This window comes from Pelodiscus sinensis, chromosome 6 (genome assembly GCF_049634645.1).
Source record: "Pelodiscus sinensis isolate JC-2024 chromosome 6, ASM4963464v1, whole genome shotgun sequence".
Classification (NCBI taxonomy): Eukaryota; Metazoa; Chordata; order Testudines; family Trionychidae; genus Pelodiscus; species Pelodiscus sinensis.
In genome coordinates, this window is record NC_134716.1 from 98,219,987 (window position 1) to 98,325,901 (window position 105,915).

General features: G+C 41.1%; 1 protein-coding gene and 1 long non-coding RNA gene across 3 annotated transcripts; both read right to left on the reverse strand.

The window, feature by feature from the left end:
• Positions 1-29,061: 29,061 nt before the first annotated feature.
• Positions 29,062-35,595, reverse strand: FST (follistatin). 2 transcript variants are annotated; one of them, XM_006139535.4, is made up of 6 exons: positions 35,121-35,595; positions 33,213-33,404; positions 32,590-32,808; positions 32,011-32,235; positions 30,744-30,974; positions 29,062-30,275 (listed from the first exon to the last, which is right to left on the reverse strand). In XM_006139535.4, coding segments are annotated over exons 1-6 (951 nt in total). In that variant the 5' UTR covers positions 35,203-35,595; the 3' UTR covers positions 29,062-30,273. The 2 variants fall into 2 exon arrangements, with proteins under 2 accessions (XP_006139597.1, XP_006139594.1); XM_006139532.4 differs by having other exon boundaries at positions 29,062-30,032; positions 35,121-35,594.
• A 37,042-nt stretch (positions 35,596-72,637) lies between these two features.
• Positions 72,638-101,228, reverse strand: LOC142829766 (uncharacterized). The gene is made up of 3 exons (XR_012904515.1): positions 101,124-101,228; positions 81,012-81,194; positions 72,638-73,091 (listed from the first exon to the last, which is right to left on the reverse strand). It is a non-coding gene; the product is annotated as an uncharacterized LOC142829766 (long non-coding RNA).
• Positions 101,229-105,915: the final 4,687 nt, after the last annotated feature.

Sequence of the window (105,915 nt, forward strand, 5' to 3'; positions counted from 1 at the left end):
AACAGAGAACAAAGAATGTTCCTCTTACACAAAAATTTCACTCCCTGAGGCATCTGGAAGCAACAACATTACAAATACCTGGATTTCCTGCTAAATTCTCTAAAATTTTGGCTATAACGCAGTTTTACTATCTAGGTATAGTGGATGCACAACTTTTCTTAGTCGACCAAAATAATCCAAATTCCAACATATTGACAGTGATGCTGGAACAATGTTTTAAAGCGGAGTGCTGAAAGTCAATGAACAAAACTATAAACCCTCTATATGAAGGAACCGCTTCAAGCCATACTGGATCAGACCAAAGTTTAATCTAGCCCAGTATCTTAGCCGAACATCTTATGCATGTTATGGTTTGCTTTCTATAATGAATGCCCTTAGATTCAGTAATATCTGTAAACATGGAGTGAATTTTTCTACTGCACCACATTAAGAGGGGAGGTAAAATAACACTACATGCTACACTAGAGCAGTGTTTCTCAACTCTTTTTTATAAAATAGTGATAGAGATGCAGCCGTGTTAGTCCGGTCTAGCAGAAACAAAAGACAGAAATATGTAGCACTTTAAAGACTAACAAGATGGTTTACTAGGTGATGCGCATTCGTGGGCCAGACCCACTTCCTCAGATCACTATGTGGAAGAAAATCAGCACAACCACATATACCAAAGTAATACAATCATAAAAATAAACGCATGTGAAATTGACAAATCAAATTTTAGAAGAGTGGGGGTGAGAGGCAAAGGTTAGTGTTTGTGAGGTAATGATGTAGGGGTGATAATAGGGGAAGTTTCTGTGAGGTAATGACATTAGGGGTGATAATTGGGGAAGCTATCTTTGTAATGGGTGAGATAATTAGAGTCTTTGTTTAAACCCATACATAAAGTGTCAAATTTAAGCATGAATGACAATTCTGAAGCTTCTTGTTTAAGTCTGGAGTTAAAGTCTCTTTGAAGCAATATGCATGTTTTAAGGTCATTGAGGGAATGGTCAGTCTGGCTGAAATGGCAAGCAACAGCTTTCTCTCTGTGAGTCTTATGTCTGTTTTGTGTGCATTGATTCTTTGGCGAAGTGTCTGAGACGTATGTCCAATGTACATAGCAGATGGACACTTTAGGCACATGATGGCATAAATTATATTTCTGGATGAACAGGTATATGTGTTCTTGATCTTGTAACTGGCATGTTTAGGTCCAATGATGGTGTCAGCAGAGTAAATATGTAGACAAAGCTGGTACTGGGGTTTGATGCAAGGGAAAGTTCCAGGCGGTTTTTAGGTATCTGAAAGGGTGTCACAAGGAGGAGGGAGAAAAATTGTTCTCATTGGCCTCTGAGTACAGTAATTCCTCATTTAACACGTGCTCGCTTAACACATTTTTGCGATAGCACAATTTTTTTTTTAGGAAGCATTTTTTGACTTACACGACTGTCCCTGGAATAACATGATTTCCCCAGCTGGCCCATTGATGTGCAAGGCTTTCCCCTCCTCCCTGCAAAGCAATGAAGGGTTCGCTGCTCACCGCACCGTTCCACGTTGACTCCCCCTCGCTGGACGCCTTGCCCCCTCTCCTCCGCCCCCGCTTGCAGACCGGCAGCTGGGTTTCCCCAGCCGGCCCATCGCTGGTGGCTGTGCGGGCTTCTCTTGCTTCCCTGCAAAGCAGCGGAGGGTTCACCACTCGCTGTGCCGTTCTTCGGTGACCCCCCCTTGCCAGAAGCAGTGTGGGTCCCGGCAGACCCGATACAGGGGCATATTCCCAACCCAATCCCCCTTCCCTCTCCTCTCCTTCTCTTCCCCAGAGCCAAACACCTCCTATCCCTGCTGTAACCCAGTCCCCTTTCTCCCCCAACCTTATGTCCCAGTTCCAACAGACACCAACCCTCCACCTTTTCAATAGGAAAATTGACCCTGCATAACACGTTTTCACTTAACACAATCATTTTCTGAAACATATCTATAGTGTTAAATGAGGAATTACTGTATAGAACAAGAAGCAATGGGCTTAAAATGCAGCAGTGGGCTGGACATTAGGAAAAACGTCCTGTCAGGGTAGTTAAACACTGGAATAAATTGTGTAGGGAGGTTTTGCAATCTCCATATCTGGAGATATTTAAGAGCGGGTTAGATAGACATCTATCAGTGATGGTCTAGACGGTACTGGGTCCTGCCATGAGGACAGAGGACTGGGCTCAATGATCTCTTGAGGTCCCTTCCAGTTCTAGTGTTCTATGATTCTATCTCTCTCTCTCACACACACACTATTATATTGCTAAAGAAGAGTTTCTGTAAAGGAAAGGTTAGTAATAATATAATTGGGTCTTCCCTGCCAAAACCAAGTGAACCTTGACAGATTCAGTTGCTGAGTACTTGTTTGTGTGGTTCTGTGGTATCATCATATACTAGGATCTGGATTATTCAGAAGAGCTAATATGACAAAAATGGGGCCACTTCCAAAACTTAACAACACTAGGTAGACACAAGTGCCAAATTAGAATTTGTGCTACTGTCTTGTACCAGAATGTGATGTATCCTGATTTTTTTGGTCAACAGTAGGAACAATGCTCTTTCTCAGTTCTGATTTATGGATTTATGGTTAACATTTGGCAGGTTCTGAAAGGATCCAGATGCTGGATCCAAATTTTTGCAGTGCTGATTTGCTGGGGCATACCAGCATTTAGAATTTTAAGGTGCAGCAGGAACAGCTGAAGCTAAAAGATCTATTTAGTGGAACTTTGAAGATTGAAACCCAAAACTGTCAGGGTCATATGCTAGACCCACATTCTTTGGCACTATTGTACTGGGATCCATTGATTGGAGTGTGGGTATTTTATTTTGTATTTATTTATTTATTTATTTTTGAGGAAGTAGGAGCTGCCATACTTGTTCTTTTTAAAACAGTGGACTTTGTGAGGTGGAACCCAGAGCTGGCCAGAGCTGGGTATTTGCAGTGCTATTATATTGGGATGTGTTGGAGTACAGACATTTTCCCCCAAAGGAGTTGTTTCTACATTTATGCAGTAGAAATAGGAGGGATGAAATAAAAAAATTGAGGTGCCAGATCCAGAGTTCTATGACAGCATCATTCTAGGATATGTAATAATTTAATTGGTGCAGTAGGAGCATTTATATATGTTCTCTGTTTAGGAATTTGCAGGATCCAGTAGTATTCTAAAGTAAGATCCAGAGTTTTGCAATCTGTTGCACTTGGATATATTGCAGGTAGGAATTACAGGCAGTCCCCGGGTTACGTACAAGATAGGGACTGTAGGTTTGTTTTAAGTTGAATCTGTATGTAAGTCGGAACTGGCGTCAGCCGCTGCTGAAACTGATCAGTTTCAACCGCAGCTGAATCTGGACGCCAGTTCTTACTTACATACAGATTCAACTTAAGAAACCCAGGCGTCCCCAAGTCAGCTGCTGCTGAAACTGATCAGCGGCTGATTCCAGGAAGCCTGGGGCAGAGCAACTCTGCCTCGGGCTTCCTGTAGTCAGCCGCTGGTCAGTTTCAGCAGCGGCTGACTTGGGGACGCCTGGGGCAGAGCAGCTGGGGTGCTGCTGGGTTGCTCCAGTAGCGCGGCTCCTCGGCGCTACTGGAGCAACCCAGCAGCACCCCAGCTGCTCTGCCCCAGGCGTCCTGATTCAGCCGCTGCTGAAACTGACCAGCAGCGGCTGAATCAGGATGCCTGGGGCAGAGCAGCTGGGGTGCTGCCGGGTTGGTCCGGAGCGGCGCGGCGGCGCTGCGGGACCAACCCGGCAGCCCCCAGCTGCTCTACCCCAGGGGTAGGCAAGAAAAGCCTGGTCTGCTGGGGAGGAGGGGGCACTAGCTGCACACACACACCCCCCAGCAGACCAGGGAGACGGGGGTGGTGGGACCGCCCAAGTCCTCCACGGCTTTGCTCCGTCTCCCTGGTCTGCTGACCTGGGAGATGCGGAGCAAAGCTGCGGAGCACGCGGGCAGTGGGACAGTCCAGGCGCGCCGCGGCTGTCCCACTGCTGGTCAGACCAGGGAGACGGGGAGCAAAGCCACAGAGCACGCCCACAGTGGGACAGCCCAAGCGCGCCTGGGCTGTCCCGCTGCGGGCGTGCTCCAAGGCTTTGCTCCCCGTCTCCCTGCAGACCAGGGAGATGGGGAGCAAAGCCTTGGAGCACACCCGCAGCGGGACAGCCCAGGCGCGCCGCGGCTGTCCCACTCGGGCGTGCTCCGAGGCTTTGCTCCCCATCTCCCTGGTCTGCTGGTCGAGAGACGGGGAGCAAAGCCGCAGAGCACGCCCGCAGGGGGACAGCTCAAGCGCGCCCGGGCTGTCCTGCTGTGGGCGTGCTCCAAAGCTTTGCTCCCCATCTCTCTGCAGACCAGGGAGACGGGGAGCAGCTTTTCTCACCCCGGAGGATGGGGGCGGCAGACCGCGGCGCATCTGGGCGTCCCGCTGCTCCCGTCCTCCGGGGCGAGAAAAGCCCCGTTCATAACTGCGGATCCGACATAAGTCGGATCCGCGTAACTCGGGGACTGCCTGTAGTTAAAACAAATTCTCTCTCTCTCTCTCTTTTTTTTTTTTTTTTTTTTTTTTGCATGTGTAGCATTGCTTACGTCAACTATTGATTGTTAGAAAGTCCTTAATTTAGGTTTGGCTTTACACAGAAGTTGCCCCTTTTTAACTAAAGGTATAATATTGCAATGATTTAGTTAAATTTGTGCAGTTTATTGTGGACACTATTGCATCATTTTATAACTGGTTTACCTTGTTTTAGCTGATGATGTGAATATACATATAAGTTGCACCATTTTAACTACATCAGGGCAACATTCTTTTAGTAAAACTGATGCAACTTCTATGTGCAGTCCAGACCTAAGTTAACTCCTTAGAAAATGTATGTCTTTCATGCATCCAAAAAGAGATTTCAGCTAAAGTCTCAATTTTTGAGACAGCAGAATAACAGGAATTACTTTTAGAACATCCATACTCTCATGAAGACACAAACATTTCATTTATAATGCTGGTTACAAGGCTAATCTACTAGTATAGCTGTACTATGTAAAACAATTCATCAAGATCAAAACAATCTGCATGGCAGCACTAATTGTGCTCAATAATAGTTATCTACACAGTACCTATTGTTTTACTCTGTGAGAAAGAATATTAATTTAACTGTGAAGATTAATGGTAATACTTTCCCTTCTAATATGTGTGAGGAAGTCTCATTCATTTCATTGGTCATTTCACATCTGTTGTGAGGACTCAAGAAGAAAATTTAACTTATTATTACTCCATTCTTGAAGGAATAAGATTCATTCAGATGGTTTTATTCCACTTCAAAGCAGATCAATCTGACACAAAGAATTAATGGCTGCAAATGGCATAATAACCAGTGCAAAACAAAATTCTACTGATATTTTCTAAATTATTATTATTATTTGATATTTGTGCTGTGGAATGTGCAAACATATAGGAAGAAAATAGTCCCAACTCAAATTGCTTACCATCTAAAAAGACAAAGAATGGAAAACTGGTGGCAGGGGATAAAATATATAAGTAAATTAATCACAGTGATGACAGTTAACATGCAATGTTAGCTTTGTTTTTATTTGTTTGTTCTATTGCTTTTATATATGGAAAATATAATTTAAAGGATTAGCCAGTTATAGGCCCTGGTCCTACAAACTTTAAGCGCATGAGAAGTCCGAACTTAATGGGGTCTACTCACATGTGTAAAGTTACTCACGTGTGTAAGCATTTGAGGGTTTGGAGCATCACTTTGAAAGAATAGCTTTGTTGGTTTCATTTTTTTAGTCTGCAACAATTCTGCTGCAGTTTGGGGATTTGTTTGTACAGTGTTTGCAGTGGAGCAAAGACTTTCCCCCTTTTCTAAACCTTTCTAAAATGTGTGTGCCAAGATACTATTTAATGGAGGAATTTGCTTCAGAAACCAATTTCTATCTTAAAAAAATCAGTGAATATAAAAATGTAGCATGTGGTAGTAGGTTACAGTATATCTAAGAGAAATCCTCAAATGGTAGACAGGTTGGTAGAGAAAGGGATAGGGATTTTTCTTCAAATCTGTTTGATTGCATGTGAAATTTACAATAGAGCTGGAGTTGTCTGGTTTTAATTTTTTCTCTTTTGTATGGGTCTTCAGTAAAACACTACAGCTCATACAGGAGGGGAAAAATTAAAACCAGGCAACCTCACTCCATTGTAAGTTTCACATGCAAACAGACTTCCAGAAAAACTCCCCCTATCTCCTGCGCTTTCATCCTTGTGAACTAAAAATTGAAAAGAAAAGCAGACCCTTCTCCTCCTCCCCTCTTTTTATACCCATTGCTTTAAGAGAGACATTGAGATATAACCCCAAACCTTTTTTCATTATTTCTCTGGAGGACACCAAAGCATCCCAACTGATCTACTACCATCAGAATAAGCTACTAGGGTGGCAGCTCACTTCCCTCAGGCTTGTATAGCTGCCATCCTGAGAAATCTCACCATCCACTACTGGCGCAAATGACATAACCCACAGGGCTTTCAGGCTGATATTGCTGCCATGGCACAGAGATAACTCCTTCCACTCACACCATCAGGGTGAGTGACGTCAGGCCACTGGGATTTAAAAACCCTCAGGCTTGTCTAGCTTGCCAGTGCTGAGAAGCTGCTTTTGTTGTTTGACGTCAGCAGAGATCAGTTAGTCTTTTTTGTATTGTTTGTCCAGTTGGGGGTGGGGGGTGGGGGAAGCACAACTTTAACATCTGTGAGTTAATTCGTTCTTCTTTACTTGAAGCAGGAAGAGAAGCCTATATTAGTCTTTGAATTTTTATGGCCGTCTGTTTTCTCATATTTTTGGAAGATTTGGGGTTTTCCTGACTGAGCTGTTTGGGATGTCTCAGAGAATTAAAAGCAGAACAATTCATATTGCTTCTTGCACTATAAAAAACCCTAGTCAAATACCTTGATGCTATTGCAATCTGATCATCACCTTTTCTAAGAAGGCCTTGCTTTGGTTTTCTTTGTTTGAAATTGAGTCTTCAGAAAATGTTTCTATCCAGTCTTGGAAAAAAACTGTTATTTGATTGAAGCCTTGTCTACCAATTTTTAGTTCCAATTACATGGCTCCTCATTAGTCCATCCATTTTTATAGAATTGCTCTGATGCTCTTCAGAGTATGTTGTCAAAACTAAACTTGGTTAATGAGGTCACATGTAGTTTGGGAATAGGGCATTGATTGTAAGAGAACATGGTTTGATATGAAAGAGAGGTGTTCTAAGTTCTTGAATAAAATACTATAATTGCAAACACAGTGCCACAGAGTAACTACAGACAATATAATACCAGTGACGCAAGTTTTCCATGTATTTTAAATTTAACACTATTAAATTACTGCCCTATTATGTCCTGTGAGTTTTTTAAAATTAAACTGAACTGAGAAGTAAATTAGCACAATTTGAAGTGCCTGTTTCACTCCATTGTGTTGATCTCTGATATGGTTTCCTCATTTTTTTTACTTATGAAAATTATGGCTTTTTTATAGTTCTAAAAATTCAGGTCTGTCCCAGACTGGAAATACGAGAGGTTCAAAAACAATAAGGGAGAGACTCATATCTCAGAATAATTGCTTCAGCCTGGCAAACAAAAGCCTTTGAATTTTCTTTAAAGAAACACAGTGTAAACCAGGTACATGCTGATTCTTTTTTTGCCCTGGAATGCAAATATGACATCTGTGTTGGCTGTCTTATTCTGCATCCATGAAGACTTTGAGTTTAAGGTGCTTCAGCCCCCTCTGCTCTAACCCAATGCCTTCTCCCTCCTACAGAGCCAGGCACCCCCGCCCCGCTCCCCAGCTCTAACCCAATGCCTGAGTCCTGGAGTCACCGCCACAGTGCTTCTCCCTCCAGGCGCTGGGGCACGTGCGCAGAGCAGCTGGCTGTGAGCACTCTGGGTGCACGACTCAGAACTAGCAAGAGTCACATTTCTTTAAGCAAAGAGCCATGTGGCTTGAGGGGAGGGATAGCTCAGTGATTTGAGCATTGGCTTGCTAAACCCAGCATTGTGAGTTTAATCCTTGTGGAGGCCATTTAGGGATTTGGAGTAAAAATTTGTCAGGGATGGTCCTTGGTCCTACTGTGAAGGTAGGGGACTGGACTCAATGACCAGTCCCTTCCAGTCCTAGGAGATAGGCAATCTCCATGATAAAAGAGAGCCACAGGTTGGCCACCTCTGCACTAGAGAATCTGTCCAATACAATGTCAGATGTTTCCTATCAGTTGTTTCAATATGTTCTTAACTTTTTTGACTCTACATATCTCCAACATGGCTTTGACTAAAGATATAAAATAAAAAGCACTTGTATTGTTGTGGTCATATCCCAAACAAAGATAGGTGGAAAAAAGAGTTAACTAAGGTCTCATTAGAGCAGATATATAGGAGCAAAGGAATTTCTATAATGCAGTGTTTCTCAAAGTGGGCCTCAGGCCTGCTTTTGGAAAGTTGCTAGCGGGCCTGTGCCACTTTGTTAATCTAAAAGGTCCATAGCTACAGAAACTTACAGCTCCCATTGGCTGAGGGTCACCGTTTCCAGCTAAGGGAAGAGGCAGGAAGTGGTGGCCCAGGCCACACAACTTTCCGTAACTCCCCTTGGCTAGAAATGCCAAACTGGAGCCAATGGGAGCTATGAGGCTTTGTGGCTATGGATCCTTTAGATAAACAAAGTGGCACAAATGGCTAGCGGCTTTCTCCAAGTGGGTCTCTTTGATGTCCCTATAATGGATCAGGGCTTGTTTTCAGAGCTTGCTGCAGAAATCAATCTCGCAGGGTTCAATTTTAGTGGGACTACTAAAGACCCACTAAATCAACCCACCGATGGTGCCCCCATCGATTCTGATATTCCATCGGGTCAAGAGGAGTAAGGGAAGTTGATGGAGAGTTTCTCCTGTCAACCTCCTGCAGTGGGGATGCTGCAGAAATTCAATCTAAGGTATGTCAATTCCAGCTATACTATTCTCGTAGTATCTCGGGTCAACTTTCTCCCCTAGAATAGACCTGGCCTCAGATTCAGGGTCTACCTAGTCCAGCATATTGGCTCCAAAAGTGGCTGGAACCAGAGGAAAACTTAAGAAACCTAGGCAAGTGTTAGATATATTGTTCCCACCATGAAAGTCACATTCTACTCTCTACTAATTAAGACCTGAAACAGTAGGTTTTATCTCTCTCTCGAATATTTCTGTAGCAATATTATACCTTTGGATATTTATTAAATTATTAATTATTATTATTATTATTATTATTATTATTATTATTATTATTATTATATTCAGATAAATATCTGTCATGGCTCCTTCCCCACTTTGGCACGATAAATGCAGAAGTGAGGGCCAGCAAAAGTACCCCAAAACCTTAACTACCTCGCTTTGGTATAAAACTTCCTCCCAAAATCTTAGCAACCTAGGTTTTGGGAATAAAAAACGCTGCTGACACCACCCAAGTATTGATAAGAAAATCAGGGGAGAGATGACTTGGGAAATTTCACTCCTAAAGCACAAACCAGGACACAACCATTAATAAATACCAGGTTAATAAAAAGGAAAGAGAAAGAGCTTTTATTATCACGACAATATTCCTGTTGCAAGCATAATGACTAGATGGAAAAGTAACAAAATAATATCCTCATGGAGAAACTCCACCATGGGCCTAGAACTTAGTTACAAAGGAAAACCAAAACATTTTTTAAAAGTACACAGACATCAGATCCCATTTCCCAAACTATAAAACAAATAAAACCTAATGGAATTATCTAAACTTTACCCTACTTACAGAAAGTGAAGAATGGTTTCTTCAGTAGCTGGACAGGAACTGCCCAGGGAAAAGGGAGAGGGAAAAAACAAAACTTCCTTTGTCCCAGTTTGAAATTCCTACCTACATTCCTATTGGCCAACTCTACCTGAGTTAGGTATAGTTAACCCTTAGTCCCCAGGCTGCTGACCATCTCTCATGATCATGACAATGTCCAATCCATCTTTGAATCTAGCTGAGTTCTTGGCTTCAACAACATCCTGTTCTGCAGTATATAGGTGGAAATAATTTTTAATATGCCACCTTTCAGTTTCTTAGGAAGGAGAGAAATATAAAGGCTCATTGTCTCGCTCCACCCCAGGTCAACCAAACTCAGAAATAGGATCATGAAATGGGAACTGACAATCTTACTGTACTGCTCACAAGAGATGTTTTAAGATAGACATGTCTGCTTTATTTCCTAGTTAAGCAAGTTATCTGTTACAAGCCATTTTGCTCCTTCTTGTGGATCAGACTGAAGAAAGTGATGGTTTTGATTCCCCACATGTTGATTCTAAGGGCTCTTGCACAGATGTCACTGGAATGCAAACTCATCCTCAGTCCCTCACACCACCAGCATTTCCCCAACATATTTCTTACACTGGGATACCTTGTTTGAGGATGATGCATAATAGTTTAGTGTTCCCACAAGCAAAGGAAATCCCTAGCTGCCTATCTAGGCTCACTAATGTGAGCTAAAATTTGAATCTATGTATCTCAGAGTACATTTAGAAGTGGCAGACCCCATATTGCCAATCCCAAATATTTAAAAATCTGGCGTCAGGGCCCAAGATTTCATGAGATTGGCTTTGAAAGCTTGACATTTTTTTAAATGATACATTTCTGGATTCATGTTATTTGCCTTCTTCCTTTTAAGCCTTCAAGATGAAGTTCAGACTGTATTTTGAAGCTTTTCTTCAAAACAATGTGGGCTAGAAAGTTTTTTTATAATAATGAAAACTGATATTTTCTCCGAATCACATCTCCAGAAGTTAGAATTTAAGTAAATTATCAAATATTGTCTCAGTTGGAAACTCTGCAGTATCTCCCTTGTAGAAGTGTAGGATGTACTCCACTCTCAGCTTAGACTTCTGAGGGCAAGAGGGTCATAAGGGAAATGCTAAGGCAATCCTGCATTTGGAGAACTGCTTGCATTTAGCTATGCTTTTTGTTCCCTATCCTGCAGCTCCAGGATTGCAAACATTAACATTCTGGCTGCTTCCTGCATTGGTATGTTTGGTGGGAAAAGCTACCAGAGCCTCTTCACCTCCCTGATGTACCCCTATAGGGGTCATTAGAATCTTCTACTAAAATTCAGCCTCACATATTTTAAATTGTGACAGTGACTTTCACTAGATTAATTGCATTTGAAGTTGCTGTCTGTGTTTGTGGTGTTAAAGTTAGTTTTCACAAAGAGAATTATAGTGCCACAAAGAAAATAGGACTTCTGTAAGACTGGCTGTTGAACTCTTGAAGAATAGAAATACTATTTTCATGAAACTAGCACTATTACTGAAAAACAAAAAAAACCCACTTATTTATAAACTGAATACTTTCTAAATAGAAATAGCAAAGTTTATGATGGGAAGTCTGCAGGAAAAATCGGGTTTTTTTCTTCATGTATTGTCAAAAGAATATTTAAACCTTACCAAAAATAGCCCAAAGATCAGGCTTCATGTCATATGAACATATTCATGCATTTGGAATTTAGAAAAAAAATCCTTTAATTTGCACCTCACTTTCCCCTGCGATTGACAGGTAACTGTATTTACTGTTTTTCATTTCAGTATAGTCTCTCTCTCTCTCTCTCTCTCTCTCTCTCTCTCTCTCTCTCTCTCTCTCTCTCCCCCCCCCCCTCCCCCCCCCCCTGAAATCTGTTCCGTAATTAAACTGAATCACATGTTAGCATAGAAAGTTACTGACAGGATTATCATTCCAGTGCTATGCAATTTTCATCACATACATAGGTTTGCTAAAATGATATACAAAGGTCATATAAAGATGGAGTGAAAAGACCAATGTATTCCATCTAAGGATATGTGAAATTACTTTGGAACACTTCATTGTCATTATTTCTATACAGTAAAAATAATTTTCTCATTTTTGGAGCCTATAGATTAAATTAATCCCCAAATCAGACATTAAATTCCTCAGATCAAGTCATGAGTTACAGTGCACTGTTGCGATAATTGGGGAGAACAGGATGGAGCTATCCCATGCCACTAAAAGGCTTAGCATATTAATAGCCCTTTGACACTATCAGTCATTCAACTGCAGGACTCTGTCACACAGAAGAATAGACTACTCACTGCCAACAGGAAGCACTGGCAAAGCAAAAGTGACATTAATTCCCTGTTAAATGAAACTGAGCTATTGTTTTGATATACATCATACATGAAAACAGTTGCCTACTCATATATTCTTCATAAACTTGCTTTCAGTTAGGGTAACTTTCTGTTACATTTTACTTAACTAAGATATTTTATCAAATTTAATTTAATCAAAAACATTAATTGCAGCACAACTGCAACTATATAAACTCACATTTAATTTGAAACAGAAATGAGAAATCCATATACATCTTTTTTTCCCTTCAGACCAGTGTATCAGGGCAACCTATATGAGTTCCGTTGTAGCCGATATAAACAACTAAGTTATTCACGTTTACCTCAAACATTAACGTATCATAACTAAATCAGGGAGGATCTAATTGATCTATGTGTTGTAAAAGTAAGACTTTAACTTGTAAATTACCAGAGAGGTTATATGCTCATTGCTTTTTCTCTTCCTGCTTCTCTGAGAAGCAGTTAGTCAGCTGAGAGATTCATTGGGTTTGGATGATTACATAATCTGCTAATTTTATGTCTGTATTTATTATTTTCCCCTAGTATTTACTCTGGTTTCTAAACCTTATTTCTGCTATTAGCTTCTGTTTAAGTCATTGTTTCAAAGGGAAAAAATGTTTATTTCAGGAAAGTATTTATTTCAGGGAAGTTAACTTTTGTTCCAGGAAGAAGAGAGAAACAGGTTTAAATGAGTTAGACTTCATCCAGAAGATTTATGTAATCCCTTTTATGCCAGTGTACTCTTCCCATCAATTCAGAGAATTTAATTACAAATAAATAATCCATCTTGTTGAAACAACTATTCTCACTTATTTTTCATTCTTATATTATTTAAGTGTAGTGGGGGAAAAACAGGCAGACAACTCTAGTGCAAAAGCTTGAGGGGTAGCTAAATTAGTCTGTAACAGGTAAAACTAAAAAACAGCAACAAATAGTCTAGTAGCACCTTAAAGACTAACAAAATATGTAGATGGTATCATGAGCTTCCATGGCCACAACCCACTTCTTCAGATGACAACATCTTTTAAACATGCAAGGTACTGCATTCAGCCATATGAAGTGGAAATCCATCAACTACACAAAGAAACTCTAGTGCAATAATTTAAGTTATAATATTCTGTTTTCTTCTTAAATAACAGACTACAATGTCGCGGTTACTCTCATATTTGATTCTTTGCATTTTTATTTGTGTCTGAACGCTCTGTCTAACTTTCATTTCCCATTTTAGAGGTATATCATTTTAATATTAGGAAAGAGAAGAGTTAAAATATCACACCAATGCAATAAAATTGCTCTGGTAAGATGTACATATTTAAGTGGTCACAGAAGTTGTTATGAGAAACATTACATAGAGATAACAGAATTTTTTTGGTTGTGTGTGGGGCAGAGGGTTGTTTGGGTTTTTTAAGCTTATCATTCAGCCTGTTGAGTGCACTTCCCAAGCACTTAGTTTCAGATCCAGCTTGACAGTATGAAGGTTACAAACTAACATCTGTTAGTCTATAAGGTGCCACAGAACTCCTCGTCGCTTTTGCAGATCCAGACTAACACGGCTACCCCTCTGAAACATGAAGGTTGTTTTAGGTTTCCCAAACAGTAACTTTGTAAGAACAACAACATAAAACAATAATATTCAGAGATTTTTGGTGTTCCCAACAATTCATAGTAAGCCATAAAGATTAATTTTTAAATTGTATTTTTCCTGCACAAATCCTCTTTCCAGGTTTCCATATAGCTTTAGTTTAGAGTCCATGAATCTTTACCTCTGTTATTCCTTGCCTCCTTTTATTGGAATTCACTTGAGGAAACGCTATTAGATGTTACCTTTTTTGCAGGAGAGGTGATTGCCTTGAGAAAAGGGAACATGTGATGAAATATAAGGATCCATTTCTTAATAAAATTAACACTATATTTAAGTTCTCATGAATTTGGTGTAGAGAAAGACATATGAGGATTCTAAAAGATAACACAGACCTCCAGAAAAAATCCTATAATTTTAATTTCCCTTACTGGTTCTGATATTTAGATTTGGGAAGCAATTTATATCAATTCACAGATGGTTCGCCATTAAAAACAATCTTTTTTCCCACAGACACCCAAATTTCATAAGACGGATAGGGAATGTATGAATTAATTTTATGAGACAGATATGGGAATATTTCCATTCCATATGTTTATACCATTCCCTATAGAACAACCTGAAGTGTTAATGTAAGCCACCTCACTCAGTCACGGGCCCCAGACCTATGCTCAGGGCTCGTAAATAAATGCTCAGTGGTCCCCTTTAAGCTCCAGCTCTGAGTTCAGGGTGGGGCAGACAAACAAACATAAGTTCACTGTTCAAATAGGCCCAGGTCCTGATTCAGGGCAGTGCAGATAAACAGAGTTCCAGGTAGGCCCAATTTCGGTGGGTTAGACAAATAGCCAACCTATCACTGGCAAGAGAGGGGGAGACTGTCACCCAAGGTGTGGGGTAGCAGGGGGGATGCAGACCCCCCTACTCCACTGCATCCTGGCCCAAGGCCTTAGCAGGTTACCACATCATAGAAAAGTTATATGTCTTTAAGTCACCAGGTCCTTGTGAATGCATCCTAAAATACTCAAGGAGCTGACTGAAGAGATATATGAGCCATTGGCTATTATCTTTGAAAAGTCATGGAAGATGAGAGAGATTCCAGAAGACTGGAGAATGACACATATAGTGCCCATCTATAAAAAGGGAAATAAGGACAACCCAGGGAATTACAGACTAGTCTGTACCAGGAAAGATATTGAAGCAAATAGTTATGGAATCATTTGGAAGACAGTAAGGTGATAAGTAACAGTAAAGTTGATAGCTTTTTTATGGGGAAGTAGCTTTGTGGATAGGGGGAAATGGTAGATGTGATATATCTAGACTTAGTATAGCTTCTGATATAGTCTCATATCACCTTCTCAATAAACTAGGGAAATATAATCTAGATGGGACTTCTATTAGGTGGGTAAATAACTGGTTGGATAACCATTCCCAGAGAGTAGTTATCCATGGTTCACAGTCATGCTGGAAGGGTATAACAAGTGGGGTTCCAAAGGAGTCAGCTTTGGGACCTGTTCTGTTCCATATCTTCATCAATAATTTAGAGAAATATGTTTATAAAGTTTGCAGATGATATCAAGCTGGGAGGGGTTGCAGGAGTATTGATGAAAATTCAAAATTGTACGAACAAACTGGAGAAATGGTCTGAGGTAAATAGGATAAAATTCAATAGAGACAAATGCAAAGTAGTTCAGCTTAGGAAGAAACATTCCATTACACACATATAAAATGGGAAATGACATTACATATGTACAAATGACTGCCTAGGAAAGGTTATTGCAACTCTTCAAGGTGTCATAGTGGACCCTGAGCTAAAAATACATCAACGGTGTGATACTGTTGCAAAAAAAAGCAAACATCATTCTGGGATGCATTAGCAGAAGTGTTGTAAACAAGACCTGAAAAATAATTCTTCTGTTCTGCTCTGCACTGATTAAGCCTCAACTGGAGTATTGTGTACAGTTCTAGGTACCACATATCTTGAAAAGTGTGAACAATTTGGAGAAGGTCCAGAGAACAACAAAAATGATTAAAGGTCTTGGAAAACATGACCTACGAGGGAAGATTAAAAGAACTGGGTTTATTTAGTCTGCAAAAGAGAGAGCATGATAAACTGTTTATAAGTATCTAAAATATTGTTACAAAAGGAGGGAGAAAAATTATTCTCCTTTAACCTCTAAGGCTAGGACAAGAAGCAATGAGTTTAAACTGCAGCAAGGGAGGTGTAGGTTGCTCATTAGGAAAAATTTCCTAGCTGTTCAGGATGGTTAAGAATTGGAATATATTGCCTTAGGAGGTCATGAAACTCCATCATGGGAGATTTTTTAGACCAGGTTAGATAAACACCTGTCAAGATGGTTTAGATGATGCTGGTCCTGCCATGGGTAGGGATTGGACTTGACCTCTGGAGGTCCTTTACAGTTCTTTGATTCTATACATTGTCTTTTCCCCTGGATTCTTCGCTGATAGTTCTTGATCTCTGGGTTAAGCTTGTAAAGGTTTGCTATGACTCTTCTTAAAAAGCATCCTACGATTTAGTTATATTTTGTGGAGAAAGGTCAATGGAATCATGCTCACAAAAGATGAAACAGAGTAGTGACACACAGGAGAGGAAATGTGAATAAAATAACCACATTCTGTATTTTGGATGATATTTCATAGTGTGTGGGCTACGCTGTTGTGATTATCATAATATTATCAAGTCCCCATGAAGCTCAGTAGCCCTTCATTTCTTCTCCTCTCCCCTTGCTGCTTTCTTTACACATGCAGAAATCCTCTTGGCTAATAGACTGTACCAGTCTTAGTCTATGTGATGTTTATTAGAAAAGTGTAATACTCTAGAGGAAATCCAATGATTCTGCAAACCACAAGAACTGGATGAACATGGTTTGTTATTCAGAACACCAAGATGAAATTGTTTAGTAATAGCAGCATAAAATGAGATGGTTTGAATGGCTCTGGTAAACCTCCCATTTTAATTTTCTGGCCAGGAAAAACATCTGAATTGTGAAAAGAAGTTTCCTTTAAGCTATTTGCATGAAATAGGTCCAAGTCACTAACAAGTACACTATTTGTTATACAAATAATATTCTATTAGTGTACTGAGTATATTCATTTATAGGTTGGCACTCCCAAATCTGTGATTCTCTGGTCCAGCAACATCCATGGTCCGGCATGACTTCAGATGTCCTGGATGAGAGAATCTCAGAGCAGGAAGGCAAGCAACTGAGGGTATGTCTACACTACCCCACTAGTTCGAACTAGCGGGGTAATGTAGGCATATCGCACTTGCAAATGAAGCCCGGGATTTGAATTTCCCGGGATACATTTGCATAAGCGGGGAGCCGCCATTTTTAAAACCCTGCTGGTTCGAACCCCGTGCAGCGCGGCTACATGGGGCACGAACTAGGTAGTTCGAACTAGGCTTCCTAGTTCGAACTACCGTTTCTCCTCGTGAAATGGCTTCCTAGTTCAAACTACCTAGTTCGTGCCCCGTGTAGCCGCGCTGCACGGGGTTCGAACCAGCGGGGTTTTAAAAATGGCGGCTCCCCGCTTATGCAAATGAAGCCCGGGAAATTCAAATCCCGGGCTTCATTTGCAAGTGTGGTATGCCTACATTACCCTCCTAGTTCAAACTAGGAGGGTAGTGTAAACATACACTAAGAGCCCAGTGCAACTGGTGGCAGCAGCGAGTGGCAGAGTGCAATTGGGGCTGCCTGCTGCCTGGCAGTCAGGCCTGGACCATGGCATATCAGGAGGGGAAGCTTGGCAGGGCTGCATCAGCCTGGGTAGTGGTGGCAGTGGATCTGGGGTTGCAGCCGCAGCAGCCCAGGAAGGAAAGCTGTCCAGGGCCGCAGCATCCTGGTAGAATCAGCATAGCCAAGGCCTTGTGCTGCCCGGCAGTGGGGCTTGGGGCTATTGCAGTTTGGTTGGGCAGCGTGCCACTAGGCTGGCAGTGGAGCCAGGGCTGGAGCTGGCCAGTAGGCAGCCCATCTGGGCCAAAGGATTCAGCAGCAGGGAGGGTCAGTGGGTTGAGGGGCTGTTGTCAGGGGATCTCCCCTTGTCCAGCAAATTCCCTCATCCAGGACCCGTCAGGTCCCAAGGATGCCAGACCAAAGAGGTCCAACCTCTACTTTCTCCCCCCCAGTCTCTTTCAGTCAGATTCCACCTTCTTGTTTTCCAAAAAAAAATCTTCCTAGTGCAGTGTTAATAAAGTATGAAACAGCTATGCATTTGCTGGAAGATTAACATGTCTATATAATGTACAACTCATTTGTAGCGTTGAGTCTTTTCATCCCATCACTTATAAATTATGCAGTCAACCCCTAGATCATAAAAATAAGTGTGTCACATAGCCAGCATACTGATAAAATACAGTGTTGTCACTTTAAATATATGACTAATCTTAAGATTTCATAGCCTTCTTAGCCATTAGTGCATCTTGAACACCCACCACACAACTTGGGGTTACCATTCTAGAGTCATTTCTATCTGAGGAGTGTAGGCCCAAGTACACTTTCTAGTGTCCACACAAGTAGACAGTGGGAGAGAGAGGTCACACCTAGGCCATGTCTTCACTTCCTGGAAGATTGACACTGCAGCAATAGATCTTCTGGAGTTCGATTTAGTGGGTCTAGTAAAGACCAACTAGATCAAACACTGAGGGTGCCCCTGTTAATGCCAGAACTCTTATTTCTTGCAAGTAGTAAGGGAAGTTGATGGGAGTATTTCTCCTGCCAACCTCCTGCTGTGAGAGTGGCACCAAAGCTCAGCTTAAGTTACGTCAACTCCAGCTACGTTTTTTACACAGCTGGAATTGCGTACCTTAAGCCAACCTTTGGCTGTAGTGTGGACCTGGTCTTAGTCAGTAGCAAGCAAAGGAATTTTTATCTTAAGGATACTTATTGATTGTGGAACAACTCCATAGCAGGTCTCACTGCCTTTGGAGAAGAAATGGACACTGAACGCAATACATTTCTCCTGGGCTGCCAAACCTTTCACAGCCAAGATAATGAATTCCAATACCTGTATGCCCCATTCTTCTATCTATCTACTCCAACCCTTGTACAGTGGTATTGCACCAAATCCATTGCTTTGTTTTCTGTTCAAATGATATATTTCATCACCAGGAAAGCTTTAAATGAGGTTTTAATTTGTGGATGTCATATTAGGATTCAAAATTTCAGAGACGTAAGTCCTGTGCATACTGGTAAAGATTTAAGGACCTGATTTCCAGAATTACATGCATAGTGTTTTGCACCTAATTAGCATGAGAAGTCACTGAGGTAATGTTCTCTATGTGCATGGCAGTTAGTGTTACCCACTCTCACAATTTTATCACAAGTCTATAATATGTATTGTTTTCCATTAAAACTCCAGCTCATGGAATGATATGATTAGTTGAGAATCTCAGTTTTCATTAAAAAAAGGTTTTAGCAGTCATGGTTGAAGGGGAAAGCTTGACAACAAGAACCCCAAAGATGACTTTCCTCTCAAAGCCCAAATTTTTTAAACCCCTTTTTAAAAAGATGGTGTCATGATTTCCGGAGCCTGGCTTGATTTCTGAACACTTGGGTTTTGGCGAAACTGAGGAAATTGGCTGTTACAAGTTTTAGCATTTTCTTGAAATATGAAGATTCTCAATATTTTAGATATAACTGTGTAAGGTGTATCTGCAAAAGGATTACCAGAGATATGCATTAAAATGTATGTGTTTGAGAATCAAAGCTTCCATCATAAATTGTAGCTGAGCTTCTCTTTTATGTTGAAAAGACATACATTCTGCAGGAGATGCTACCTGCCTTGTTTAGCTCCGTGAACAGGACCAGTTATTTGCATCCTGGCATTACAGATCTGTAGATCTGCTAATCAGTTCATTCCACGAACTTGTTGGAATGAAGAATGCTTACGAGACTCCTGTCTACTGTTTAGTTTTAATATAAAATACATAATTGAGCTCTGACTGGTTAAGTGACTTAAGAGTCTAAGTACCATTTTCACAAATAATTGAAGAAGGAATTTAGGAGCCAATGTGTCACTGAAAGCCCAAGTTATTTAAAAGTATTTAGGTACCTAACCATTCAGATATGTTCCTAGGCACTTTTGAAAATCCTACTAGGTTCCTAACTGCATCTTTAGGTGTCTAAATAGCTTTTAAAATCTTATCATCAGTGCCTAACTCACCTTTGAAAATGAAATTTAGACTCCTAAGAAACTAAATGTTTTTGAAAACATTGTTTCTGACAATAATTAAATTCATAATCACTACAGAGATATCACTTACAATAAAGCCAACAAACATATCAGCCTGTAAATACAGTAGTGAAACAAAACCCATTCCACTCTATGCAAAACTTCATGCACTCAACCTTCCCCAGAAGCCTTCTCTCATACATGTGGGTCAGATTTTCACGCACAAATATCTCCCCCCCCCTTTTTTTTTACAGACATTGTTTTGTGCAGATGTTATCCTGGTGTTGTATTCTCACTGTGGATTTTTGCATGTTAAAATGGATATTGACAAATGTGTCTTGACACTTTTGAAAATGTGGCCTTCTATTTCCTGCTTATGCATATATTGGATACACTGCTTAAATGTATTAATCTTACACAATGCTGTTCACAGGTATTGTGTGCCAAAACATTGCTCTGGAGACACTAGTGTTCCCAACATATACACAGTAAAACAAACAGAAGAATATACAGTGCAAACTGTGTTGCCCTTAGCAATTAACCACTTATATCCTAATCAGTTCCCTTCCTCCTCTGTAACGTTTATGATTCTTTTCTCCCCTCCTACCTTCTTCCTCCTCTGCTATTTCCTTTTTGTTCTTCTGTCTCTCCTGCTTCTTTCTTTCTTTTTTACCTTTTGCTACTAGAGTGCTATACAATGGACATATAGGCTATGTCTACACTGGCCACATAACCCGTAATAGCTATGGAAATGAGAGAAGTCAGAATAGGGAAATGCGCGGGGGATTTAAATATCCCCCGCGGGATTTAAATAAACATGGCCACCGCTTTTTTCCGGCTTGGGGAAAAGCCGGAAAAGAGCGTCCAGACTGGCGCTACTTGCAAGTAGGAATAAGAGATCCTCCGGAATAAGGCTTTATTCCGGAGAATCGCGCCAGTCTGGACGCTCTTTTCCGGCTTTTCCCCAAGCTGGAAAAAAGCGGCGGCCATGTTTATTTAAATCCCGCGGGGGATATTTAAATCCCCCGCGCATTTCCCTATTCTGACTTCTCTCATTTCCATAGCTATTACGGGTTATGTGGCCAGTGTAGACACGGCCATATTGTAATCTACTATATATGTGAGGGTTTATCTATTTATTTATCTGTTTGTTCAAGAATTTCTTTTAGTTAAGAGCTAGGACCACCAAATTTGGTATACAGCTTCCTCTTATCATAATTTAAAGTAACATAAGGGTTTGGTTGTGCCAGAACAATGGGATGTGTCCAGAATGGGATTGCTTCTCATAAAAAACATACAGAAAAGAGCCAGAATCACCAAGGAGATGCAAGGGGCTGGCCTCAGCCCTGAGCTTCCCACTCACAAGGTGCCCTTTAACAAAAGGGTGGAGGCTGAACTTCCCACCACCCCAAGATTTATATGGGGACATTGCTGGCTGTTCCCCCTTGTCAAGAAGTGAGGGGAAAGTACGCAGTTTGCAGCATTCTTCACTCTGGCTGGGGACCGCAGCGGGCAGACAAACTGTGCACTTTGTTCTAGCTCCCTGACAGGGTCAGGAAGGGAAAGCGCAATCAGACTCGATATGAATCTACATGAGTGCTGGCAAAATACAGCCCAGGAGCCAGATCCAGCCCACAAAACCACTGGATTCTGCCCACGGACCACTCTGCTGGAACCCTCAGGCTCACATCTGCTGCAGGTTTAAAGCGCAGTTCAGCGATTCTCTGCTCTGGAGGGAGGGGAAAGCTTTCTGTGATCTCCCTGCCCCCAGCCCAATCCTCAGCTCAGGGAGCCCAGCCTGTCTTGGGGATGCTGCAGAACTGCCGGCGTAGGTAAGCGCCTCCCAACCACAGCCTGCCTTTGGCACCCCTGCCCCTCCCGCATTCCAACTCCCTCCCCCAGATTACCATCCAAACCCTCTGCACTCCCCTGCCACTGGTCACAACTCCCTCCTAGACCATGTATCACCTCCTACACTCATCCTCCAGGCCAGAATCCCCTCCTGCACCCAAACACCCTCCCAGACCTGCACCCTAATGCCCATACCCAGGTCACAACCCCCTCCTTCACCCAAACTCCTTCTCAGGCCTCATGCTGTCTCCTGCACCCCAGTCCCTTTCCCCATGTGTCCTTCTGTACCCAACCTCCATCCTAGGCCCCACATCTCCCCCACAGAAAAGTGTGCCCATTGACCACTTTCCACCAAAAATTATTGCCCACGCCACCAAAAATTATTGCCCACCACTGATCTACACACACACACACATAGAACCCCCTGCCCAGAGACTCTCCTCACCCCCATCCCTAAGTCTTGGACACACCCTGTCCCTCAGTCTCCTGCTCTGAACCCATGCTTAAGGACCTGAGCAATGCTGGGTAAATGTGCTACTGTAGTAAGTAATAATATCTAGCTTTTATAAGTATTTTTAGCAATACATCTGTGTAAAAGGAGGTTGGCATTATGACCCATCCCCATTTTACAGATGAAGAAACTATGGCACACAGAGGTGATTTGACTTGTCTAAAACTTCCCAGAGGGCCAGTAAATAGTATTTAGATAACCTAAGTATCTGTCCAGTCCAGGTGCAATCTAGCCAACACAGTTCACTAATAGCAAATGTGCCAGTAGATGGCACTCACTTCTGTTCTGGGGGGAGGGGCAGAAAAGGGAGTGGTTTCCTCTGTGCAGCTCTTTACATGCAGCTTGTATCTTTTCAATCTTTTTTTTTTGCTCCACCTTTTTTGACCTATCTTCCCTTTCCTTCTTTTTCTTTGCCCTTTGCCACACTGTCTTTTTTGCAAGTTCTCCTTTCTGTCTCCCACACATTCTGATTTTCAGGGCCCTCTCCTGTCCTCATTTTTTCCCCTTGTGCCCTTTCTTTTTTGGCTGAGAGAAGAGACAGTATGACTTTAGAACAACCCTTTACTAACAATACCCTCCTTAGGGCTACTCCAGTGAGTAAGGTGGGCAGGATTTGGTCTCAAACATCTGATGCTTTAAAATTCCTAAGGATACATATCTGATCTTTTGGTTCTACTAATGCACCACCAAATTATAAACAGGTGGGCTGGTGATATATTTAAAAACAAAAATGGTGTTCACTTCAGGAAAGGCTCCTGGAGCCTGGGCACCACATATTTTTGGAGTAATAAAATAAACACTATGCTTTTTAAAATATTTTTTACTTACAAGATCCATACTGGTAAGGTCAAAATGCAAATGAGTATGTCTCCAGACAGCTTAATTTTATTATGTGTAGTTTTCCTTTATGACTAAGCAAAATGTTAATAAGATGGATATGGGCTGTAAAGTCCAGATCTGGATGCAGCCTTTCATCAGGTTTGGAGGAGTATAGATCTGGAGTTTCTTGTAATCCCCTCTACAGTGATAGCTCCAAATTGCACACTTCAGATACAGATAAAGCACTTTCAGCAAGTAGGGAGTGATCCAGGCTTATGGTTTGGGCCTTGATTTAATTCACCTCAGTGGATGCATATGGATGCAATTTGATATATTACTCTCAGTGGAAGACAGCTCTCAATTGCAGCTGCTCAGTGGCAAATGCCTAGGACATGAAATGAATTGTTACAGCTTCCAGACACACTGTTCTGCCTCCACCTCTACTCCTCCTTCCCTCCCCCATCCTTAGCAGTCTTACATAATTCATGGACTTTTCTTGGCCACCTATGTTTGGGATACCTGCTCTACTTCACCTTCCTGGAATAGGATTACAGAGAGGTTGGGTCACTGCATCCCTACTTTGGATAAACTTCCCGTTGCCACAGACTACAATCAGGAGTCAACTCAAGCATCAAATCATTCCAATATTTAACATCTTTAAATGTCTAGCATTAAATTTATGCATTTCTTTGAAGTTTGAATTTGGAGTGTGCAATTTGTTGTAGTCCCCTTTCCCACCTTCTCACAAACAGAGTGAGGATGTTAAATTCTAGAAGAAGAAATGATGAAACATTTGTTTTTCAAGTCTTAGAGCAGATGACATATTTGTAGTACTGTATAATTTTTTCACTACAAAATTAAGTACAAAATCCTGTTGCTCTTCATGCAAGAGTTTTTAAATTGGGTCCTTCTTTATTCCTTCCTTTTCATGAGTATTGCAGTTTTGATGAGTCCAATGTGTAAAATAGGATTTTCAGTCGCCCTGCCTACACCATTTATTGGTTGAAAAGTATTGTGTGAAACATCCATACAGAGCTCATTTCAGGCATCAGCCATTATTTCTTAAAGTGTCTTATTTTTGCTCTTCTAGCTGTCCTGATCAGTTTAGGTCTCATTCATTATTGCCTCTTCCACAATTACTTTCAGACTTAACAAATTTGGAAAATTGAACCACTTTCTAATTTTAATTTACTTATTTCCCTACTTGGTTATTTTGCCTTTATCTATTTAAATTTAAAAATACAAATTGACATTCAATTTTTGTTTGAATGTAAATGTTCTTTTAACCATATGAATACCAATGCATGTATTAAAATTGATGGATTTTACATTTCTTGACCATTGAAAACTGAACCAGGGGGACAATGGGCTATACAAGGAATGCAGGACCCAGGTCCCTAAACTGTAAGGAAAAGAAATGTAAAAGAAAGAATGTTTTCTGTTTCCCATTCAAAGTTATTACATTATCCTTTTATCTGTAATCAGCTGCTCTTTTGGAATGGCACATGCATAATTTTCTGATAAGAACTGCTTATTTTCAATTATTTCACTGTGATCTTGGAGTCCCCAAGATTCAGGAATTATAGGGATTCTGTTTTTAACCCTCATTTATATTGCACTTCAGTTTAACTAACAGTTTCCAATTTAGACACCATAAAGGGCAGGTATGAGTAATGGCATTTCCCACCAAATAATATAGGTTGAGCCTCTCTAATCTAGCACAATCTGGTCCATCAACATCCATGGTTTGGCATGATTTTAATAGTTTATCATGGGCATGGCCACATTTCTTGTGGTCCCATAAAGTTTGTTTATAGCAACCAGTCCTGGCTGTCAGCATTCTGTGCTGTTATTTTGTCTTCCAAGAGCTCAGCAAGCAGTAGAAGTGTTGATAATGCTGCTAGATAAGATTGACCTTCCATGGTCAAGAAACTTCTCTGATTCGGCACCAGTCAGGTCCTAAGGATGCCAGACTAGAGAGGTTCAGCCTGTACTTTCAGTATTTTTTCCTTAAATTGGATGTAGAGTAACAACATCTTTGCATCCTGGAATATTTGAACATTGATCTTCACTCTGTCTGAAAGTTTGTTTTCATTATCAGAATATTATACTGTTATCAATCTCACTTTTGTGCTCTGCCATCCAAGGACCTGCATAGTGACATATCTTGACCTCTGATAGCAGTGTCTGTAATTCAGAAGTCAAAGGGTGACATATTTTAGGATCTTCTAAGCCATTAAATGGAATGTTTTTACAATGGCTACCCTTCCTGAAGTCTCAGGGCATAGCCAAGTTAGTTTGTACAGGAAAAAACAACAAATGGTCTGGTAGCACTTTATAAACTAAGAAAACATGTAGATGGTATTCTCGCTTACAGACAACCCTCCAACCTGGAACGATTTATTTCCGGTAACCATGCCACACAACCACATCATAAGCATCCAGGAACCCAACCCTGCAACCATCAGGCGCCCACATATGTATACAAGCAGGGCCAGATGGAGGCATGGGCGAGCCGGGCAGCTGCCCAGGGTGCCAACCGATGAAGGGCGCCTGATGGCAGCTGTAAGGGCGCGCAGCATCCCTGACAGCTGCCATCAGGAGCTGCGCGCCTGGCTCCCGTAGCGCCAGCCCCAAGGCACCGGCCAGCAGTGCCCTTCCCCTCATGGCTGCGGGGCCCTGCATGGCCCGGCGAGCACAACAGCAGCCTTTGATATTCACCATATTAGTCAGGAGAGGTAAAGCCATGAGTTATTCAGGTCATCCTAAATTGATCTGAGGAAGTGGGTCTGGCCCACGAAAGCTCATCACCTAATAAACCATCTTGTTAGTCTTTAAAGTGCTACATAGTTCTGTCTTTTGAGTGCTAACAAGACCTTCTTAGCATCAAACGTCATTAGTCATTTATGTATGGAATAAAAGTTAATTTAGAAAATTCATAGAGTTTTAAAAGTGTTTACTAGTACTATTTTTGTCATATCCTTCTACCTGCAAAAGCTATCTTAATGATAAGGTAAAGGTGGATCTCTGAATTACAGAAATATCAAAATACAAATGTAATTTCTGCATCTTTACATCAGGGAGTTATGAATTTAAAGTCTGGTATATTGTAAATTCACAGGTGATCAAACAAATATGTTTCAGCAGAAAGCATGGAATCCCATCTCTTCAAATTGATATTGTACTGATGTTTCTAGCCCTGGTGATTCATGATATGTTAAAATGTCATGGCCTAGAATACAGTATTGCATATAGAAATTTAATTTCTCCCGATTACATTGTTAAAGGAAAGAAGGAAGCATTTTTAATGTCAGGTTCTTTAATAATTGAAAAAAGCATGACAGCTGCTTGAAATTTTTTGAGAGATTTTGAATATCTGGCTGAGGTGGGTTAGTGAGCAAAGTGCAAGGAAGGAGGTAAAAGGTGCAACCATATTATATTTTTCCTGAATTTATCCCATGGATGTAGATATAAGAAATGTATTTCATTTTAGTACAACTACTCACACTTACAGACCCACACATTGTATATACATGCATACAGAAACAAACATGGGAAGCTTATAATTAACACACTCATGGGCCAAGCTTCTTGGATTTAGGAGCCTAAAATTAGGCTCCTAAATCCAAGAAGTAGTATAATGTGTTTAGTAACAAAATATAGATTTAGGAGCCTAACTGCAAATATCCCAGTTTCAAATTTTAGCTCTTTTGACTGAAGTTGTGTACTCAGACTTGAAGACACCCAGATCTAGTAGCCAACCACTTCTGAATATTTGACACTCAGAATGTCTACAGTAGGAAATTATTTCAAAATAACTAAATTCAAAATAATAACTCCCAAAATAACAAAATTGAAATAGCGTGTTCACACTACAGGGGTGCCTTGAAATTAGTCCGAGGTTGGCTCCATTGTTGTGTACACAGTACCTCAACTTAGAGCCCCAGGAAGCACTGGGAAGTAATTACTTTGAATTATTCTGGGGAATAGTTAGTTTGAAATAGCAGCAGCGAAGCATCCACACTAATGCTATTTCAAAATAACTATTTTGAAGTGTTATTCCCCAAGGAAAGCAGGAGTACAGATTTTTAAATAACCAGCCCATTACTTCAAAATAACGGGCTTGGTAGTGTGGACATTCCACTTATTACTTTGAAATAAAGGGGTTTATTTGGAAATAACTCCCTAGTGTAGACCCAGACACAGTGACTTTCCCTAGGTTCTTTTGTGAGTCAGTGGAAAAGCTGAAACTAGACCCAAGAAGTCTAGACTTCTATTTGACTCCCTCTGATTTATATTCAGTCTGAATTCTTGTTTAAAACTAACATAAAAATACTGCCTTTTTATTTTGTCTTCTTGTCAGAGTTGAAGTAGGCTGCACCCTAACTGCATTTCTGGAGAATTTCTTTTCTCTTTTCTGATCATTCTAGGTATCTATTTGGAACCTTCATTTCTCCTTATAGTATCATGCTTTTTTCCACTGAGAGATCTCATATATAGGCGTTTGTAGTGATTATATCATTACATGACTAAGGTGTCCACATCTCAGATAACATTTATTTGATGCCGCTTTATATCTTTCTTCTTTATTCATTAGGCCTTTTACCTTTGAATTGGACATTGGTTTGAGAGTTCTCTCCCTCCAAAAACCTGCTCACTTTACTAGCCCACAGCCTTAGGCTTCCATTTCTGAAAAGACTACTTGTCTGAATAAAGTGGTGGTGGGGAAATATCAGCTGTAATTTTTAAATTTTACATTACTTAAAACCAAATCCCTATCATTTTTATTTCTTAATTTATAAAAGGAATAATTGATATATTCCAAACAAATGAGAACTATTCTATATATTAAGCCTAACAGAGGGAAAATATAAAGCTAAAATATTTTGGAATACAGGGAAGCATGAGGGTGAATAATGAGAGCAGGACCTGACTTTTAGGTGTAATTGTATTTGGGCAGTGAAGACTTAAAACTGTTGCTCCAAATTATGCTCTCAGTGCCTGATTCAGAAAATTGCCTGAACACATGTTAAAACATATTCCTATTCAGCCAGGCCATTAAGCATGTGTTTGGAATGGGGCCTTAGTTGAGAGCTCAATATAGCCCAGTGAAGTAAATGAGTTCTGGTCTCAGCAATACTAGTTGAGATGACCACTGTTGTTTTTTTCCTGTCCTGAAAATAAACGTTTATGGACATCTACCAGGAGAATAAGATACACTATTATCTCATCAAAAGAAATCCCCCAGTGAACTTTACTTCTGGAAGCAAATCACCTTCCAGAGATACCATGCCATTTGCATTTTTTTCATGTTCTGTGATTAATGCTCTGGTTCTTCTCTTTCATTTTGTTTGGTCAATTGGAATACCTTTCGGTGTTTGTATTGTCACCTTGAGAAGTGATGGAGCTTTAACAAAGTGTCCTAATAAGATGGCATGGATCTGAAGCTTACCAGGAATGTGAATAGATATATCCGAACCATCACAGAAAGATAAAAATGAAAGAGGTTCAACAAATGACAAACCTATCTCATTAACATAGAAGAAAGGAAAAAAAGGTTATATCTATTCTCATTCAGAAGCATATTTGGATTTACAACTATGTGCTGTCAGCACACTGAAGCTACTGATCAAGAAAGTGTATTTAGCAAACTGGAACTATAAGTGTCATGGATACTGAGTTTCAGTAGAGAGCTGTATCCTTGAATAACTCCAGTTTATCCCAATGCTACTCACAATTACCTTTCCCCTAATACCACCAGTGCCATTCTGAATAAGAGCAAATCTCCCCAAACTCTTTACAATCAGTAACACAGGATTGCACACAGGAAAAATTCCATTTTTTCTATTGTGTTCACTCATCATTTATTTACAAATACACATTATAACTTTTATATACATTGCACATTTACATGGTAGAAAAGTACAAAACTATATATTTAAATGAATTTATATTTAATGCGCCATGTTTGAAAATATAAAATTGCATCAGAAAAAAAGTATTATGAAAAGCAAGAAACTTGAACTGATAAAGCTTTGATATACCTTTTAGGGACAGTTCAAAAGAACCTAAAAAGTGGTACTGCAGGGCCATCATAAAGGAACCACCTGATAAAGTATTTATGTATGTTACAAAAAACAAACAAACAAACAAAAAAACCCATGAACTTTGTTCTCGTTCTTGCTAACATTATTGTAGTTATTAACAACCTTCATAATTTGATTTCTTTGGGTGCAGTATTCTTATAGTACAGCATAAATGCTCAGCACGTTGAGAGCATTTAAATGAAGTTATTAGCAGAGAAAAGTTAAGTGGAAGAGGTGTCCTTAAAGATTGCCTCACTGCACTCTGAAAGTACATTTAAGTTAGTTACAGCGCCTTTTGGTCAGTCAAGATTCCTTGTAAACAAAACCCGAGGGATCATTTATGTACAAAACAGGCAAGAAGAAAATCCAATAAATAAACATAACAGAAACTGACATGCAAGTCTGTGAAAGTGGAAAGAAGTTAACAGTGAAAAAAAGAGATGAAAATTATGTGGAGAAGCTCTAAGGAATGGACTTTTATAGTTTACAAAAAAAAAAAAAAAGCTTTACTTTACAAGCAAGAGACCTCACAATAAATAACACTGCTCTTCCCGTAACGAATAAATTTCTTCAAAAAACAAGGTGTACAGTCAACCAGACATTTTATGTATAAATTATAAAACATGACACAGTATAAATAAATGTCTACAAGACTCAACTATATGTATACTTTTCTTTCTCCCCAAAATAAATAAGCATACACTTATTTACAGTATGGACACTGATTTCTTGCCCAATGGCTGTTCCAATAGTGATGGAGGTTTTACCACTCTAGAATGGAAGATATAGGAAAGTTGTAGTCCGGGTCTTCATCTTCCTCTTCTTCCTCAGGGTCTTCATTAATGGCTAGATGGGGGAATACAGGGGAGCTGTTGTTTAAATAAGGACAACAACAGCGCAGAAGCAGCTCAGTGCATGTTTTCAAAGCCCTCTGAACAGCCATAATACAGCGTTGCATTTTACGTGACTTGTAGTGAGATGCTCTTTGGCATCTGCTGTTATGTAATATGGTTTTCTATACATAAGCTATGAAGTCATAACTGCAGCAAGTTCTGAAGAATCAATGGCTCAGGTTTTATTGGCAGATTCCTGAAATCAGATAAAAAGCGCTCTTGTGTTCTAGGTTTAACTGCTTTGTGTCCTTCATTCAGAGTTAGTAGAGGCAACTGCCCTAAAACAGAAACTCATGTGCTAACAGTAAGCTTAGGGGTTTTTTGGATGGAGTTAGGTTATATCCAAGTGTTAATAAAGCAAACAGCGAAGCACACTAAAGCAAACAAATTAGAAAATATAGCTACCATAATGCTCTCAGAGCAACCCCTTGCTGATAACATGACTTTTTCTCAAAACCACAGGCATCTTGAAAGTGTCCAAGCCACAGACTGTTGACTATCTGTTGCAATTTACCAATCACACCGGTGTATATAATACATATTATATATACTTCTAAAGGAAAATCTTTAAGTGAAATTCTCATCTTTAAAAGCATAAGTCTTTATTACCTAGGGATTGCCTTCAGAAGCCCTAAATATCTGCAAGGTTTAAAATCTCACTTACAGTTGCAAGATCCAGCGTGCTTTACTTCTAAAAGCACACCCATGGAGCAGGCTGCTTCCTTCATGGCACACTCACTTGGGTAGGTAGTGTTATCGCTGGCACAGACTGCTTCATCTGACTTGCTTTCAGGGCACAACTCATCACAGAGGGCACACCGACCTCTGCTAACCTTGAAATCCCATAAGCATTTCTTCCCAGCACTGCACTGGATATCTTCACAGGATTTGGCTTCTAAAAATATGAGATACCAGAAATGAATAAAGCAGAATCGCTCTTCTCATATATAGAGAACTCATAGGAAAATTAATATGAAGTTTACAGGTAAAATCCTGCTTACTTTACTCAAAGCACATAGTGCTTTTGGAAATCAGTGGACAGGGGAAGGGAGAGGGCAGTAGGGGAGGAGCAAAGTAAGCAGAATTTGGCCCCAGAAAGCTGGAATGAAATTTGCATATTCTAAATGACACCTGACCTTTTCTGGTTGAAACCAATGGGAATCCACTCACCCCAGTGACTTTAATGGGAAGTCTACAATTGGACAATTAATTAAACATTTCTACATTGATTATTTGTCAAGCTTAAACATATAAAATAGTCGTTTGTGTCATTAAAATAAATAGATGTGAGATCTTTAACTTGCAAAGATAATTTTTCAGACATGTAGTTACCTGAAATGCATATAATAAAAACACACACGTATTGTGATGATATTATTAAGAATTAGACCTTGTATAAAATACCAGGGTGGTTTGAGATTATGTTCTTATCTTAATCCACAACACCTCTCCTTAATCACTACATCTGACTGACATTAAATAACGTTTGCCAAGACCACTTGAAGACAAATGTTTCCAAGAATCCAGATCATCTGAATGTTGAGACTGTGTTACTCTGTTCATAGAATCATAGGATTGGTCATCTCATCCTGTCCTTTCATTCATGGCAAGACTATTTTTTATCTATTATGATATGTTGTCAAGTCATAATACATTTGAGGGCCTTACTACAGCTCCTATTAAAAATAGTATGGAAACTCACATTGATATCAAGGATTGAACCCTTTGTTCCCTGTTGGTGCCCAAAATCTTGTGTGGGTCACTCAAGCAAACTTCCCCCATTTGTTTGTGTAAAAACTGCAGGAGTCCACAACACATTCACTTCTAGGAAATAACCTGCATGCAGATACCTGCCTACTAAACTGTGAAACAACAAATTATGAAGAACGATTCCCTCTTCCCCTATAAGCACTCCAAAGGCTGATACCTACTGATACATTTTCCCTCGTAGGCTAATCCAATAGATCTGCCTAGTAGGCAGGTTGCCTTTCTCAGGTGGCAAGCACTAGCATACGTTATTCCATCATTCCCACAGAGATACTGTTCCGGGGAAGTAGGCTCCGGGCAAATCCGATTACAGGTCACACAGTAGGCATTATTAGTTTGATCAACCACACACGTGGAACTGCCTGGACATAAAACATCCCGACAAGTCTCTGAAATAAAGACGGAAACATATTAACAGGCGATCCAATGGTTCATACTGGGAGTGAATATGTGAAACAATCGAGGAAATGATAAAATCAAAGTCTTCGGCAGCTTCTTTCATAAAAAAAAGAGCCACGGGATAAAACCTTCATATCTCAGGGAAGCTGGTGTGAACACAGCGCGGCATGACTCTGGGGGACTCTCAATCAGCTATGGTTTGTCGGTTGAGCGTGGTTTACTTTTTGTCCCTCAGCATTTGAAACATCTTGTTATTGTGGGGAAGTACGTCAGCTCCTCCTCCCTACACTCAGACACACACCCTGTATTATTCGGGGAGGACTTGGTTAGATTTGCAAACCTACTTTTGCATTTGCCCTGATATTGGACTTCAAGTTCGGGTTGCTCTTTACATCTGGCTTTGAGGAGAGCACACTCGTTCCTGTAGGTTTTCCCATCTAAGCCACACACAGGACCTTTCCAAGTGACATTAGAGCAGTCCGGAGCACAAACACACCGAGGTTTGTTCTTCTTGTTCATTTTACATTTCTTTCCAGGTCCGCAGTCCACGTTCTCACACGTTTCTAAAAGGGGGAAGGGGAGGAGGCGAAAGAGGCAACATTTTAATACCTACTCTGCTCATCAGACTTCAGATAAACAGTGTTTACAAAATACCCCGACAATCCCACGATACAAAGGGAGCGAACAAGGTTTGTTTTTTTTTCAGCCAGAAAACAAAATGTGGGGTCCTGAGAGATCCACCAAATAGAAGGATCATTCTGGATCATATTTGACCACGCAGAGGCTACATCCCTTCCCCTTCTCACTAACTCCAGGTCCCAAGGAGCATTTACTTCCTGGGATGAACTTTAAAATCGTAATTGGAGCACGACACAGGGAAACACTGCTACCTCTGCTGACTCTGTCCCGGCCACCCCCACCACCCCAGTGCCTGCACCTGCGGTTTCGGAGCACTTTGCAAACACACCTTTGCATGGGATACAGTTTGGGGCGCCCCCGTTAAAAATCATCCACTTAAAAAGCGTGTTGTCGTTGACGTCTTCTTCAGTCCATGAAGTGGTGAGCCTGCCCGTTTTGCAGCACTCCTCCTTGCTCAGATCAGTCTTATAGAGGACTTGGCAGCGGCCGTTCTTTGCCTGCCGGAGCCAACAATTCCCAGCTGCAAGAGCGAGAAGGAGAACGAGACCCAGCCATATCAATGTCAGTTACCAGTGACCCAGACACAACACGTGCGGCTTGCATTGACTTTTACTAGACTGTTTACTTTTATTTGTCCCATTTCATAACCTGCAGCTACTCTGGGGCAATAGGCAGCGCAGTTTAAATAACCCGATCGAAACAGGACAAGGCAGTGTTCGGAGGTATTTATTCCATATGTAGACCATGGGGACTTGCATGCACGTGACAGAGGTATGAAAAGGATCTGTATTTAAAAAAGAATAAAAATAAAACACCCTTGCAGACACCTCCCCCCTTCTTCCTCTTCAAAAATGCTGTACAACACTGTTCTAGTGCTGCCCGGAGTCTCATTCGAGGCCGTTTTAACAATCTGCAAAAATTGGTAATATTTGCCTGTTGGCGAAGTCTTTCGAAATCTCGAAATGTTGCTGCTTCCCTTAGGAAATGTCTCTTCTTTGCTGAAGAAAATTAACTGAGATCCAAAGAAGGGCGATCAAAGTAAACAAGATGCCGGGGCACAGAAATAGGAGGCCACTAGATAAAAAGTTATAGATGTCGTCTGTTTCAGACGCAGTTTCATAGAGAGTAACACTGCACTTACATCGGATAGAGATTTGTTTTACTAGTATCTCTGCTATTTATGGATTCAAGCCAAGAACATTAGTCCAAGCAACTCCCCCTTTTTTAGTTGGAGGGTTTTGGTTGGGATGAGCCTCTCGTGAATAACCAATGTGACTTCTCCAGCAACTCAAAAGCAATTGATTCTGGTACTTATCCAGCAGGGGCTAGATCCTGTCTCTTTACTCCATTGGGAATTTTCCCGGAGAGGAATGTAGGATCGGTCCCTCAGACCGATATACATGGGGAGACTGTAGAGGGAAGCGTCCCCAAAGGTAATTAGTGAATAAACAACACCCTTTTGAAAATCAGTTTTCCTGGCTCAAAAGACTGTTAGAAGTCAGCTTTGAATTCCTTTTAGTTGCCTTCACAAAGTTAACCTATACATCCAGCTCAGCGAAAAAAAAACCCCAAACCCAACAACCTTCAGTAAAAAACAACAATCTAAGTTATGCAGGTTGTTAACGGAGCGGCATCAAGAACCTTCCTCCCCCAATAATTATTTGGGAAAGACAACTATTACATTTTCTGTTTGTTTTGCTCGGCTGGGACATGTATTTAAACACATTCGCTAGTGCAGCAGAATTCATAGCTCAACACAATTCACTCACAAACGTGGATGTGAACGGGCGGCCGGGAGGCTGTCACACGAATATTGAAAGGATAGCGGGAAAATGACTAATATTAGCGTCTGAAAATGTCATTTGTGATCGCGGAATTCACCATCCTTGCAGCCAAAGCAGCCGAGAGGAAAATCTAAGCTCCATTGCCACAAAAACTTTAAGACTGCTGGAGTAAGAAAGTTCCTGTGTGTGGCTGCTGTTCATTCATGCTTTACAATAATAATAAATAACAATCATCATCACCATCCCTCCTCAGTACTATGCCCAGCCGTTTGTGGAGCCGATCAAATATGTCACCTCCATACATTTGTACAAAGCGGTCCTACTCTCACAGTTAAGTTGAGGTTCTATTCCTTAAGCTGGTCCCTTGTAGAGAGGCGTTCGCAGGAGACAACTAAACATTGAGAAAAAGACAGAAAATAAAACACAACTGCAAACAAATAATCTCATCTTACCCTGTACGGTATGATCTTCCATGAAGTGGCACACAAGCATCAGGAATAAAAGCACGCCCGGGTGGATTCTCTGATTTAACATCCTCAGTATGCCCGTGAGTGAAAGAGGCAGAAACAATATCAAGTGGAGCAGAGAAAGAGAGAGACAGAGAGCACTAGTCAGTCTGCTTATGATCGCTCTATTGAATGAACGTCAGCCTCTCAATGCAGTCTCTCTTTAAATCTATAAGGGGGTCTTAGCTGTCTGCGGTGGGCGGTCTCCTAATGTGTGTGTGTTCGGGGGTGGGGAGATTTAAAAAGTTCGCTGTGAATCAGGTGACATTTTCCACCTTCTGGAAACCCTTTCCAATTATCTGTTTTAGGTGCATTCTCTCTCTCTCTCTCTCACACACATACACATCAAATCTGCAAGAGGGAAACGCTGGAGTTCTTTGCGTAGTAACAGGAAGGAGTGCAAAAACAGAATGGTAACTAGAGCTTAGAGAGAGAGAGAGAGAGAAAAGAACTATCCACTTGTGTCATTAATACCAGAAGGCGCGCACGCGCGCACGCAGAGGAACTAGGGGCTTTAACACAATTCATAGGACTAAAGCAAGAGCCATGTCACTTCTGTGGGGAAGGAGAGGCGTGATCCTTTCCTTTAGCCCCCACATCGTGGCCAAAAGGAACTTGAAAACAAACACAATCTGATCAGCGCGCGGAAATGTTTTTGCTTCTTGTTAGAAGTTTTGGGGCGCAGCAAAAGTTGATGACGTCTCTTGGAAGACACGATTTTTGTTGCTGTTGGGGTGTGTGTGTGTGATTCCCATTCCCTGTCTGTGACTAATAATAAATTTACCCCAACACCTCAAACAGTAGTTAAGTGTTTGGCGCGCACACTCCTCCCTCCCTGTGACTGGTCAAAACCAAACAAAAGTTTAATACCTATGGTTTTGCGCAAGTGACAATCTTTTCACTGGGAGCGCCTGCAGTATAGACCGGAATTAGGGGGGCGACGTAGGCGGTCTCCTTTCAGAATCAAAAAGGTTGCAACATCGATAATGAACTTCTAGAGCACTACTTTATTAAGCACAGTCTGGCATTATTCTCCCCTTAGAAAGTTGGCGGTCTCTCATTTATAACATTTTTTGGCATCGCTGAATGAAACTGAGTAGGCGATATTTCCTTTTATACAAAATGATTACTTAACGGAAAATGGTATTGTTTATTCAAAAGCTGGCTTTTTAATTTCGATTCTTTCGCTGCTGCTCAGAGCCACCAAAGCACAACAGACAGCAAAATATGCAGACAAAATTCTTGGACATTGCCAGGTCAATGGGATTTATGTGAAAGTTCTACCGATTCCTCCCCACCCCATCCTAGTCTCCGTAACTCCCCCCCTCTTTATTCTGCAAGCTTTTCTCCTTACTCCCCCATCACAACTGCAAATAACTCAGTGATAACAGATTTTTTTCCACCAACTGCAGGAGATAGTGCTAATCTTTTAATAAAAGATCCCATTACAATGGGATCTGTCTGGACAGACTATAATAGATCCAGAAATACAGCCGTGCTAATATTAGAAGACAGTTGTTTGGGTGCCTCAGACCGGGCCCTGGTCCTGCTTTCAAAGTGAGCATGAATCACAATGTCCCGTTGCACCACCTGCAGTCACACGCATTAAGAAGCAGACTGGTAAATAACTGACCTCGCTACAATTTGTGTTACTATTATTGTGATCATCCCTGAGCAGCTTTGGGGCATTCTGATAACTTCAGAAGCTTTTTTGGGACTACACATCCCTTTTAAAGCGTTCCTCAAATAGGTGCCCCCTCTTTCTCTTTCTCTCTCTCTCTCTCTCAACCAGCATTAATGCAGGGTTGTTTAGTGCCCTCTAATGGCAGATGACATTAACAATTAACAACAAATATCCCTTACTCATGAGCTCCTGGATAAAGGCTGCTTTTAAAAGGGGGTTGGCTTTGATACTTATGGTGTAACATGCTTTGCAAAGCATAGTTTCTCTCAGTGCTCCTCAACAAGGCCCAAGGAACAAAAATAGGTGGATAACTTCAGACATGCTCTCTTCCCCAGGCCCATCAGTTTTGTTAAACAGCAGTGTAAAATCCAGGTACAACATTAACCTTATATCACCTCTGCTTAGTTAGGAAATGTTACAAAACTTTCAGGAAATGTGGTGAGTCATAGGCCTGGAACGTTTTGTGGGGTGTATATCCACTCCCCATTCCTACCATTCATAAAGACACAAGGATTCTCTCTCAGGTATATGTCCGTAGGGATGAGGTGAGTACTACAAACCTTTCACTAGTGTCCCTCAGATCCATAACATGAATTTGGGGGTGCGAGTCTCAGCATAGGATGCTGGAAGTAGGGATGCAGGAGGTGCTGCAGGATCTCCTGTCTTCAAGTGGTTTCAATTATATACAGGATTTACAGTTTGGTTCAATGGTTCTAAGCACCTCCACTAAAACAATTGTTCCAGCACCTTTGGATCTGAGTTTCTTCCCAGTGGACCCAGTAGTCCACATTATAAAATCACCCCCACTCACATAAGTAAGCATTTTGTCCTCCCCCGCAGGCAGACCCAAGAGTGAACTGCCTCTCACCAAAGTGAGGGTGGCCCCTTCAGGTCAGGGTTGGGGTCATTGGCAGGGCAGTGTGGGAAACAACAAATTGCTGCTGCTTCTGCTGCCCTTGTGAATAGGGATCTCAGTATTTGTTTTGTGATACAGACACATGTTGGTTTTATTTCAGCTTCACCTTGGATTTTTATTGATCTGTCAGATAAAATGTTTATACTGATTCTAGACAGTGTTTGTTTATTATATTGGGGCATTATCTGGCCATATTCCTGGAAATGAGTCGCATGATAGGTCAACAATGGTTGCATATGTGCTTCATATGTGCATCATCAGGAGATCAATATGATTGCACTGGCATGGAAACTTGCATCCCACCTGTTTTCTGACATCACATAGAAACAGCTGCTGTTTCTTTAATTGTATTGTCTTTTTTAAATGTTAAATATTGGGTCTGTATACAGATAAAGGTCAGAGATGCATTGTTTAATCAAAAAACTTTTTTCATGTATCTGTTTGCCTCTATTTACCATTTCTCCCCACTTCTTTGTTTTGCCAACAAGTAAATATAAATTACAGAACTGGCAACATATACCACTCTATAACTGAATTGTCAGGCAGGACATAAAAGACTGTTGTTCTGACACTGTCAGTTTTAAAAACTATCTTTTTGCAAGATGTTTATCAATTTTAATATGTGATTTTGGATTTAGGTCTAAATTTTGCAGCTGGCCCCAGTCTCCAAATACAAATAAAAATATAATTAAGTTAAAATGCTAGATACAAAGATATAAAGCTTCAGCAAAGTTCAGATTCAGATTTAGATTCACATACACTCTTGCAGCTTGGGTATATCTCTGATGTATACAATAGATGTGTGGCTATAACAAAATCTGTCTATCTATATATCACAAATATTATGTAAATATTGACTGGCCTGGCTCTGAAGCAGTAGCAGTAAAATACTGCTTGAGGAACAAAATAGTTCTTCAGATTTACTTTGTGTGAAATGTACTATTAAACAAACTATTTTTTTGTCATTTATTGTTGTGGACACTAAGTATTCATTTTATTAATGTCTTGGAGTTTTCTCATGCTTTCTGCCAAGGGCCAGTTTCCTAATAAAGAAGCAGACTTTATCTCCTAGGGTACGTCTACACTAGCCCCCTAGTTTGAACTAGGGTGGCTAATGTAGGCATCCGAACTTGCAAATGAAGCCCTGGCAGTCAGTTAGAACTAAGGGGATTTAAAAATGGCGCTCACCCGGGAACATGCAAATGAAGCCCAGGATATTTAAATCCCGGGCTTCATTTGCAAGTTCGAATGCCTACATTACCCACCGTAGTTCGAACTAGGGGGCTAGTGTAGACATAACCCTATGGTGTGTCTAGACTACATGTTTGTTTGTTTTTTTTAAAGTGGCCTTTTTTTGAAAAACTTCCCCTGCGTCTGGACTGCTGCTGCATTCTTTTGAAAGTAAATCAAAGGAACGTGGCAGTTTTTTTGACCGTGGAAAACCTCGTTTTATGAGGAATAACTCCTTTTTTCGAAAGTGATCTTTTGAAAAAAGGCTTTATGTAATGTAAACTGTGCTTTTTCGAAAGAGAGCATCCAGATTGCTTGGGTGCTCTCTTTCAAAAAAGCGGCTTGCTTTTTTGAAAGTACTGGTTGTAGTCTAGACGCTCTTTTTCGAAAATATCTTTTGAAAAAAGCTTTTTTGAAAGAGGCTTGCAGTCTAGATGTAGCCCTAATGGGAAGAGGTCACCTCTCGACCCTTTCTTCTAGCAGAAGCAAATATTTTGGGTGACAGATCTTTTTTGGGATGTTGGTGGTAGTCTGGGGCCTCAATCAGTAAAAGTAAAAGTTTTGGGGAGGAGTTTGGTTTGTGAGTGGACACGTGTGGGAGCATTTCCTGCCACATCTTTATCCAGAATTCAAGGGAGGGATGGAAAAGGATTCAAGTTCACTCTGTTTTGCAGATGGACATTTCTAGGCTAGTTGATTTTGGTCTGCCACAAAATCAGATGGTATCTGTGCTGAGATGATTGACTTCTCCTCCTCTCAGGAAACAAAGTCAGTCAGTTTTCAACCCCTAGCTGTTTTTTCTGAAAATTACTTTTGAAAATTGACCTTTTAGTTAATAGGTTCTTTTCTCTGAAAAATATATATGTAAATAATTTTCTAAGCATCATTATACTATACACTAGACAGCAATTTATTTTTCTCAGTGTAGAGAGATTCACCTCTGGACAGTTTACACTTGCTATAGAATTTCACAAACTGCTTCTCAGAAAAATATACATAAAGAGATATATTGAAAGGGTGCATTTTTAGAATGTCTTGTATGGTCAGGCCATTTTCATGTTAAAATAGACAATGCTTAGCTTCACATTGTCTTAACAAAGTTCTAATATTACTTTCTGCAAGTACTGGATGTACTTTAAGATAGAATTCATTTGTTTCTTTAATGAGTGAGAATTTGTGTACAGAATTTATACTTGTATGCTACTGATATGAAATTTAATTATATTTCTAACTAGACGAGGACAAGGATATTGACAATTTATTTTTTCCTAAAGCTGAGAGAAAAAAGTTTATGGATGTAAGATATTAAACACTAAGGCTACGTCTACACTGGCATGATTTTCCAAAAATGCGTTTAACGGAAAACTTTTCCGTTAAAAGCATTTTCGGAAAAGCACGTCTAGATTGGCAGGATGCTTTTCCGCAAAAGCACTTTTTCACGATCGGGGCTTTTTTGTGGAAAACAGTACTGTGCTGTCCACACTGGCCCTTTTGCGCAAAAGTTTTTCGGAAAAAGACTTTTGCCTAAATGGGAGCAGCATAGTATTTCCGGAAAAGCACTGACGATCTTACATGAGATCGTCAGTGCTTTTCTGGAAATTCAAGCGGCCAGTGTAGACAGCTAGAAATTTTTTCCGCAAAAGCATATGATTTTGCGGAAAAACTTGCCAGTCTAGACACAGCTTAAGGGTATATCTACCCAGCACAGCTATTTCAGGACACCAGGGCTACGTCTAGACTGGCATGATTTTCTGGAAATGCTTTTAATGGAAAAGTTTCCCATTAAAAGCATTTTCGGAAAAGAGCGTATAGACTGGCATGGACGCTTTTCCGCAAAAAAAGCCCCGATCGCCATTTTCACGATCGGGGCTTTTTTGCGCAAAACAAATCTCAGCTGTCTACACTGGCCCTTTTGCGCAAAAGGGACTTTTGCCCAAACAGGAGCAGCATAGTATTTCCACAAAAAGCACTGATTTCTTACAGTAGGAAGTCAGTGCTTTTGCAGAAATTCAAGCAGCCAGTGTAGACAGTTGGCAAGTTTTTCCAGAAAAGTGGCTGATTTTCCCAAAAAACTGGTCAGTCTAGACACAGCCCAGAGGTATCCCAAAATAGCTACTCCATGTCCACACAAGCTGCCCATTATTTCAAAATATTTTTCAAAATAATGGGTGCAGTTTTGCCATCCCGGTAAACCTTGTTGCATGAGGGTTAAAGGATGGCTCAAAATAGCGTGATATTTTGAAATTTGGCACTGTGTGGATGTGTAAAGTTTCAAAATAAGCTATTTTGAAATAGCCGGCCTGGGAGGTAGAATGGGAGGCCAAACAGCTGGCTGGAGGGCAGTGAACTTGGTGGCCTTGCAATGCTAGGTGGAGATTGTGGTTCCTCTGGGGGGTCGTGAGGCTGCTGGCCAGTGGGGTTCCCTTTTCCCCTGCTCTGGTGCTGCAGCCAAGTTGCCGGGGGGGGGGGGGGGGGGGGGAGGGCACTTACCTGGTCTCGTGCTGGCCACTCTCTTGGTGGTGTGGTTGCCCCCGAGGTCACTCTGCAATATAGCTGTTCCCTGTACTCGCTGTCCTCAGTAGTCACTGTGCAGTCTCTTGCATCAGCCCCTTCCCTTTCTGTGTTATGGAAAACAATTCCATCCAGGAGGATCCCATTCTGGCCAACCAAATCCTGGCCTTACTTTAAGTTAGAAGAAGAGGAAGCTGCATACTAAATTTGATTTAGGAGGAGTTATTGAACAAACAGACTCACAGACAGATGGACAGACAGATGCACATTTTAAAAATATATAGGTAGGTTTGATTATATTAACAAATATTTACACAAGATATAGTAATGAGTCTCTACTAATTATGGTATAGTCATGGCAAGAGTTCATGTTGTAACTTGATTCTAAGACCCTATATTTCCACTGTATTGTATTATATTGTTTGTATTGTGGACTGTGTTGTGGACTGTGTTGTTAAATTTCACCTGTAACAAGTTTTAAAAGTACTGTTTCCTGTAAACATTCTACAGAAATTACTTTTATGGATTCTGTCTGAAGTATGCAGAGTAGCACACACAATTCTACAAGTTGCCATACATGTATAATTAAGTTTGCACAAAAATGTACAAGATAGTATACTAGTGGAATTGTAGGTGCTCACATAAGTAAAGACTGTACCATAATGCGTACACACAAGAGAGCAGAGTTAACGTTGTAGGTTCAGTTTTAACTTTGGCATTTCCTGATGTTTCATTGTTTAACTGTGGAATCACAACAATAATTTAAAATGTTTGTTTCATTTCCAAGGCTTATGTGTGTGTGTTTGGTTGTTGCTTTTGTTGCTTGTTTTATTTTGTTTTTAAACAAAAGAGGGAGTAGGGAGGGAAGAGAAAAAACAACTTCATAGCTCTGCTGGTTTGGAAGCAGTTGCCAATCAAGTGCACAAGATCCATAATCAAGAACTATTTGGCAAGACATCATTGAAGAGCTGCCAACCTTGACCAAGGTCACTGGAACTACCCTACTTGGAAAGTGCATTTAATTGGCTTAGAGCACTTCAGTGGGAGAAAGGAATTCAGTGTGCACATCACGTCTTTGCTTAGGTGTGCAGTAAGTAATAGCAATAAAGTCTACTACATAGGCTCAACATATCTGGATGACACCACAAGGCCTTTATTAGCCCAGGTGGCTTCTGTTGTATATGTGGCTCATCAGGAGCCAAGAGAAAAATAAGGAGGTGATATGGCTATGAAGACTGCCTGTGACCTTAAATATAGGAAGTCTCTTGTGGCGTGTAGAACTTTAACAACTGTGGTGGCTGTGTGTGTGGTTAGCAGAATGCTTTGTGCAGACAGTTAAAAGGGCATGTGAGCAGGTGGCATTCCCATTCTGGTCAAATAAAATCTACACATGTTGTATAAGGTCAAACTCACCCCCCTTCCTGGGGTTTACTAGTAATTCAGAGAGTAATAACAGAACCTTGTGTCCCTATGCAGCATGGTAGATTATGCATCCCTGTTACAGGCCATTAGAGAAAAAATGGGTTTGTACTCTGTAACAGTGCAAGCTTTCTTTTCTGGTATCAGTACATATGGGGTACAAGCCCCTGGAAAACTCTGTAGAGTTATTTCTTAAATTTTAGTTACAAAAAGATCTATTTTGATTAGACCAGATTTAAGGAAAAAGCTATATGAAAACCATCACAGATTAAGAAACAAGCTGCAAACATTTAAAACGTTATTACACCAACACCAAATGTTCAAAACCACAAGAAAACAAAAAGTGAAAACAAACAAACAAATAAATAAATAAAGTTGTGAAAACATAGCAGATAAAGAGAAATGAAGGCTGTTTCTTATCTGTAGAGGTTCAGAAAATAGAGAAGGAACTGAAATGGATCTTGGCCAGGCAATTTCTCTGGAAGAGAACTGTTATACAAGTGGCAGTGTCAATTCTGAAACTGACTCTCAACATGAAAATGTTACTGATGGTGAATCTGAATCTGTAAAATTGAATGAGAAACAATGAAAATTTGAATTACAACAGCCTTGCCTGATGGGCATTTCTGGCCCAAACTGCATCCCAAAACAGTGAAGCCCAGATCCTCACAATTTGTCTGGCTCTGTAATGTTGCTCAGATAGAAAGACTGGAAAGCTGTCATGAAGAGGTAGATGGGGATTCCACTTGTGTAGGAGAATCCTTAGATGGCATAAAGCCAACATAGCCTGCTTTATGCTACCCACTGCCCATATGACACAAAGAAGGCATGTCAAGAGCTGGTAAGTGGAGCAGTGTCTAGGAGACCATTCCAGTTAATGTAATAGAGCTGTTCTTGGGCTATGTTATGTTGAGTCCAAAATGGCTCCCACTCAGTTCTAGGATTGGGGATTTGATCTTATTTTCTTAACTCTGCCAAGCAAAGCTTTGGCCACATCTGGGGATACAATCCCAAATTTATAATTTTAAAATTACAAACAAGGAAGAGTGGTGTATTGAGGTTTAAGAATTGTGAGGGCTGCATAGGAGTATTGTACTTTTAAGATCTGGAATATTTTGTGGGGCAGACTTCAAAAGACTTGTCACTTGGCAGCTGGAGCTGGGCTGGGGATTCAGCCTAAGATTAAAGTGGTACAGGATGTACTTTACAAATAACTATTACTGTTAAAATTCAATCCTTGCTTTTACTGATTTTCTTCTTCAGTATAAAAAAAAAAGTATATCTGATTAATGGAATTTGTGGAGACACATCATTTTCAACTCCAGTTCGTTTCACTGTGGATCCTGGAATCAGGTTAAAATGGGCAGTTGACTGGTGTACAACCTGCTGCATTGCACCCTGATGAAACAGGTTGGACTGAATGCCCAATATAGTTTGCAATTACTGAAAAAGGTTGTCTTGAGTGATAGCAATTTCCATCTAGATGATGATTTTTCTTGGCTGGTTCATGAAGTGATGGCCATAAACAGCAAGGCTGTGTCTACATTGGCATGATTTTGTGCAAAAGCAGTTGCTTTTGTGCAAAAACATGCTACCTGTCTACACTGGCGGGGAGTTCTTGTGCAAGAACACTGATGTTCTAATGTGTGAAATCAGTGCTTCTCGCGCAAGAACTATGATGCTCCTGCTCAGGAAAAAGCCCTCTTGTGCAACTGTTCTTGTGCAAGAGGCAAGTGTAGACAGGCAACATAAATTTCTTGCTCAAGAAAGCATCTACACTGGTACAGATGCTTTTGCGCAAATGCACATCTTTTGCACAAAAGCACATGCCAGTGTAGACGCTGTCTTGAGCAAATACTTTAACGCAAAAACTCTTGCGTTAAAAGTATTTGCGCAAAATCTTGCCAATGTAGACGTAGCCCAACAGTGGGATTATTTCTGCATTAGTGCATAAACACAGTTGCAGCCTCTTGTTTTTCATTTGGGATTGCAGGTATATGTGATTGTGGAAAGTATAGATTTATTATGGATAAATAATTTCCTGCTTCATTGTGAGGTTTGGGTTCATTTTTGCACAGGACCAATTATAATGGTTCACTTCTTGAGATTAATGGGACCATATGAATTTCAGAATGCTGTTTAGCCAGTCATAGATTATTGGGACATTGTCCTAAATTGTGAACGTGATAGTGCCCAAATGACAGCTTCCCTTTCATTTTCTGTACACGTCTTTTTGGTGAATAGACAATCTGTGAGAGAATAAGTAGGATGAAAAGAGGGTAGAACAGACATTATAATCTGAGTCGAGCAGATTGTGACAAAGAATTGTTGAAGTGTTAAGGTCCTGTTTGAGATGGAGGGAAATAAAAGTTTATTCTTCACTGATGCATTTACCAAGAACAGATCAGGAGAACAGTTCTAGGTGATGGGCAGCTTCGGTTGATTGCTTGCACACAGAATCAAGTGTTTCTATCTATTTTGCGGAGAAGGCTGTTTTGTGTTTTGACTACACTTGTTCATGGCGGTCCTGAAGGTGTTTGAGTAGTTTTGGACTATGACCTGTGATGTGGACCATTAGTTTGTTCCAAAATCAGTTGTCAGTGGAACCACTAGTAACTGATTTAACAGTATTAAATGGAATTTCCAGTCAGGAGACTGAACTATGATATATTCCTATTGTTGATAATCTGTCAATTGACAAAGTGTAAATATCATATCTTTTTAGTATTTACAATTGTAACCTTTTTAAGGTAAATTTTTGCATTTCATATCCTGATAAGGGATAGCGCATAACTATCTTGACTCTTTCTTCTGTTTCTTAATTCCTTTGTATTAAAATAAATTGTTGATAATGCACCAAGTTTTGAAATACATTTTTATTTTAACATTTATGGCATCATCAGGCATGTATTACACAATCTATTGATTCATCAACATTTTGACTACAACCTATTTAAAAAAAAATTGGTGATGTTGCATAAGCAGCAGTAATTTACACTTAGGAAATGAATTTGTCATCACAAATCAATGTAGTATTAGCTAAGTGGTACAGAAGGTAACATTGGTACTGAGATGCACAATAATGGTGTCTGAGAAGCTCCTGAAGCAAGCCTGCTATGCATTATTTTGGGATTAAAAAGACAGTTGTGTATTGAGAGACAAGGTAGGTGAGGAATATTTTTTATTGGACCAGCTTCTTTTGGTGAAAGAGACAATTTTTTTTAAACTCACACAGAGCTCTTCTTCAGGTCTGGGAAAGGTACTGGCCCCAAGTCCTGTACATTTCCCATTTTTTGGCTCTGGGTCCCACCTTAATGGAAGAATCCCTGCATCAGAGGAGATCATGGTCCAGCGGGCACCATCATGCATGCATAAAAAGGTCATGGTATAACATAAAATGGATACATTAAAGAATAAATGCTGTATAGTCATAAGAACATACGTAAAAACATAAGAATGACCATACTGGGTCAGACATAATCACCACATGATCCCTCTCCTGTCATCCATTTCCAGACAGAGGCTAGGGACACCATTTTTACCCATCCTAGCTAATAGCCATTGATAGGCTTAACCTCCATAAATTTATCTAGTGCTTTCTTGAACCTCGTTAAAGCCCTGGTCTTCACAACCTCCTCTGGCAAGGAGCTCCACAGGTTGACCATGTGCTGTGTGAAAAAAAACCTTCCTTTTGTTTGGTTTAAACCTGCTAACTATTAATTTCATTTGGTGATCCCTAATACTTATGTTATGGGAACAAGTAAATAACTTTTCCTTATTCACTTTTTCCATGTTAGTCATGATTTTAACATCTCCCCATAGCCTCCTCTTTTCTGAAAAGTCCAAGTCTTTTTAATCTCTCTTCAAATGGGACCCGTTCCAAACCCCTAATCATTTTTTGCCCTATTCTGAACCTTTTCCAATGCCAATATATCTTTTTTTGAGATGAGGTGACCACATCTATATGCTGTATTCAAGCATACCATGTGGGCATACCATGGTTTTATAAAGAGGCAATAAAATGTTCTCTGTCTTATTCTCTATCCCTTTTTTGAGGATTCCTAACATTCTATTTACTTTTTTGACTGCGCTGCACATTGAGTGGATGTTTTCAGAGAACTATCCACAATGACTTCAGGATCTCTCTCTTGAGTAGTTATTGCTAAATTAGTCCCCATCATATTGTATGTATACTTGGGATTATTTTTTCTAATATGCGTTACTTTACATTTACCAACATTACATTTCATTTGCCATTTTGTTGCCCAATCACTTAGGCTATGTCTACACTGCACTCTAAATTCAAAATAAGATACACAATTTGCACTATGCAAATTTCATACTTATTTCGAGTTTATTTCGAAATAGGCTATTTCAAAATTTGTTGCTGTGTACACAGCAGCAAATTTCAAAATACAGTGCTATTTTGAGACATCCCTTAACTCTCGTGGAATGAGGATTACCCAATGCTGAAATAGCACACCCATTATTTTGAAAAACATTTTGAAATAATGGCTGGCTTGTGAAGATGAGGGGGAAGTATTTCAGGATACCTCTGGTATCCTGAAATAACTTTGATGTGTGGACATACCCTTAGTTTTGAGCTCTTTTTGAAGCTTTTCACTGTCTGCTTTGGTCTTAACTATCTTGAGCAGTTTAGTATCATCTGCAAATTTTGTCAACTCCCTGTTTATCCCTTTTCCCAGATAATTTATAAATAGGTTGAGTAGGATTGGTCCCAGTACGGACCCTCGGAGGACACAACTAGTTACCTTTCTCCATCTGAAAACTTACCATTTATCCCTACCCTTTGTTTCCTGTCTTTTAACCAGTTATCAATCCATGAGAGGACCTTTCCTCTTATCCCAGGACAACTTACTTTACTTAAGAGCCTTTGGTGAGGGACCTTGTCAAAGGCTTTCTGGAAATCTAAGTACACTATATCTACTGGATCCCCCTTTGTACATTTAAGTTGGACCTCTATTATGGTGTCTTTGAAAAGTTTCCATGCAGCTTTCAGGGATTTTATTTTTGTCACTGTACCTTTTAATTTCTGTTTAACTAACATCCTCATTTTTGTGTAGTTCTGCTTTCTGAAATTAAATGCCACAGTGTTGGGCTGCTGAGGTGTTTTTCCCACTATAGGGATGTTAAATTGTATTACGTTATGGTTACTGTTTCCAAGTGGTCCAGTAACATGTACCCCTTGGACTTGATCCTGTGCTCCACTTAGGACTAAATCAAGAATTGCCTCTCATGTTGTAGATTCCATAACCAGCTGCTACAAGAAGGAGTCATTTAAGGTATCAAGAAATTTTATCTCTGCATCCCATCCTGAAGTGACGTGTATATGGGGATATTTGAAATCCCCCACTATTATTGAGTTTTTTATTTTGATAGCCTCTCTAATCTCCTTTAGCATTTCATAGTCACTATCGCTATCCTGGTCAGATGGTCAATAATATATCCCTACTACTATATTCTTATTGTTAGAGCATGGAATTACTACCCAGAGAGATTCTATGGAAGATTTTGGTTCCTTTAAGGTTTTTACTTCAGTTGATTCTATATTTTCTTACACATATAGTGCCACTCCCCCACCAGTATGACCTGTTCTGTCCTTATGATATATTTTGTATCCTGGTATGACCGTGTCCCATTCATTGTCCTCATTCCATCAAGTTTCTGTGATGCCTATTATATCACCATCTTCCTTTAAATATGAGGAACTTTATTTCACCCATCTTATTATTTAAACTTCTAGTGTTTGTGTATAAGCACTTTAAAAAATGGTCACTATTTATTTTTCTGTCATTTCCTGATGTGTTAGGCTTTTTTTTTCATTTGATTGTTTCTCATCTGATTTTACATATACTTTATCATCCTCCATCCTCTCCTCCTTACTAGAACATAGAGAATCTCTATTAACAGACTCTCCTCTAAGGCTATGTCTAGACTGCAGGCTTCTTTCGAAAGAGGCTCTTTCGAAAGCATCTTTCGAAAGAGCCTCTTTCAAAAGATCGCGTCTAGACTGCAGGCGGATCTTTCGAAAGAGAAATCCACTTTTTCGAAAGAGAGCACCCAGCGAGTCTGGATGCTCTCTTTCGAAGACGGCCTCTTTACATTGAAGAACGCCTTCTTTCGAAAGAGGAACTTTCGAAAGAAGGCGTTCTTCCTCGTGAAACGAGGTTTACCGCCATCGAAAGAAAAGCCGCGTTCTTTCGAAATAATTTCAAAAGAACGCGGCTTGAGTCTGGACGCAGGGGAAGTTTTTTCGGGAAAAGGCTACTTTTCCCGAAAAAACCCCTGAGTCTGGACACGGCCTAAGAGATGTCTCTGTTTGATCCATGTGCTCCTCCACACCTGTTGACTTTCCCTCAGCACTTAGTTTAAAAACTGCTCTACGACCTTTTTACAATTAAGTGCCAGCAGTCTGGTTCCATTTTGGTTTAGGTGGAGTCCATCCTTCCTGTATAAGCTCCCCTTTCCCCAAAAGTTTCCCTAGTTCCTAATAAAATTAACCCGCTTCTCTCTACACCATCATGTCATCCATGCATTGAAACTTTGAAATTCTGTCTGCCTACCTGGCTGTGCATGTGGAACTGGAAGCATTTAAGAGAATGCTACAGTAGAGGTCCTGGATTTCAATCTCTTTCCTATCAACCTAAATTTGGCCTCTAGAACCTCTCTCTTACCCTTCCTTATGTCATTGGTACCTACATGTACAATAACCACAAGCTCCTCCCCAGCACTACACATAAGTCTATCTAGATGTCTTGAGAGAGCTGCAACCTTTGCACTAGGCAGGCAAGTCACCATACAGTCCTCCCAGTCATCACAAACCCAGCTGTCTATGTTTCTAATGATCGAATCCCCCATTACTAACACCTACATTTTCCTAATGACTGTAGTTCCGTCCCCCAGAGAGGTATCCTCAGTGCGAGAAGATATCACAACATCATCTAGAAGGAAAGTCACAACTATGGGATTGTTTCCCTCTGCTCTAGATGAATGTTCTCCTTCACTATGCCTGTCACCCACCTTAACAGCACAAGGCCTGGTTGACTGGAGGTAGGACAGTTCTACAGCATCCCGGAAAGCCTCATCTATGTACTTTTCTGCCTTCCTTAGCTCTTCCAATTCAGCCACACTGGCCTCTAAAGCCCGTACGCGGTCTCTGAGGACCAGGAGCTCCTTGCATCGAATGCACACATATACCACCTGTCCATAGGGCAGGCAATCATACATGCTACATTGGGTGCAATTCATACTCAGGTGAGTGTCCTTACACTAACAGTGCCATTCAGTAGGATGGCTTGCATAAGTAAAGACAACATAACTGCATCATATTTGGCAGAATCAGGACTCAATATTAGTAATAACAGTTGTTTAGAGAGCAGTAATAACAGTTCTTTAGAGAGTAGATTTTTAATTCTCACTAATTCTCTTGTGAGAGAAATAATTAAGTATCTGACTTGAGACATTTTCTCTTACTAGTTATGGTCTCTATGCTTAAAGTCCTGCAATAACTTCAATACCAAGGGTATGTCTAGACTACATGCCTCTGCCAACAGAGGCATGTAAATTAGACATACCAACATAGTCAATGAAGTGGGGATTTAAATATTCCTCGCTTCATTAGAATAAAAATGGCCGTCGCGTTGTGCCAGCTCAGCTGTTTGTCAGCACAAACCGGCAGTCAAGACGGAGATAGGTCGACAAGGAAAGCTTTTGTCAATCGATCTTGTAAACCTCATTTCACGAGGCATAAGGGATTGGTTAACAAAGGCTTTCCTTGTCAACCAATCCCCGTCTTGACTGCCGGTTTGTGCTGACAAACAGCTGAGCCGGCACAACGCGGCAGCCATTTTTATTCTAATGAAGCGGGGGATATTTAAATCCCCGCTTCATTGACTATGTCGGTATGTCTAATTTACATGCCTCTGTCGGCAGAGTCATGTAGTCTAGACATACCTCAAGTGTTCATAATTTATTAGTGCAATGGAGAAATCTACAAAGAACTGCAAGCAAGACTGCTGTGTATGGGTGAAGTGTGGTGCAAGGTAAGTGGAGTTATTTATGATAAACCGATGCCGAGAAAACTTAAGGAACAAATATTCCAATCATAGCAAATCCAGTTCAATTATACAGATCAGAGACATGAGCAACTAAAGAAGGGGCACTGGAAAAGAGTTGGGGGCGGGGTACAAACAATGAATGGAGGGAATTCTGGTATGGATGCATTTGTGACAAAAGTTCATGGATGGAGAACAAGAGGATGGCTAAGAAAACATTGGATTGACTGTGTATGGAAGGACAGAGTAGAGATGTGGAGCAAGCATTAGACTAGTAATCTTGGAAAAAGCCTATCTGGAAACCCAATCCATTAGCTGGGAAAAGGGGAGAACAATTAGGTTGTGGTACAGTACCACATGGATGCATCTACACTGCACTGTAATTCGAAATAAGATACACAAATTTGAGCTATGTAAATTGCTTGAGACATATCTTATTTCTATACTGTTTCAAGATAGAGCCAAATAATGAAATAAGCTATCTACACAGCGCCAAATTTCAAAATAAAGCACTATTCTGAAACATCCCTTACTCCTCATAGAATGAGGTTTATAGGGACATCAGAATAGCGACCCCAAAATAATGGGCTTGCTGTGAAGACGTGTGATAGCTATTTTGGGATACTCTAGTATCCTGAAATAGTGTTGCAGAATAGCTGTAGCCCATGAGAACATAAATCTAAAAACACACTGGTACTGTCAGCATATTATCAGTGATCATCACATTATGAGGGGAAAAATGAGCAAAGCTGAGAAATGTAATTAAACATTTATACACTGTGAAGCAATGAGAGCAGTAAGACAGTCACTGGGAAAGAATGGGGAAATCTGAAAAATACATTTATTGAAGTAATGTTAACAGCCACATGTAGATGCTTTGTATCTGCAAGCAAGTTATAAAATGAATGACCTCTTGAGGACCAAGAATGAATTTGATCAGATATGGACCTTCTCTTTATATTTTTTCAATTTATATTTTGCTTGTTTGCTAAGAAACAAAGAACAGTATAATGGGATGTGTAAATGAGCTATTCTCTCCTGTTCCCTAAAAGGACCTTAATCACAACTAAAGATCTCCACTTACGTTTCAAATGCATACATTTAGAATTAAGCAGAAAAATGGCTGAAACCAAAAGAATGGTCTGAAATTAAGGCCTAATGTTTCAGCAAAACTTTTAAGGACACTTTATTAATACATTATACTAATAAAATACAAATCTTTAAAACATGTCATTCTTCAGTTTTAAAGGCAAGTAATAATTCAGAGATGAAGAAGTAACAAATCTAGGCCATATGTATGAGAGACATTTTAATGTCAGACTCAGCGTGCTATTTGGCTCAAAATTTAATGCTTGAAAACCACATGGTTAGCTTTGAAATACTGTGTGCTGAAAGTGAAATGCCTTAATTCTTCTGAGGAAAACAACAGTTTACCAGCAAAATAGCCTGAAACTCTTGGGGCCACTTAAAATTAAATAAATCTCATTTGTAACCTGTTTCTTTAAAGCTACATCTTGTTACTCTGTCACAGGACATAACGTGGGTGATATTTGTAGTCTTTGAGTAGAATTGCATTATAATTATGTTAATTTTATTTAGTTAGTTATATAGCACCATAAACATGAATATCTCCTTACAGAGGGAACAAAATCATAGTTCCTACACTGATGAGCTTAAAACATAGGCGTCCAATCCTGATTAGGATCAAATTCCAGGTTAGAAGAAATAAAAATGACACAGGAAGGAATGATAACAGGCAGAGGAAGGAATGAGATTATGAGGAAGAGTTACACAGTATTTGTATTTGGGGAGGAAATACTGTCTAGTTCCCCTCTTTTTAACATACATTTCTTTTAATTAAACTGGAAAGGCCGAGCTGTACCAATGTCCAGCTAAAGAGCCAGAGATACGAATATCTTCAGATCTAATGTATTCCTTTTAGGTATTATGATGGCATCCAGATCGTTAGCATCTCAGCACTAATCCTTCACTGCCTGTTATTGAACTAAGTAGTTTTACACAAATTCTGTTTTTAATGTAGTAAATATTTGATCAGCAAGAAAGGGATCATTCAGAAACATTGATGCTTCCAAATAAGATTTCACTTAGCAGTTTTATTTTCTTGATGTTTCAGTATAATGTGCTTTCTTTTTCTACAGGCACCAAAATTAGGAAAATGTGGAGGGAAAAAAACCTGCCAGAGAATTGTGTTAGGGAAGAGGCAACATTAATCATGTTCGTGCCTCATAAATAGTACACACACCAATTACTATTGAGTGTAAAAATCTAAGGCAAGGGGCTTGAAGTTGGCATTATGCCCACAGTTTTGGAAAATGAAAATCACAGATGAGGTTTAAACAATGCAGACTAGCCTAGGTCTGTCACAACCGGTCTGTTCTAGTGGAGCCACCTTATAGGAGTTGTATAGGATTTCATTCTATGTGTTTATACTCTCATTGTGTAAAGACAGCTACTAGAATATCACTGGCTTCCACACGTCTTTTGGAGTATTTATGAGCTCTGAGGCTTTTCAGGTATGCCTACACTATAGTTAAAAATCTGTAGCTGGCCTGTGCCAGCCAGCTGACTCGGTATTGGGGGCTTTGGCTAAGGGACTTTTTAATTATGATGTAGGGAATTTGGGCTCAGAGACTCCTCCCACCTCATAGGGTCCTTGAGTCCAGGCCCCAGCCTAAGCTTGAACATCTACAACGTAACTTAACAGCTTCTTAGCCTGAGCCTGGGCCAGCCGCAGGTTTTTAATTGGCATGTAGACATACCCTTTGTTGTTTGTTAGAAACCTGTCCCAGAAAGATGATTCACTTAGTGGTGGGCAGGTAGCAGTAATGTATATCTCGTGGGTTTTGTTAGAGAGGTTGAGTTTCGTAATCATCTAGGGTCCACAAGAACACCACTGGCTGAGGCTTTGTGGGTATGTCTACACTTGCCCCCTAGTTCGAACTAGGGAGGCAAATGAAGCATACCGAAGTTGCTAATGAAGCGCGGGATTTAAATATCCTGCACTTGATTAGCATATTCGCCACCAGTTGCCATTTTAAAAAGCCGGTCGCCCGAATTAACTCTCTGCGTGTAGACACAGTAGTCCGATCCAAAACCCTTCCCTCGAATTAACTTTTATCCTCCATAACCATTCTTTCATTCACTTTCTTGTTAAAAGAGTAGTAATGGTATGGAGCCTGCTTTTCCCACCGAAGCCAAGGTTCAGTGCAGCCATGTAGGAATGTGTGTGAGTTGATGTTATTCCTTTTATTTCCCCATGCAGCTGTGTCAGTGATATGTCTTCTGCTCTCTTTAATCTTCAACTGACAACAATCCCAGCATTACAAAGGTCTATAACTGTGTGTTGCTTAAATGTATTCCATTCTTCAGTAAGAATAATGCTTTCCTAGTTCATCCTCGAGAATTTGGATTCTGGTAAACTCTATGGGTACATCAACACTGTGGGCTAAAGTCAAGTTAAGATATGTAACTTCAGCTACGTTAATTGCGTAGCTGAAGTCGAAGTACAGCCACTCCCCGACTTACGGCCACCTCCACTTATGACCATCTGCACTTACGACCAAAGCGGTCATAAATGCGGATCCGAGTTACGAATGGCGATCCGCGCTTACAAACAACGTGGTCGCCATGTAACTCTATGGGATCCGAGTTACGAACAGTTCGAGTTACAGACCAAATGTTGGCCTGTAACTCGTTCATAACTCAGAGAGCGGCTGTACCTTAACTCGACTTTTGACACTGTCTACACATCAAGAAGTCGAAGGAAAAACACTCTTCTTTAGACTTCCCTTACTCCTCATGAAATGAGGATTACAGAAGTTGGAATAAAAAGCCCATTATTTTGAAATTATTTCAAAATAATCGGCTTGCTGTGTAGACGCGCACTCTATTATTTAGAAATAAGGTGAGTTATTTTGAAATTAGCTATTTTGTACCTGGTCAGCTAAGCTTTCTTAAGGTGACTTTGCATTTACAGTGTTTTAGACACAATGCATGTTTTATAATTTTTGTGGATTTCCTGGTAGCAGTAGCCCCGCACCTAAGAAAGGAGAGACATTTGGGCAATGGACAAATTTCTCTGGAGGTGGGTAACAGGGGAGGGACCATGTGAGGGTTACCTGTTGTGATCCCTCCCTCTAGGGCATCTGGTATATGCCACTGTTGGCAAACAGGATACTGGGCTAGATGGACCGTTGGTCTGACCCAATATGGCTGTTCTTATGTACTTATGTTCTTCTTAACAAATACATCACAACTAGCGCTTAGCCAAGATCTAATTTCCTATCTACTCAATTAAACAGAACTTGTAATGTGATCTATCATAACACCACCTATTGATTCCCAGTAAAATTGCACATTTTGTGCCATAACGATGGAAATCTTTTTTTTAGTCTCGTATTATTTTAAGCTGAAATGGGCTCAGACCCAAACTCTAAATCCAAACCTCCTCAAACTTGTATCCAGATCTAGATCTTAACTATGTGGCTTACACTATCTCTAATTACACAGATTTCTTTCCTTTTCCGTGGAAGATGGTGGAGAAATATCTCAGCCAGAACCTGTTCCAGACCATGTAAAGTATTTTGTCCACGACTTGATAATGATTCTTCATGATACCTATAAACATTCTAAGAGATTCCGGTCCTGATTACTCGTGTGATAGTTATACAAAAACAAAAACAACTGACCTAAGCCTAACACAGAACCAAGATTACGTTATCTGAGAGGACTGCTCTTGAAAGCAGTGACTCATTTACAGACGTGTGTTCTGCAATGATTTATAAACAAGGGAAGAGTATACTGTTAAGGAAATTGTGGTTAACTGGATTTTCTTAAACCTTTCTAGATAGAATGATATAGGATACATTAAACACAGAAAATCTAAAGAGCAGGAGTTGTTAGGCAGTAATGAATCATACAGACTAGGAGTCAATGAAACCTGCTGCACAATGAGATTTCTTATACACATACACACACACACAAAAACAAAAGACAAAATCTGGCATGGTGTTTGAACAAATGAACAAAGAGACTTTCATTATACTTCAGAGCAAATGAAGTATTATATATTGTGATGAGAGATGCTGTATGAGGGTAAATCCTACTTGCCTTTCTTATATCAGAAGTGTAGATAAAAGCTATGGGACTATTTGTGTGAGAAAGGTGAGAAAGAGTTGGCCCATAATCTGCTATATGATGTATCGCTACATATTGTGAAAAACACCTACCTCTGAACGTGAAATGCAGCTTGTTAATGCCAAATGTATGTCATGGAGAACAGGTGGGAAAAAACAGAACAACATAGAATCTTTCCTATCTGCTTTATAAAGCTTTTTTTCAATGAGCTAGTAAAAGGCTCATGGACGTAGGCACTGATTATAAATTAGCTTGGAGGCAGGTTTTCTGTATCTGCTAGGGAATCAGTGCCAACATGTATGCATACACTGTAGCCATAATATATATACTAAAGCAAGTGCCAGTACTTGAAATGTAAGTAAGATTATGACAACAAATGTAAGTAAGATTGTAATGCTGAAACATATTTTCCTATCTACTGAAACTAAAACGGGAACATGAATACTACAGTTGGAAGATTCTTGTACAATCTTTGATTTCTGTGGGTAAACCACACTATCAACTATCCCATCTCAGATGTTTGGATTATATTAGACCTATTTCAAAATGTATACATTTAAAGGCATCTGTATTTCCAGTTGTGACTTTTTTCTGCTCTCTTCCCTTGTTTCCCTGATTAAAATCTGTAAAATGGAGGGAAATATATATATATACAGAAATAGCTGTACTAGGTCTGAGTAATGCTGCAAAGCCAGTATCTGTCTCTGATATTGACCAGTATCACATACTTCAGGCCTTGTTTACTTGTTTGGACTACAGGGGTGTGAATAAAAGTGCACACCAAAATGCTGCATTATAACTCCACCGTGTGGACACTATGGGCACAAACTAAAAGGTTCCTAGCTCCCATGAATGTAATTCTCTTAAAACAAGACTACATTATTGTGAACTATGTCCCCTTTCCTCAGCATCCAGACAGGAGAATTACAGTGCAGCACTTTAGCGTGCACTACTGATCACATCCCTCTGTCTGAACTGCGGGAAAATGTAGTACAAAATTGATTCCTTTTAACAATTTTAAATGTGTTATTTTAATTTAATTAACTCCTTTGTATTAAGGAAAAGTGATTATTATTATTATTATTATTTATTATGTTTGTTATGGTAGTATCTACTGACCAACCTAGATCAGGAGCTCATTGATCTGGTCAATGTACAAATTTGGAATAATAGAGAGACCTTATTTTACAATTTAAATAAACAAGACAGACAAATGGTAAAGGATTGAACATACAAGCCAAATAGCAGCATACAATTCACCTCTTTTATACCATTTATTAGTTTACTATATATGCTTCTATCATGGCTGGTCTTATTTATTGCTAAACTAAAAAGTCCTAATCTTTTAAAATGACAGTTTCCCCATGCTTCTAAACAGTTCTGTCACTTATCTCTGGAGGTCTTTTATTTCTGTGAGGGCATAACTAGAATACAACACAATATTCAAGGTGAGGGCATGCCACTACTGTGTGTAATGGCATTATGATATTTTCAGTATTATTCTCTATCACTTGTCTAATATAATTCAACATCTTCTTTATTTTTTTGACTACCAATATAATCAGAGCAGGTGTTTTTACTGTTCTGTCTACAGTGACACCTAGATATTTTCCCAAATGGTTATTACTGAGTGTGTCTGAGAAGTACAAATTTATTTTTCCAATGTATATTACTTATTAGATGATTGCAGTTCTGTTATTTATTACCTGGTAAGCAAACAATTGAAAAAATAAAACAACTCAGTGAGTTTCTCCATTGGTCATTTTAAATAAAGATGGTGGAAGGCTTTCCCCATTTTAACACTTCAAAGATCTGGACTTTTTAAAGCATTATATAACGTATTATTAAAATGTTCTTTGTCAACTTTTTGGATATGGAAAAAATTCCATAGACCTAGTAAAGGGCTATGGAAAAGCAAATCTTGAGAGGCTGCATAATTGCACCTCAGCTTTCATGCTTATGAGACAAACACTTAAATATGTAAGCTGAATTCTGAATTTTTTCTTTCCCTTTTTTGGAGCCCTGCCTGAAAGATAGTTGGCCATGGTTTCTGCAGTGACCACTAAGGAAAGTTTGTCTTTTGACCTTGTTTAAATGGACACTTTGGGTAGTTTTACATGTACACAATCTAATCTTAAAGACTTTGGCCAGAAGTCCCTAAGGATAACGTAGCACTTTGTTTGTGGAATAACAACCAATCCAAAAGTATTCTTGCTCAAGACTTTTGCCATGGTATATATATATCATATGCACAGAGAAACCCAATACATAGCAAAACATCAGCTAGACAATATTTGTGGAAGAGGTTATATCCACAGGAATTTAGGACACATTTTTCTGCAAATACCATAGCATTTGTCAAAATATTTCTGCTTTTTATTATTTTTTGTGCAAGAGACATTTATGTACCAAAGTGTTTGAAAATTATCTCAGCCACAGAATCTTATGCAATACTCTATGACAAGCAAATAATCAACTGATGAAATCATATGCCTACTACTGCACCTGCACATTTTCTCTTTGAGGCATAAAACGAACAATTCTCCAGATTCCATACTGAGAGGCACTGAGCTGGCTCCAAGGCAACAGACCTGTACAAAATGAGAAAGTTTGAGGTTCTGTGTGAACTTTTATAGAGGCTCAAGAAAGCTGTTTGGCACAGGTGTTTCTGTAATTGTGATACACTGGAAAAATTCAGTGTTCAAGGGCACTTTCACTGTGGCTACAGCTGTTCTAACTCATACTTCTGCATGCATGGTGTGGTGTTTTAGAGTTAATATACTTAGTTGTGTAATATTAAACAAATAGGAAGGAATATTAGCTTGGCCAAGGTGTTTTTTTCATTTATTTTTCTTTAATAGAAACTCATTTGGAGCATGTTTGTGCCAGTGCAAAGTGGCTAGGAAGGGAGAATGGCCAAGGCAGTCAGCAAAACCTCCCATTCTCTCTTGGAGTCAATCACCCACTGACACTGGGGCTCAGTGGGTCAGGACTTCTCTTTCTTACTCTCATCTCCATTCCCCTGCAGCAGAAAGCTCAGGCTCAGAAAGGCTTTTTCGAAAGATCCTGTAAACCTGAGTTTTTGAAAGAACCTGCCATTTTTGAAAGAACTGTGTCTAGACAGAGGTTTTACTTTCGAAATAGCGCTTGTCGAAAAAGCGCCATGATGTGATTATGCAAATGAAGCATGGGATATTTAAATCCCGGCTTCATTTGTACTTTTGAAGAACCTCATTTACATCCCTTTGTTGACAGAGGGATGTAATCTAGATGTAGCCAAAGAGTGGGGGCAATCTGGCAGGAGCCTTTCTCTTCTTTGCCACTTCAGAGGGACTGACCATTAATTATTCTTTTGCTCCTGCAGATGGTAGTTGTGGATTCTTCTCTTTCCTGTGTGCTTAGAAGGAGAGTGAGGGTGTTTCAAATGCAAGGCTAGTGTGGGCACGTTTACACTGTAATTAGATACTTCCTGCTTGCCTGTGCCAGCTGACTTGGGCTCACGGGGCTTGGGTTAAGGGGCTGTTTAACTGAAGTGTAAACATTCAGGCTTGGGCTGCAGCTTGAGTGCTGGGACTAGGGTTGCTAGGCATCCAGTTTGCAACTGGAAGGCCTGAATGAAAAGGGACCCTGGCTGCTCTGGTCAGCACTGCTGACTGGGGTTTTAAAAGTCCAGTCAGTGTTGCAGTATCCCGGCTCCCCACATCTCCTGGAAGCAGAGACACTTCGCCCTCTCTAGTTCCTAGTTGCAGGGGCAGCAAAGGGGCTGTGCACACTGCCTCTTCCCTGAGTACTAGCTCCGTAGCTCCCATTGCCTGGGAACTGCAGCCAATGGAAGTTGTGGGGGCAGTCCCTGTGGGTGAGGCAGCACATGAAGCTGCTTGGTCATGCTCTGCCTAGGAGCCAGAGGGGAGACATGTCTCTGCTTCTGGGGCCACCTCTGGTAAGTGTCCCCTGGAGCTCTTACCCCAAACCCCTGCCCCAGCCCAGAGCTCCCCCTTGCACTTCAAACCCCTCATTCATGGCCACACTCGAGAGCAATAATTTTAAAAGGGAGGCCACTTCACAAATTTTTGAAGTGGCCCTGGGCTGCCCCAGAAGGGGTAGGGCCTCAGGCAGAAGAGGCGGGGCCAGGACACTGATTTGCCTGGGGGTTAGGGAGTGTGTGAAGTCTTTGCCCCCGCCCTCCCCCAGAAAGAACCACCAGCTGTTCTGAACAGTTGGTGGTTCCTTCTAGGCATCTGCGCCCCTGGTGATGGGAGGAGACTTTGCATTCTTTCCCCCCTCCCCCTTTTGCAGAGCAATCAGGACCTGGGGGCAGGGGAGCACGCAAAGTCTCTTGCTTCCTGCCCTCACCCTGCAAGGGATGCGTGGTGCTTACTCTAAGCACCAATGCACAGAGAGGAGGCCCTGATTGGCATGGGGGTGGGGGCACTGCAGGGCATCTGCAGGCCGGATCAATCTGCTTAGCAGACTGGACCTGGTCTGCGGAAATTCTCTTGCCCATCCCTGCTCCAGAGCCTGCACCCTGAGCCAGATACTTTATTTAACATTTCTATACAGTGCTGTAGATATGCACGGTGCTTTACACAGACAATGAAGATATGGTCTATGCCCTCAGGAGACTACAATGAAATCTGGATGCAATTTGTATCAGAGCTTTTACTCTGCTGCTGAAACCAAGACTGGTTCTGATAGACCCTTGTTTATGGAGAACTTGGATTCAGGGATCTGTACTTAATTTGCTCCTGCATGTGATGATGGATTTAGTATTTAAAGTATTGATCACACTGTACATTGGAGCATTGGTTTGATAGTTAGGCATTGGAGTTTTAACCATGGACGGTGGGATTTATGCCAACCCTTAATATCACAAAAGAGGAAAAATGAACAAAGAGCCAAGCTAGTGGAAAGTGAAATATCTAGGGAGGCATCGGAGACTTTCTCTTACATACAAAATACTTAATATTTAAAAAAATCTGATTCTTCTCATTTTCCTGATTTTGCTCTTATCTACCATGGTATAGCTGCAACGACTTTGGTGGAGTTATTCCACATTCACATTGCTAGAACTCAGGAGGGAATCAGGCTCAATAGCACCAGCTGAATATGGTCTCTGTAGAGGATTCTGCTATCAGTCAGTGGTGAGAAAAGGAGAAAAGATATAGATAGATTTAGTTCAAAATCCACTTTAGTTTTTTGGAGTTGGGGTGGGGCTGTGATCTTCTTCGCTAGCAAGATCCTCCTTTGTTTCAACAAAGCTATGCCAGTCTGCATCAGCCAAGAATCTGGGCTGGCCCTTTGTCTCACCATCGTATCTGTAAGCCAATTAAGAGCTAAAACACAGGGGGTATGTCTACACTACAAAGTTAATTCGAAATAACAGATGTTATTTTGAATTAACTTTAATAGTGTCTACACATACAAATCGCTATTTTGAAATAAATTTGAAATAGTGGAGCCCTTATTTTGAATTAGGTAAACCTCATTCTACGAGGAATAACACCTAATTCGAAATAGCTAATTCGAAATAAGTGCTGTGTAGACACTTATTTCGAATTAGGGGGCCTCTAGCCCTTCCCCGTTTCCCCTGGTGGCCACTCTGGGCCAAACCAGGAAAACTCCTCTCCTGTCCCATAGCCCCAGGGCCCTTAAAGGGGCAGACTCTGGCCACTAGGCACGTGCAAGAGCCAGGCCTGCCAGCAGCTGCAGACTCTCAGCCAGTGGCCAGAGGATGGCAGCCAGCTCTCCCTCGACCAGTCCCCTAACACCCAGGGGCCAGCCAGGGGCTGTAGACAGCATGTGCCCTCATAGACTAGTGTGGAGATCATGGACCTCATTAAGGTTTGGGGGGAGGCCCCCAACGTCCGTGATCTCCGCACTAGGAGGAGGAAAGCGTCCGTCTATGGCCACATAGCGGCCACTGTGGCCAGGAAAGGCCACAGGCGCACCCAAGAGCAGGTGTGCCTTAAGGTGAAAGAGCTGCGGCAGGCGTACACCAGGGCCACCGGGAGCGGCTCCACAGCAGGGTCTGACTTCTCTTCTTTCTCAACAGCTGCTCCAGCAGGGCACACCACCCTGCCCAGGACATGTTCCCGCACCCGCGGCCTGCTCCAGACCACAAGCATGCAGCAGGAGTACCGGGACCAGCACCATCGAGGCCTGGATGCTGGAGGACCTGCAGCTCCGCCGGGAGCAGCTTGCTGAGGACCGAGCGATGAACCGTAACCTGCAGGCCCTGCTGCAGAGCATGCTGCCCCGTGCCGGTCCTACGCCTGCTGCCCCCCCAACTACTGTTCCTCCTCCCACTCCTGCCCCCCTCCCATCTCTTCCTCCTCAACCTCCACATCCTTCTCCTCAATGTCCACACCCCCCACCTCAACCTCCGCACCCTCCTCCCCATCCCCACGGGGACGCCGAGGCCCCCTCCCACTCTGTGCTGGGAGGCGGTTGGCTCGGTGGGACCCCCAGCCCTGAGTGCTGAGCTTCTTCTCCTCCTTCTTCCCCTTTCTTCCCCATTCCAGCTCCCTCCTCCCAGTTTTCCCCTTCCCCTCTCCCACCCTCTCTCCTGCCCTCTCCCACCTCCTTTCCCCTGTCTCCCCAGAGTTTCATTCCCCCTCCCCGGTTGTGTTAAATAAAGACAGGTTATATTTTTGAAAATACATGTCTTTTATTTGACATCAGGAAGGGGGGAGGGTTAGGGAAGGGTAAGTGGAAGGACGAGAGGGAGGAATGAGGCACAAGCCCCCAGTGGGGCAGACCAGGGAGACTGTTAGCACTCCTCAGGGTAGAAGCTCTCCCTCAGGGCCCCCTGGATCCTGACAGCCTCTTGATGATGCTCCTGGATGGCAGCCTTCAGACAGTTCAGCCAGGCTGCCGGCAACGTGTCCATGAGACGCAGCAGAGTCCCCGGGGGCAGGTCTGGTTCCATGCTGCAGAGTGTCGTGGTGTCTCGAGTGAGGGCAAGCAGAGCACGCCGAGACACAAATGCTTTGCTGTCCCTTAGCGAGGTGGACCAGCAAGCAGAGAAACCTGAGAACTGTCTGTCCGGGATGGGGAGTCGGGTCCTTTTAAGCACATCCCTCAGCTAGCCTAAGGCAGCAGCCCCACACACTAAGTCCGACCCTGATGCCCTTTTGGCACTGGTTCTGGCCAGCCTTACCTTTGATTCAGGGTCCACTCAATGTGGACTCGCTATTTCGAATTAGAAAAATGTTATTTCGAATTAGTTTTTGTGTCTACATGCGTTATTTCGATTTAGCTTATTTCGAATTAACTAAATAAGTTAATTCGAAATAGTGCTGTAGTGTAGACATACCCAGGAAGATTTCCAGTGCTCACAATATCAGTCTATAATTGTAACTGTAGCTGTAGCAACACTTGAAAGCTTTACATATTGTGTATGGGGCCTTCTTAAAAGGCTGCACATGACTAAGTGGTCACCCCTTTTCAAGAGTTCACAGTGCTTGACACTGCTTTCTCCTTTGAGAGCTCCCCATCTCTGTTGAAGCATCCTCTTCAAACATGTTTATGTCTTTGGGGAGATTTTGTTCCTCTCTGAAGCTTTTCCTGTTATTGATAAAGGGGGATTCCCTTCACATTAATAAAGGTGTGGGTCTCATATGGATGATTTCCACATCAATAGGCTGCACCAATTGAAAGACCCCTATTCTATAAAGAAAGACGTGACCCTTTGTAGTATTTCCATGGTGCATGAGTGTCTCATTTCACAGGTTCTGTTCCTGAGTGCAGAGATGGAGTGGGAGTTGAGGTTTTATTTAAAAGATTTTCATGTCTTCTAGGAGTGGATCTTGGTCCCTGAAGAACTGTTTTGAAGAGGAAAATCTCCTCCTTGCCAGGGTAGTGTTTTTTCTTCAAACAATATTTTTTGCATGATTCCATCAATCTTTTTATAGTATGGTGATAGCATCTCATCACAATACATGAAAAATAACATTCTTGTGCTATTTCTCTCTCATGATTCATAGCATTTGTATGTGCAATGCCTGCAGAGTAGGAACTTGGCAAATGTATGTCAGACACCTTTAAAAGGTAGACTATTGTTTATCTAAAATAGGAACAGTTGGTTAAGTTGTTGTTTAATAAACACCTTCTTTTTATCAAACCACCACCCACTCTTTCATATTTAAGATCATATGACTAGATGTTGATTAATAGTATTCTCTCACCTGTACTAATAAACAAGAAGAGCTATAGACCAACCCTTCCGCATGAGTTGGTTATTTTATTCCTTCCTGGACTGGAAATGTGTTATTTTCTATTCTTATTCCTTTAGCAGGCATGCATATAAAACGGCTACCATTTATTTTATGAATGTATGTTATAGTGCACACATCTGTTCATTTAACTGTATTGTATAGTTACACGACAGCTGTCTTCAGGGCACTGTGTTGAAGTCAAATCAATTTTGCAAGCCAAACCTTTCCCCTTTTGCCTATTTCCTTCTCTCTCTCTCTCTCTCTCTCTCTCTCTCTCTCTCTCTCTCTCTCTTTCTCTCTCTCTTTACCCCCTGTAGCTATCTCATAAATTTGTAGGATTTAATTATTTAAATTCTTGTTTTAAGTTTGAATTCACTGCTCAGTGAATTTTCAGAGGGTAGCACATAAGAAAAAAGGTGGATTTTAAATAAAAACTAACTTGGATAATGAACATTTTGTTTAAAAATACAGTAGCCCACTAAAATATACATGTCACTTTTTTCCTATTTTTCCTAATGCAACAATATTTCATAAAGTGAAAAGGACAGCTTATGTTTCAATCATACAGTAAAAATCAAAGATAACTGCAGTGTAATTGGGCTTGTGACAACTCAAAGACCTATGTTGTAAGAACCTGGTCTAGTCCTGGTCTAGTTGTAATAATATTCAGTTATTTGCTTGTGGGCCTGGGTAAAGTGAGGTATCTGTTGCTGACTTCACTGTCACCTGTGTGATCCTACATATAAGGAAGATCTTGGAAGAACCAATGCAGTGCACAACAGTGATTACAAAGAACAGAAACTTGACTTCTTAGATGATTAGCGTGGTATAAATATTTTGACAGAAAGAAAGTGAGACAGGAAGATTTCAGATATAAGGAATGTCATGGAAGAAGGGCTGTGAATGCGATCACAAAAAGAATCCAGATGGTACAGTGCTTTTCATCAGTAGATCTCAAAGCAGCTTGCGAAGGAGATGAGTATCATTATCCCCAATTTACGATTGGGAAAGTGACACACAGGGAAATGAATTGACTTGCTCAAGGTAACCCAGCATGTCAATTCTAGAGCCAGGAACAGAACTCAGTCTGCTGGTCTTCTGCGGACAAAGAAGTGGAGAGAAGGAAGATCAAAGATGTAGATATGGGGGTTTGTAAAGCCCTGAAATGAAGGAAGAGAAGTTTAGTTGGAGGGTAAGGAGAAAACAATGAAAGGATTTGGTGAACTGTGGGTGAGGAAGATGATTTTAGCATGTGCCTTTTCAACAGAGTGAAGGCAAACAACATGAGATGCAAGGAAGCCAGACAGAGAAGACTGTTGGTAGACAGGGTTTTAGAAGCAGGTAGGAAAGGATGATATTTGAGGCAAGTTGCAGAGAAAGAATTAATAAGATAGAACACCCTGTGGGGGTGGGTTGGAGAAACAGGATGAAGATGGCAAATTAAACTGAGAACTCTGGTGATGAAAGGAACAGTGACGTGTCTCCAAAATGCTTTTAATGATCCAATAATGGCAATGGGAGAGAGAAATTAAGATGGTACAAACATGGGTGAAAAGAAATGTTTTCAAAGGCTTTTGAACCAAGATAGATGAGTATGTTTATTTTCTAAGGAATATAACTTTGGATGGCAGGCTAGTGACTTCTAAAGCACAGAGGAAAGCTAGGGAATACCACAGGTCACAGCAAAGGGAGGAGAACAATGTCTTTGGAGCTGCTGCTTCTCTCTTGTGCATGTTGGCAGCTTCCCACAGCAACTATCCTGACCCAATAGACAGGAAGGTTACCTATTCTGAGGTTAGCCCTTGGGACTGCAGCAGTGGGAGCCACAGGAACCAGAGTGACACAGCAACCTGTCCCCCCTGGCTCTGCTGCCATCTCCCAGCTGCATCACTCTATCTTAAGAAAGCCTTGGCCAATGCAGCTGAGCCAGATGGAGGGAAAAGTAGACTTCCAAGGCTGTCTCTGTGATTTTTGATGGCTTATGCAGCCCAAGCACCTGCACCCTCCATCTCCTGCTAGGTGTGGGGGGGGCAGCCACTCCATGGGGCAGACTGTGCTCAGGGATGTGGGGGAGGGTAAAAGGAGGGCACAGACGCTTGTGGGGAATCAGGCAGACTGAGTGGCAATGGTGGGCCAACAGGCAGAAGGGGGAGCAGTGCAGCCTGCTGGAACTGTACACTAGCAGGTAGAGTGGAGGTAGTGGGATGGTGGAGGATTGGGATGGGGAGACCGTGACCTGTAGGACTGAGTCTGACAGGGCTGGGAAGCAGAGTAGGAGGCAGGGAATTGGGACTGATGGGGCTGGGAAGCAGAGCAGGAGACTGGGGGCCTGAGAGATAGGGACTGTTGGGGCTGGGAGACAGAACAGGAGACGGGAGGATTGGGGCCACCAGAGCTGGCGCTGACTGTGGCTGGTGGTGGTCCTAGACATATGCAACATAGAGCACTACTAAATTTGGGGCATCAGTGGTGCCCCAAATTTAGTGGTGCCCTATGCAGCTATGTGTGCCTAAGGACTGCTACTGGCATGAACTAGAAGAGATCTGATCAAATGGCCAGCCAATGAAATCAAATAGAAAACTCCTGTTGAATTCAATAGATATTTGATCAGCGATAGCAACTTACTACTTTCCAGAGAAGTCAATGTCACCTGTGTGAACAGTCTCTGGGGTGGTACATCTATATATCTTTCCTTATTTAATGTTAGACTTTATCCCTGTAGCATTAGCCCAGGATAGTTAAACACACTAAAGCCATGAGCTTCATTGCCTGAAAGCGTGTGTCTACCATAATTTCTCAGAAGTTACCACTATAGAACAGAGCACTTACTAAGACCATAAAACCCAAGGCAGAATTTAAATGAAAAAAAAATACAGCAGAAAAATATTGAGGAACATTTTACATTGTGATGAAGAAAAGACATGCCATATTCAAACCCACAAAAATGTCCAGTCTACAGTGAATTACCAAGATCCTTCATTAAAACACAATATTATCAAAACATTTGTTTTCATGTTTAATTATATTAAAAACAAATGACAAAATAATTTGGTTTTATGCATTTATTATCAGTCTGCAACCTAGAACATTTTTTAATATTTGAATGTTTTAATATAAACTGCTCATATTGGGTTAAGTAAAAAAATATGTTCAGAATGGAAATAATAATGTGCTGTTTTCTTTTACAAGCCTCAAATAGCTTCCATTCTACTAACAGCTTTATATCTTTACAAATGTGTATAGGAAATGTTTGCAACATTACGATGTATGGTGATTTTTTATATCACTGCATGACTGTATTCTGGTGCTTTGTTAGATTCATTGTACCTTTCACTTAGCATAACATTCTTTAAAAATCCCACTGCCTATAATTTTGGTTTCTTTGTGGACTCGAAGGGCAAGTCTACACTAGGAAATTATTTTAAAATAACTAAATTTGAAATAATAACTCCCAAAATAACAAAATCAAAATAGCATGTCTCCACTACAGGGGAGCCTTGAAATTACTGTGAACATGCTACATCAACTTAGAGCCCCAGGAAGCACCGGGAAGTAATTACTTCTAATTACTCTGGAGAGTAGTTATTTCGAAATAGCAGCAGTGGAGCATCCACACCACCACTATTTTGAAATAACTATTTCAAAATAAGCGTTATTCCTTGAGGAAAGCAGGAGTACAGATTTTGAAATAACCAGCCCGTTATTTTGAAATAATGGGTGTGGTAGTGTGGATGCTCCACTTATAAATTCAACCTAAGGGGAATTATTTCAAAATAACTCTCTGATGTAGACCAGGGCAGAGAGGAATTACATGGCCTCCATCTTCTGAAAGCTGGAAAGGGTTCCTTTGTCATCAGGGCAGTTGAATCACCTTTAAATTGCACGTCATCAGCTAACTACAGTATTGTGACATACACAGGGAAACTTTGCTGAGATTTTTCCTTGACTGTGCATTATTTTCCCTTTGTTTCATCCTACAATAAACCAACTAAGGCACTTGGAATGTTTAAGTAATCAGATAATGATGTATGTTATGGTGAACATCAAGAGTTATGGACATAATGGGCAGATTTCATAATACTTTGCACTTCTCTAAGGCCTTAATTCTAATGATTTCAAAGCACTTTGCAAAGATTAAGGGGCAGATTCTATCATACTTGAACAGTACTTTATTATGCAAGTAGTTCCACTGAAGTAAAAGTTGCATAGTTAGCTATTGGCCATTGTGAATGGTAAATATGGACCCAAATTCTCACAAGGCCTCTGTGAGAAGGATCAAAAGTATAGCATTATACCCATTTTACTGGGGTTATGGAATTTAGACATTAAAGTTAAGGAAATAGCATGGAGTCAAATCATGATGGAGTGGCAGATCTCAGGAAGGCTGACTTCCACTGCGGTGGTAAACACAGTCCACTTCAGAGTACAAGACTGTCACTAGGTCTTCTGAAATCTATACCTGTGTTTTTAGCAGACTAACAATGAAGTTCCGGAAGGGTGGCCTCCTCTTGTGAGTGTAAGCTACATCTGCATTTTCAGGCCCACGTATGAATTGCCTGATATACCAACTGAGTACTAGTACAATTCAGGTAGTTAGACTGCAGCTATTCATATTTGCATCTGGTGTTCATTTTCTGGACACAAGATATGCCCAGCAGAACTATTCCAAAACATAAATCCTTTCCACAGAGACCTTCATTAGACACTTCATTGGGGAGCATCACAGAAAAAAAAATCACCTGAATCTAAAACATTGGCCAGTGGCCATATCTATAAGTCATACTCAATTCCTTCCCTCATAGATATCTGATTTTTCACACAAGAAGTTCAACAAACATTCCAGGCTTCAGAGTCACTACCTTCAATTCTGAATGGAGAACAGATGATTGGCTAGCTAAAATGAAGCCAGGAAAGAAAGTAGTGGTGCAGGTGAGAAGAGGAAGGGGCTTCAAAATTAATTCTATAGAAAGTATCTACCAACTCATCATAAAATTGTCAGTAGCTTTGGAATCCTTAGTGGATATAAAATTGGCCTGAGTGATCCATACTTTTTGCTAAGCTTCAGTGGTAGGTGGGATCATCAGTAAGTGGAATGTTTGTTATTTAGTAAGGAGTCAACATAGTGGCTGAAAAACCTGTGTAATGACACCAGTTCTGTGTTGAAGAACAGATCCACTTTGTGGTTTTGCTGCTAATCTTCAGTCCTCACAGGAAACTAATATTCTGTCAGTGACCAAAATGTTCCATAACAATAGCACTTTCCTAAAACAGTTGATCATTCCCATCAAGGATGAGGACTGTAGACAGAGCTTTTGCAGTGACCATCTCAAGGTTTTGAATTTCTCTTTTTCAAGATATCAGAATAGCCTTGAAACTTACTCCTTTCAGGTTGTAGTGTAAAACTCATCACTTTATCCTAGCTTTGTCTAAATAATTTAAAAAAGCAAAACCCAAACAAGCCCCTGATAGCTAATGTCAACACCCTTCTCTGCCACTGAATATAAGGAAGACAGACATTTTCTGCTTGTTTATCTTATAAGGATGTCAAGTACTATAATGATGAGAATAATGTGAATAGAAAGGTCTCAAACTGGGATTTTTACATTCAACATTGGGAGGTGTTTTAAAGATTAATTATGAAGATGTTAATCTTTTCTTAAGGAAGGTTGGTGTCAGCCTTCTATTATTGAATTAATTTTTGTAACAGGCTTTGAGACTAAAGCTAGACTAAAAATAAAAGTCGGAAAAAGATACGCAAATCGTGAAGCGCAATTTGCATATCTTTTCCCACTTTTCTTTCAGAAGAGGCTTTTCTGAAATTAGGCATGTCTACACAGTACCAAATTTAGGAAAAACCTGCTTTTTTGAGCCATCCCTTCTTCCTTGTAAAATGAGGTTTACAGGGATGATGAAAGAACACATCCACTTTTTCAGAAATTTTTCCGAAAAAGCGGATGCATTCCTTGGATGTGGCATTGCTTTTCTGGGATACCTCCGTTATCCCAGAAAAGTGCTGCAGTCTAGACGTAGCCTGAGACTCTCATACAAAATTGCTACAGTGCATTGATTGCGTGAAAAGTGGCATTATTATATTTATTATCTTATCTTTAACATGATCTTTAAAAATGGGATAACAACATTCATGTAAAACATTCTTTGCTTTGCAAGATTAAGTAGGAAGTTATTTTGTCAAGCAACTTTCTTTTTCCAAATTAAAAGCTAATTCCCTTTCAACACTTCCATTTTCCTTTGTTTTTCTTTGATTGAAGGCAGGAAATCAGTCATAATTCATGCCATTTTGGAGTTTGCTGCTTTCTCTGACGAGTTTTGATTACAAAGCTGAGCCCACTTGTATAACTAAAACATCACAGAGGATGTTTTCCACTTAATTCTTTTATTAATCACTTCTTAGTTCTTGTAAATAGTCTACACAAGTACATCCTCAATACGTCATAGGGACTCCAGTGAGTAACTGGTGGTTCAGCTGTAAGAAATGTAACCCATGAATTTTTATACACATTTTCTCATCATCATGGTGCTTTCTTCCCATTCCATTTAATTTGTCAGAGACAAATGTTTTGAGTTTAGAGCCATGCCAAACATTTATTATTTCCAGTTATTTTAAAATATATTTCTATTTCTAACGAGGGATTAATTTAGTGAAGAAAGTTATTAGAGCCATGAAAATGTAGACATGCAGACATCTATTTAAGCAATATTCCTACATTGCATGGAGATTTTTAGTATTTATTGGAGGTTGTTGGTGTTTCAGTTATAGTGTTCTCCTTCTCAGACCAGCTGCTTCTTCTGTCCGATGCTGCAGAGAAGATATATATCCTGTGTTTATGACATCACAGTTAGTTCCCATGGAAATGACTGTGCTATCACAAATACAGCATTATGATTTCACAGCAGGATCAAATAAGAGGAGAAAATATGTTGCCAGTGAGAAAATGTTCCTTTAAAAATAAATCCACGTAATCATTTAAAAAGTTTTAAAAATTACTGGTTTTACCTGTTGAGTACTAACAATATGCTGGCCAGATGTGCTACACAATGTGCTAGAATGAGACATTCCTTGCCCCAAGGAGCTTACAACCTGATTTAGACAGAAACATTATACAGCAGGCATAAAATACACCCAGCAAGAATGCAGACTTGAAGCAGAGGCAAGGTTGATGACTGATCATCATTGAAAGGTTTGATGGAAAAGCTATGTTTAATACAGGGGGTTGATAAAAGAGAGGATTAGCTGGAGCATTAGCTGGAATTGGGCCATTGGAGCTGCAGTCACTTAGCATGTCTCAGAGGCAGGCGTTGTAAGAAGAAGATAGTTTCAAGCATAAAGGGAAGCACAGAAGAAGTTTCCTGTGACGTAGAGAGATGATGCAAAGGAGGTATCTGGGAGAGGGTTAGGTCATACCAAAGACTGTGAGAGTATAGGTTTGTGGAAACAAAGGGATAGTTGTATTCAGCAGTGCAGTTAAGAAAGGCTTTGAAGCAGGGAATGAAAAGTTTGACCCTAAGGAAGAATAGTCAGGAAGGCCAGTGATTCAGAAGGGAGTGATATGTTTCAGTGTGGTGAGAGAGGAAGGTGAGTTTTTAGAAGAAGTGTATTAGATAATCTGGAGCTGAGCACGATGAAGAACAAGGAGAATGAGAAGGAAGAGGCTGCACAAGTCGATGTGTGGAGTGACCAAGGAGGGTAAAGAGGAAAAGGACAGATGTTGAAGATAATGTAGAGAAAAAACAGCAGGATTTGGTAGGAGCTTGGAAGTGAAGAGGAGTCACTGCAAAAGGTATCCCAGAAAAGCTCTGCCGTATCCAAGGAATGCATCTGCTTTTCTGAAAAAAAATTAGGAAAAACAGATACATTTTTTCGGCATCCATGCAAACCTCATTCTACAAGGAAGAAGGGGTGTTCCAAAAGAGGGTGTTTTTTTTTTACATTTGGCCCTGTGTAGATGGGCCAAGTGTCAGAAAAGCCTCTTTCAGAAGAAAAGCAGAAAAAGATACACAAATTGTGGTTCGCAATTTGTGTATCTTTTTCCGAGTTTTCTTTGTAGTGTAGATATAGCCTAAGCCTGATTTTCCTCTCACACTGCTGTAAGTCTGAAATATCTTTAAGGAAGCCAATGGAGTTACAAAATAGTAAAATTGGTATGAGATGGGTAACTGTATTTGTGAATTAAGGAGATAGGGAAGCTAGTGAAGCAGTTGACTACAATACTGAAAGGAGTAAGAGATTTGGGATCAAAGACAAGATTTCAGCATACCAAGTTTGAGATTATAAAGAACATACAAATTTGGAGATGTTATTGTGGAATTCAGGAGAGGAGAAATTGGGGTGGGTTGGAAAGTGGATTTGGATACAACCCGCATAGAGACAGGAACTAAAACTATGAGAATGAAGTCACAACATTATAGATGTCTATATGTGCCATTTTTTAAATTTTTAATTGTGATTTTAAGTTCTGGAGCTCACTTTAAGTGGCAGTTTAAAACTAGCCAGATCAAAGTCTGGTGAAGATTGAAATTGCTGTACATTAAAATAATAGAATAGTAATATACATGCATATATACTTGTATGGTCCTTTTTCTTCTTCCCTAGTAGGTTCATCACAACGCCCCTATCTTTGTAGCTGTGGCAGAACCCTGTTCTTGGTTATGAGGCTGATGCTAATGAAAAATAAATGATATTCCACTTATCTGTAAAACAAATAAATAAATACATACTATGCAATTTTGAAAGGCTGTTGTAAGATGTGTGATAAATAATGATTTTAACAAGCATTTAATATACCCGGTCACATGCCAGTAACACATTCAAATACTGCCCCAATTCATTATTAAGTCCTTTGGGGGGTTTGAATTTTTTTGTAATATTAACCATGATGAATTCATTTGTTGCTAATATGGATGTCATAAATACTTTATCAGATTTCCAACGCAATTCATTATTAATTACGCTTACCATTATTTTAAAGAGTTACCCAGATGTGCTTATGATAGAATTAAGGTAAACAATGACTGAGTCTTGGAGGTTATGATTAGAGCAGCTCTACACAATTTGACAAAACCTCATGTGCCTTTAAATATAAAGCACCTGCCAAACCACATGTGCACCAGACTTCTCAAATTCCTCCTCTCTCATTAATGCAGAAAGGTTGGTGTAGCAGAGACCTAACCCATAGTTTAAAAGTCAGCAAGCAGAAAAGTACATTCTTTCCAAAACCAGGCATATTTCCTCTTCAAAAACCACAGATTCTGTAACGGCAGCTTTTAGTGAACCACTGGTTCTCTGATTGAAATATTGTCTTACTGCCTTCAATTTATTTCAGCTGGTACATTACGCTCTGACTCACAAATGAGACATCACATACAAATGTACTGGTTTCATTCAATCAGAGATGTTAGAGATGGAAAAGGTCTATAAGATCATATTGTCTATAATTCTGCCAGTGCAGGATTTTTGCCTACTTTAAATTTAAAACTGTTTAGTCCGGTCAAATTTTGAAAGTTTGCTGTGATAGGCTTTCACCACTTGCCTAGAAATCTATTCCAAACCTAATACATTTCATTTCAAGAACATTCTTTCTTTCTTTCTTTCTTTCTTTCTTTCTTTCTTTCTTTCTTTCTTTCTTTCTTTCTTTCTTTCTTTCTTTCTTTCTTTCTTGCTCTCGCTCTCGCTCTCGCTCTCCCTCTCCCTCTCCCTCTCCCTCTCTCCCGATACCAGTACACTTTTACAATGTTCCCCCATCTCCTTTTTGTTAAAAATCCATGATCTCATCTGATAGAATTTTACAAATGATTGGATAGCTCTGTATACTGAAATTTCTGGGGAACATTTGAAACTTTTGGCTAAATGAATTTTTGGATGTTTGGGTGACGCTGGGGAGGTTTGCTAGATATGAAAAGGTTGCACCCAGTCCCAGAAAAAAGTGAAAATGAGAAAGACAGCTGCTTTGCTATGCTTAAGCTCTGGAACTTACTCTTAAAGCTTTTCAGTCTGGCTGACTTTAAAGGAGCTGTAATCCAGCCCATTTGCAAAACTGGCCATCATTCTCATTCGGTACAATCCTAGAGTTTTTGTTAACTGGTGTTTGATGTAATGGGAAAATATGCAACATCTAAGGATGATGAAAATCTCCTTTGAAAGAATAAGGGGAAAAATCCTGGCCCCACTTAAATCAATGAGGTTTTTTTCCCATTGGCTTTTATAGAGCCAGGATTTCACCAAACATTTCTGCATAATACCCCCATTTGCCAAATTAGAGCTACCCATATAAATACTATTTGCATCTAAAAAATAAACAGAACTTCTACTGACTGAGCCGTGTTTTACTTTTTTACTTCTGATACCCAGAACAATTTCATTCCATTCATCTTCTCCAACATTTCTTTGCTTTACTAAAGTCACTAAAAGAAGCTCTTCCATTCTCATGATGATGCTGTTGTAACTTATTCACTCTTTTATATTGGTCCATTCACAGAAAGAGAGAACACCAGTTGTAAGGAGAAAAAAAAAGTTGTCATAATACTGTAGGATGGAAGGAGGGTCATGTGACTACAGTACAGGGCTAAGAAACAGGAGATTGGTTTCAGGTTAGCCTACCTGTGTGATGTAGGGTAAATCAATGGGAGCTGCGCTACTCTGAAAATAAGGCCATTTTTATTTAGGTGACTGCATATGGATTTCTGGTCTATTCAGAAAAATCTCATCACCATCACGTCTGAAGATGCCTAAAGATGCAGATAGGTGCCTAGTCAGATTGAGGTGGAAGCTGATGCCCCCATAATGGACATATTGTGGGAGTTCAGTCCCTGTATCAACATACACATTCCTGGCATGTGGTGAAGTGGATGGCAGTGAGAATGGGACCCAGAATGACTGGAGTGGCCACCATGGAGCTTGGGATTGGGACAGGGAACAGAGGCTATGGTGGGCACTGCTGTACCCAGAATTGGACTGTGGAGTAGGACCTGGGATATGGTAGGAACCTCCAGAACCCTCCTTCCCAAACTGGAGTCAGCATCCTGCTGTACCCCAACCCAGTCTCACTATCTTTGCTTATTCCTCTCCCTATCCCTCCACTTCCTGCATTTGCAGGGAGCTTCCAAACCCCAATGTTGGATTTTTAAAAGCACATGTGTACCCAATTCCCATTGAAATCCTTTGAAAATCTGGCCCTAAGTGACCTACCAACATTGGTAACACAAGCCTTTTGCTTTCTTTCTTCCTTTCCTCAGGAAAAATACAAATATTTTCTTTTTATTTAATACATTATATGCGGGCTGTGCTAACAGTTTATAATAGCAAAGGCAAGGTGAAAGAAATACAACAGATAGTGGTGAGGTTTCTGGTTTAGAAGTGTTTTTTTTTATTGTTGACCTGCCACACTATAGTATTTTGTTCTGCACACTGTGTTAGGTGTGTTCTAGGCAACTTGGGTTATTCTATAATGGCATCATGACTTCTGTTAAGGCTTTTAAAATAAAATGCTTTCATATAGCATGACCCTACAATACTGTAGCAAAATGGTTGTAGTTTTATTCCTCCGCATATTTTCATCCTGGGAACAGGATTTTCCATTTATCTGGAAATTCCAAAAGTTAAGATTTTTTTTCCTGTTCCAAAACAAAAATGAAATAAAACCAAACAAAAACAGAAATTTCCTTTTAAATGATATCCTGGAAATAATTCATTTTGAGTTGATCAAAACAGTGTATTTTGATAAAATCAAAGCATTTTAGTCCAATTTAGACCAGTTACTTATATTCACACCTACATGAAATTTAGTTTAAAAAAGAAAAATCAAAACTTCTGTTATAAGTTGTCAAAATAGAATATTTTCACAATACTGATATGCTTCATCTCATTTAAAAAAACCCAGTTTCATCACAATTTACATGTTTTCCAAAACATATTCATTTTTAAAAAATGGCTGAATTTTATTTTACTATATATTTTATCTTGACAGTTATGCACAAGAACTATGCAGGTAACTCATGTGATAAAAATCAGCAAAGTATTCTTTGGGCCTGACTCTCTCGTACTTCTTTAAAACCAATGCTTGAAATTTATGTTGGTGTAAGCAAGAGGAAAATTAGACTTATATAAGATACAGTGGCTGCTACTTCAGTCTCTTGCTCCCTTCCAGGGTGTATCAGCAGTCATCAGTCTTTACACCTGCCACTGTGGCCAACTGCAACCTCTTAGGGGCAAGCTACAGTCTATATAGGTCACTCTCCTTGTTGGCTAGGAGTAGTGTGAGTGACAAAGAGGGGACCCACGTCCATCCCACTATTCTGGGTCCCTGCCCAGGAATGCTCTAGTGGTAGCCTTGTCCTGCCCTCCTTCTTTCCCCCTTAACTGCTCTTTCTCTTTCCCCGGTCTGGATCAGCTGACCTACCAGCACTGACCGACCCCAACTACCCAGTGGACCTGTCAAAGAGGGGGAGATGGAAGTAGCCCAGGGAGAACTGGCCACAGTATAGCTGGGCCACAGCAGTGGTCAGCATGTTGAAGTGCATGCAGATCCCCAGTCACCCAGCAACAGACTGCTCTGCTGCTCTTAGGGTCCTGGGCTGGGATGCAATGGAGTGGGTGGGCCTGCATCCCCCTGCCACCTCACTCTTGGGTGGCAGTCTCCCCCCTTTTCTGTCCTCGAACAGCAGCTTTCATCTGTTGGATCCTCGCCTGAGCAAGGGGATCCGACTGGGTGCTTTAGATGGGACTTGTGACTGTTTGTTTGCCTGCTGCCTCACCCTAAACCAGGGCTGGGCCTGAGAGCTGTTAACCTGCCATCCTGCCCTGAACTAGGGCTGGGCCGGAGAACTGTTTGTTACTGCTGCCTGGCCCTGAACCCGGGTTCAGGGTGCTTAAATCCTGAAACTGTGTGTGGCCTGTCCCTGAACCAAGTCCTGGACCCACTTCCCGTGCCTGCTGGGAGTAGAGGAGCTGCACTGATCGGTGGACTTACCAGCACTGACCGATCTCAACTACTCAGCGGACCTGTCAGAGACCCAGGTAACCATGGAGGGGCAGTTGGAAGTAAGATGGCCTGAACCAAGGCCCGGACACCTGAAATATATGACTGGGTGTGTTTGCTACCATGCCCTGAACTAGGGCTTGGGCCACTGTGCTGTAACTGGTGACCGGTTTGTTTGTGTGGCTGCCCTGCCCCGACTCAGGGCTAGGCTATGGACACTTTGTATGTCGCACCCTGAACCAGGTCATGGGCTTCTGACTTCTTGCTGAATTGTGCTGACCATTGGCCCAGGACTAAAAGGGGCTCTACGGATGTCAGCGGAGTGGCTGCCCACTGACCCGGAAGGGGAGAAGCCCCTCCATGAGCCCCCAACAGGCTATAAAGCCCTTTTCTGATTGGCTGGGGTGCTGCGTAGGCTCTTTCATGTGTGTTTTATCTCCTTCTGCCATGCTACAAACTATAAAACATTAACACTCATTTTATCAATACATTCAAATATTTTTGTATAGATGGGCCCAGGCCAGGATACCACATTTGAGTGTTCTCAGTCTTTGAAGAAGCATAGACCTGAACTTTGCCATTTGTATCTATCTCTAATTTTATATATTATAGTTCTGACCTGTAGAAAACGTTAAGAGACAAGGTAAACTTGGTAATATATTTTATTAGGTCAACTAGATGGTAGAAACAAACTTTTGAGCCACACAGAGCTTCAGGACTTGAAAGCTTGTCTTTCTCAGCAAGAAAAGTTGGTCTGATAAAAGTTGTTGCCTCACCCATCTTGCTTCTCTAAGGGTACGTCTAGACTACATGGCTCTGTCGTCAGAGAGATATACCCAAATGATTTAAATAATCGCCGCTTCATTTAAATTAAAATGGCTGCCACGCTGTGCCAATCAGCTGTTTGGCAGCACAGAGCTGTAGTTTAGACGCTCCACAGTCAACATCAAAGGCATTTGTCAACCTCCTCGGTATGCCTTGTGGGATGAGGTTTACCGAGGAGGTCGACAAATGCCTTTGATGTTGACTGCAAAGCGTCCAGACTACAGCGCTGTGCCACCAAACAGCTGATCGGCTCAGCGTGGCAGCCATTTTAATTTAAATGAAGCGGCGATTATTTAAATTGCCGCTTCTTTTGGGTATGTCTAGTAAACTAATCTACATTGTTCTTGTGAAAGAGCCATGTAGTCTAGACATACCCTAATATCCTGGAGTCGACAAGGCTATAACAACACTGCATATTATAGAAAACATGTCAGAGTCTCAGACATAAAAATCCTTATATAAGATACAAATATGGCTGACTATAATGATATATCCAACCTCACTCAATTAGCATAATTAACACTGGTCCTACAATTGACAGGTAACTGCTTTTGCTATTATATATATTCTGTATTCTGTAATTTCCACTACAACTCATCTGATGAAGTGGGCTTTACCTACGGAAGCTCATGACACAATTGTTATTCTCTAAGGGTATGTATACACTACAGTGCTATTTCGAATTAACTTATTTCAAATTAGTTAATTTGAAATAAGCTAAATCGAAATATCACATCTAGACACAAAAATTAATTTGAAATAGCGTTTTGCTATTTCGAAATAGCACGTTCACACTGATTGGACACTAGATCGCATTTAAGGGCAGCTGAAACCAGTTTTCAGCAGGGCATCAGGTCACTAGTTGCTTTGTGTGGCTGGTGTCTGAGGCTATCTGAGGCTCATGCTTAAAGGAACCCCTCCGGACAGCCAGTTCTCAGCTTTCCCACTTGCTTGCCTGCCTCGCTGAGGGACAGCAAACCATTTTCCTCTCTTTCTGCTTCGGTCGCTCTCATTTTTGACATCGCAGCACTCTGCACCATGGAGCCAGAACTGCCCCTGGGCACTCTAGCACTCATGTTGAACGTCTTGATGCAAGCCTGGCAGCAATTGCTGGAGGCTGCCTGGCACCTTCTGCTGCATGCCAGCCCCCTGAACCTCCCCCCCCCCGCCGGGGGCTCTGGAGGAGCAGCGCCTGGATGCCAGCATGCCCTGCCGCATCTGGCGTCTGGACACCAGCAGCGACTCGTGGTGTCCATCATCCTGGAGCGCTGGGGAGACCAACAGTGGACCCAGTACTTCAGGATGAAGGAGGATACCTTCCTGGAGCTCTGCGAGTGGCTTGCCCCTGCTCTTTGGCGATGGGACACACGCATGAGGCCCGCCATTCCCCTCCACAAATGGGAGGCCATTGCTCTCTGGATGCTCTCCATGCTGGATAGCTACCAATCCATGGGGAACCAGTTCAGCGTGGGGAGATCCACCGTTGGAGCGGTGCTCATGCAGGTACGGCACTCACTGGCCTTTGGGCCAGGAGGGGGGGGGGGGGGGGCTGCAAGGAGGACATGGACTGCCCCAGGGAAAATGTGGGGGAGGTGGTGAAAGTGCCCTCCCGGGGAGGGTTTGATCTGTTCTGGCTGCACTAGAGACCACCCACGGTGGCCAGGATTGCAGCGGGAGTTGCTCCTGGGAGTGGGGCATGGGGCAGTGGCGGGGAACTTCCAGCCATCCAGGCACCCCAGTGACCCTCGATTTTGTGTGTCTCTCTGTAGGTGGTGAAGGCCATTAACAGGGTGCTGCTCTTCAGAATCATCCACCTCAATGACCTGGATGCGGTCATCCACGGGTTCGGCTCCCTGGGCTTCCCCAACTGCAGGGGGGCAATTGATGGGATGCACATCCCCATCCGTGCCCCGGACCACCAGGCCTCCCTCTACATAAACAGGTAGGGGTACTTCTCCGTGATCCCGCAGGCAGTGTCTGACAACCAGGACCAGTTCACAGATATCAATGTGGGCTGGTCCGGCAAGACACACAATGCGTGGGTGTACCACAATTCCTCCATGTGCCGGAGGCCGCACACTGGGACTTTCTTCCCCAACCGCCACATCAGGGTCAGGAAAGTGGACATGCCAGTGTGCCTGTTGGGAGGTGTGACCTACCCACTTTAGCCCTGGCTCAGGAAGCCCTACATGGGACACCTCAGCCCCTCCTGGCAGGCCTTCAATGCCAGGCTCAGCAGGACCTGCATTGTGGTCGAGGGGGCCTTCGACCGACTGGAAGCACAGTTTAGGTGCCTCCTCACCCACCTCGACCTCTCCCAGCACAATATTCTGCACGTGGTGACAGCGTGCTGTGTGCTCCACAATTTATGCGAGAAGAAGGGGGAGGCTTTCCTGCCAGCCTGGATGGCCGAGGCTGACTGCCTGGCTGGCCAGTATGCACAGCCCTGTATGGGTGCCAGCCGTGAGCCCCTTTGGGGGGCTGTCGCATCTGGGAAGCCCTGCAGGAGAGCTTGCAGGCGGACGAGGACTGAAGCCTTGATATTTATTTTTGTAGTTCAAATATATTTAAAATGTTTATCAAGTTTAACTCTAATGATGAAAAATGTGGCTCATTCACAACTATTAGATTTAATTTAATTTTTCAGAATCTCCATTTCACTTCACCATAAAAACAGCCACTCGCAGTGTTCTTGCTGAACTGTTTTCTGAAACTGGGCACCATTCTCTTGGACTGGTAAAGTCTTTTGCTAAAAATCATCCAGGCATTAGCATTTAGAATTCTAGTTGCACTGAGCTCACTGAAAACCTACCTGAACTCTGTATGCTGCGGGAATGCTTATGACAATGTCTTTACCTCTTCTGCCGGAACATTGGCCTATGCTTTTAAAAATATATATATTTGCTTACTTTTGTCTTTAAAATTCTGGGACTTTTTTCAGGCCAAAACCAAAGTCAACCCCATTAAGCCCTCTTTTGTTTCTTTATTGATGGTCCTGTAATAAAATAGAAAAGATTTTTTTAAAATGTGTTTGTTATTATAACTTTACCCTAATTCCTCCCAAATAGGAGATGGCTGTGAGTGGTCTTAATGCATGGAAAGTTCCTAAAGATCTGAAGGAATTTAAGGAATTAACATTGTTTCCCAAAATATCTAGCCAGCCATTCTACAGAAAGAAAACAAAAATAAACAAAATGCTTTAAGAAGTCAGAAGAACCTTTTCTTTTTTATTTGCCCTTACTTCAGCCAGATTTTATCCCTCCTCCTCTTTCCTGATCAGTGAATTGTCAGTACAAAAGTTGCTGAAAGAGCAGCAGGGCTGGTATTATCTTTTAGAAACACCTCAGTCCTTTACTTCAATAAATTCCCAGGAGAAGAGCCACAGCTGCAGGAAATTGCTCTCGCTCAATGGAGCACCTACTTCTCCGACACAGTGAAGTTTAATTAAATATTATGGGCTAATAATTCACTTATGTTTATCATTGTTTATTTGTAAGTAGTGCTTATTGCTAAATGATATAGCTTGCCTCCATTCTGTATGTGGGCTGTCCCTTGAAGCCAAGGAAAGCTTTGCATACCAATTGATGGCCTTTTGTAAAATTGAAATCACCAAATAGGTCATCAGAAATTCTGATATCAGTGTAACCACCATGATTCAGAAAAACAAACATAGTCAAATGAGAGCAGATAATTGGGAAAGCTGCTTTAGTGATCAAATTACAGGGAACTGATGTTTTTCCTGTTAAGTTAAATGAGTGTTATGTTTAGAGCTGGGCAAAATGTACATGTTTCATCCCTCAGGGGTTTATCTGAACATTTTACTTGGTTTTAATCCATATGGGTTTTTTCCACCTGACACCAGAAGGTTTTGAGTTTGAAAAAATCCAATAATATTGCTTATAAATCTATAAACAAAATATAAATCCATTAGTCTCTCAGAGTATGTCTACACTACAAAGTTAGTTCGAACTAACGGATGTTAGTTCGAACTAACTTTCATAGGCGCTACACTAGCGCTCCGTTAGTTTGAATTTAATTCGAACTAACGGAGCGCTTAGTTCGAACTAGGTAATCCTCATTCCACGAGGATTAAGCCCAGTTCGAACTTACTAGTTCGAATTAAGGGCTGTGTAGACCCTTAATTCGAACTAGTGGGAGGCTAGCCCTCCCCAGGTTTCCCTGGTGGCCACTCTGGGCACCACCAGGAAAACTCTATTGCCCCCCTCCCGGCCCCGGCCCCTTTAAAGGGGCACGGGCTGGCTAAGGTGCCCGAGCCAGGTGCAAGCCTGCCAGCATCCAGCCAGCAGACCCTGCACCTGGCACGGATTGAGCCACCCACCCGATGCCCCCCAGCCCTCCCCCTCTTCCCGGGACCAGGCTGGCGGCTCCCGGGAGCTTGCCCGGGACCGCAAGAGGCAGGCACCCGCCTGGGCTAGTGCGGAGATCGTGGACCTCATCCACGATCTCCGCTCTAGGCACAGGAAAGTGGCCGTCTAGGGCAGGAGAGCTGCCAGCCTGGCCACCCAGGAGCAGGTGTGCATGAAAATCAAGGGGGTCCACTGAGACCCCCGACCCTGAGCCCTGAGCTTACAATGGCCGTCCTGGGTCAGACCAAAGGTCCATCTAGCCCAGTAGCCTGTCTGCCGACAGCTGCCAACCCTAGGGACCCTGGAGGGGATGGACCGAAGACAGTGACCAAGCCATTTGTCTCGTGCCATCCCTCTCCAGCCTTCCACAAACCTTGGGCAGGGACACCACTCCTGCCCCCTGGCTAAGACTACTCCATGGACCCAACCTCCATGACTTGATCTCACTTCCCTTTAAACTCTGTTCTAGTTGTAGCCTTCACAGCCTCCTGCAGCAAGGAGTTCCACAGGTTGACTCTTTGCTTTGTGAAGAACAACTTTCTGTTACTAGTTTGAAGCCTGCTACCCATTCCTTTCCTTTGGTGTCCTCTAGTCCTTCTTTATGGGAACTGATGAAGAACTTTTCTGTATGCACCCTCTCCACCCAACTCCTGTTTTTAGAGACCTCTATCCTGTCCCCCCTCCGTCTCCTCTTTTCTAAGCTGAAAAGTCCCATTCTCTTTAGCCTCTCTTCATATGGGACCTGTTTCCAACCCATGATCATTTTAGTTGCCCTCCCCTCTCCCAGCCTCTCTCTTCCCCTCTCCCACTCCTTTTCCCAGTCTCCCCCAGTTTTGTTCAATAAAGACAGATTCCATTTTTGAACACAATTGTCCTTTATTTTGTACATCAAGAAAAGGGGCTAGGGAAGGGTAAGTGAGGGAGGAATGGGGCACGAGCCCCCGATGGGGAGGACTGGGATGGCTCTGCGGGCTTTTGGGGTGGAAGCTTTCCTGCAGCCCCCCGATTGCCCCCTCTCCCCAGATGGCAGCCTGCGGCAAGTGCAGCTGGTCTGATGGCCGAGTGCTGTGATGTGCCCAGTGTGGGTACTCCAGGCACTCCAAGCCAGGACTGCTTTGCAAGCGGGGCACCCCTGAGAACTGTCTGTCCGGGGTGGGGGTCGGGACCCTTTAAGGACAGCCCTCGGCTAGCCTGAGACAGCATCTCCACTCTCTAAGTCCTCCTCTGATGCCCTGCCGGCACTGCTTCCGGCCATCCTTAAGCCCGGTTCAGGGTCCACTTAATGTGGACATGCTAGTTCGAATTAGCAAAACGCTAATTCGAACTAGTTTTTTAGTCTGGATGCGTTAGTTCGAATTAGCTGAGTTCGAATTAACTAATGGTATGTCTACACTACAGCACTAATTCGAACTAACTTAGTTTGAATTAGTTAATTCGAACTCAGCTAATTCTAATTAGTGCATCTAGACCTAAAAACTAGTTCGAATTAGCATTTTGCTAATTCGAACTAGCATGTCCACATTGAGTGGACCCTGAACCGAGGTTAAGGATGGCCGGAAGCAGTGTCGGCAGGGCATCAGATTAGGACTTAGAGCATGGAGCTGCTGTCTCAGGCTAGCTGAGGGCTGTGCTTAACGGGACCCGACCCCCTTCCCAGACAGACAGTTCTCAGGGTTCCCCACTCGCTTGTCTAACTCGATGAGGGACAGCAAAGCAGTCCTGGCTTGGAATGCCCTGAATGCCCACACTCGGCACATCACAGCACTCGGCCATCAGCCTAGCTGCACGTGCCGCAGGCTGCCATCCGGGGGGGGGGGGTGTCAATCGGGGGGCTGCAGGAGAGCTTCCACCCCAAGGAGCCCGCAGAGCCACCCCAGTCCTCCCCATCGGGGGCTCGTACTCCATTCCTCCCTCACCTCCTTCCACTTACCCCTCCCTAGCCCCCATTTCTGATGTACAAAATAAAGGACACGTGTTCAAAAATAGAAACTCTCTTTATTTAACAAAACGGGGGAGGGGGGGAGGGGGGATTAACCTCTGGGGAGACTGGGAAAAGGAGGTGGGAGAGGGGAAGAGAGAGTGTGGGAGAGGGGAAGGGGAAACCTGTGAGGAGGGAGCTGGAAGGGGGAAGCCAGGGGAAGAAGGAGGAGGGGAAGTATCAAAATAGGATACGGCATATCTTCAGTACTGTGTACAGATGTGGTCTCCTTACCCCAGAAAAGATGTTTTGGTCTTGGAAAAGGTTCATAAAAGGGCAACTAAAATGATCAGGGGTTTGGAACAGGTCCCATATGAAGAGAGGCTAAAGAGACTGGGATTTTTCAGCTTAGAAAAGAGTAGACCAAGGGGGGATATGATAGAGGTCTATAAAATCATGAGTGATGTGGAGAGGGTGCATAAAGAAAAGTTCTTCATTAGTTCCCATAATAGAAGGACTAGAGGACACCAAATGAAATGAATGGGTAGCAGGCTTCAAACTAATAACAGAAAGTTCTTCTTCACAAAGCAAATAGTCAACCTGTGGAACTCCTTGCTGCAGGAGGCTGTGAAGGCTAGAACTAGAACAGAGTTTAAAGAGAAGTTAGATAAAGTCATGGAGGTTGGGTCCATGGAGTGCTATTAGCCAGGGGGTAGGAGTGGTGTCCCTGCCCAAGGTTTGTGGAAGGCTGGAGATGGATGGCACGAGACAAATGGCTTGGTCATTGTCTTTGGTCCATCCTCTCCGGCGTACCTGGTGTTGGCTGCTGTCGGCAGACAGGCTACTGGGCTATATGGACCTTTGGTCTGACCCAGTATGGTTGTTCTTATGTTTTTATGTTCTAAGCTTAGCGGTCAGGGTCGGGGGTCTTACTGGACCACCTTGATTTTCATGCAAACCTGCTCCTGGGTGGCCAGGCTGGCAGCTCTCCTGCCCTAGACGGCCACTTTCCTGTGCCTAGTGCGGAGGTCGTGGATGAGGTCCACGATATCCGCACTAGACCAGGTGGGCGCCCGCCTCTTGTGGCCCCGGGCAGGCTCTTGGGAGCCGCCAGCCTGGTCCCGGGAAGAGGGGGAGGGCTGGGTGGCAGCGGGTGGCTGGCTCATGCCGTGCCAGGTGCAGGGTCTGCTGGCTGGGTGCTGGCAGGCTTGCACCTGGCACGGGCACCGTAGCCAGACCGTGCCCCTTTAAGGGCTCCAGGGCCGGGAGGGGGGCGGACAAGTTTCCCTGGTGGTGCCCAGAAAGGCCAGCAGTGCAAGCTGGGGAGGGCTAGCCTCCCACTAGTTTGAATTAAGTGGCTACACAGCCCTTAATTCGAACTACTTAATTCGAGCTAGGCGTTAGTCCTCGTAGAATGAGGTTTACCTAGTTCGAATTAAGTGCTCCGCTAGTTCAAATTAAGTTCTAACTAGCGGTTTGCCTGTGTAGCGCCTATTAAAGTTAATTCGAACTAACGCCGGTTAGTTCGAATTAACTGTGTAGTGTAGACATATCCTAAGGTATCACAGGACTCCTCATTGTTACTACTTTTGTGGTATGTCAGCAAGACGTGTTTCATCAGTAATATTGAACTGATTTACATAAGCAAAGCCACAAATGTCGTACCAACATTTTAATGGGAAATTGCACAAGCATATTGTGTTCTTTAGTCTTGGGTTGATGTATTTTTTTTAATTTAAAATTTTGTCTGTGTTTTAGGCCACAACAGAAACACGGCTGGCAAGCTTAAAGGAACTTTGTGTAATCTTACGTTTCTCATCCTTGGTGCAGGACCTATTGAGTCCACTTTTAGTCTGACATATCTATGACGCCGTGATCCTCTTTTTGGAGATCAAAACACCTGCTGCATAATGGATACATTTTCTAGCCCACTGATTGGCCTTATGTAGCAGTGGTGCTGTAACACTCTTCCCCTTATATTGTACAGCAATCCGCCTTAGAATGGCTAACACTGTAAATTCCTCTAATCTCTCTGAATGCTGAGTCCCTTCTGGGAAACACTAAAATCTGTCTCAGATTTGGATGTTGAAAATTCTTTATTGAGACAAAAAAGTCCTGGAAGTTCTATCCCTGTCCCTCAATGATGTAGCATTTCATAATTTTCAAAGGCCTATGGGCAGTGAGTAAAAGATGAAGTCCCAGGTCCAGCCCCTTTTCCCTGCTACAGTGTCACCAGAGAAGGCTGACTCAGCTATACTTGACCTCAGGCTGACCTCAAAGTTCTCAGGCTGGAGGAAATAGTTAAGTAACCACTAAAACATACAACCAGGTCATATATCATATCTTCTTGTGTTGCTCAAATGTGCAATACATAGGAACAATCAAGCATTCAGCATCCAAAAAGGAACAAGTTTATGGGATTAAAATGAATAAACCTGCCTATGTTCTGGATATGTTTTCTCCCATTCATTGAAGTTTAAAATACATGGAGCGGATGCTGAGCTGTAGCTTTTCTTTAGGTTTGTTATTTGGATGCTTATAGCAGAGTTATCGCTTGCTTTTATCACCCTTTGCAGGTGAGTAAGGGGGCATAAAGTTCTTGCTCAATCCTGCACATTGTGGGAGGAGAGGAGGCATCTTTTGCAGCTGGTCAGCAAATGGACAGGCAGGAGAGGGGAATGGTTGGGGCGACCCACTAGCTAGTTAGCACAAAGTGGGAAGTAACTTGCCTTTGGCATTTGAGCAATAGTGAATTATGTCCCTCCTGTATAAGTGGGGAACCCAGGAACACCCTGCTTCTGTAATTAGGCTAGAATTAATGATGACATTGACAATGAAGTCCATGGAGCACGATCAATGTAGACTTGCTGAGGTGTTGGTCCAGAAGGTTTAACTGATTGTACATATGACTTAAATCATTATCTAGAAACAAAAGTAAACTAGTCACTGTGCTTGATGTTACATTTAGGGTTAGAGTGACTCTGGATGCTGTCACAGTTCCAGCTCTGGACATTGCACAATGAGTACATTTTTCTGTGTATTTACAGGACAAGTACAAAATATACTGTGACGCCACACCAACTCTGCAATGTACCAAACCTTAATCTGGAGGATTGACTTTAAAGGTCAGAAGTAAGTTCAGTCTTCAAATTCATTCAGGCTCTCTGTTGAAATTGCCTACAAGAATGCAACTTGTGCTCTCTTTGCAAGTTAATTCAAATCATACCACCACCAAAGAATGCTATATACAAAACGTTCAATAAATACTATGAGTAGTTCAGTGGTAGTTCAGTAAATACTATGAAATGTGGACATGTTTTCAATGGGAAGTTGACTGAGATTATGCAACATGTAGCCATCAGATAGTAACAATTTAGAAACACCACCAATACCAGACAAATTCAAAGCAGAAATCTGGAGCTGAAAAAGTACCAACAACATGTCCTATTGATAAGCCACTGAGCCATCAGTCCCTGCTGTATTTCAAGCTTAGTTGCTAAATGAACATTTAATCCTATTCATGGTACGATCCAATCTGAAACATCATGGAGTAAGGTGTTGCACACAGTAACATAGGGCAGAGAATTTGGAATGATCACAGAACAGGACATAAAGGAACAGGGTTTTAAAGGTATTTTAAAGGCACCTAAATACATTTAAAATCTTCCCCAAAGTCACCTATCTTTCAAACCTTACACCTGGGTGGTCTTCATTGAAACAACAGGGTTCCAACCTGTTGTAAGGGCCAATTGCGCAAATCCTATTGCAGGACCATGGCTTCCATAAGTGAGTACAATTGGAGAAACATGGAACACATGATAAACAGATGCAAATCTGGAAGCATTGCTCATGACTCAGAATTACTCATTAACCAGACATTGTTCACATGTGTTGCATGTACTTCTTGGACGGAGGTTTTATAAAGATGACAGGAAAACCTGAATCCTTCCTGTGTCTCATTGGAAACTTAAGAATATTACTATGATTATTTATTACTCTTGAATAAAACATCTCAAGCTAAAACTTTTCCATACAAAACATCTAATACAAACACAAAACAGAGTTCAAAGTAAAAAACAAAACAAAAAAAAACCCAAAAAACAATCAAACAAAAACAGAATAGCTGAATGGTTGAAGTCATTGAAGCTGTGGTTTTGGAGATATCTTGTTACAGTATTTCTAGGACAAACTTTAAGCTTGTATATATTTCATAATACTTTATATACTTTAAGGGTAGATAGTAAATCTTATCTTTGGTAAGTATCCTCACCACACATCCCTCTTAGGTTATTAGGATCATGGAGTCATAAACTGGAAGGGACCTTGAGAAGTCACCTTGGGCAGTTCCCTGCTCTTATGACAGGACTAAGTATATTCTAGACCATCCCCACCAAGTGGTAGTCTAACCTGCTTTTAAAAATCTCCAGTGATGGAAATTCCATAATCTTCCTAGCCAATATATTACAATACTTAATCACCCTGATGGTTAGGCAGTTTTTCCTAGTGTCCACCCTAAACTGCCCTTACTAAAATTTAAGCTAATTGGTTCTATTAGCCTCATGTTGCAGATGAGAAACTGAGCCAAAGAACAAAGAACTAGACTGAGATCATACTAAGGCCCAGGTTGGCTCCCTAGCTATTAGACCATCCTTCTTTTGTAGGAAAAGTGCCCTTCCATAAAGCACAATATCGACCCGAAGGCTACATATGTCATGTCAGTTCACTCCAATTCAATCTGAGCTATGGGACTTTAGGAGAAAATAATGAATTTTATATATCTATAGATAGATATAGAGATGTATTCAGCATAATACAGCATATAGTATTGAAAAGTGTTAGTCCTGGTCTATGCTCCACAGTTGGCTTGATGGAAGCTGCCTGGAGTCAACCTAGCTGTGAAAGTGTCTTCACCTAAATTTGACTCCCGCTGACATAAATGCCACTCTATGCCAATTTGATACCACTAGCTTCCTCAGCAGAATGGTTTCAGACGTTTCAGTTTCAACTATTTAGGATAGTCAAGACTGTGAGGGACTCCAAAAAGATCTCACCAAACTGAGTGATTGGGCAACAAAATGGTAAATGAAATTTAATGTGGATAAGTGTAAAGTAATGCACATCAGGAAAAATAACACCAACAGTATGATGGGGGCTAATCTGGCTATGACAAATCAGGAAAGAGATCTTGGAGTTATCGTGGACAGTTCTCTGAAAACTTCCACACAGTGTGCAGCGGCGGCCAAAAAGTCAAATAGGATGCTAGGAATTATTAAGAAAGGAATAGAAAATAAGACCCAGAATATCTTACTGCCCCTGTATAAAACTATGGTACTCCCACATCTTGAATACTGTGTACAGATGTGGTCTCCTCACCTCAAAAAAGATATTTTGGCCTTGGAAAGGGTTCAGAAAAGGGCAACTAAAAGGATTAGGGGTTTGGAACAGGTCCCATATGAGGAGAGGTTAAAGCGACTGGGACTTTTCAGTTTAGAAAAGAGGAGACTGAGGGGGGATATGATAGAGGTATATAAAATCATGAGTGGTGTGGAGAGGGCGGATAAAGAAAAGTTATTTATTAGTTCCCATAATAGAAGAACCAGAGGACACCAAATGAAATTAATGGGTAGCAGGTTTAAAATTAATAACAGAAAGTTCTTCTTCACACAGCATGTAGTCAACCTGTGAAACTCCTTGCCAGAGGAGGCTGTGAAGCTAGGACTATAACAGAGTTTAAAGAGAAGCTAGATAATTTCCTGGAGGTTAGGTCCATAAAAGGCTATTAGCCAGGGGATAGAATTGATGTCCCTGGCCTCTGTTTGTCAGAGGCTGGAGATGGATGGCAGGAGACAAATCACTTGATCATTGTCTTCGGTCCACCCTCTCTGGGGCACCTGGTGCTGGCCACTGTCAGCAGACAGGATACTGAGCTAGATGGACCTTTGGTCTGACCCAGTACAGCCATTCTTATGTTCTTATGTTCTTATGATGTAGTTAAGTCATTGCTGTGTTAGTGTAGGCACTGGGGTACTTCCGTTGACTGTTACTGGTTTTCAGGACTATCACACAATGCATCATACTGACAACACAAGTGATACAAGTGCTCATAGTAGGGACACACACCACCAACACCAAGAGTGCACACACACAAGCAATGTGATAATTGTGGTGGCTATAGTCCAAAGTAAGTTAGGTCAATATAATTTTGTAGTAAAAAATATCTAAGAAGCATAGCTGTGTTCATCTGGAAAAAATGAATGGTTCCTGGCACCTTAGAGACTCATCAAAATATATAGAATCATGAGCTTTTGTGGGCAAAACCCACTTCCTCAGAGGAATTAGAGTGGAAATAACAGAAACTAAGGTATCAATATTGATATAGATATAGATAACAGCAGAAAAAGTGGGTGCGTTAATGAGGCTAATTAAATGGGCTGGATATGTCCCATACATAGCTTTTGATGTGGAAATACAGATGTTAATAGTAGGAGAAATTGACTTTGTAATGCACCAACTGGTTCTGTTGAATATCTTCATCAATGATTTAGATATTGGCATAGAAAGTACGCTTATTATGTTTGCAGATGATTACAAGATGGGAGGAGTTGCAACTGCTCTGGAGGATAGGGTCAAAATTCAAAATTATCTGGACAAACTGGAGAAATGGTCTGAGATAAATAGGATGAAGTTTAATAAGGACAAATGCAAAGTACTCCACTTAGGAAGGAACAATCTGTTTCATGCATACAGAATGAGAAGTGACTGTCTAGGAAGGAGTACTGCAGAAAGGGATCTAGGGGTCATGGTGGACCATGAGTTAAATATGAGTCAACAGTGCAACACTGTTGCAAAAATAGCAAACATGATTTTGGGATGCATTAACAGGAATGTGAGCAAGACATAAGAAGTCATTCTTCTGCTTCAAGAAAGATGTGGAGAAATTGGAGAAGGTCCAGAGAAGAGCAACAAGAATGATTAAAGGTCTAGAGATCAGGACCTACGGGGAAAGACTGAAATAATTGGGCTTGTTTAGTTTGGAAAGGAGAAGACTGAGAGGGGACATGATAGCTGTTTTCAAGTATCTAAAAGGATGTCACAAGGAGGAGGGAGACAAATTATTCTCCTTGGCCTCTGAGGATAGAACAAGAAGCAATGGACTTAAACTGCAGCAAAGGAGGTTTAGGTTAGACACTAGGAAAAACTTCCTAATTGTCAGGGTGGTTAAACATTGGAATAAATTGCCCACAAAGGTAGTGGAATCTCTGTCTCTGGAGATATTTAAGAGCAGGCTAGACAGACATCTATCAGGGATGGTCTAGACTAGTGGTGTACAATAATTTTTTGCCAGGGGCTACTTCAACATTTTTTGAAGTGGCCTCAGGCTGCCCCAGAAGAGGTTAGGCCTTAAGCGGAAGGATTGGCCTGTGGGTGGGGGAGCATGCAAAGCCTCCTAACACCCTCTCAGGAGCACGTGGCACTTATAAGTGCTGCACGCACCTCACAGGGTGGGGGCAGGGTGGAGGAAACTTTGTGGTCTTAATTGGCCTGGGGACCAGGGAGCAGCAGGGCCTCCGTGGGCTGGATCAACCAGCTTGGCAGGCCGGATCTGGCCCACGGAGGCCCTTTAGCTCACCCTGGTCTGGACAGTACTTGGTCCTGAATAAAATAATAGACTTGGTACTGTGGGCGCACCACTTACTAATTCAAACTTGGGGGGGGAGGGGGTTATTTTGGTCTAAGGTCCTAGCATAGACCAGGGCAAAGATGTCACAGGACAATTTGTTTTTTATAATTTTGTAGTGTAGATGTGACTTTACTGCCCTGAATGCAAAGAATCCTTTTAAAAGGAAATCTATGAAAATCAGTGTAAATTTTGCTTCAAGGTAAATATGTCATGGACTTTTCTGACGGTATACACATATTCAAGGGATTATTATTCTTCATAGTTGACATACTGTGGAACAAGCTGTGCTATCTGTTACATCAGTGTAAGTCCAATTTAATTATGCTGTTAAATTACTTTAGATTTATATCAAAGTATCCAAGAGTAGACATCAGTTTATTATGTTTAAATGAAACTGATTCTTTATAAATTATCTCTGGAGGGAAGTTTATACTGGATAATGTGCTTTAAGTTTTGAAGTGTTATTCTCTATTTCAGTTACTTTGTGCACAGATAGTAGTTTTTGTAGTTTTGTGATTTTTGAGTTTCATCCAATTGAAATTACTACTATTTGCTATGAGATTGTCATAGATGGTCACTATGTACTATGCATAACCAAGATCTTATCTTGCATTAGATGAATAAACCTGAATTGGGGTCTAGGAACAGATCCTTGCCTCCTGGGCACCCCCCTGTCTCTGGTTGTGGCATTGCATGGGGTCTCTGGTTCCCACAGGGTGTTTTGTGGCATAGCCCTCTAGCCAAGAACATGAAAATCTAGTCCCTTTCCAGGGTAACAAGAAAAAGTCCAAATTAAAACCACATAAATCTTAAAACTAACACTCTTAACTTTCTGGAACTCTTGTTGGTCCTATCCTACTTCAGGGCTTCCCCTGCAGGAACCTAACCTGCCCTTGTAATGAAATACTTTATTAGTTCCTTTCTGATAAACCCTATTCCAGGGCTTCTCTGCTGGAGAGAGCTGTCTCCTCTTCAATCATTCTCCGAGTTCCCTCAATCTATTTAGAAGACTTATTTCTATCTCCTTTAGCCAGGCAGCAATTGATTTCTCAGCCTTGGTGCAGAGCATGATTAAATGGAGTACTTTCTGTTTCTTTGCAGGTGATCACATTGTTAAAGTAAATTTCCCAGTCTCCATAGAAGGAATCAATCCTTCCCCCTCATTTTCCCTGTCTCATCAGAATGAATGTACCCTACCTTTAGGATTGTTCTTCAGATTCAAAAATTCATTATGGGCTTTGAGAAGCTGGATTTTTTTGTTTTTCCTATTTCTGCAACTGGGTTTTAACAGCTCACATATGAGAAACTGAAAAGAGCAAGATCTTATAATATAGATCTTGCTTTCATTCACAAATTTGATACCTGTAATCAAGGTTTGAAAATAGACCCAAACTGGATGGGCCACTACATTCCACACCCTAATGACATCAAAAGCTAAGTACCAGGCACATACAGACTCTATTGGCCTCTTTTAGCATGGACACTAACACGATTTTTTTCTCTTTTCTTATCCCCCCCCCCTTCTCCATTCCCTCTTTCTCTGCTATTTATTTGAACCCTGCGCTCCTTACTCCGTTCATCTGAAGAAGTGGGTTGTACCCTGTGATGGATAGGAGGAGTGCTGGCCAGCATTTGGTTACTGAAGGATTAAACTCAGCTGAGGGTATTGGCAGGAACCCAGAAGAACCCAGTGGGATACCTGTCTGAAATTTGAATTCTATATATAGATATCTGGCTGCTCTGTCTTTGTGTGAATTCTAAGTTATGGGTTGGTGGGAACAATATGCAATAATCAGGACTACATACCTAACAGGAATTCAGGGTAAAAAAGTGGACTGGACCGTGAAGGGATCATGAGTAAATAAGAGGAAAATGTGTATTTAGTCATGTTCAGGGTATTTTTCTTTGTTTTGGTTGTTTGGTTAAACTTCTCTGTGTGAATTCCATATGTCTTCCCTCCTTCACTCACTATCTATAAGCTACAGCCCAAGAGATTGTTTCTTTGTTTTTTGATCTCTTCTTTTCTTAGTTGCTCTGCAACACCTAGGAACCAAGTATACCTTTTTGTTTTGTTAATAAAATCACCCTTTTTAAGGCAATGATTTGTTTCTTGTGTCCTAGAAGGTAACAGGAAGTCTGTGTGGGTGTGTGTCTACCTAGCCTGAGAGGTCAACTACCAGAGACACAGTTTATTTTCTGTGCTTTTTGTTTCTTTTTTCAAGCTCTCCTTTGGCAAAAGAGGTTGGGGTACCCCTGGGGAAGAAATACAAGTGTTTCTTCCTGGTTTCTCAGGGTTTAAATCACTTGATTGTGGCAGCCTATCTTCCAGAGTCAGTGCATCCATGACTCTGAGGTTTTTTGTAAGCAGAGTCTATAGAGGCAAGGTATTTAAGATCTTTTGCAGATCCCCCATCTTTTGCACTCATAGAATCACAGAATCATAGGACTGGAAGGGACCTCGAGAGGTCATCGAGTCCAGCCCTCCGCCCTCAAGGCAGGACCAAGCTCCGTCTACACCATCCCTGACAGATGTCTATCTAACCTGTTCTTAAATATCTCCAGAGAGGGAGATTCCACCACCTCCCTTGGCAATTTATTCCAATATTTGACCACCCTGACAGTTAGGAATTTTTTCCTAATGTCCAATCTAAACCTCCCCTGCTGCACTTTAAGCCCATTACTCCTTGTCCTGTCCTCAGAAACCAAGAGGAACAAATTTTCTCCTTCCTCCTTGTGACACCCTTTTAGATATTTGAAAACCGCTATCATGTCCCCCCTTAATCTTCTTTTTTCCAAACTAAGCATGCCCAGTTCATGAAGCCTGGCTTCATAGGTCATGTTCTCTAAACCTTTAATCATTCTTGTTGCTCTTCTCTGTACCCTTTCCAATTTCTCCACATCTTTCTTGAAATGTGGTGCCCAGAACTGGACACAGTACTCCAGCTGAGGCCTAACTAGTGCAGAGTAGAGCGGCAGAATGACTTCATGAGTTTTGCTTACAACACACCTGTTGATACAACCTAGAATCATATTTGCTTTTTTTGCAACAGCATCACACTGTTGACTCATATTCAACTTGTGGTCCACTATGACCCCTAGATCCCTTTCCGCCATGCTCCTTCCTAGACAGTCGCTTCCCATCTTGTATGTATGGAACTGATTATTCCTTCCTAAGTGGAGCACTTTGCATTTCTCTTTATTAAACTTCATCCTGTTTACCTCTGACCATTTCTCTAACTTGCTAAGGTCATTTTGAATTATGTCCCTATCCTCCAAAGAAGTTGCAACCCCACCCAGTTTGGTATCATCTGCAAACTTAATAAGTGTACTCTCTATCCCAATATCTACATCATTGATGAAGATATTGAACAGTACGGGTCCCAAAACAGACCCTTGCGGAACTCCACTTGTTATCCCTTTCCAGCAGGATTTAGCACTGTTAACAACAACTCTCTGACTACTGTTATCCAGCCAATTATGCACCCACCTTATCGTGACCCTATCTAAGTTATATTTGCCTAGTTTATCAATAAGAATATCATGCGAGACCGTATCAAATGCCTTACTAAAGTCTAGGTATATGACATCCACCGCTTCTCCCTTATCCACAAGGCTCCTTATCCTATCAAAGAAAGCTATCAGATTAGTTTGGCATGACTTGTTCTTCACAAACCCATGCTGGCTATTCCCTATCACTTTATTACCTTCCAAGTGTTTGCATATGATTTCCTTAATTACCTGCTCCATTATCTTCCCTGGGACAGACGTTAAACTGACCGGTCTGTAGTTTCCTGGGTTGTTCTTATTCCCCTTTTTATAGATGGGCACAATATTTGCCCTTTTCCAGTCTTCTGGAATCTCCCCTGTCTTCCATGATTTTTCAAAGATCATAGCTAAAGGCTCAGATACCTCCTCTATCAGCTCCTTGAGTATCCTGGGATGCATTTCATCAGGACCTGGTGACTTGCTGACATCTAACTTTCCTAAGTGATTTTTAACTTGTTCTTTGTGTATCCTATCTTCTAAACTTACCCTCTCGGAGTGCCAGAGTGGGGAACAGCCCTGACATGCCCACGAAAACTCATGATACCATTTACATTTTTTGTTAGTCTCTAAGGTGCTCCAGAACTATTTTTTGTTTTTTAAGTTTTTTCAGTTACAGACTAACATGGCTATCTTTCTCTAGACTTATATTAGAGACCATTCTCATTTTTGAGTGTAAGTTCCTCTTGCTCAAGGCAATAGAGGTAGAGACAAAACTGGGATTAGATTGCCAAGAGTTCCCAGCTCACAGTTCTGTGCTCAGAGCCTTGGACTAGGCTTTTTTTTTTCTCAAGACAGTAAATCTGTTTCTTAGACGTTAAGAAACAACCCATTAGGTAAACTTCCAATGAAAATGTGCTGAGGTCATTGGCACATGATTAAAATGTTTCCAGTCAATTATGTACAAGAATAGTTTCATGTTTTTTGATCAGTACTTAGTTCTTATTTCTTTTATGGGATTTTCCATAGTTCAGTTTGAGTCAGAATGGTAAGATGATATTCATGCATGTTTAATTTAATTAAGTTTCATGAACTGCTGAAATTTGTACTTAAATTCAGTCCCAGTTTGCAAAGCAATCCATAAATCACCACACAGGTGCTTTTGGCAGAACTGTTGTGTACGTGAAGGGTAGGATTTTCAAAAGATCTTAGTATTGACCAAATGGGGCTGCCACTTCAGTTTCATTCTGAGTTCAACTATTCATTTTAATGGGAGCCCAGTCAGGCTAATGTTGAGAATTTTTGAAATTTTTATCCTAAAATTATATCTAATCCCTTTGAATTATAATAATTAATATTACTTGGAAGGCAATGACACTTGATCACCCCTACCATGACTGGAGCTCCAGTTTTTTCAATGCTGTATAAACATGACTGTCAACTACTTCAAGGACTAATGCGTTATGTTTCCAGAAAACCAGGATGAGTACACTATCACTTTCAAGTTGTGGTGGGCTGCAGGCCACATATGGCCCATCAGGGTAATCTTATTGTAGGCCATGAGATATTTTGCTGATGTTGACTGTCCACAGGCACTATCCACTGCAGCCCCCAGTGGCCATAGTACTCTGTTCCCAGCCAATGGGAGCTGTGGGAAGTGGTACCAGCACATCCTTACAGCCCCTTTGCTTGGTGAACTGTGGTGACTGGGAGCTGCAGAGGATGGTGCCTGAGGACAGTCAACATCAGCAAAATGTCTCATTACCCAGATGTACCACAGGTTGCTCATCACTAGTTTAGAAGTGGTATGCACTTTACCATCATATAAACTTGTGCAGTCTCAATCTATTTCTCTAGTTTCAGCCACAGAAGTCTATTTGCACTAATGCCAGCATATGGTTCATTTTCTATGTAGAGGATTTGGCAAGCAGTTTGACAGCATAAAACAGGTAACCTGGAGAAGTTTTTAAGAACAAGTTATTCAAAGACCTATCAGGGATGACTTGGTAATACTTCAGAGGAAGAGGCTGGACTAGATGAAATCTTGGGGTTCCTTCAAACCCTAAGATTTTATGATAGGGATAGGTGCTCTAGAAATAACTTTGGTGGAAAAACTGAAGGTTGAATCAAGATATGCAACTCTGGCTATGTTAATTACATAGCTGGAGTCAACATACCTTGATTTGAGTTTCCCTGCTGTCCCCACAGAGGGATTGGCTTCCCTTTCTCCTCATAGGAGCAAGAATACTGGATGCTGATGGAGGCACCCTATGAGTTTGATTTAGTGGGTCTTTACCAGACCCACTAAATTGAACTCCAAAAGATTGATCGCACCAGTGTTGATCTCCTCTAGAGTGTAGACATGGCCTAAGAGAGGGCACTGAGATGGGCCCCTGTTAAGTGTGTACCCCGGAAGGGATTTGTGATACACACAGTGAATTACTTGGCCAGTGGGCTGAGCTGCCAGAGAAGGCTTCAGACTAAGGGAGTGCAGGCACACACACATAGCCTGAGGGGATTCTTGCAGAAGGTGAATGCCACCCTGTTACACCCATGTTGGGATTAAAACTAAGGTATTCCTGGCTCCAGACATTACTCAGGCCACCAGATGTCTCTGGAAACTGTAATAATCTCCTGTGGCTATAGCTTAGCTTTATGTTCCCTCTGTCAATTATAATTTCTTTTGTCCAGATGACTCTATGAACACACTGTATGCCATTCCTGAGTTCCTAGCAGGTCTCTCACATACCCTACAAGAAAGGGTTTGGTTCTGCTTGAAATTAATAGTAGCTGCAGAGATTCAGGAGAGGCCTCAGAATCAGTTACCAAATTTATAAATAAATCTGTAGGAACATATAGCATGTAAGATATGTAAAGCCACTTATGTACCATTCTTATATTTAAAATGCCTAGGTATGAAGGGGAGCTACAACCAACACATTCAAATTACCCTATTTATTAAAAAAAAAATTGGGGGGGGGGTGTGGGGGAATCCCATTGCACTTTAAAGGCTGAATAATTTCTTTCCTTTGATTTAGTTTAATCAAATCAAACTATTTGGAAAAAAAACCAAAAAAACAAATCAACTCCACAATGCAGACCAAATCCCTATGAGAGAACTCCCAGCTGGATTTAGGCTTTGTTCTTTGTATATATTTGTCATCAAGAAGCAAGGAAACAAATACAGACAAAAATACAGCATTAGTGATTTCATATGCAGCTAATGAGACCAAGAATGATGGCAAAATTCTGAGCTCCTTATCTTTCTATGCTATGTTTCCCCTTAGTCACTGTCAACGGCTATGCTGAATTCAATTCATATCTTAGGCTACATGACTATACTGACACAGCAGCAACTATTTTTAATAAAAGTCTGCAGTGTTTAGTCAGATTGTAGCTCATATTTGTTCATATTAAATGGTGAAACTATGATGTAGTACATGCCATGAATTCCTGCTGGCTACACTGGAAATAAAATCAGGTCCTGAGTTCTTTTTTAGTTAGTGCTCCAACTTTTCTGAACCATGACCGATAATAAGCCAGTCTCCCATGTGAATAGTCAGGAAACAGAAGGCAACAGCTGAGATGAGCACTCACAGACATCTTTATCTTTTTTGAGGACTCTGAATTTTCAGTGAATCATCTTTCATTTGCCTGTTCTTCTGCCTTCTTTATATAATGTGTCTGTGTGTCATTTTCTAATTGACAGCATTTGGAAATGTAATATTTTCTACATGTAAAAGCATAACACAACAGTTCTTAGCAATATTGGAACTAATCAGAGTTGTTTTCCAAAAAATCCCTGAGCATGATTAAACAGAACACACTGAGGAATTTTTCATGTGGATTGGGAGGCAGTTCAAAGCACTGTCAAAGTAAAGCTCCTGCTTCAAAAAGAACAGATGGGAAATGTATAGCTGATTTCCACATGGAATGGAATGAGGAACTGAGCTGTCCTTGGACCAACCTATGCTGGAGGCAGGATCAATAGCACAGCACTTCCAGGTTTGTCTGATCAGTTCATGCTTTCCCTATCTCTTCCCCATCTATAATGTGAGTGCTGAGAAGTTTGATATGATTTATGGTATCCATGCTACACCTGTCATAGATTCAATGGATATTTAATTCTAACACAAGCCAGCACAGGTAGAATATGAACAGAAGGGAAAGATTAAAAACTATTTCTAGTTGATAGACAACGCTCAAGTGAAGTTAGCTAATTCTTCTAATCTAGCCTGACACACTCAACTGAGAGGGGAAATGCGGAAGGACCCATTATTAACGTGCTGCCATTAAAGAAAAAAAAAGAAGCAGAAGCCAGCCATTGACAGTGTGCAAAGCAAAACAACAAAGAGTCAAATGTTGTCCAGTATTAACTTATTAGGCCAGATCCTCAACAAATGTAAACTGACATAGGCTTCTCTGCTAGGGAAAAAGGCATTTTAAAATCAAAAGGTCTCAGTCTATGAGCAGGATGAAAGATTTCATTTGGGTCCTGTTGCCTCAGACAAAGATATTGTTGCCCCACTTGCCCTTTCCTGAAGATGGGTGTTTCATTAGCTGAAAATTGCTCAGTAGAACAAGTCCTATTTTGCAACTATTTGCAGTATTTTTGCAGTCTGTCTTCCATACTGAAGAAATTAGTGCTATTTATATTTGCAGTTTTGATGAGCAGCAGCTGAATGATTATGGGCAAAACCTGATCTCAGCTATAGAAACAGACCACAGAAATAATGTGCCTACATATAGCTAGGAATGGGTACACCAATTTACATAAAGGATCAGAGAAAATATAATGAAATATTGTCCCATCTAAAAAGCTATTCTCACTGTGTTTCTGACTCATACAAAACCAAGATATCTCAACAGGAATCCTTATCTCTTAAGACTTCCAGCCCAATTTCCAGAATGAAGAGATACAGCTAAGTCTGGATAATTGTCTAAGTTGGTCTGGATATCTAAGCCAAAGGCCAGATTCTCAGTTGGTGTAAATCTGAATAGTTCCATTGACTTAAATGGAACTGCATTAATATAGACCAGCTGAAGAGCTGGCTACAAATTTCCACACCTTCTGAAGCCCAAACATGTGTGCATTACATACTTTATTGTATATTTCTGACATTAGAAATGCTTTTCTTTTATACTGTCTCTTATAATACTTTTGAAAGCACCTCTTACATATGTTAGTACTTTGCAACTATCAAATCCATCTAATACCATTATTTGTATTTTATCACAATGCGGGTTTTTATATGCTTTAGAGAGAACAGAAGACATATTCAGCTTTTTTAAGAAAAAAAGATTCTCCATATTGAATTTTCTTATTGCTCCCTCTTTTAACTGTGAGCTAGTGATTTAGGTCATGTTAATGCTATGCATTCATAAAATCCGGAATAGATCAGTCTTTTTTCTGCATGACTTTTGAAATGCTTTCTTCTAATATATATCATTAGACTATAATACAATTATATTTACCAGTAAGCCAATCCCTGACATGCCAATAAGCAGCTTTTCTTCACAATGTTCTCTTCACCATCTTGAAAGACACTCTTTTTCAGTCAGTCTTGCACTTTAGACTTCAGGTCATCTCATTTCATGCCTGAGTTACACATACAGTTTGAAAGTAGCTCAGGAACAGACTCCCAGTTCCTAAGATCTGCATCCCAAGGTAGCACTTTAAAAGGAACGAAAGGCGTATAGCTAAATCCCTTGCATGACTTGGAAAACTTCAGCTATAAATTCTTTTTCAGGTCAAACTTTCTGTAGCTGTTAACCAGAAGAAATTCCCCTTTTATCTTGAGAATGCTAATTAGTACCCACTTCAAAAAAATAAAGGACAGTTTGAATGGAGATAAATTAGATCCTGATGATGACTTTCAAATTCTAGTCTTCCTTCATTGAGCTCTTTTAGATATGCTTTTGTATTCTGCCCTGGTCCTTCACATTTGCCCTCCAATCCTGCTATGCTGTGGAAGAGGACTCAGTTGGATTGTGGCTCCAAGCACAAGGGGCAGAGCAAGTGAATGGGGAAGTGGATGAAGCTGTTTGCTGGCTAGTGGAGTTGGATAGGCATGCAGAGAAAGTACGATATACACTGAAAATAATTATCCCAAAATAAATTACTCTCCTGGAAGCATAATTCCATCCTATTGTTGAGCTCAGTCTAGCCAACAGTTCTCTTATTGAATAGATTGTTTACAGTTTGTGTTACAGTAGCACACAGAGACCCCAGATGAGACCAGGACTAGGTGGTGAACAAACACAGTGTGAAAGGCAGTCCCTACCCCCAAAGAATCTACAATTTAAACAGCAGGGGTGAGGAAGAGCACTCAGAACTCATAAACTGTTGTATTAGAGCTCATGTAATGTATTCTTCCTTCCAAATTTAAACTATAATAGTATTTATAACTGCGACATTTATATTTTATCATCTAATGTACTTTCTTTCATGTTCTGTTTTTTTATTAATCTGATCTAGATATTATCCACACCACTTTCCTTATTGTATAATACAACTGTTAGATGCCAGTAGTTTTTGTTTTTAGTATTATTTCCTGCCTAGTCTGAAATCTTTTCTCACTAAGGTTGCTTTTGCACTCAATGTACCTGATGCACCGTGGTACATCACTTTAGTTTTATGCCTTCACTAATTTCAATTGAGATACACTGATCTAAAGCAGGCAGAACGGTGGTGAACTGATTATGATAATTAGTCTTGCTGATGTAATTATAAAAGAAAAGAGAATTAAGAAAAAAAGATAATCATAATAATCCATAAGCTTTAAAGGGGTAGCCATGTTAGTCGGTAACCGGAAAAACTTAAAACACAACAACTAGTCTAGCAGCACCTTAAAGACTAACAAAACATGTAGATGGTATCATGCGCTTTTGTGAGCACAACCCACTTCTTGAGATGAATGGAATTAATAAAGGGGATGGAGGAAGGGAGAAGGAAAAAGGGGGAAAGAAATAGTTAGAGTGTTCATGCCACATCAAGCTGATAAAGAAGGTGATGGGTCCCAAACCTGTAAATGAAGTTAAATTCTAAGGCTTCCTTATGTATTTGGCTTGTTGAATTTGCCTGACACAACAGGGGTATGTCTACACTACAGAGTTTTTTTTGGAAAAACCCTCACTTATGTCCACACTGCAATCGCGTTCTTCTGAAAAAACAGTCAAAAGAATGGAGGGGTTTTCCTGACATTGGTAAACCTCTTTCTACAAGGAAGAATACCTTTTCCAAAAGAGCTCTTTCAGAAAAAGGCATGTGTGGAAAGGGAAGAGGGAGTTCTTTCAATAGAAGAGGAAAGAAGGAAAAGCGCAGGTGCTCTGGTGGCCTATCTGCCCATAGCAATCACAGCTTACATGCAAGATAGCATCCATTCAGTGTGGACACTATCTGTCGATGCGCTTTGGTAGTGTCGACGCTCTCTTTCGAAAGAAGTTTTTTCAGACGATCTCTTCTGGAATAGCTTCTTCCAAAACAAGCCTGAAGTCTAGACGCAGCCAGGGCGACCTTGAGATCCATTAATGAGTGCTCGGGCAAGTTAAAATATTCTCGAATAGGTTTCTGTGTGTTGCCTTTTCGGATATCAGATTTGTGTCTATTAATTCTTTCCCGTAGATACTGTCCAGTTTGTCCAGAAAATTTTAACTTGCCAGAGCACTCATTAATGTGTCTCAAAGTCACTGTGTTCCTTCACTTTCCCCATTTGTAACCTCAGGATAATGATGTCTTCCATGAAAAATGCTTGGAGAGCTACAGAAGAAAAGTGTTGGGGCTGGTTGTGCATTGAGGGTCCAAGAGGGAGCAGCTCATTTAGTATGAGGGGGCACCTCATTTCACAACTGAATTTGGGGAGGGCATAGGAGGGCAGAGCACCTTCTGAACACCTTTTATACCTACTAATCTTTATTATCCCTGTCTGCCTCTGGACAAAGACATCTCTGTTTTTTTTTCTTGGCCTTTTTTGATAGCAATGGGAATTTCCTCAGGAATAACACTTCAGCACAGACATCTCCAAGTGTTCATTCTTGTTCCCTTGACTGACGCGTGTTTTTAGGATGCAAACAGCACAGCACAGCACAAATTACTGGTGAGATTTCTAGGTTCTAACTCCCCAGTATCCTAGGAGATTATACTTCCAGTTGCCCGGCTACTTGGGAACCCACAGGATGTATAACTATAAAATGTAATATAATGCAGCTGCCATGCACTACCAGTCTGTGCTTTCATTTCAGGATGCTGAACTGGCACTTGGCGGAAGTGGTAGTATATTCTACCACACAACTGCTTGTCAGACCAAGAGTTAAGAAAACACTGAAGGAAACTCCACTACAGGCTGTACCTATCTAGTCCAGCTCCCTGGGGACCTGACCAGTGCTGAACAAGAGAATTTGCTGGACCATGAGAGGTCAATATTGTCTAGCAGTATTAACAACACTTGCACTGCTTGCTGCTCTCTCAGGAAACATTTAGGAGTAAATTAGAGCTAAATAACAGCACAGACCACTGAGAGCCAGGACTGGTGCCTATAAACAAATGTTATCAGACTGCGGGAAACTTAACCACACCCATGAGAAGTGGACATCTGGACTAAAATCATGCCGGGCCATGGATGTTGCCGGGCCAGAGAGTGTCCAATTAGAGAGGTTCAACCTGTCGTCCATCAGGAATCTGCTCCATATAACAACACAGGCTCAGGGTAGTGCAAGGTTTAATAGAAAAAGGTTATTACACTTGGATCTTTGCCTACGGAATCTTGAACTGAACAAGATTCCTAAATGTTCCCTTTAGTTACTAGAACAATATCCAAACTAGTTTTAAATATTTAATGAGTCTTCCTTCCCACATCCATTGGCAGAGTGTTCCGCAGTCCAATACAGTTTATTGTCAGGAAGCTTTTATTAACATTCAGCTGGATTTTTTCCTTTTCTTAACTGAATCACTGTGTATAACCCTATATAATCTTTCCTTTCTTTATGTTATATATTCATCAGATGTAGTCTCTTAACTCCGTCACCCTTTAGCCATCCCTGAACCAAGTTATACATAATTTAGTGTTTAATCTTCCCTATCAAAATCAGTTCATTGAGCCCCCTACTCTCTGTCATTGCTATTGATCTCTTTCAATTTGTCAATTTTATTGAGATCATAAGTTGCTCAGAAGGTAATGTAGTATTCCAAGTGGGATTGTATTCTGCCTATAGAGAAAGGAATATCATCTTTTTGTTCCAGGATGCCGCTATGCATGGAGCCTGAAATTACATTACACATTTTTGTTGTCACTTCCCATTGAAAAGTCATGTTTCACTTTCTATCTACAAACACCTCTAGACCTCTTTCAGAATTATTGATTCCCTTATATATATTTGCTTTTATTTTTCAAAGCTGACATTCTAGTTATTAGCTTCCACACATTTTTCAAATCTGCTGAGGCTCATTTGCATAGTTTGTCACCTCACTGATAATTGCAACAATCCTTGCCTAGAAAGCTTAGCATTCCCTGGACTCAAATAGTTTTTATATTGAACAAAAAGAGTTATTCAAAGGTAGAGAATAAGCAATTTTCAATTGTTTGGCCTTACAAGAAGCCGCAACTTTGCCATCTTTTGATTTGTGTTTGAAAGAGATTGCACAGCTCCAGTTATAAGAAACAGTCCCTTTTTTTCTAACTAGAAAACATGTAAATATTGATATTTAATAACCAAACAATCTGTGTAACTTGGTTTTAAGGTGAAGCATTTTCTTGAATTGCTGATCAATGTGCCTTGATCACAACAGAGCTCAATGTACATGCAAATCTAGTTAATGTTGAATGGGACAGCTCTCAGGATAAAAGCGGTATGGATCAGACAGTTGATATGTCAATTACATTCATATCAAGAGATTTTAGTTTCCAGATATTTCAACCATATCCAACTCTTTGTTAAAAGGTTTGAGAAAAAGATCACATTGCAGGCAGCAGCTGTTTGTCTGGATTACCTAGTCTAGCCATTCTGTCAAGGCTAAAAAAAAATACTGTCTGAGCTCCACTGAGAAAACATGTAACTGAAATATCAGTTAAAGTAGGAGCTTTTTAATAGGGATGTGGTTGGTACCCCTGAAGATGCAGGGACCCTTTTTTAACAAATGTGTGAGACCCTCATTAGTGAAACAAATATAAATAGTGAGTTTGCATGTTTCACCATTTATGGATAGTTTTGATGTGAACAACAGGGTTTAAATAGTTATTTCATTCCGGTTCTGGTCTTTCAAGCACCTCAG

Bases quoted from the DNA above. Each gene is read 5' to 3' on its own strand.
- FST (XM_006139532.4), bottom strand. From the start codon at position 35,202: ATGTTAAATCAGAGAATCCACCCGGGCGTGCTTTTATTCCTGATGCTT. The intron at 32,809-33,212 runs GTGTGTTTGCAA...TCCCCCTTTTAG, and splicing joins AAACTGTATCCCATGCAAAG to AAACGTGTGAGAACGTGGAC. The intron at 30,975-32,010 runs GTAGGTATCAGC...TCATATTTTTAG, and splicing joins CTACGAGGGAAAATGTATCA to AAGCCAAATCCTGTGAAGAT.